General features: G+C 37.5%; 11 protein-coding genes and 1 long non-coding RNA gene across 16 annotated transcripts in view; 3 read left to right on the top strand and 9 right to left on the bottom strand.

The window, feature by feature from the left end:
• The window catches only part of prkar1b (protein kinase, cAMP-dependent, regulatory, type I, beta), a 24,671-nt gene extending 23,637 nt beyond the window's left edge, over positions 1-1,034 (bottom strand). The window contains exons 1-2 of one of the 2 annotated variants that reach the window (XM_046866873.1): positions 673-1,034; positions 1-96 (exon numbers count right to left, since the gene is read on the bottom strand). The exon at positions 1-96 is cut by the window's left edge and continues 85 nt beyond it. In XM_046866873.1, coding sequence (XP_046722829.1) covers positions 1-89 — 89 coding nt within the window. In that variant the 5' untranslated portion in view covers positions 90-96; positions 673-1,034. Of the gene's footprint in view, positions 100-672 lie in introns of both variants that reach the window. The other variant, XM_046866872.1, reaches the window with a different exon arrangement.
• Positions 1,035-7,813: 6,779 nt separating this feature from the next.
• LOC124397349 (dynein axonemal assembly factor 5-like) lies at positions 7,814-25,690 on the bottom strand. Its single transcript, XM_046866924.1, has 13 exons — positions 25,109-25,690; positions 23,894-24,078; positions 23,390-23,514; positions 23,178-23,296; positions 19,214-19,446; positions 15,641-15,871; positions 14,149-14,292; positions 12,903-13,071; positions 12,103-12,250; positions 11,733-11,883; positions 9,950-10,106; positions 9,561-9,752; positions 7,814-8,042 (listed from the first exon to the last, which is right to left on the bottom strand). Exons 1-13 carry the CDS (start codon positions 25,641-25,643, stop codon positions 7,918-7,920), a joined length of 2,514 nt encoding a protein of 837 aa, XP_046722880.1. The 5' UTR covers positions 25,644-25,690; the 3' UTR covers positions 7,814-7,917.
• A 4,808-nt stretch (positions 25,691-30,498) lies between these two features.
• Positions 30,499-32,012, bottom strand: LOC124396999 (myeloid-associated differentiation marker homolog). The gene has a single exon (XM_046866422.1). The coding sequence runs from the start codon at positions 31,792-31,794 to the stop codon at positions 30,958-30,960; it is 837 nt and encodes a 278-aa protein (XP_046722378.1). The 5' UTR covers positions 31,795-32,012; the 3' UTR covers positions 30,499-30,957.
• Positions 32,013-37,055: 5,043 nt separating this feature from the next.
• Positions 37,056-40,329, top strand: mettl23 (methyltransferase like 23). Of its 2 annotated transcripts, none has more exons than XM_046866247.1 (5): positions 37,056-37,245; positions 37,329-37,433; positions 39,036-39,273; positions 39,356-39,440; positions 39,530-39,742. In XM_046866247.1, the coding sequence occupies exons 1-5, from the start codon at positions 37,120-37,122 to the stop codon at positions 39,672-39,674; spliced, it is 699 nt and encodes a 232-aa protein (XP_046722203.1). In that variant the 5' UTR covers positions 37,056-37,119; the 3' UTR covers positions 39,675-39,742. The 2 variants fall into 2 exon arrangements, with proteins under 2 accessions (XP_046722203.1, XP_046722202.1); XM_046866246.1 differs by having other exon boundaries at positions 37,060-37,245; positions 39,621-40,329.
• Positions 40,330-42,292: 1,963 nt separating this feature from the next.
• On the bottom strand, positions 42,293-52,584 carry mfsd11 (major facilitator superfamily domain containing 11). The gene is made up of 14 exons (XM_046866699.1): positions 52,223-52,584; positions 49,131-49,255; positions 48,872-48,927; positions 48,498-48,605; positions 48,316-48,395; positions 48,125-48,221; positions 47,925-47,983; positions 47,645-47,804; positions 47,489-47,529; positions 47,331-47,396; positions 47,051-47,176; positions 46,805-46,979; positions 46,504-46,639; positions 42,293-44,490 (listed from the first exon to the last, which is right to left on the bottom strand). Exons 2-14 carry the CDS (start codon positions 49,224-49,226, stop codon positions 44,329-44,331), a joined length of 1,362 nt encoding a protein of 453 aa, XP_046722655.1. The 5' UTR covers positions 49,227-49,255; positions 52,223-52,584; the 3' UTR covers positions 42,293-44,328.
• Positions 52,585-56,444: 3,860 nt separating this feature from the next.
• On the bottom strand, positions 56,445-62,192 carry jmjd6 (jumonji domain containing 6, arginine demethylase and lysine hydroxylase). Of its 3 annotated transcripts, none has more exons than XM_046866725.1 (6): positions 61,776-62,192; positions 60,455-60,843; positions 59,984-60,270; positions 58,183-58,318; positions 57,946-58,084; positions 56,445-57,226 (listed from the first exon to the last, which is right to left on the bottom strand). In XM_046866725.1, the coding sequence occupies exons 1-6, from the start codon at positions 61,902-61,904 to the stop codon at positions 57,092-57,094; spliced, it is 1,215 nt and encodes a 404-aa protein (XP_046722681.1). In that variant the 5' UTR covers positions 61,905-62,192; the 3' UTR covers positions 56,445-57,091. The 3 variants fall into 3 exon arrangements, with proteins under 3 accessions (XP_046722681.1, XP_046722682.1, XP_046722683.1); XM_046866726.1 differs by having other exon boundaries at positions 56,445-57,223; XM_046866727.1 differs by lacking the exon at positions 61,776-62,192 and adding an exon at positions 60,999-61,701.
• An 8,542-nt stretch (positions 62,193-70,734) lies between these two features.
• foxj1a (forkhead box J1a) lies at positions 70,735-74,864 on the top strand. The gene is made up of 3 exons (XM_046866311.1): positions 70,735-71,119; positions 71,597-72,188; positions 72,820-74,864. Exons 2-3 carry the CDS (start codon positions 71,637-71,639, stop codon positions 73,645-73,647), a joined length of 1,380 nt encoding a protein of 459 aa, XP_046722267.1. The 5' UTR covers positions 70,735-71,119; positions 71,597-71,636; the 3' UTR covers positions 73,648-74,864.
• Positions 74,865-84,556: 9,692 nt separating this feature from the next.
• On the bottom strand, positions 84,557-85,658 carry LOC124397366. The gene is made up of 3 exons (XR_006927912.1): positions 85,602-85,658; positions 85,069-85,179; positions 84,557-84,980 (listed from the first exon to the last, which is right to left on the bottom strand). It is a non-coding gene; the product is annotated as an uncharacterized LOC124397366 (long non-coding RNA).
• An 895-nt stretch (positions 85,659-86,553) lies between these two features.
• On the top strand, positions 86,554-99,408 carry tsen54 (TSEN54 tRNA splicing endonuclease subunit). Its single transcript, XM_046866736.1, has 11 exons — positions 86,554-86,671; positions 88,437-88,595; positions 89,613-89,676; positions 89,832-89,915; positions 90,144-90,242; positions 92,048-92,100; positions 92,465-92,563; positions 92,957-93,552; positions 93,657-93,717; positions 94,950-95,057; positions 99,152-99,408. The coding sequence occupies exons 1-11, from the start codon at positions 86,610-86,612 to the stop codon at positions 99,297-99,299; spliced, it is 1,533 nt and encodes a 510-aa protein (XP_046722692.1). The 5' UTR covers positions 86,554-86,609; the 3' UTR covers positions 99,300-99,408.
• A 143-nt stretch (positions 99,409-99,551) lies between these two features.
• On the bottom strand, positions 99,552-102,936 carry LOC124397215 (myeloid-associated differentiation marker-like protein 2). Its single transcript, XM_046866737.1, has 2 exons — positions 102,658-102,936; positions 99,552-102,434 (listed from the first exon to the last, which is right to left on the bottom strand). The coding sequence occupies exon 2, from the start codon at positions 102,267-102,269 to the stop codon at positions 101,352-101,354; it is 918 nt and encodes a 305-aa protein (XP_046722693.1). The 5' UTR covers positions 102,270-102,434; positions 102,658-102,936; the 3' UTR covers positions 99,552-101,351.
• Positions 102,937-113,116: 10,180 nt separating this feature from the next.
• On the bottom strand, positions 113,117-122,161 carry ccdc137 (coiled-coil domain containing 137). Its single transcript, XM_046866936.1, has 6 exons — positions 122,010-122,161; positions 119,221-119,360; positions 115,128-115,362; positions 114,956-115,029; positions 114,060-114,139; positions 113,117-113,924 (listed from the first exon to the last, which is right to left on the bottom strand). Exons 1-6 carry the CDS (start codon positions 122,075-122,077, stop codon positions 113,724-113,726), a joined length of 798 nt encoding a protein of 265 aa, XP_046722892.1. The 5' UTR covers positions 122,078-122,161; the 3' UTR covers positions 113,117-113,723.
• A 1,052-nt stretch (positions 122,162-123,213) lies between these two features.
• On the bottom strand, positions 123,214-131,881 carry cenpx (centromere protein X). The gene is made up of 5 exons (XM_046865454.1): positions 131,727-131,881; positions 131,538-131,589; positions 131,381-131,434; positions 124,923-125,011; positions 123,214-123,429 (listed from the first exon to the last, which is right to left on the bottom strand). Exons 1-5 carry the CDS (start codon positions 131,760-131,762, stop codon positions 123,415-123,417), a joined length of 246 nt encoding a protein of 81 aa, XP_046721410.1. The 5' UTR covers positions 131,763-131,881; the 3' UTR covers positions 123,214-123,414.
• Positions 131,882-141,350: the final 9,469 nt, after the last annotated feature.

Here is a 141,350-nt window from a genome sequence, read left to right as displayed (position 1 = left end):
AGAATCTGTTGGATGTTGTGTTTCTGCACAAAAACTTCACAGCCCCTCAGACTCTCATCTTCTTCAAGACTGGGGGAGGAGGTGGCCATCTTAGCACTGCTGTAGTGAGAAGTGAACAGAAAGGGGACTGTTCATTCTGACATATACAGTATCATATCCAGCAGAGCACAACCAGACAGATGAAATCAACAGATGCTTCAGGGTTTCTATATGCGTGTGTGCACGTTGCATTATTACATCAGAAAGGTCATTAGTATTCGTACAGTACATTTTGATGTAATAGATGTAACTGCAACAAGCGTGTCAAATATATAGCAGATAAACCACAGCATTGCGTTAAACTAACACGTGTTTTCATGTTTGCACATCACTGCTGGAATAATCAGACATCTTAAATCACACACACACACATTTGCGTAATTCTTTAAGCTAGAAGCTGAAGAGTGAGATAACCGACTGTAAATATGGATTGAATCCCTGTAGAAGGCTGTCAGTGAAGCTGCTGAAACACAACCATCGGATAGTATCTTCTACATTTTCTCGTGGTGGTCTACATCTCACCTTCCTGCAAGACCCTGGCTGCACACTTATATCACGATTCTCCTGATTCCACGGAAAGCTCACGCGACTTAACGGAAACGGAATCAAACGCTTCCCGATTGCAGATCTTACCGTTTCCCACGGGAGATGCGTGGACGGCTCTCCGGTTTGAATTCGAATGATTTCGGATGATGTTCACTGTTTATTTCTCCTGCTGCTGATTTCTCCTCTCACTTGAGATCTCGATGGCAGTGACGTCACTGCGTTTGCGCTGAAGCTCCAAACCGCTTTCCGGACTCATATTGGCTCGTTCTACGTTTTAACGCGGTGTTTTGTGTCCTGCGTATGTGCATTCCTGTATGGATCATCCTGTGCTGATGGGACTTGTGTGTGTGTACGTCTGTGTTATGTACGTTTGTGTTTTGTGTTCCCACACTTCCCCCGAACCACTCACGCGCTCTGCGTTAACGCAGTTCTGCGGCCCCATCAGGCCGTCGCGCGCACGGACGTGCACAATGACGTCTTCATGTGCATACAGGGAGTCAATGGCGCATTAACCACACACACACACACACACACGCACCCTGTGTGATCAATGTAAACCACAACTGGTTTTACAATTTCAGAACAAAGTCTGGGAGCACATGCATTTTTCAGATTCCAGAAAAGTATTGGGGAAAACTCATGTTAAGCATTTAACATCTAACATCTGTCCTCCCTCTTAGAATGTGCTACCAACAGCCTAAAAAAAACACTAGATGTGAAGACCTGCCACAATTTTGATCTACACTGATTTTAACAGCAGTGCAAGGAAATCTTGAGAAAGCCCAGTTGGCCATTGAGAGTTTTGTCTGGTCAGACCTGGAGTTCATTAATGAGGTAAACTGGTTGACAATGTAAACCGTCCTTTTATGCTAAGAGAAGTTGCCTACCAACTATGAATAGTCATTAGCCAATGAATGATATGAGAATGATAATGTTAATACATTGATTATGATTTGGAGGTGTTCTGTGTTAGAACAGCTGAATACATTATTTATAAAGACAGCAGTGTAATTATTTACAACTCTAGCAATCAAAACAAAATATGTGACAGAAGTCAGGACAGGCACAATTCCAAAACAAGGATATCTCCAAAACATGGTTTGGACCAAAAAGTAAAATCAAACACAAATGCAACTTAGTGAGTGTTTGGGCTGCATCGTAGCTATGATGTCATCTTTGTGGTGGAAGAGACATCACTGGGCTGACAGAGCTGAAGCTGAACATACACAAAACATAGCCATGGACACATCACAGGTTTAATGTATTTATTTATACATTTAGATGAGAAGTTCTGACCTGCTCTGCATTACAGTGTGTGACTGTGCCTTCAGATTAATAGTTTAGAGAAAACACTTATAATTGCTAACAAAAGCATTACATGCTTGACTATGTGCATATTTTAAATCCATTAGAAATGGAACATTTCAGCACAACATATGCTGGAAAAAGCTCATTATATGCAGTTGCGGTATCAATGTAATGTAAACAATACCCATTCCTAATTACAGCCTAAATTATATGAGACAAATACAAAGAAATATAACAAAAGAGATGCACATCTTAAATATACTAAAGAGTTAATGAATAAGGAACAAATGGGGTCAAATGAGGAGCAAGTGGGGCATAAATGTCAAGCAAAATGCTTCAGTGCAACAAAAAGAGAAGGAGAAAGAACTGAAGAAAAAAGTAAAAGAACAGGGACGTAAACTGAAAAAGCCAACAGCAAGAAACCAACTAATTGATAAATGTGCCTACAATTTCTGTTAGTGGTAATGGTGTGCTAGTACTGTTCGGTCAGGGAAAAGAGGACTGGCATCTCCCCCTAGTGGACGAAAAACATATTGCTAACATTTCAAAGTAGCTTTATTAAACTATTAAACGATTTGGATTGTAAAACTAAACGATTTGGATTGTAAAATCAATTCAATTTACAATTATATGTATTATAAGTTATACGTTTATCCCCACAGTTTATCCCTGATCAGAGGCCAGTAGCAGGTAATTTACCACTTAAACCAGCTCTGTCTCTGTGCTAGGATGAGGCCCAAATCCTGACTGATACATCTCAAAAGGAAATCAAACTGCATGGAGGATACCAGTGTTGCCCAGTATTTTACTGTTCTTCAGAACAGTTTTTTTAGTTGCTCTTTGTCGGAGGGGTTGTACATTAGATGCATAATTAATAAAATGGTGATTCTCATGATTTTCACAATGCACATCATGATTTTTTTTTTTATTCTGATGCTGTAATGATGATGATGTTGTAATGCATTGTTATACCCCTAATCAGAAGTGAGGTTTTCATTAAGCTCATACTGGTTCATGTAAAGGACTCCTCTTAATTCTGTTCTTCGCCTTCGGCTTTGGGATGAATTGGAAAACTAATGCATTTCTTTTACAGAAGAACAAATGCCAAATCATATTTAATCTGAAAAAATTAATACAAACAGAATACCTTTTATAGATTACTTTCTTTTATTAGTTTTGCACATTTCTGACGGTTGCTTTTATTTTATTATTGGGTTATTAAAAGGTGAAGTTACTTTTATAGGAAATTTTACCAATATATTTGTTTGTATGGATTTGCTGTACATTAGTAATTTTTTTAATTGTAATTGGGACATGCCACCTAGGTCATGTGTCTGTGTATGTCTTCTTTACAGATGTTCTGAAGGCTGGTAGTGTTGCACACTCTTTTCTCCTGCAGCAGAAAGTGGAGGAAGTGAGAAAGAAACAGCGCAGATCTGAGTATTGTGATCAGCTGCTCCACAGGCTACAGGCTTTCTGACGCACACCCTCAAGCTTCTATCTTTGAATATTTGATGCATCAGAAAAAATGTGTTTATTTTCACACCGGGCAAAACCTCAGCTACAACTATTCATCATTTAAGAATAAAGAATAAGATCTTCAAAACAAGAGATTTCTTAGCCAAGGCAAGAAGTCATGTATAGAGCTAAATTGAGCTAAACAATATTTATTTACAGAAATCTGTAACAATTTGTAATTAATTATTAATGGTAAAATTAAGAGGTTCCCACACCTGTTTCCCTTTGGTGTTTGTGTACTATCTGTAGGGTCTATACAACCAATGACAGCCAAGTTTCGTCCCAAGCAATATACCTCTTGAACATTTAAATGCTCTCCCCAATTTGCAATAAAAATTAAAATATGTGCAATACCACTTATTATTTTGTTTATTTTTATATTTATTTCATAAAAAAATGTGCAATGCTTTATTTATTTTAATTTTTTACAAGAAATGTGCTAGACTAAAAACTATTTTTAGCATGGAATTAAGCAAATGGCTCTCTCATGTCTTACCTAATTGAGCGCTATCAGTTTGAGGTAAATGGTGACTACTTTATATTTACTGAGGTAACGTATGGTGTTCCACAAGGATCTGTCTTAGGCCGACTGCTATTATTAGGTTCCTGCTGGGTAAAGTTATTCGTAAACATAGTATTGGCTTTCATTGCTATGCTGATGAAACACATCACACTTGTCTTATTCTGTCTTCATTGGCTCCCAATTTAATCTCGAATTGAATACAAAATACTACTACCATTGATGAATAAAGCACCAAATGGTCTCATGCCACATTAACTGAGAGAACTTTTGGTAAATTATGATCTAGCACACCTACTTCAATCAAAAGGTGTAGGCTATTTGTTGGTACATCAAATAATGAAGACTACAGCAGGGGGCAGATCTTTCTTTTACAAAGCCCCACAAGAATGGAACAACTTTACAATTAGTGTTTGAGACTAAGGCACAGTCTCAGTGTTCAAGTCTAAGCTATGTCACGACCATCAAGCTATAAAAAGCGCATGCGATGGAAAAGCTTCTGCAAGGAAAGCAAGCGCTGCAGGGATGCATGCTCAAGCTGTGTCAACACGCTTTGGCAACGAGAATCTCATACCACCAGACTGACCAGTTCCTGCCTAGTGTGAATGGGCACAGCTAGGTCAAAGGACAGAGGGGCCATGAGTGGCCCTAAGGTCAAGGCTGTAGAACCTGACAAAGGGCAGTGGGGTAGACCAGACCACAGCTTCGCAGATGTCTTAAAGAGATGCACTATAGGACAAAGTTTAGGAGGCCACTACACTCTGCGTAGAGTGAGCTCTGACCCCAAAACGTACGGGGAGACCAGAGGACTCATAAGATAGCATCCACAATCCACCTGCTGAGAGTCTGCTTGTTCGCAGAGAGCCCCCTTCTAATAAGGGCCATAGCAGATGAACAGCTACTCAGACTTTCTCCATAGCGCCATTCTGTGGACGTATGCGAGCACTGGACTAAGGCGGTTAAGGAAGAGGAGAAAGAGAGGTGGAGCACAGCACTTTACAACACCCATCTTTACAGGGGTAAGTAATGCAAATTGATCTTCGAGAAGGGCACTCTCACTCTTTTCAGTTCTGGACCCTCTTCCGCCGAGGTGAAGCAGTGACTGATGTCATGGGGCTCGAAGTTGGATCAGGCTTGATTTCCAAGGGAAACTCCGGGCTGCAGCGATACATACTTGGTTTTTCTTAGGTAAAGAAGCAGATCTGGAGAGATTATGGACATAGTATGTTTTGGTGAACTGGGATGCTTGGATGCTTGCTGTTATCCCTCCACTCTCACGTGTTCACTCAGGTTTGTTGACAGTGGTGTGGTGGGCCATCTCTTATATCAGAGATCCCTTATGTTACCTTGTGGCTTTCCCTTTTAGTTACTGTATGCTGCTATATATAATCTTGTTGATCTTGTCTCTACTTGCACCATGATCACACTGTACATTGTTTTCTGCATTTAAAAGCCCATCACAGAACTGCACACCTCAACAATGATAGATTATAATAAATGGGCATTTGGTGTCATGATATGTCAGAGATGATCTGAAAAATGTTTCCTCATGAAAAATCAGTTCTTCATTTATTCACATTGAAAATCCCTTGATTACCATTAAATCTAAAAACTCTACCCACTTACCAGTATATCAAATAAATTATTTTTCAATACGTAATTTAGCGGGTTGTTTGATTATTCTACTTCCCATTAATTTTAGTCTATTCAGGGTTGGACAAAAAAAAAATAAGTACCATCTTATTCCTCCAACTTCCTTTCCATATTTATTGAACATCAGGCGATCACACACACATACACACACACACACACACACACACACCCCTTCTGACCATATGTAAGTATTTTGTAAAATTTTTTCCTCTTCTGGAATAGAAGTATAGAGCATGTATGGAGTGTGTATGGTGTATAATGCATGTATGTAGTGTATATGATGTATAGAGCATGTATGGTGTATAGAGTATGTATGGAGTGTGTATGGTGTATAAAGCATGTATGGAGGGTGTATGGTGTATAGAGCATGTATGGCGTGTGTATGGCGTATAAAGCATGTATGGCATGTGTATGGTGTATAAAGCATGTATGGAGTGTGTATTGTGTATAACGCATGTATGGCGTGTGTATGGTGTATAGAGCATGTATGGGGGGTGTATGGTGTATGAAGCATGTATGGAGTGTGTATGGTGTATGAAGCATGTATGGAGGGTGTATGGTGTATGGAGGGTGTATGGTGTATAAAGCATGTACGGAGGGTGTTTGGTGCATAGAGCATGTATGGAGTGTGTATGGTGTATGGAGGGTGTATGGTGTATAAAGCATGTACGGAGGGTGTTTGGTGCATAGAGCATGTATGGATTGTGTATGGTGTATGGAGGGTGTATGGTGTATAAAGCATGTACGGAGGGTGTTTGGTGCATAGAGCATGTATGGATTGTGTATGGTGTATGAAGCATGTATGGCATGTGTATGGTGTATAAAGCATGTATGGCGTGTGTATGGTGTATAGAGCATGTATGGAGGGTGTATGGTGTATAGAGCATGTATGGAGGGTGTATGGTGTATAAAGCATGTATGGAGTGTGTATGGTGTATGAAGCATGTATGGAGTGTGTATGGTGTATACAGCATGTACGGAGGGTGTATGGTGCATGTTTTTTCAACACTCATTGTCAGGGAAATATATTTACCTACCTATTTACAGTAAAACATTAGTACATTTAATTTGGGCGGTAGCAATAAAGAAATATAAAACGTAAAAGATGCACAACACCACCGCTTTCTTATACAGAACGGAATAACTTGTAACAGTTATTATCTTATTATCTAAGTCTTACACTTGGAAATAGCTTATCAAAAAAAACCTGATAGCCTTATATATTTTTCGGAAAGACCCAATTTATAAGAGAGTTTTTTAAATTTTTTACGTCTTCATTCTTACTTTTTTTAGTTTTCGTTTTTGGGCACCAGACAAATGCTTCTTTTGGTCCTTCGTTACATTTTGCGTCAACGTCATGCGTGCTGGTTGAAGAGCGTCACACTCACGCAGCACTTTTATTAACAATAGTTTAATTTTATTTACAGGGAATTTATTTTATTTCACCACAGTGTTATTATTTAAAATATATATGTGTATGTAATTTAAAAATGTTTTAAATAAAAAAAAAAATGTTATTGATGATTGTGGGGCCCCCTAGCGTTCTCTTGGGCCCATATGCCTGGCATACTCTGCACCCCCCCCTAACGGCGCCCCTGCCAATACCCTATACCCAATCATGTTGCCAATTGACCTAATAAATTGCAAATTGCTCCTCCAGCTGTACCTTACATGTACATTTAACTTTTCCGGCCTCTTATTGCTACCTGTCCCAACTTTTTTGGAATGTGATGCTCTCATGAAATCCAAAATGAGCCAATATTTGGCATGACATTTCAAAATGTCTCACTTTCAACATCTGATATTTTATCTATATTCTATTGTAAATTAAATATAAGTTTATGGGATTTGTAAATTATTGCATTCCTTTTTTATTCACAATTTGTAAAGTGTCCAAACTTTTTTTGGAATCGGGTTTGTAGATCAGCATATATGCAATTTTCCATCTTTAATTCAATATGACCACTAATGGATTGTCTTTGTAGCAGCTCATTGACGAAGCTCACTGATAAAAAACAATTGCCTGAGCATTCTATTTGGCAACATTGTATTTTGACTACTCCAGTCTACTCCAAAATTCTTCTTATAAACTGTTTAAGAATAATAAATGAATTTAAATTTGAAATAATGATGTAAAATGTATCTTCTCGTTTGTTTTTAAGGCAAAGGCAGCAAGAACAGAAACACTATTTCTATATAAAAACTGCAACAAAAAAAAAACTTTAAAACTTTATAAAAAAAATTTTTATTTGGTCATGTATACCACATACACCAAGTCACGTCACGTCACGTCAAGTCAATCAAATATTAAAAGATAGAAGCTTGAGGGTGTATCAGAGAGCCTGTATGTGTTGGAGCAGCTGATCACAATACTCAGAGCTGCGCTGTTTCTCTCTCACTTCCTCCACCTTCTGCTGCAAAAGAACAGGGTCTGCAACACTCCCAGCCTTCAGAACATCTGGAGAGAAGACATACACAGACACATGATCTAGGTGGCATGATTGCAAGAGCTAGATGAAAATGCTACAACATCTAACTGCTATCCTGCTTCAAATTTTCAGGGGTTGCAAGACATTTTTATGAAAAGACTGAGCAGAATCCTAACCATTATGTTGTTAATCAATTACCCAGAAAGCATCTAAATCCCAATTACAAGTAAAAAAAAATAAAAAATACTAATGAACAGCAAATCCATACACACAAACATATTGGTAAAAACTTCTATAAAAGCAACTTCATCTTTCAATAACCCAATAATGAAATAAAAGCAACAGTCAGAAACGTTTTTCAGATTAAATATTAATTGGCATTTGTTCTTTTGTAAAATGAATGCATTAGTGTTCTAATTCATCCCAAAAGTGTCCAATAGGAATTAAACTCTACAGCAGACCGTGTGTTCAAAGGTTTTGTGCACAGGGGAATTGTCATGTTGGAGCAGGTTTGGGTCTCCTAGTTTAAGTGAAGGAAATATTTATATGCTTTAAAACACACACTATATAATTGTGTGCCTCCAAATATAAAAAATTAACTAAATTATATACAGAAATATTATTATTTACAGGCTACAAAAAAATGGTGGAAGCCAAAACAGGCTTCTCTCTGCTAAGCTCTTATAAAGCTTCTTCATATTTAGCCTCATCCTGAAGGTATTTTCTGACCACTGTTCCTTTGTCCAGCTAACTGTTTATGAAGCTGCTTTTTCTACTGTAAAAAGTACAATGCAACTATTTTTGTCAAAAGCCATGTAGCTTCAGTGCGAAGAAAAAAAAGCAACAAGACATCAAAATATCTTGACTACAATCAGGGCTCACATTTTGATTTGATTTAATTAAGGAGCATCAGCTTTTGTAAAGAGGAAGAATTCACATCTACAGATATCAGGTAAACACATTGAAAGACAAATAATTTTAGAACCAAATTGTCAATAGCTGTAACAATGGAGACACCAGATATAATACAGACCATGGAGACATGACCTAGCCTACCCGGGTGTCTTAAAGAATGAGATCAGTATGGGGTAGTATACTGTAATTTGTTAATAATAAAAAATATTATAGTACATAATTTAGAAAAACAGAGCAATTTACAGTACCATAATGTATACACTTTATAGTATATATGCATTTGGCAATGGGCACGTGCAAAAGCGGCGGTTTCGTGAGTGGAGGGCGGAGCAGATAAAAAGAGAAAGACAAGAGCGGAAATTTAACTTTGAATCGCCAAAAACAGTTAAAAAATATGCGCTCTAACATTGAGACCACATAACTCAGTAGACCACAGGTGAGAGAAAGGCATCTCAAAAGACAGGAGATGGCAGTACACCCTGGCAGTGTCCCAACGAATCATACAAAATTTTAAATGCTGCAAAAAATGTCAATAACTATTTATTTTTGTATCGATAGTCATCTAGGATTGAAAATGTGTATGTCGAACCATCACTACTTGAGGACTACCTGTAAATTATATTGTGCCTTACCTAGCACCCGTAGCTGGATTTGGTTGTCAGGGTCATCTAAGTACAACAGCAAATGTTGGAAAAGGAACTCCAGATTTGAACGGTTTGTGTGTGTGTCATAGTTTTTGTCTAAAGAGGAAAACCACACACTTAGAGTTTTCAGAGCTTCAGCACACACTTCCTGGCTGCGGTCATCTATCCTTTTTAAAAGCTCTAAAAAACAAGCACACACACACACACACACACACACACACACACACACACACACACACGGATGTAACATACGTGTTTCAAAAATGAATGTATTCAGAAATGTATAAGGATTAAGCCTTGTATGAGGCGAGAGCTTGTGAGTGATGGAGTGAAGGTTGTAACTGGGTGGACTGCAGATGTTCGAGTGTATAATGTACCTGGGTAGATCTTGTTGAGTGTGTCTGGGTTAAGGCCTTGTTCTGCAACAGTAATGAATGAGGATATTGATCTACAGGCAAACACCCGAGAGAGCTGAGAGTCTTCCTCCAGTGCTGAAATGAGATAAGCACTGAATTCTGTCTCCCTATTTAGAACCTAAAACACAACACACAACAATCAACATGTGACCCAGGCTGATCAGAACATCAAGGATTTCTAGCAGAGTCAATTCAAAGATTAAAGGGTTCTTTAGGAAATTTTCCTTTAACAGATCTGTGCCATTTATTAAGCATTATAAAGTTCACAAATTAGTTATAATAGATAGTTTTGAAAATGTCAACTATCCTGTAGATACAAATCACTCTTAAACATGTACATGTGATAGAAGTTTATTAAAGGTGACATTGCATAGAGACGAACATGACTGGAAGTGTGTTTATTAGGTGCAAATGAAGACTTGTAAGTTGGACACTGTTAGATGAGACCAACACCAGTTTGCCTAATAACTGCTTCCAAATCAGACATGGCAAATATTTTACTATTTAGTATAAAAATGAATATTGTGATGAACACATGAACCACAAGTAAAATACGCTTTTTTGTAGGAGAACCTTTTAAAAGGTTCATTAATTAACACTACATTCACAGCGTAATATAGCAAAAAAACACAACGAGAATATATTTTATCTTTATCGGCATCATTTACATCATCACCTCACCTCATGTTATCACTTCAGGTTAGTTACTGGCACCATTTGACCATGACTACATATCTTCGAATCAACTAATTCATTACCTTCTTTTTGGCTAACTATCTTGGTATTGTGTTAAACCGTTCTCCTTCTGTTTTGATGATGATGTCATGATGCAGAAGCATCATGGACCTATTGCCAGTGGTAATGTGATTACAAACTGAACAGATAACGCTTTATTTTGTTTGTTCTAATAAACAGGGTCTTTTTGGCACAGTATTGTAAGCACCTGCTCCTCTGGCTACATGTACTTACTTCATCAGTATGAATATGACCCTATAATTATTGCTGTCTCATGGCTCATGAGGTGATTTGTGAATCCTGGTTAAGTCTACTTTCAAGGTTTTCAAGCATGTGGAAGGGGGCTTTCCTTATACCCTTATAATATTGTCAGTGATCATGTGGCCATGCTACAAGACTGTGCTTGAGTAGCAGATGTTTAGAATTTCTGGGGTCCAAGAATGGACATAACAGCCATCTCAACACTGACTGGGACTGATAACAGACAGCAACAGAAAGCCAAGTCAAAGACTACCCACAGACCCAGGAGTTCAGCCACACTTGGATGAAGGGTTTTAATTGGACATATTTGAGATATGTCTACTTTCCTCACACATGGTGTGATGCCTTGTTTTACAGTTAACAGGAAGAGGAGAGCTCTCAATATGAACGAATGGTGTCGCACAAAAGGCATGCTAAGTTAATAGCCACTGAAAACATGTAAACAAAAGCCTAGAAAAGGTAGAAATGTGTGTTATGTCGCTCCCAGCAGTGTCTGAGATCATAAGTGCATATAGATTAGTAATTGCAACTGATAATATAGAACTGCTACTACTAAATAAACAATATTCTTTGAAATTTCTTTTATAAATTAGCATTTTATTTTAAATAAAGTTAATTTGAGTATGCCAGCCAACAGCATACTTTCAATCTGCCTGTTCAATAACACTGTTTTTTTTAAGCTAAAGTGTTTTAACAGTGTTTTCAGTAGACTAAACCAAGAGAAAGCAAACATCTACTGTTGGTGTACCTGTTCCTTGGAAAGTGTTCCACCCTGCAGCATAGCTAGTAGACAGCTGAGAGCCGAAGTGCGAACTGCAGCAGCAGTACGGCCTGCATGCCACACCAGGTTGGGAAACAGAAGCTCCTGCAGAAATACCTCCAGGTATTCACAAAACTTCCTACAGGAAAGAAGAGGGATTTAGATGCACAATGATTCAGTTTATGCATTAGGTGCAAATACAGGTCCCAGTATAACACAGCAGCAGCTGACTGCTTCCTTTGGTAATTCTCCACACTGCCTGATCTTCTGTTAAACTCTGAATGTGTGATTTCCATATGCTAAATTACATCTTGTGCATTAATCCGCTCTTTTGTACAAGAGTGTGTGAGCAACTTACCTTTGTGAATCCAGTGTATCACTAGAATTCAACAGAAGCTTAGAGAGCATGGTGAAAATGGGCAGCCGCATCTCTGGGTCTTGACTGGGCAATAAACAATTCTTTAATAGAGTGATGAACTCTGGAAGAAATTCTCCAACCACTGGGCCTGGAGAACACAATTAGCAACATACTAATATCCAGAACAAGGCCACGAAACATGACATGACAACAAGGGCATTTAATCTCCTCATAACATTAAACTAAACAAGAATAAGTGCTCCAGGTAGCACCATTTCTGTTTTCTGTGTGAAAGTACACATTTACCAAAGCCATTAATGTCATACATGTACATACAAGGCTGCATTGCACCCAGGCTTGTCTGCAGTAAAAATCGTTCAAGAGAGGTTAAGTTAATTCATATAGTTAACCGATTTTTGTGTCAAATATACATATCTGACAAATGCACACTTGCACCACATGCAAGCATAGAAGGGGCAGCCATCTTTTGTGGTGAGCATGAAAAGTGTAATGCTGGCCTTAAGAGAAGTCACTATAAACACTGAATTTCCCAATGAGATAGAAGAACAATGGTAAATATGTACAAAGCATTGGCATGCATTTTGCCTTGGATGTGGCATCATAGGGACCTTACGATAACCTGGGAGTCCTATTGTCATATGTCTCCAATGGCATAATCATTCATGTGGCTAATTAATGTTTCAATAATTTTTTTTTTATGTTTCCTTACAAGTTCAAAACTGTTTTCTTGATATTCCTTGATCCTGACCTAGTTTCAAAACTCAAATGCTCATACATACCGGACTGAAGTGCGATAATCTCCAGTTGGGTTTTCTGGATAGAATATGTGGACCAAGAATTTTGGGATTCTAACAGCCACTGAAGCAACTTGTCCATGTGTTGTCTGTACAGCTCATGCACACTATTGAGATTTAGCACGTGACACAATCGCAGTACACACTCCTCTGCCTGTGAAGTAAAAAGAGAGTAAAAACCATTTATATTAGACTTCTGCATTTACATCTTTCAAAATTATTCATACAAGCGAACTGAAAAGGAAGCCAAGTTAAAAAGGCAAACATACAGTGCAAATGAATAATATACAATATAATAACAAAACATTCTATGAGATTGTGGCCATGTGAGCTGCAAAGGAGCTACACACAGGGCTGATATAATGATGGCACTGTATGACAATAAAGATTTTAAATGTAATTAAACACCATTAAACGGCTTAAATATTTTATTTTTGCTACAATATCACTTACATGCAAGAAAAGCTATTTTTGCATGTAAGCGATATAAAATATAGTCAAATATACTGTAAAATAGTTTTTACTCTTTGTTAAGACAGTAATTTGCTAGATGAAGAATGTAACATAATTTTACTTGCTGCACTTTGGGGAATAATTTCACATTTTATTTTTTAAGAGAAACAACACTGAGGAGGTGTTCAGCACACAGCAGCACTGAAAGAAATAGTGAGGGAATTAGCATCTCAAGCAGACAGTCAGGTTTTGTTCCATTAAAATGTAAAGTGATAAATAGGAGGAATATCCACATTATCACTGGCATTGACATGGCTGAACGACTCTATAGATTCCCCTCCATAAGTACTGGAAAGGCAAAGCTAATTTTTGAATTTCTGTCTACACACTAAGGACACTTGTGTTTGAGATTAGTAAATGAATATGTGATGATCGTTCAAAATGTCAGCTTTAATACTGTCATATTTAGATATACTGTATATTGTTTTATAGTAGCTTGTGCCTTACTTTATTCAACTAAATAACTATTTTATGTCATTGCCACACCTACTGCTATCTGGCATCCACCTGAAAAGCATAAGAGCCTAAAAAATTGTACAGATCAGAAAAACAAGTGTGAATTGATTTTGGACATTTCCTCATCCCACCGAAACAGAAAGCCAAACTATTGAAAATAACACCAAAGGAAAAACAAAAATAAAAAAGGTATCCTAAAAAATGTCCCTCAAGTGAACTGTCAGGAGTATTTTGTTTGAGAATGTGTGAATGTTTGTTCTACCTTAGTATGGATATGTGGCTCTGTAGAAATACACTGCACAGTTACTAGAACCTTTAGCAGTTCAAGACTGATGATGCCACAATCTTCCTCACACACGTCCAAAAGAACCTTCACACATGCCAGTAGCTGCTCAACATACAGAGTCTGTGAAGAATATGTGGCAGAGGTTTAATATAGACACAACGCTTGTTTTAGTGATCATATCACAACGCCAATGTATAAAATCATTATATACTGTACATGTTTTAGATTTACATGGAACTAATATGCTAACCTGGTTGTTAAAAAATGTGGGGCTAGAATATGTTCATATACCACAACATTAAAGTTTCCTTCACTGGAACTTTAGAGGCACAAGGAGCTTGCAAATGGGGCCCTGATTTCAACTACACTGAATACTTTTGGGAACAGGAATGGAGACTAATCCCTATAGCCATAAAATGAAAAGCTTTCCCAGAAGAGTGAGGGTATTTGCATAAAATGTACAAAACTAGGCAGATTCAGATAAAGAATTTCAGTTAGAAATCAAATATCAAAATAGGAAAAAGTGATTTCTTCAGCTACAGTCAGATGCAGAATGCAGCAGCTAGAGTCTTTATTACAATTATACAATATAAGATAACACATCACCTTATTGTATCCACTTTACATGGGCAATAATATTTAGCAGTGACTATAAAATACTATAATTGTTCTAACAGTGTTAAACCACAGGTCTTAGACTCTTTCTGAATTTTTTAAGTTCTAAACTTTTGAACAGACAATTCTGGGGGCTGCCTAGAAGCGCTTATGCACTTTTGATACTTGATGGCACATTAAACAATTCAAACAATTTAAATTAAACCATTAAAAACTATATGAATAGTGAATCAACTCGAGTAGCATCCCCTGACAGAAATACACAGAGCTTTATTCAGCAGACAGAAATCTAAATAATGACGGAATGGTGTAGGGTATTTAGTATTTATGGTACACTATATGGCCATGCTTTTGAAACCTAATGTGTGCTTTCTGGAAATTGCATCCCATATAACCTCCACTATTCTGGTAAGATTTTCCACATGATTTTGGTGTGTGGCTTAGGATTTCCCATTCATAAATAGTGAAGTAAAGGACTGATGTAGACCACGGTAGCCTGGGAAGCATTCGGTGTTCCAATAAATCCCAAAAATTTTTGGAATTTGGAATTGAGGTAATTGTGCAGAAATCTCCACCCTCTGCAAAACATGTGTCAATGGACTGTGTTCTGTTCTGTTTACATGATGGTACAGGTTTGGTCTCAGGCTCTTAGTTCCATTGAAGGGGTTGGGTTGCTCATGAATTTACCTTCAAGAAATCTTTTGTTGTGGTAATTTTTGTTAACTAGAATTTCGGTCGGTCATTAAACAATTTCACCAGCAAATATAAATAAGGTCAAACTTTCTATAGACGGAAAGTTACATGTCTGTCCGTGTGTGTGAGTGTGTGAGTGTTTGAGTATTAATGTTTTTACGTTCTGAGTCTCCTGACAGACACCAGGATCGGCAAGTATTTGTCCAATGTGGAGAAGCTGTGGACTCAGCAGCTTCCTGTTGCTCCCCTTCAGCATTGCTGCCAACACCATTAGAGGAGCCAAAGGAGAAGAACAGAAGTAAGAGGAGGAGTCCTTCACATGAGCCAGTAAGAGCTTGATGAAAACCTCTGGGTTAACAAACATCCCTAGGAGCCTGGCTGACTCCAAACCCTAAGGGGCAAAAGCACAATTATACTTTAGTCACCAGTAGGGTTGCAAAATTCCAGGAACTTTCAAGGTTGGAAACTGTTCATCGGAATTAATGAGAATTAATAGGAATAAACTGGGAAATGACAAAATAGCAATTTAGCCTATAACAGTAAACTTAAATGTAGTCTGAGAAAAATCTTGCCGGATAAACTCTGTTCAAACAACCAGATTTAATGCAATTTTAGTTGAATTTCTACCCTGCACATTCAGCAATCACATGCACACAGCACATTTACTGCAGGGCCATACCTCATGCAATGTACTTCATGCAATGTGCATTCATACATAGTAAGTAAATAATGTCTTTGTTTTAATCAGTATTAGTTAGCATGCATGTCAGCTTATGACCAAACTAAATGTTTATACAGTATCTCATAAAAGTGAGTACACCACTCACATTTCAGCAACCAGTACAGATTTATTGTCCTCTGAAAATAACTCAACATACAGCCATTATTGTAAAAATAGCGTGCAACACCCTAAGTCAGGGGTGTCAAACTCAAATTCACAGTGGGCCAAAATTAAAAACTGGGACGAAGTCGCGGGCCAAACTCAATATTTATTGAAAAATTGACTGCAATTGTGCATGGTTTCCATCTCTCCAGATGTGTAATGTTTAACCTTTTCATATGGAAACAAATGTTAGTTTTGCATAAACATTGAATCTAGAACAACCAAAGTTTGTGTGTTTAATATTATAAACACATGAGAAATTAAATTTGAAATAAAACACACATCAGTGGTATTCGTTTCTTATTATCTCTCTCTCTCTCTCACTCTCACTCATATATATATATATATATATATATATATATATCTGTAGCCTTTCGAATTCCTTTTTAATGTAAACCTTCACAGGGCAACAACAAAACAACCAAAAATAATAATTTCCTTTAATTAAAAAAAGCAATTATTAAACATGACAGTTCATGCCTTAGAGTAGAAAACATGCATAAAGACATCATTCATTCAAGCTCAGTTTTTACACTCTGATTTACTCTGATTGGTTGAAGTCAGATACCTGCATCTCTTCTTAGATACACGTGTATCATGTCTGGGTTTAGGCTCTGAGCTGAGGAAATCCTCAGGATTGAGTGAAGATGTTCATCAGTGAGACTCCTGAGTGGTGTTTTGTTCATCTTTATTAAAGAGAACAGTTTCTCACACAGATATGTGCTGGTGAACACAGAGAGCGTTTGAGCAGCTTGGGCACGGAGTTGGAGCAATGTGTCGGGAGGAAACATGGAAACTGTGCAGCACACACAGAGTAGTACTTTGACTCGAGCGTGTCTCTACACTGGAGTTCAGTCAGCTCCATTTGGAGGTTGGTTGGTGCGCCTTCCAAGTCAACCACAAACGGATTACTGAGCAAACCAATTCTGCATTTCTGGGCTTCAAAGCCGGTAAATCACGGAGTAAATTCAGCGCTGAGTACGCTGAGAGATCAGCGGTCTCGACTGACGCGCCAACGCACTAACAAAGCATTCTGGGATTTGTAGTATTAGCGGTGTATGCGTTATATACTAGCGGGCCAGCTCTAATACACATTTGATATGATCTCGCGGGCCAAAAATGATTACTCGGCCCCAAGTTTGACACCCCTGCCCTAAGTGAACGTGTCAAAACTGTGTCCAAAGTGTAAATTCTTTGTGTGAACATCATTGTTATCTAGCACTGCCTTAAACCTCCTGGGCATGGAATTCACCAGAGCTGCACAGGTTGTTGCTGGGATCTCTTCCACTCCTCCATAATGACATTAAGGAGCTGCTCGATGTTAAGACAATTGGCGCTTCTCCACCTTCCACTTGAGGATGCCCCACAGGTGGTTATTAGGGTTCAGGTCTGGGGACATACTTGGCCACTCAAGTTACCTTCACCTTTACCTTCAGCTTCCTCAGCAAAGTGTGTTCTGCCCAGCTTCTGAAGGGAGGGCAACATGTTCTGCTTCAGAATGTCACAGTACATGTTGAAATCCATGTTCCCCCTAATGAAACGCAGCTCCCCAGTACCAGCAGCACTTATTCAGCCACAGACCATGATGCTAAAACCACCATGCATGCTCCTGTAAGCAAGACACAATTTTCTTGGTACTCCTGACCAGGGTGAGCCAAACAAGTTTATCTTATTCTCATCAGACCGTTGAGAGGCCTGTTCCGAGTGGAACCAGTTTTGGAAAACCTCTGCATGACCCAGGCCACTGAACTCTAACTGTAGTTTCATGGTGTTACGGATCTTCTTATATCCTCAGCCATCTTTGTGGAGAACAACATATTTAATGACAAATCCTAAGAGAGTCTTTGCCATGAGGTGTCATGGTGACCATCCAGTGGTCAGTATGAGAGAATTGTACTCAAAGCACCAAATTTTAACTGCTCTAATAAAAGATACAAATATATGTATGGTTCTGTCAAGCAGACAAAAACAGAACATGATGAATAGGACATGTGGCTTTGCATGATTACACAACGTACAGCTGTTATATCTTCTGTCATACAGGGTGTAGTCACTGTTGTTGCCAGTTGTTTTGACAAAAATTGCTGTATGTTGATTTATTTTCAGAGGTCAGAAAATGTATACTGCAATACACATTGCACATTGAATACTCTTAAATACATCCAAGTTTCATTTATTATAGTATTGTACATTGAGAAGATATACTACAATTGTTGAAATGTGAGGGTTATACTCACTTTTATGATAAATTGTATTTATTTTATATATAAATTTTCCCAAAATTCTAATTGATTTCTATTAATTTTCAGAAATTACCATATATTCCTGGTAAGTTTCCAATTTGAAACATTTCCAAAATTCCCCAGATAAAATTTCTATGGAAAGCTTCCAGATCTTTTCCACCCCTTTGTAACCCTAGTTACCAGTAACTTAAAATATCTATTAACTGTAAAGTAACCGTGATTAGCAATTAGATATTTAAAAAATATATTTACTGCACTTCTTTTCACTTTAAAATGAGCAAATGTGTAATTTGGCCAAGCATTTGTACATAATTAAAAAAAAAAAAATTCAGATGGTTAGAGGCACCACTGCTTTGGTTACTGACTACTAAAGAGTTAATTCCTGATTAGGAGTGTAAAAACACATTGCATAATTCAAAAGAATTCATAATGTGCACTGTCGAAATCATGAGAATCAGCATTCTATTAGTTATGCATCTAATGCAAGTGAACTGTTACAACAGTGAAGTTTCCATCTGTAAAAGCTACAAAAGCATTGCACTCTGACTGGCAGCTCTGGATCAAACAACTGCTAAATCATCTATAAGAAAAAACAAGAGAAACTTACGTTTGTTCTGACATCTGGTTCTGAGTCAGTGCAGGCATGGTAAAGAATTGCCAGCAGTTGCTGGAGGTGTTGGGTGCAGTGGTCTTCAGCATGCAGCAGGAGAACCTGCAAGAGCTGCACTGTCTTCACTCTTGTCTGCACCAGCCAATCACTAACTTCACGACTCAAAGCTGGCATTAGCTTAGACAAGTTCCTCACCACCAGCTCCCTGCAGCCCAGCCCTGGACGATCCACTGGAAGGAGAATCAAGAGAAAGAATGCAAATGAAATAGTGTTTATGAAATTTAGAGTGTTTGCCTTGCTTCAAGCTTTAGGGAAAATATACAAATAAAAAAACTTGTGCTTGCTCTTGTCCACAGCACTTCCACAAAACATCAAAATAAAAACAAAATTGAATAATTTTAATATTGAATATTTATAGCAAATTTCTCGTCATGCCGATGTACAGTGCATCCAGGAAAGTGTTCACAGCAATTCGCTTCTTCCATTTTGTTATGTTACAGCCTTATTCCTAAATGGATTATATTAATTATTTTCCTCAAAATTCTACAAACTTCTTTTTCTTCTTCTTCTTTCGGCTGCTCCCATTAGGGGTCGCCACAGCAGATCATTCATCTCCATACCACCCTGTCCTCTACATCTGCCTCTTTCACACCAACTACCTGCATGTCTTCCCTCACCACATCCTTGAACCTCCTCCTTGGCCTTCCTCTTTTCCTCCTACCTGGTGGCTCCATCCTCAGCATTCTTCTACCAATATAACTCATGTCCCTCTGCACATGTCCAAACCATCTCAATCTCGCCTCCCTCACCTTGTCACCAAAACATCCTACATGTGCTGTCCCTCTAATAAACTAATTTCTAATTCTGTCCATCTTCAGCTCTGCTACCTCCAGCTCCACCTCCTGTCTTTTACTCAATGCCACTGTCTCTAATCCATACAACATCGCAGGTCTCCCCACAGTCCTATAAACTTTCCCTTGCATTCTTGCAGATACCCTATAATCACAAATCACTCCTTTCACTCTTCTCCACCCACTCCACCCTGCCTGCACTCTTTTCTTTACTTTTCTAACACACCCTCCATTACTTTGCACTGTTGACCCCAGGTACCTGAACTTCTCCACCTTCTCCACCTCTTCTCCCTGTAACCGCCCCACTCCACTGCCCTCGTTTTCATTTACGCACATGTACTCTGTCTTACTCCTACTGACCTTCATTCCCCTTCTCTCCAACGCATATCTCCACCTCTCCAGGCTCTTCTCAACCTGCTCACTACTCTTATCACAAATCACAATATCATCTGCAAACATCATAGTCCAGGGAGACTCCTGTCTGACCTCGTCTGTCAACCTGTCCATCACCACTGCAAACAGGAAAGGGCTCAGGGCCGATCCTTGATGCAGTCCAACCTTCACCCTGCACCAGTCTGTCTTTCCTACTGCACACTTCACTGCTGTCACATTGTCCTCATACATGTCCTGCACCACCCTCACATACTTCTCTGACACACCTGACTTTCTCATACAATACCACAACTCCTCTCTCGGCACCCTGTCGTACGCTTTCTCCAAATCCACAAATACATGTGCAATTCCGTCTGTCCTTCTCTATAATTCTCCATCCACATTCTCAAAGCAAATAAGGCATCTGTGGTGCTCTTCATCGGCATGAAACCATACTGTTGCTCACAGATGGTCACCTCATCTCTCAGCCTGGCTTCCACTACTCTTTCCCATAACTTCATGGTGTGACTGATCAACTTAATTCCTCAAACTTAATAGTAATGTAGTTACTGCAGGTCGGCACATCTTCCTTATGCTTAAAGATCAGTACCAGCACACTCCTTCTTCATTCCTCAGGCATCCTCTGACCTTCCAGAATTTTGTTAAACAATCTGGTTAAAAACTCCACTGCCATCTCTCCTAAACATCTCCACGTATGTCATCTGGTCCAACCGACTTTCCACTCTTCATCCTCTTAATCGCTGCTCTCATTCATCAGCTGCTCATAATACTCCCTCCACCTTCTCAACACACTCTCCTCACTAGTCAACACATTTCCATCTCCATCTTTTATTGCTCTAACTTGCAGTACATCCTTCCCTGCTCGGTCCCTCTGTCTGGCCATTCAGTACAAATCCTTTTCTCCTCCCTTAAGTGTCCAACTTCTCATACAGCTCCTCATATATATATATATATATTTTTTTTTTTTTAATAATAAATCACATACATAAGTATTCACAGCCTTTGCCATGACACTCAAAACTGAGCTCAGGTGTTTTCACTGATCATCCTTGAGATGTTTCTACAACTTGATTGGAGTCCACCTGTGGTAAATTTAGTTGATTGGACATGATTTGGAAAGGCACACACCTGTCTATAGCAGGCCCCACAGTTAACAGTGCATGTCAGAGCACAAACCAATCCATGAAGTCCAAGAAATTGTCTGTGGACCTCTGAGACAGGATTGTATCTGGGGAATGGTACAGAAAATTTCTGAAGCATTGAAGGTCCCAATGAGCGCAGTGGCCTCTATCATCCATAAATGGAAGAAGTTTGGAACCCCCAGGACTCTTTCTAGAGTGGGCCACCCAACCACACTGAGCGATCAGGGAAGAAGGGCCTTAGTCAGGGAGGTGACCAAGAACCCAATGGTCACTATGAAAGAGCTTCAGCATTTCTATGTGGAGAGAGGAGAAGAACAGAAGAACAACCATCTCTGCAGCACTCCACCATTGCTGCAGAGATAGCCTGTATGATCGAGTCGCCAGACTCAGTAAAATGAGTTTGCCAAAAATCAGGTAGGATTCTTAGGCCATGAGAAACAAATATTGAACTCTTTGGCTTGAATGTCCAAGGGACATGTCTGGAGGAAACCAGGCACCGCTCATCACCTGGCCAATACCATTCCACTGGTGGGGGAAGCGTCATGCTGTGGGGATATTTCTCAGCGTCAGGAACTGGGAGACTACTCAAAATCGAGGGAAAGATTAACACAGCAATGTAAAGAGTCATCCTTGATGAAAACTTGCACCAGAGCACGCCGGACCTCAGACTGGGGCAACAGTTCATCTTCCAACAGGATATCAACCCTAAGCACACAGCCACGATGACCATGGAGTGGCTACGGGACGACTTTGTGAATGTCCTCCAGTGGCCCAGCCAGAGCCCAAACTTGAACCCGATTGAAAATCTCTGTAGAAATCTGAAAATGGCTGTGCATTGACGTTTCCCTTTAAACCTGATAAGCTTGAGAGGTTCAGCAAAAACAAACGGGGAGAAACTGTCCAAGAATAGGGGTGCCAAGCTTTTAGCTTCATACTAAAAAAAGACTTGGTTGTATTTGGTGCCAAATGCGCTTTAACAAAATATTCAGCAAAGACCAAAGATTTCAAACACACTTCTTTGTCGTCGTCATTATGGGTTTTGTTTTTAGAATTCTGAGGAGAATAGTGAATTGAATACATTTCGGAAGAAGGCTGTATATAACAAAATGTGGAAAAAGTGAAGCACTGTACATTTGTTTGGTTCAGATGGTCCAGCAAAGTCAAACCTGGTCAGAATTACCTACCACTGCACAGTCCTGACAGCTAAGCACATGGGTGGGATTGTGATGATACAGGTGTGCAAAAGATGATGGGTGACAGTAAAGATGGCAATATTACTGCCTGAAAAGATGAATCTCAGAAGAGCACCTTGAAGAACAGTAGAACAACACTGGTACCCTCCATGCTGACCGGATTAAGTCCATAACAGTGTAGAGGTTTAGATATATTAGTTTAATTTTGTTTTGTGTTAAATGTGCAAATCGAAAAGTCTATTTTATTCAACACTGGATTTAACCAAGAGGTATTGGCAGACCATTGACTTCCCCAGACTTGTTTTGACTCAGAGTGCAGGCATGTTAAATAATTTTTTATGTGCTAAATTGTGGAGCTTGATTCGTGGGAAATTAAACTCACCTTCAGAAGGGTACTGCAAAGGTGGGAAAAGATCAAAATCCAGTTTGTCTTTCAGATCATCTTCATTTTCTTTCTCCCACTGAGTACCAACTTGCCTCCAGAGATCCCATGCTAAAGCTCTAAACAAAAAAAAGAAGAGTTTTGTGTTTCAACTCTAAAATGTTATATAAGATTATGATCAGGAATGGAATAACTATCATAGTCAGTTATACTTTATCTCTGGTAGATCATCACTGAGGCTGCTCAGCAACAGTGGAATAAGCTTGGAGAAGTAAGAGTATCTGTCATGGAGTTTAAGAAGCCAGTCACCAGCAACCACTGTCACAGCTTTTCTCACCTGAAAGAGCCATTACAAAGATTAGCAAGATGCAGCTATTTTAGAGGAAACTTCACAGCGTCCAATGAGCAACTACAAACTATGCAGCAACTGTCAAAAAGTATGCTGTAAAAAACATAACAGTATATTTTCAATATATTTATTTTAAATTCTAGGGTTTGGGGACTCTTTTTAGGAGAAAGAACACTGTCCTTTTGATATATCTTTGCTCATACTACTATATTTAAATAGTAAAAATCTGGAGCTCTGGCACAAAATGTGTAAAAGAGTGGCACTTCCTAACTGGCATGATAAACAGATAAACTAGTTCAGATTTGTTACATTAGGAAAAACACAATTAATAAATATTGGATACTTTAATCAAGAACAATCAACTTGCCTGGGGCGAGTTATCAAACAGTCTTTGTGCTATGTGAGAGAGCACATCATCCATGGCTTTCACTGTGCCATACAGGACAACAGCCCCAGTGGCCTCTATGACGGCCACTCGAACCCGGGAATGCTGGTGGGAGATATTCTGCATCAACGGCTTAACCAGGGATTCTGCTTGCATGTGAAAGTGGTCTGTGTCAAAAAACACACAAAGAACAAAATGTGAAGATGTACAGGTGTTCCTAATAAAGTGCTCTGTAAGTGAGCAATCAATTGTAGAGCGTTCTCTCTCCACTCCAATGTGGAAATATACTAATTTTATTATTTTCTTTAAGTTATTTCTTAAGTAAAATCATGAGAAAATGAGAAACTCGAATATTTAGTGAATACCTGAAAAAACTCAACCTGGATTCATCTCTCACATTCCCGGACATTCCACACATCTCTCACATTCCCTCACATTCCCCGACATTCCACACATCTCTCACATTCCCGCACATCCCCCTACATTCCACACATTTTTTTACAATCCCCATTATTCCCCAGATCTCTCACATTCCCCGATATTCCCCACATCTCTCACATACCCTCACATTCCACACATCTCTCACATTCCCTGATATTCCCCACATCTCTCACATTTCCCACATCTCACATTCTCTCACATCTCTCACATTCCCCACTATTCCCCACACCTCTCACATTCCCAGATATTCCCCACATCTCTCACATTCCCCACATTTCCCACTATTCCCCACATCTCTCACATTCCTCACATTCCACACACCTCACATTCCCCGATATTCCCCATCTCTCACATTCCTCACATTCCCCACTATTCCCCACGTCTCTCACATTCCCCGATATTCCCCACATCTCTCACATTCCTTCACATTCCACGACATTCCCCACATTCCTCTGCATCCCCACATCTCTCAAATTCCTCTACATTCCCCTGCATCCCGACATACCCTCCATTCCCCTACATCTCCGAATCCACACATTCACTTACATCCTCAAACATTCCTCACATCGACGCTTTTCCCGCATTCCCCATTTCCCCCCAAATGCACCACATTTCCCAAAAGACTCTACTTGAAAATGTACTTCCAGTCACCATTAACTAACACATGCTGTTGCAGGCTCCTTCTGCAGCCTTTCCGTTTCCAATCAACAGAATCAACTTGAATTCAATAGATATGTGAACATGGCACTCACTCACCTGGTACACTCCGGGCTAAAAGTCTGCAGCATATACAACTTTCCTTTATAACTTCGGGAAAAGGGTCAGTGATGGTCCTCTGCAGGATTCGGATCATATCGTCCAGGTAGGGTGCAAGGTGCCCCCCGCAGACCTCCACAATTAGCACCAGAACTTTCACCATTTCCAGGCGCAACTCCTCTGCCGGCTCTACTCTCTCTTTCCCCCCGAGCCGCTGAGCCACAGAGGGAATGACATAAGGAAGAGACCATTCTGGCTTTGATACGCATCTGATGAAGTCTCCAATGATTTGAATAGCAGTTTCTCGGCATCTTTCCATCGGGTCTGACAAGCACTTTAGCAGCGACTTCAGCACAGACGCAAAAACTTCCTGTAACACGGCACTTGGCAAGCATTTGTCGATGGTTTCTTTTTTTATAGTCTCCAATGCCCGTTTCCTTGTGTTTTTCTCACCTTCATTCAAACAGTTTAAATGCCGGGTTAAAGAGTTTATAATTTCCGCAGCAGCAGCACGCGCTTCTCCTTCAGTCGCCATTTCTACATGTGTTGCATGTGTTGCTTAGTTGTTATGGTGCTAGTTGTTATAGTTACTATCTTTACGACAAACGCGTCTGTTTACGGCAGATCGATTTACGGTCTGTTTACGGCAGACCCTCCATAATATATATATATATATATATATATATATATATATATATATATATATATATATATATATATATATATATATATGATGGAGAGTAGTGATTGCACGATTAAAAGAAACGTCTAAAAATCATGTGTGTTTATAAAAGATGTATAATCTATACTTCCTGTAGTTATTAGCAATGCGTTATTTGACCACTAGGGAGAGATGTTACTGTCCCTGACTGAACAGTAATGGCACAGCACAAACACTAACACAGAAATGGTAGCCACATTTATCATTTAGTTCATTCTTTGTTGTTTTGTTTTTTCAGAACACGTCCCTGTTCTTTTTACTTTTGCTCTCCTTTTCTTTTTATTGCACTGCAGCTGTTCACTTGACATTTATTCGTCCATTCTACATTCAGTAGGAATTAATCAGGGTGTAATAGGTTCCACAGACTGAAGTGATTTCAGATCTACTCAGTCAAAACCTGCCTTAGTTATAGAATATGTACCGCTCCACAATTCAGCGTTTCAGAGTTATCAACAGAACATTAGCTACCTTCAAATTTGATGCCTGCTACAGGTCTCGAAAAAGTTGGCACAGGCACAACAAAGGGCTGAAAAAGCCAGAAATGTTTAAAATATTCAACTGGAAGAACATTTAGCAACTAATGAAGTTAACTGACATCAGCTCTGTAACATGATTAGATATAAAAGGGATGTCTTACAGAGGCATTAACATCTGTTAATGAGTGTATAAAAAGGTTGTGGAATACTTTAAAAATAAAGTTCCTCAATGTCAAATTGCAAATTCTTTGCAAATCTCATCAATTACAGTACATAACATCATAAAAAGGTTCATAAAGACTGGAGAAATCTGGGTGCATAAGGGACAAGGCTGAAGCCCTTGTTGAATGCCTGTGGTTTCCGGGCCCTCAGACGACACTGCTTCACTCATTGGCATGATTGTGTCATTGACATTACTAACTGGGCCCCGGAACACTTCCAAAAACCACTGTTGGTCAACACAATCCGCCGTGCCCAAATCTGACGTTTTTGTTGGAAATCATGAATGCCATGTCCTTTGGGCTAAAGAAGAGGGAGACCTTCCAGCGTGTTATCAGTGTATCTGTTTAAAAGCCAGCATCTCTGATGGTATTGGGTTGCATAAGTGCATACGGTATGGGTAGCTTGCATGTTTTGGAGGGCACTATAAATGCTAAAAGGTAAATAAAGGTTTTAGAGATATGCCCCCCGCACAGATGAGGTCTATTTTATGGAAAGGCTTGTGTATTTCAGCAGGACAATGCAAAAACCACATACTGCAGCTATTACAACAGCATGGCTTAGTAGTAGAAGAGTCCGGGTGCTGAATTGTCCTGCCTGCAGTCCAGATCTTTCACCTATAGAGAACATTTGGCGCATCATTAAACGGCAAAGGTGACCACGAACTCTTTAGCAGCTGGAAACTGTATCAGGCAAGAATTGAACCAAATTCCAACAGCAAAACTCCAGAAACTCATAACCTCAATGCTCAAATGTCTTTAACCTGTTTTGAAAAGAAGAGCGGATGCTACACCATGGAAAACATGCCCCTGTGCCAACTTTTTTGAGAACTGTAGCAGGCATCAAATTTGAAATGAGTTCATTTTGTGCAGAAAAGTGTACAATTTCTCAGTTTAAACATTTGTTATGTTCACTATGTTCTGTTGTGAATATCATATTGACTAGCGATTTAAAAGTCTTTTAGTTTTCATTTTATTTAAATTTCAAAAACGTCCCAACATTTCCGGAATTCGAGTTGTACTATCATGGAGGATAACAAGCATAATCCAAAGTTTTTTTTCAGTACTGGGAACTAGGAATAGAACAACATGCACACAATCAATTGGCAGAAATGATTTCATTAACTTTTTCAGTAATAAAAATGAAAATATTAGGCAGACTATTAATTTAAACAAAGACAATTTGATAAACAACCCTGTAGATAGCAATATAATTATAACAGATCAGCATTTTACTCTGATTCAAGAAAGCAAATAACTTGTGTTCACGTTTCTTCAAACAGATAATTCCAGATAATTCAAACCTGTTCTAAAAATAATAAATTATTTTCTTAGCACTGGTTATGTACCTTAATTTTGTTGGAAGTTATCAAACCCATAATTAAAAAAATCCCAGTGGAGGGGCATCAGGCCAGCAAGGCCGTCTCTACTGGCCTAAGAGTCAAAGGCATCCTGTTGAAGGTGTTTAATATGAACACTGCGAGCTGTTGCGGCATACAGTTTTTGCTGGTTGAAAGTTGTTGCTTAAAACAATCAGATTACTGAAGTCCCTTAGGCCATCTAGAAAGCATCCAAAAACATTGTCTTTTTTTTTTTTACGTCCTTTGTTTGGATGGATAGAGAGCACACTAGTCAGAGCTCATCTGTAGCAAACTGCACAAGCTCACATTTTTTTCTGGTTTTTTTAGCTGTGTTTCATTCCACAAAATCTGACACAGGAGAAGAAATTGATTTGGTTGCAGATAAATTTATAAGAGCATTTAAAAGACACATTTTTAAAAGACGGAAATGTACAGAAATGCATGGAAAACCTGGGGTCATTTTATAAGGTTAATTTTGATCTCAGTGCAGCTTTTGACACCATTAATTATAATATTTTCCTTGCAAGACTAGAAAATGTCTTATGTCTTAGTTGACTAATCATTATCAGTTTATTGATGTAAATGGTGAGTACTCTACAGGAAAAGTTTGGTGTTCCGCAAGAATCTGTCTTTGGCCCATTGCTTTTTCCTATATTATGTCACCACTGGGTTGGCCTACTTTCACCCTAGAAAAAAAAAAACTAAAATAATAAATATGATGCCTTTACAGGATGCAGAAAATCTAGACCATGCTTTTGTTACATTTAGATTGGACTCCTGTTTATCCTTTCAGTCTTGAGGTTCTAGTAGTTGGTAAGCATTGGTGTTGGATCTATAATGATATCAGATGTTGATCTATTTTATGAGTTGCTCAGTAGCTCTTGGTTCCACAATGTCAACTTACTGTATTAGACTATAGAAAGGACATTACTTATAATCACACACGCTCATGATAGATCTGATTCTTCGGTGTTTTGTATTGTTTTAATGATCTATAATCACACTCTTTATCACCCGAATGAGGATGGGTGCCCCTTTTGAGTCTGGTTCCTCTCAAGGTTTCTTTCTTATACCATTTGAGAGAGTTTTTCTTTGCCACAGTTGCCCCAGGCTGCTCATCTGGTATAAACACACATAATTCCCTTTCATTCGTAAACTCTGTAAAGCTGCTTTGAGACAATGTCCATTGTAAAAAGCGCTATAGAAATAAACTTGAACATTAAACACAAAGTACTATTAGTGACGTATAAAGCACTGAATTATGATCCAGCATGACTACTTTAGTCAAATGATGCAGGATGTTTGTTGGTACCTCAAATAATGATGACTAGAGCAGGGGGCAAAGCTTTCTATTACAAAGTCCCAGTTATGAAACAGCTTTCCATTGAGTGTTTGGGACAGTTCGGTGTCTAAGCTGAAAATATAATTATTAGTTGAGCTTTTTTTTTTAGTAGGTTTTTCTTGGGTCAAGAGCAAATCTGATTTGGTGAACTGGGAGTTTTGGATGCTGTCCTCCCCCCACTGTCATGCATTCATTCAGGGTTGTTGATGATCGTGAGGAGGGCCATCTCTTATTCCATCGTAGATTAAATTTTAGTTCAGGCATGATAAAATCTACCAATTAATTAGCCATGGTTTGCTGTATCAGCTTGTTGTAATAATACAGGAGGTTGATTAAAGAAATGTTTTTGCGTTTTTTTATTTAAAAAATTCATGTTCTTGCTGTTTTTGCATTAAAGGCAAACAAAAGGAGAAATTCTACATTATTAATAAATTAATTTTTATTTAAAATCAGTCTTTAAAACAGTTTTCAAGGAGAACCCTGAAGTAGAGTTTATTTGAGTTGCCAGATAGAATGATCAGGTAATTGTTTTTATCAGTGAGATTTGTGAATGAGCTGCTACAAAGATGATCCATTAGTTTTTATTGAATTGAAGATCAAAAACTTAATATATGCCGATCAGCTATAATATTAAAACCAGAGACAGGTTTTATTAATTTATTTATATAATAACCTTGATGATCTTTTCACCATGGCACCTGTCAGGATGTATTAAGCTGTAAGTGAACAGTTAGATTAATATACCCACTATATTCAATACAGACTCTCCATACACCGTACACCTTTTATATACCCTTCATACTCCATAAACTCTCCATACATCCTCCTTACACACTTGATACTCCATATATCCTCCTTATTTCTTTCTTTCGGCTTCTCCCATTAGGGGTCGCCAGAGCGGATCATCCGTATTCATGATTAATGATTTGGCACTTTTTTACGCTGGATGCCCTTCCTAACGCAACCCTCCCCATTTATCCGGGCTTGGGACCGGCACCAAGAGTGCACTGGCTGGGGTTGGTTCCCTGACCGGGGATCGAACCCAGGCCGCAACAGTGAGAGCGCCGCATCCTAACCACTAGACCACCAGGAAACCCCATATAGCCTTCTTATACCCTCCATATTTTTCCATACTCTATATGACCTCTGTACTCACTCTATACACTCTACATACACCGTCCTTACACAATTTACACTCCGTACACTCTCCTTATACCCTACACAAATTCCTCTATTCTCCATACACCCTCCATACACCATACAACCTCCATGAACCATCCAAACATTTATAGGCATTGAAGAAATTTGAATTTAAAAATACAAATAAAGCTTAAAACACACGCACACACACACACACATTCACACACATACAAACATCCATAGACCAATATACAACAGTTCCATATTAGCTTGATTTTTTGCAGTTTATCAAATGATAAAACATAATACCATAATAAATTGCAGTTCAACCTTCAGCAAAATATTAGCATTTAAAAATTAACGAAAGTGAAACAATTTAGTTTAACAATTCGTTTGCATGTATTTTGAAGGTTTGAAAAGAAAAAACAGCTTTTACCAGCTTTTTTTAAATTAGAAATGATAGATATATTGATTATTGAACAATGATAGATAGATAGATAGATAGATAGATAGATAGATAGATAGATAGATAGATAGATAGATAGATAGATAGATAGATAGATAGATAGATAGCATTTCTTATGTCTTCTTTTATGCAGGTGTGATGAACACAAGGCGGACTGAGTAGCACGTGTCCACAATATAGACAATTAGGTTGACACAGGACATAAAAGATACAACCACTAGTTTGTCCCAGGCACAGTGATTGCAGGGTGATGGCCTTTGGTTATTTTTGAAACTGTAAAGAGGCCATATTACTACTACAGTCATGTACATCACAACGGCAAGCACATTATAAGCAGTAAGGGCCTTGTCAAATGGAAAGGGACACAAAGCCAACAGCTTACAGATCGTGAGGATGATAATGAGGAGAGCAAAAATGAAGCAGATTGAGTAAACTGCCACACACCACTGCAAGGCAGGCTCTTTGACTGAGTCAAGGGAGATGAAGATGATGCAGGCAACGAAAGCTTCAAGAACCTTCATCAGGCCTGGAACAGTCGACAGGAAACCACTGATTTCACCAGGTCTAGCCCGTGTAAGGCCTACCTCAATTACGTATGCAATAAAACACAGGCAGGACAGTACAGTTGCCGCAATTCCTCGAGAACATGATGAACAAACAAAGAAGGTGGGATAGATAACTGAGGCAGCCAGTATCATTAGTGTAGCCAGCATAGCAAATGCAGTAGTGAAGTCTTCCCAGGAGATGGGCACCTTTACATTAAGGCCAGTAAACTCCAGGATAAGAATGAAAAGAGTCATGAAGCAGCAGAAGCACCAAGTAAACATGCACCATGACCAGTATGATGTGGTGATGTACCCTGCAGAGGCCACCAGACTGAAGACAATACATGATAGCACAACCTCAAATATCCGTAAAATGCCAACTGGTGAGGTCACAGAACGAGTGTCGAGTGTAATCATGATGAATTATAAGTCCTTGGAAAATGTCGTCCTCTTTTATATTGGTTGACGTCCGGTTTCGTTTCTATGCCCGATGTAAAGTTCCTCTCCCGATTTCTTGTTTACTCTGGCGTACTATACAACTCGCTCATATGGGATACCAGTTCTAATGAGCTTCTTTCCTGTTTAATGTTGTCTCTCTTCTCTAGGTGACTTGGCTCAGGGGAGCTCGTTGTCCTTTGTGTCTTTTTGTGTGTCTGCACACTGTGATCTGTATTGGAAGCCAGAGAGGGGTTTGCCACTCCCTCTGACTGATACCTTATCAGATATTGTTCCGCAAAAGGCGGTATGAGTCAAATCAATAAAGTGTTGTACTTACTACCTGTCAGTTACACCTGAAGATAAGAGCAAGGAGTGGCTGTACAGAGTAAGAGCATATACTCCAGCTACAGCGTTGTATGTGTCACTTATATAAACAAAGTCAACCAAATAAATGCATGTCCTATAATTTTAATAATAAACAGTTTGATTTACAAAGAGGCGCAATAATAATAAATATGTGTTATAATAAAATCCTTATTATCAATTAAATTTTTTTTAAATAGTCATTCAACTTTTTAAAGAAGCAAATCCTCACTTTGGGAGGAAGGAGGAAACCAGAGAACAAAGAGAAAATCCACATAAGAGGTTTTGAGTGAGGTGAAGGAATGAAGATGTCTAGTGCAGTTCATTGCTTATTGTTCTCTGTGCAGCTGTAGTTTACTTACCTTCCATAACCTTCCTTATCATTAACCCAAGAGCAGATTGTGAAATGTAGTGTAGCACAACTGCTTGGGGATGATTAATTGTTGTTCCACCTACACATTATTAAGCCACTTGTCTTGACAGAAATGTTGAAGGTCTTTGTTATGGTTCTGAAGTTTTTCCATTTAAATGATTTTTTAACAAATATTGACTATAAGAATTTTAGGAAGCTCTTTCAACTTGATTGCTATTTGTTATGTTAAATGTTCCCAACCTCTGGCCTCAGTTTTTTTTTTTTTTTTTTTGTCACCACATGCAATTTGCATAGGGAAAGTTTTTATACCATTTATCATAGAACTCATAGAACTATTTAGTTTACAATAAATATATATTTACCCCCTCTCTCATATACCTCCTGCCACTCCTTGAAATACCTTGCCTTCTATTCACAAACCAGCACCCAACTATGGTTACAAAGGAGATAACACAGTTTATTGAAAAGATTCAGATTGAGCCATTCCAAAATGTTTCAAATATGATGCATTGTTCAACATATACTTGCCATTGAGATGTAGCTGTGTATTTTCTCTCTTCTTTAGTTTTGACAATCTGTGATTTAGATCAACACTTCTCACTCAACACTTTCAAAGCGGTAATGAAGCACCTGGTCAGTTTTTTAAAACCAAACCATAAGATGTATTTATTGAGGAAGCTAGGGTGGAGATTCACCTGTATATTTCATATATATAACAGCAAAATTTGGTCTGATTGACAGTTCAATAACAACAATAAGGATACTTAATCCATATATTTCTCTCCCTGTAACCCCTCTCTCTCTCTCTCTCTCTCTCTCTCTCTCTCTCTCTCTCTCTCTCGGTTAAGCTAAACATGATCCTGAGGTTCCAGTGACCACTGTTCCTGCCCCTCTCCTCTCCTCGGATCTGTGCACTTCGTCCAGGTCTGCCTCTGGATAGTGTTCTCTTTAGTTGGAGCCCACTCTGTGCAGCTGGGGACGGTTTCTCATCAACACCCTGGGGTTCCATGAAATTACAGAGTAAGAACAGGAACTCTGAGGATTTGGATTTTGAACCACTTAATGTGAATGTGAACAATCTGCTACACTGACTCAGGACTACAGTTTGCATCTGATCACCATCACTGCACACCTCAACATCATTTATCTGTAATAAATGGACATTCGGTGCAACCCAGATGAGGATGAGTTCCCTCTTGAGTCTGGTTCCTCTCATGGTCTTCCCTTATCTCAGGGAGTTTTTCCTTTGCCACAGTCACCACCAGCTTGCTCATTAGGGACAAACTCACACTCATAAAGAACATCTTATTTATTTTTATCACAACATTATCTGTGTAAAGCTGCTTTGAGACAGTGTTCATTGTTAAAAGTGCTATACAAATAAAAAATGAATTTAATTGAATTAAATTCAAATATTTTGCCTATGACTATGTATTAAATTATTTCAAATAGTCTATTCACTTTATTTCATATAGTTTATAGGTTCATATAGGAGCAGCGCCACTTAGTGTAATTTAACATTGGAATTTCTAACCAATCAGGTTTTGGCTCCTATCTCTTGTATTGCCAAAGTCAGCAGAAATAAACAGTGGGACTGTTAGTTGAAGCTTTTGCTTTAACCAATCAGATTGCAACTTGTTTATTCTAAAGCCCCCTAGCTGACCTCCAGTCACACTGGCACTAGTCAGAGCTACAAAATCACATATGTAGCACACTGCACAAGCTCAAATATATCCAAGTGTATTTAATAGCTGCTTTTTTATTCCATAAAATGATATGGTTGCAGGTACACTTACAATACAGAACATTACACAAGAGGCACAAGGTAAAGTCAAGTAAAGAAGTCAATAAGCTTTTATTGTCATTTCAACCATATATAGCTGATGCAGTACATAGTGAAATGAAACAACGTTCCTCCAGAACCCAGGTGCTACATACAACAACATAAAACAACAGTCACAGAAACAGAAAAAACACAGGGCCAAGAACTAGTAGAAAGATCCTCACCACATAAAGTGCATGTGTGCAACTGGTGCAAAAAGACAGCACAAGACAGTGCAGGACAACACAGGACAGTGCAGGACAATACACAATACACAAAACACAAAATAGCTCCGCCAGTAAACCTGTCCTAACAAAATAAAACAAGGTGCATAGAAGCAGAAAAATGTAAACAATATTGTGCAATTAAACATATAAAGCAGCAACAAAGATAAAGTGAACAGTGGCAAAAATATGTGGACAGAATATTGTGCGAAAGAACAATTAGCAGTAAACATGTCCATGATAAAGGGGAGAGAGACGCCAATGATCTTTTCAGCTGTCCTCACTATCCTCTGTAGGGTCTTGCGATCCAAGACGGTGCAGTTCCCAAACCAGGCAGTGATGCAGCTGCTCAGGATGCTCTCAATAGTCCCTCTGTAGAACATGGTCAGAATGGGTGGAGGGAGATGAGCTTTTCGTAGCCTTCTCAGAAAGTAGAGACGCTGCTGGGCTTTTTTGGTGATGGAGCTGGTGTTGAGTGACCAGGTGAGGTTATCCGCCAAGTGAACACCAAGGAATTTGGTGCTCTTGACGATCTCCACTGAGAATCCATCGATGATCAGTGGAGAATGGTCACTCTGTGCTCTCCTGAAGGCAGGAGACAGCAGACTTCTTCGGCACGGGAATGATGGTCGTTGTCTTGAGGCACGTAGGAACAGTGGCGCTGCTCAGGTAGATGTTGAAGATGTCAATGAAGACATCTGCTAGCTGTTGTGCACATTCCCTGAGCACTCTGCCAGGAATGTTGTCTGGTCCAGCAGACTTGCATGGGTTAACTCTGCATAGAGTTTTCCTCACTTCAGCTGTAGTTAGACAGAGCCTCTGGTCACTGGGTGGAGGGATGGTCTTCCACGCCACCATGTTGTTCTGCACCTCGAACTGGGCGTAGAAGTCGTTCAGCGCATCTGGGAGGGAGGCGTCGCGGTCACATGCAAGTGACGTTATCTTGTAATTCGTGATCGCCTGGATGCCCTGCCACATGCGCCGGGTGTCTCCGCTGTCCTAGAAGTGGCCGTGGATTCTCTTGGCGTGTGCGCGCTTTGCCTCTCTGATGGCACGGGACAGTTTGGCCCTTGATGTTTTCAAGGCCGCCTTGTCCCCTACTCTGAAGGCGGAGTCTCTTGTTTTTAGCAGCGCACGCACCTTGGCGGTCATCCACGGCTTCTGGTTGGAGCGTGTAGTGATGGTTTTGGAGATGGTCACGTCATCAATGTACTTGCCGATGTAGCTGGTCACTGTTGACCTGTACTCCTCCAAGTTGATGAAATCGCCATTGGTTGCAGCTTCCCTGAACATGTCCCAGTCAGTGCATTCAAAACAGTCCTGGAGAGCAGACATGGATCCTGCTGGCCAGGTTCCCACTTGCTTCCGAGCTGGTCTTGAACGCCTGCTGAGTTCAGCATAACAGAGATGCATGGGCGTAAATTTCATTTAACAGTAGGGGGGGACAATAAATATTAAATTTCTCATGAGCAATTTTTGAAGGGGAAACAAATAATACAGTCAAATTGTACTTAAAAAGACACAGTGTCCCCACAGTGAAAAACTTTGCTTTTATTATTGTAGCATGGAGACTGCATCATTATGTTTATTTTAGGTTTAAGTTTTTCTCAGGTTCAATGACAAAGCAAAACAAGGAATTAAAAAAAGGTTTACATTTTATTTTAAAATAATTAAGACACTTAAGAACAGAATAGAAATTGATTGTACAAAAAAATACAGTGGGGTCAGTTCGGACGTAGCACAGTGCTATTTTAGCAAATGCACAGCTAAACAATATGCTAATTGTGGCCGTTAATGTAAGTTAACATTATGCCAAGTCGTCCCATAGTTACAGTGCACTATGCTACAAGCTAATGTAAACAAGCTAACGTTAACTAGATAAGTCATATTTTATTTGCTAATATAGCAGATTCATGGAAAATTACCTCGCTAATCAGCATTTTTGCCGCAACTAATTTATAAATAAGTCTGCGTCAACTACATTAAAGAGAATCGCTTTATTTAAAGTGAATAAAATCCCCCAGTTAATGGAGTTGAACATTAATTGAGCCGCAGCCACACACCTGACTCGTGTGTGTAGAGTGGGTGAGATCAACTGGGAACACAGGCAGTGGGTCAAACCACTGTGAGGACTGTGTAGAAACTGTGAGTTTCTACTTACACAATTGTTTAGGTATACATTGATATATTGTTTACAATAGAAAGTGCGATATTGTATACGTTGTGAGGAAAGTTCAGCCAAGACAGTACAAAACAGTTATTTGTTTTGTATCTTGTTCATGACCCATTTATACTTGTACTTCATACTTGCACAGAACGAATAGCAAATTATTATTTTGGTGAAAGAAAAGATTCGAGTCAAAGCAATTCATGACCACCGAGAACTACAAGAACCACGTGACTGCGTCGAAGCGAGCCCGCCAGTGGACCAGTACCACGTGACATCCGCACGTGACCAATCGCAACCTATAGGACTGTGAGTTAAAAGTCTAGCGGTTTCCGGGTCTCTATTAAATTATAAAATGAGTTTACACGTAAACTATATGAAGTGTAACGAGGACCAAATTGTCCATCCAGGTTTTACCGAGAACACGTTCACCTTTGAGAGTCACGATGGCACGCAGGCACTGACGGTGTCTGTTCCAGAGGTAGTGACGGTGTAGTTATAGTGTGTTATTATGGCAGCACTGCACTGTATTCGCATTAATACCACATGCATGTGTTGATGCAGGTTCCAGCTGCGCAGTATGGGATGTACGTGTGGCCCTGTGCAGTGGTTCTGGCCCAGTATGTGTGGAGCAGCAAAGAGAAGATCCACAGACAATCCGTCCTCGAGGTTAAACTTGTTTGAAACCTTGTGTGGTTTTGTATACTGTAGTATACTGTATTACTACGACCCTTACTTACAAATCCAGCGGTTTGTAGAGTCATTAGGGAATAACAGTTTTAAAAGCATTCCAAAAAGTGTTAAAATTGTAGGACTAAAACACTTAATGCGATAAGACAGCGTTTTTAAAAGAACAAACTCAGTACATATTTATAATAAAGCATACGATGTACAAACAAGCACGAGGTCAGAATGCTAACGCTTAGCGCGTTCAAATATTGTACATATTTTCTATAAAGCTTGCATTTAAATATTAAACGACTTATTAATCATGTCGATATAATTTGACAAATGTAAAAACATAAATGTCATTAGGAAAACGCAACACCTTTACACAATTACTTTGTTCTGGAACAAGTTTTTGCCCCGAAAAGAGGAACTCTGGGGTTCATCTGGAACCGTTTCCACCAGTACTCTGTCCTGAACTGAGAAACACTGCCTCATTTCTGACTATGATGCATTTGACTTCTGCATCTCCAGCTGAGGTGTGTTTTATGAAGATTTCCCTTATACTGATTAAACAGACTGTAAACATTTATTTGTGTGTTTAAAGAGGCTCTGGAAGATTATTTTGACCACACAAACCAACGTGTGATCCTAATAACGCACTTCCAATTTCTGCTGGGTGTGCATGCAGGTGTCTGTGTGCCGGGTTCCCCGTTCCCATTTTCTGCTCTGTATATTGTGCAGTCCACACACAAGGCTCATAAGGTCAATTGGTTAAATAGTTAATCACCGATTAATTTTGTGCTACGTGCTGCTTTATTCACTGTGGTTATTAAAGTTCCCAGTTCCCAGTTTGTCATAAAGCAGCATGTCTCTGACCCTGAGAGATTTCTACACAAACATCTTGCTCTGTATATGTGTAAATTCATACCAGAGACTCATTTCAGAATTTATCGGCTGTAGCGATGTCATTCCAGTCCCAGACAAGCTTTTTAGGTATCAGTCTGGTTGATGTATGTGTAAACTGAAATGGTTTATTATTGCATTTGTTACTGGTTTATTATAGACCTTGTGTTTTAATAATTTTAATTAGCTCTAAAGCGTCAGTGCCTTAACACTTGAATAATCGCTCGCTAATAAAGCTGGCACATTATGGTGTATAACAGTTTACCCCTGCCTGTGCCTTGTTTCCCAATGACATGTACTCCAAGAGGATAGGGTCAGCAAGCATACTACATGAATAATGGGATTTCAGTGTGGTATGATGAGAAAAACAGTGGAGTACTGCTTTCCCACTACGATGCTCAGATTTGGTTTCTGAGATGCCATGCTGAAGATTTGGCTCAAAACTGTCAATGATATTACCTTGAATATGAATGAAACAATGACATGCTGTTCACCTAACTGTCTTATAGAGTTAAAATTCAGTCTAAATATTAGTGACCTACAGCATAAAAATTGGATAATATTTTATATTAACAACTAACTTAAAAATGGCCTTATATGAAGTATAAGATATTTTACATTTTATGTTTGGCAGAGCTTTTTTATTTCTTATTTTTTCATCTATATTCCACATTTCTTCTGTATGATACTGTTTTATAGCTCGGTGCTGGGGTGAGTTTGCCAGGCATTGTAGCTGCGAAATGTGGAGCTCACGTGACTCTGTCAGACAGTGCAGAAATTCCTCTGTGCCTAGAAAACAGCCGGCGGTGTTGTGAGCTTAATGGTCTACCTGAAGTGCCTGTGGTTGGACTCACCTGGGGAGAGATATCACCTGCACTGTGTTCTCTACCACCTGTAGACATCATACTGGGATCAGATGTTTTTTATGACCCTGAAGGTAAACCTAATTTTGCTTTCCTGTATTTTTTTCCCTTGTTAGTATTGCCTCACCAAATGCCTCTCAATTCTCCTTTTCTCAGATTTTGAAGATGTACTTGTAACACTCTCCTTTCTACTAAGACGAAACCCTTCGGGTCAGTTTTGGACCACATTTCAGGAAAGAAGGTATCCTATTTATAATCCCAAATTTCAGTTATTAAAGAAAAAAAGCTAATGTTTAAAGAAGTTCTTAAACATTGTTATTTTCCTCGCAGAAATGTTCGGTCAATTGCTATTGACTTGTTAAAGACTGTTGGTGTTGGAGAGGTGACTGATTATCATTACATTTTAAAACTGTTGTTTCAGCTCAGACTGGACTATAGAATCCTTGCTGAACAAATGGAACCTGCAGTGCACTGATGTCTTATTAGATAAATTTCATGCAAACGAAAAACATATAGCTGGATCGACTCTACCTGGAAATCATTCAATACAAATGATGATTGTAACGGCAAGGACTAAAACGTAATTAATATTGTATGTAGCAAGAATGTTGGTTGAAATCATACATATGAACAATAGATTTTTTTCATGCTTTATTTTTATATTTTATACTTTATATTTATTATTTGATTGATTTAAATTGTGTTGTAAATAAAATCTGAGACCACAAAGCTATATTCAATGTCCTCTACAGTTAATATAAAAGGGATCCTCGAACATCAGGGCTGACGGCAGCAGTGGGCAGGGGTTAGCTTGGCCACCCAAATTTGCATCTTGGCCACCCAAGTTTTATTTAAAAATTTTAGCCATAAGAAATATTAATAGAAAATACCAGCATGATGTCTAACTTCAGATTGGGTGGGCAGCCTACTGCAAATGATTAATGACCATATGCAGCAGTTCTACCCAAAGCCCTGCCCCAGCTAAACAGAAGAGTTTCTCAACCCTACCTCACACTACTTTCAGTTCAACATGCTTATGTTGAATATGCTTATGTGATGTAGAGGTCGACTGATTTTATTGATACTGATAGCTAGGTTGGATCGTACTTGCCGATAACTGATTAATCAACCCATAGTTTATAAAATGGATACTGGATAAAAAGCAAACATCCATGTAAAATATTACTGAACTTTATTACTAAAAAAATCCAGTACTGAACCATGAAAATGAAATAAATCTAAATATATTTATATATATAATTAATAATTAATAAATATAATATAGCCCTCTCTGTGCAGCCTTGCATGTAAAAACAAACAGCATGTGGTGTCAGTGATTCGCCTCTAAAGGCCTCTCTGGTAATGACAGCGGAGCTTAACAAGTAAAAATTGTCAGCATAGATTTTTGCTGATGAATCTGCATACCCTCTACTGTGATGTATGTTTTATTTTAAGTCTATAAGCGAGCCTATTGTTGGGGTCTCTAGTGATGCTGCTGCTAGCACATCAGAGGCTATGGCTAATTTCAGTTTACCCTCCACAAGCACTGCACCTCCTCAGTCCTCAACAAGTTCCCCGAAGCAGACTAATCTCTTGGCTGTTTCAGCCCCATTTCAGGTTAGAAATTGTGATAAACAATATGACCCTGATTTGAAAAATCTTTGTATAAAAAGTGGCAAAAAAAAGGTTATGTAATGTTCTGATACTGTCTGGTTAAAATAAATTGAGAAGAAAAATGGAAAAACTTCTATAAAAGTGGAAAAAATAAACGTTTGTATATAATGTTCTGAAGTTTGAAAATATGCTTGATAAATTGATTTAGGATTTAATTTAATTTGAGAATTAATCTGATACAATAAAAACAGGATTTATGGAGTTTAAAGTAAAATACAGTTAGTTTAAGTTGTTTTCATTATCAACGTTCAGTTTTAGTTTGAATTCGATTTTCTTCTAATTTTGTAAATATTAGTTATCGGGAGATATGGATTAGGTTTTGGGGCCACAACTATTTGTACCAGCCCACCCTAGTATAATTGGCTAGAACGAGCTCTGTTGAGCATCAACTAACCGATCAATAATATACTAGTGTACCCTCCTTTTGCTGTGCCATGAATTCACAATCCCTGCAGATTTTTCTGGTTCATTTCTCCTGTCCTGCATCCCTAATATGTTCTATTGGATTCAAATCTGGTGAAAGAAAAGGCTATGCAAGAACACTGAAATTCATTGGTTTTGTCATGAATTCAGTTTTAGATGATTTTTGTATTGTGTCATGGTGCATTGTCATGCTGCATTTAGCTGCATAATCAAATTATCATTCAAGTGATGTTAGCACGCTGTCAAGAGGCACAAAATGTGCCAAGAAAACCATACACCACATCAATACACCACCTCCACCAGCCTGGACTGTTATAAGGCAGGTTGGGTCAAAGGATTTATTCTGTGAGTGATAAATGTTTTACCCTAGTGTTTGTGTGCCTTGGCAGAAATTGAGATTTATCAGGACCAGGTTATTATTTTCCAGTGTTTATGAGTGTGTGGGCACTGTAGCCACGTTACTCTTCTTGGCAAACTAAACTCTATAGATTGTTCGGCATGAGTATCCCAGGTGAACAGTAATAGAAATAGGAAAAAACAGTTTGTCTTCCACCAGCAATCATACTACAGTCAAAAACACCAATATAACATTTTTTTCCCATTCTGATGGTGAAAGGTCCACCATTCAAGTCCATATGCAGCATCTCCATCCAGCTTGTGCGCAGACGAGCCTCACCTGGCTCTACCTTTAAATACTGGTGGTTTATGACACAGAGTATAAACTAGACAAAATGATCTAACAGTTAACCTATTAACAGATCCAATCTTATAGATCTCACTGAAGATCTTCATATGGCTTCATATGAGCCAATCTTATAGGCTCATATGAAGCCTGCAGTGAAACGGCACATGAAAAGAATTGTGTTTTGTGAATGAACGAATTAAACGAAGTAGTTTCTAAATAAAACGTGCATTCATCGTGTGCATCTAATTAACATTACTGGACAATCATTTCAAAAACACTAAATGTAATCATAAGCATCATGAGTAAACAGCAACGGTGTAAAATAAACTTTAATCATTTATGTGTGTGCGGGCATTATACATGATCAATGGTTTATAGTAGGCCTAAAAATGATTCAGGTAAACAGCTGTAGAGCCTACAAAATAAAAATCCATGAAACTGCTCTAAATTAAAGCAGAACTGGTTATATACAGTGCATCCCAGTAAACAAAGACCTATTATAGAAAAAGTCCATAGGTTGCCACCCGTCTGTAGGTAAGGTCCTACTCGATACCTGTGTCAAATTTACAATGCTAAAGTGTTCCATTCAACAGAAAGCTCATATTATTCAGACACTAGACACTAGACACATTCCTCCAATGTTTTGTGCATTTCCAGTTGTTGTAGTGTTTCCCAATAAATTCTGACAAAATGCAGATCATTGAACCTTCACTTCAAACATTTTGGTGAGGTATACTTTACAGAAAGATCCAATATTGCTGTTCTGTATTTTCCCCAAATAAAATATATTAAAAATGGTTTGCATTACATTGGATGAGTATACCATCTTATGATAATAGAATAAAAAAAAAAGTATAAAACAAAAAAAAACTTTAAAAGAATACATGTTCAATTTTAGGTAACATATCTCTGCAATTATTGAATTATATCAGTTCTCTGTAAGGACTGGGTTCTACTATGTAAATTAAAAATGTTTCTTTATAAGGATGGAAATTGCTGTACTGCTATAGTTGTATAACTTGTATTGAGACAGTTGTCATATGACTATATGCTGTTCTGTTGGCTGGAAATACAATATAGAACAAAAGTAAGTAAATTTGTGCAGGCTTAATCGAATGCAGGTGATTTAAACAATTGCTTAATTTCTAAATTGACAAGTAATTTATTAATGGAAATCAGAGTTTCTGTGAAAAATCAGACAGCAATGCATGGAGTATAAGGAAACATCCTAGCTTGCTCTTGTGCAGAAAACTCCAAGATTAAACTAAAAAAGCCTGATGAATATAGGAACACATTCTTTAGTCAAGTGAGACAAGGATACTTTGTTTGTCTCAGATGGAATCCAGCATGTTTGGTGTAAACCTTGCCAGGACTAACATGGTAACTGCATAGCCTCAACAGTGTAGCACAGCAATGGGAGTGTAATAATATAGGACTGCATGAGTGCAACGGTTTAATAGACAGATATTTATAGATGGTACCTGAATGCGTGTGGCTATGGCAGATTTACTGGCTGACAAAATGACTCCCACTCTCCAGAAGCTTGACCAAAGATTAATATATAATTTACTCTCACTGCCCAAATCACACAAAGAAGAAACTATTAAAATTTTGAGAATGGCAGATGAATAACATTAATGTATTGATATAGGTTCAACAGTTAAGGCTATGGATTACTGATCACTAAGCTTGTAGAAATGTAAGGCCCTTAACCATGACTCCCGCTTCCCAACAAGAATTGCAAGAATGAAAGAAAGAAAAAAAAAAAAGATTGATAATGGTATTGTAATGTGTTATGTCACAAACAAGGGCTTCTGTGCAAAACTTGTTTTTAATATAGTAACCTGAGCAATACCCTACTGTTCAACGTAAAAGTAATGCTGTTCTCTAAAAGTGATCCGATTCTGAATCATTTGTGTCTTTTCACAGGGGAGTTCTCACATCTGTCATATATTGTATTTCTGAAATTGTGACTTATTGGCAACCTTTTTAGTATAACGATTTAGTGGTGGCTTCACCCAAACCTTTCCCTTTAGACAATTTCAATTAAATCACCAGAAAGTAAATAGTAAATGTAAAGGCTTTGTATACTTAAAAAAAAGTCTTTATGTGCAGCCTTGCTGAAAGAAAGAGAAAACAATACAACTGTGAACACCGGAGGTTAAAGTATCTGTTCAAGACATGATTTTGAGCATAGCTGAAGTAAGAGGAAAAAAAAAAAAAAAAGAGTAATACAAAATTCTGCAGAACTTCTCATTCCACATCAATCCTGAGGACACAGCAAACTGCAGGATAAAGTTATAAATGAGGGAAGAAAGTCTTCTGGTGCCACATTCTCTCTGACTTGTTAGATGCTGTCATAATCAGAGTTTCTTTTGCAGCTGACCACCATCCTTTCAGCCACAAAGAAAGAGAGAGTGCCAGTTAAGCCCACTAATACCATAATGAGCAGTTGCCAGTGTAGTTGGAGATAGTTACTGTAGAGGAACGCCAGAGCAGCAGCGACTGACTGCAGAGAACATAGGAATAAAACACAAATTACCATCTTAAAAAGAAAATATTTGTCAAATGTACTCACACATTAGGCTCATTATTGGTTCGTGGGAAGAAAAAAAAGGCTGTGGAAAAATTGTCTTCATTATTTACCCTTTTGATCACAAAACATTCACAAAAATTTTCTGCTGGATAAAGTGCAAACAAAAATATATATCTTCATTAAATATGTAAGCCACTCTTTTAACCAATACTTTGTGCTACCTCTCCTTGCCAAGATAACAGTCTCCTCCTGTAATACTTGATCAGGTTGGAGAATCCATCCATGATCTGAGATAATTCCTCCATAAAGAACTTCCCTAGATCCTTCAAATGTCAAGGTCCACATTGGTGGACTTTCCTCATTAGTTCACCCCACAGGTTTTCTATGGGGTTCAGGTTAGGAGACTGGGGTGGCCTTGGCATTACCTTGATTTCGTGGTCAATAAACCATTTTTGTGTTGGTTTTGATGTGCATGTCATGTCCAACCATGGCTCATTTTAAGTTTTCTGGCAGAGGCAGTCAGTTCATTTAATTGATATTTGACAGTGTCAATGATGCTATGTAGCCTAAAAACATGTCCAGCTCCTCTGGACCAAAAACACTCACACAACATTGAAGAGCCACCACTACATTTAACTGTGGGCTTGCAGTTTGCTTCTGTGTGACAGAAGATGCTTTTTTCTTGAAACTCTTCCAAACAACTTGTGGTCATGTAGGTGACATCAGATTGTAGTTTGGAGACCCCAAAGACACAACTTTTGCAGTTCTCCAGCAGGCAATCCTTGAAGATCATACATCCTCTTTCCCTGCCAGGTTAATTTTCAGTTACACAAATTATTGCCCTGATAGTGGATTCGGGCATTTTCAATTATTTTCAATTTATTTATAGGCATTTTCCATTTTGTGAAGTTTAACAATCTTTTGCTGCACATCACAGCTATATTCCATGGTCCTACCCATTGTGACACAGGGGAATAGAGAGACATGGTTTAACATTGTAATCCAAGTGCAATGGGAATATCCTAACTTATTTTACTCATGAATTCATAAGGGTGCAATTAAAAAGTATTTTTTTAGTTTGTTTGATAAAACTGTTGTGGTTTGCAATTGTTTATCTATGAGAGCAGAGTATTTTGTGAATTCTTTTAACAAAATGTTAAACAATTTATTTCAGCCAGCTTTGGTCATATTCACCAAGGGTGCCAATAATTGTGAAGGGACTGATATTGAAATTAATGATTAATATAGACCTTCATCTTTAATATGAGCATATTTTAATAGAAATGGGATTAGGATTTGTGTATATTTTTTGTATGTTAAAATGCAAAGAGTTTACAGGAATTACATTAACTTTTATATTAGTTTATATTATATTAGGGGACCAGCATAGGGACAGAACAGGATGCTAACAGGATTTCATTGGTGGTTAGACATTTTCTACACAGCAGTAACACTGACACAGTGATGCGTCAGATGTAAATGTATCAGGTGCAGCAGTGCTGCTGGTACTTTGTTGGAACATATTTTGGATGTGTACATTTTGAATATGTTAAACGTAATTAGAGTCAGTATTGTCTACGTCAGTACTGTAGCAGGCCAGGTCAAAGTCATTTTAGGCCCCTGCCAATAATAAATACAAATATAATATGCACATACTGTATATAAAAAAAATATACATATAAATTTCTAAACAAACATAAAATTTAATATTTCTGTTAGTAAATTTTCAGTCCAAAGCTAAATTCATGTTTTAGATACATCACACTATTTAAATAATGATTATCTGCTTGTTCTTTTTCATAGCCAGATCCATAAATGTTTGGACCATATGAAAATGATTGTTGAATTTAATCATCAAACTAGTTGGAACATTTAAAATAAATCAATAAAAAATATTTTTCATTCAACCCCAACACCCACTGATTCATTTTGCACATGAATCCTTGTTAAAACAATAAACTTATACTGTATATATATTTTTTTTACCTGAACAAACTTGAAAACAGCAAATGCTGGGGCACTGTCATCACGAAATACGGAGGCCACGATGCTGAGCAATTGTGTATTAAAACAGCTGTCACCCAGGCCAAGCAGGAAACTGCAGAACAATGCCAGTTCGACGCTGATTCCCAGGTAAACACACAATAATGGGAAAATCAAATAAAGAGTCAAGACAAGTTTATAAAGAATAACCCCCATTTACTAGCACTACTGATTACAGATATTTTGTTGGAGCTGTTTGGAAACACTATGCTCTTTAACTGAGACATCTTTTCTGTTATATTACCTGGGAGGAATAAAGCCTTGCAGGTTTGTGCCCTCCTCTGGGGCTAAGGGAGCATCACTAGCTATGTTCAGGAATACAATGTAGAAGGCCAAATAATGTGTGGCTAATCCCAAAAGTACCACAGGGTTCCTTCCAAACCGTTTGCATTGGTTCAGCATCCCAAACACTGACCCACCTGAACAAAGAGAAAAAAAACATTATACACTTTGTCGAACACAAAGTTATCAAAATCTAATACTTTCTTACCAAGTATTTCGCCAACACCAATGAAAATTCCTGAAAGGCCAATGAGACTTTTGGCATTATCACCAAATTGGGTCATGGCTCCTATGCATGTCCCATAAACCCCACTATAAAAAGTTAATTCCAGTCCTGCAAAAAGAAAAGAAAAGTCTATTTTTTCAGTTCAAAATCTTTTGCTATAGGGTTTTATAATAAAAAGTTTATTTTGATAATTATTTTGGGGGATTTGAATTCTCATTTCTTATGTAAGAATTAAGTGGCTAGTAACAAATAAAGGGTTTACCTGTGTATGCGATGGATATGCTTAGCAGCAGCATTTCTTTGGTCATTGCCAGCTGAATAGATTTCTCTGTTCACACAGCATACAATAGTAAAACTTAAAACCAGTTAGCTAAGTTTAAATTAGTGTTTTATAGAATTTTACAAACACAGAAAACTTACTAAATGCCACCCAAGCCTGAGCCCCGAGACCCTGTGGTGGTCTGTGTAAACAGGTAAACAATTATTCAGAGATGTTTATCTTTGCTTTATATTGAGCATTTGTCCATCTAAAGCATTTCCTGCCAAATCCATTTAACTCGTGGTTTCCATACTCACACCACCGATGAGTTGCTTTCACAAGCATCTCCAGGCAGTAGTGATTCAGAACCCTCAGTAGACACAACCTCAGGCTCAGTCCGCTGAATGAGGAAGAACAGGAAGTTTCCAACCAGACTGATGATGGTGAGTGAAATGAACACCGTCTGACGGTCTTTATCTGAGACATGTAGGGAAGTAGCTGTCTCAAACTGATGATCATTATTTCCAACTACAGTCAACTACAATTTCTGTACATACAGTATGTAGTGATATCTATGAAATACACCATAATGTTCACCTGATATGTGAATCTTCCCATGCCAGGCAACATAAATGTAAAGATTGCCGAAGAACAAGCTGCAAGGGCGCACACACACACACACACACACACACACACACACACACAGTAACTGGTTACCATCTTGCGTAAGAAAAATAATCTCATTAATGATACAGAAAAAAAACGCAAGCACAATTTGAACACAAGCACACAGGCACCTGAATTGCAGCAAAGCCCAGAATATCCCACTGTTTCGGCCGATAGAAGAATCAGTGGAATTGATGGTGAGGAGATTCCCCTGAGCTGTCCACAGCACTGAAAGATAAATATCATCAATTGAAAAGTGTAAAAAAAAGGCGATGATACCACACAAGTTTGTGAAGTGCTGTGAAAAACAGTCACACTGTACCTGCAGCTGCAATTCCAACCAAGACTGAAGCAGTGTAGAAACTCCAGGTAAAAGGGTGAATAAACATAGCAATGTAGCCACTTAAAAAGAGACCAGAATAAGAACATAAATGAGAATGTATTAATTTCAGTACAGGACTGAATATGACAGCATGCATTTCATTGTCACCGTCCTGATCTTACCTGTAAACTAGTCCACTGAAAAACAATGACAATTGAGGACCAATGACGGCTACCACTGAAGGAGCAATTAGGTTCGATGCAGAGAAGACTCCATAGATAATAGCCATGCTGTCAAAAGGAATGAGAATCATATTAGGAAAAAGACAGTGTCATATTATAATCAATTTTACTCCCAGTGCTTACAATGTGATCTCCTGCACATAATTATCCAGTGAATACATCCTGAGATTATTTAAATTACAATGCAAATTTAAAGAAATCTCGATTCTACTTGTACAAGAGCAATAGAAAATCACATGACTTTATTTATACAGTAAAATGCACTTACAGCAATACAGAAAAGCTCAGATAAAAGGTAATGCAAATGGTAATACCTTGTGTACCCACTTCCATTGAATTCTGTGCTGTTAAAACTCTTAATCACAGTTTGCTGTAAAAAGACCAAAAACGATTAGGTGCTAAAGATTTATGTTTTCTAATGCTTTTGCAAAACAATATATTTCAGTGTATTTGGAAAAGAATAACCTGGCAAATAGTGATCACTTAATTACACACCAAAACTATATTCCTGTCAAAATGACTGAAGAGAAAGGCCCAAATAAAATTACACTTTTTAAAAGATTTTTTTCATACTTCAATGTTTCCACATGTCTGGAAGGCGGTGAACATTAACATAAAGCCAAGACCCAATACGATGATGTTTAAGAGCGATTTTGTTTCTGGCTTCATCTTGGTTGATGTTCTCGTTCGACAGGACTCTGAAAAACAAAGAAAAATATCAGGTGAATGTTGTGGGACAACTAAAAAGATTCTCAAATGCTACACAATACAGACTGACAATCTGCTGTATGGACTATGCAACAACTACATAAAACACATTAACAAACAGACAAGAAACAAACACTCAAAACTGTGGAGATGAAAGTGGACTTTAGGAAACACCCCTCAACACCACTCCATTAACAATGTCCGACAGCCTTGTGTCATTTCTGCAGACCTTCGAGTTTCTGGGAACTACCATTTCCCAAGACCTGTGATGGGAGTGCAACATAAACTCTATTCTCAAAAAGGTCCAGCCAAGGATGTACTTTCTACGGCAATTAAGAAAGTGATGTGTGCCACAGGAGCTGTTGATACAGTTCTACACTGCAGTCATTGAATCTGTCCTGTGCTCATCACCATATGGTTTGGAGCAGCAACTCTTGTCTGTATTGTCTTGTATAGCCCAATCTAAATATATAGTTATTTATGTATGTACTTTTAAGAGTCACCAACAGCTGAAAACAAATTCTAATAAATCTGAATCTGAAGAGCCATTCACAGGACAGGAGGAGAGCAAAGCAGCTGGCTGCAGGCAGCAACATGAATACAGAGCACAAGGGTTATAATCAGTTGGCATGTGACAGACAACTAAAAGGCTGGGTTATATTAAGCAGACATGTTCAGTTATTAGGCTTTGCTGGTAAACAGAGATTCATATATCAAATTTTGCATTACAGCAGTAATACAGGCAATACTGCGGTGATTTAAGTTCACATTCACATTTCTGCCTTCAATAGCTTTTAAAGAGTGGGTACAAACATCAATTACATACAGGAATTAATTTAGAGGCACTCTGTGCTTCTTTACTAGCAGTGGTGTTGTGCGCAATCAACAATCTGCTTGTTGATTGTGTGACTGTCGTCCTACTACTTTTAGGACTACTGTCACTGTCTGTTGGTTTTCCTAATCCTCTCAAGTGAATGCTTACACGGTGCAGCCATCCAGAAACAATTCCTCCTCCATATCATCAAACCAACTGAACTGAAAGAAATGGTTAAGGTCACTGATGTGGCTTTCCTATAACATTTCTTAACAGTTGCTATTCCATAATGATGTTCCTGGAAACATCAGATGGAGAGCCTGTTCAGCCTTATTGTGATTTATATATTGCAGCATCTTTGTGACACTTGACTTGTTTTAATTTTTTCCCTTCCAATGCAATAAATATATTTATATATTTATATATTTACGATATCTACTTTTTTTCCCCCCACGCTTTGAACCCCGCGGCTTAAACAACGAAGCGGCTAATTTATGGATTTTTCCTGGGTTTTTCCCGGTTTCACAAACTTCAAGACAAAAAAACTGAGCCCCATAACATTAGACCAATAAAATTGCAGAACGGGTTCAGGTGAACCAATGAAATTCTTTATATTAAATCAGATGCGCTCCCACTAAATCAGGCCGCAGCACATCATAAATATGGATGATGTTCCTCTGACGTTTGACCTGCCGCTCACTCGGACTGTCTACAGGAAATGCGAATCATTCGTCACGCTGAAAACAACCGGGCATGAAAAAACGCACTTCACCTGTGTTCTGAGCTGCACGGCATCAGGAGAAAAGATTCACCGGTGGTGATTTTTAAACGCACGATGATGCCAAAAGATAAACTCTCGAGAGAAATTGTTGTGAAAGGAAGGAGGAAGATGGTGAACAATTACTTTCTTGGTAGGCTACTGTTTAGATACACGCACTGTTACAGTCACTGTCTTTCATTAAAGCCTGTGTAAAGTTTTAGTTTTACACATTCTTTTATAGACAGGTGCGGCTTATTTATGTTCAAAATAAAAATCTGTCAAATTCAGTGGGCGTGGCTTATATTTGGGTGCGCTTAATAGTCCGAAAATTACGATACATTCCCACTGATATTTCTTCTTTTTTTTTTGTACACCTGGGTGTCAAGGAACAGGAAATAGTTCAATCTTGACTTTCAGTCACAGGGGTATAAATATGAGGAAGCACATAGGTCAAATTCTTTTAGACATTAATTACACTGGGTAAGACCATGAAATATTGCTGTGATGTGCAGCAAAGGTTTGTTGAGCTTGCACAAAAACGAGAAGTGACTATTGGAAAATAGCAAAACAACCAAAAATCCATTATCCAGAGGACATGTGATACCTTTTGAATTTGATCTTCAAGGATCGAAGCTGGAGACCTGAGTTTTGGGGTCGGAAAGTGTCCAAAAGTACAATCTGGTGTCACCTATGTCACCGCAAGATGTTAATTTATAGAAAAATAGTTTAAGAGAAAAAAGCCTCTACTGTACAAGGAAAATGTAATGCTTTACATTAGAAATGATCACATGAGGAATAACCCTTTAGGTCAGTAACAAAATGTATATCTTAAGACAAACAAGTAAAACCAATTTATTGCATAGAAGCTCGAGTTTTGTTCCATCCAATCATATAATCTGATCTCAATCTGACCAAGTTCCAGCAGTGTCTGGCAGCTGAGTTTCTTTTTACCAGAGGTAGGTTTGCTCACACAGAGCGGTAGCCATATTGAAAAGGATCTCATGCTCAGGTTAAATATGGTGGTGGCTCTCAATCTATTCAAGTATCACAGGAGGAGATACTCAGAGCTGCTGTCTTAGCAAAGGGAGGTTGCACAAAGTATTGATTAAAAATGGCATATATTTAGAACACTGTTTTGTAGTTGCAATTGTTTGATACCCATGAGAGTTGATTCAAAAGGTTAAACTTTAGATATTTTTTCACAACCTACATTGTTTATTTTCTCCAAGGGTGCCAATACTAGTGGAGGTCGCTGTGTATTCAAACAAATTAGACCTGCTGATGCATTTAATGGAGATAGTAATATCCATCATTAGTGTATAGGAAAATCATTTGCTTTCTTCTGTTTCATATAAAAAGCAACAAGGAAGAGTAGCAGCTTACCGGTGGGAAATCGTATCGCTGTTTTTCACAGTTGCTAGGGTCTCAGGACCATGCCCAACAACCTTCCATCGAAAACGGCTTCGCATATAATTAGACTATTCGTAGTCGCCAAACAAACATTAGTATTTCGAACTCTTTCCACACGGCTAACTAGATCCCTAGCCGCTTCCACACTGAAACCCTGATGTCATGTGAGGAATCAGCTGATGACATGTTGCCGTCACAACTCCGCTTATGGGTAATGGAGTTTTCCACGAGAATTGTCTTTCGGCTAACTGACACGATTAGGGATTTTATTACTGAGTCTGTTTTACATAAATGTGTCGGTGCATTGCTTTTTCGGTCTGTCTGTTTTGTTGTGTTTAACTACAACTATTTAAAAGAGTACAATTGCGGGCAAGAGACCAGACAACTGTCTGCGCATGCGCACTATATGTGGCCATTGCGAGCGTCAGCAGCGCGACTATTAACGCAGTACGGATTGCCAGATTGAGCGGAATCCCCTCCTTCCCTCCGTTTGAACACGTAGAACAGGGGTTTTCAACCGGTGGTCCGCGGCGGCATTGCATGTGGTCCGTGACAGCCTATATAATTTCACTATTAAAATCACTTTTTTCCATAATTTATTTTTCCAAACATTTCCAGAATATTTGCACATTAGTGGGAAAACTGAATTTAATAAAAAAATATCTAAAATATTCAAACTGACACAGGATAGGCTAGCTTTGCACCTATCAGGCCTATGCTTTGCTAAAGTTGTGTTTTGCGTCATATACGTACACATTCATCTTGCGCGCAAAATAGACCAGCATCTCGGAGCGAAGAAAACACATTATTCAGATTTTATTGAATAGACGCTTAATAGTTTTGGTGAATTGAAATTTGGAGTGGAGCTGTTAGCTAACGTTTTTAACTAAGGTGAAGTTTGCTAGTCAGCACCTGCATGGATCGCTTTTTAGTAAGGAAAGTGACAGATGTCAGGGTCAAGCTTAACTACTGTAGAAGAGGATCAGCTCATAGAGATGTCCACAGACTCTGTCAGGAGGCATATGTATGATACACAACCCCTTATGAAGTTCTGGATAAGTTGCCAGACAGAATTTCCAGAGCTTACAGTGAAAGCATTGAGGTGTCTTTTACCCTTTCCACATTGGCATATCTTTTTCCACATTGGCATATCTAAAGAACAAGTACAGGGCAAGGCTAGAACCAGAGAATGATATGAGGCTGTCACTATGTACCACTATATCACCACGTATAGACAGACTGTGTGGAAGTCACCACACCCAGAAATCCCACTAACAGGTAAGGAGCACCCCCCCCCCCATGTATGCACAGAAGCAGCTCTATGCAGAAAACAACAGTAGAAAAGCAGCGCAAGCCGTGCCATAAAGGAACGGATTAATGGTAAATTAGGGAAGTACAATCATATAATACACCAATAGAACTAAAACACACAATGCCATTGCTTACTTTTGCACTTTAATGTTAAATTGTTCAAGTAATGTTAATTATATATTGTATGTGGAACCTGTGAAAGCTCTGAATCGATTGTGTAAATAAGAGGCTTATTAAAGACATTAAAGACATTTTAATTGAAATGTAAAGTGAATTTAATGTCATTATCTATTGTACTATATAAACAGTGTTTGTTTACCTCAGGGGTCAAAACAACTTTGTGTTTTCCAGTGGATCTTTGGGCTGTTGTGTTACTTTTCACTACACCTTAAATGAACCTTGGAATGAATGTGGAATATATAAGTAAAACAACCTGTTGGACCTTATTCTGACATTCCTTGATTTTTTGTGTAATTTCTAAAATGTGACTTTATAAATGATGCATGTTAACTATCAAACAACATGTAATCGTTGTTTGAAACTTTATAAAATAGGCCGCCAGATATTGTGAGACTGCCTCTTTGCAGACAACAATACCTAAAGCATAGCTACAGTATAGCTTATAACTTAGTAGGCTTATGTGCAGATACAAAATAATTGTAGATGAAAGTTGTACATTTTATGACAGCCTAAAAATGGGGCATTTAGTATATTTAGGTAGTCAGCTGATGTTCCCTTGATCATTGCTGAGATGTTATTACACCTTGATTAAAGTCCACCTGTGGAAATGTTTTATTGACTGGACATGATTTGGAAAGGCACACACCTCTCTATAGAAGGCCTCACAGCTGACAATGCATATCAGAGAAAAAAAACAAGCTATGAGTTCAAAGGAACTGCATAAGGAGCATAGTGCAGAATTGCTGTAAGGCACAGATATGGAGAAAGCTACAAAAATATTTCTGCTGCACTGAATATTCCTAAGAGCAGAGTGGCCTCCAGAATACTCAAATAGAAGAATGGTGGCACAACTAGGACTTTTCTAAGAGATGGTTGCCTGGCCAAACTGAGCAATCGGTGAAGGGCTTTAGTAAGTGAGGTGACCCAAGAACCTGTTGATGACTCTGACTGAGCTCTGGAGATCTTGTGTGAAGATGGGACAAAGTTCTAGAAGGACAACCATCACAGCAGCCCTCCACCGATCTGGGCTTTATGGTAGAGAGGCTCTCCTCAATACAAAACCACATGGAAGAACACTTGGAGGCCTCAATTAAAAAAGATATGTCTGGGTGAAATCAGACACTGCTCAACACCTGACCAAAAGCATTTAAAAGGGAAGCATGGTGAGAGCTGGAAAGAGCTACTGTCTACTGTCAATCCTCATCCAACCTGACCTAGCTTGAGAGAATTTGCCATGAAGAATGGCAGAAAATCCCCCAATCCAGATGTGCAAAGCTCATGATCAATGTAATTAGATTTTTTTTATTTAAAAACAAATGCACAGACAGTTCAAAAAATTCAGTTTTCACTGTCATTATGGGAGAGTGTAGATTAATGAGAAAAATAATTAACAACAGTAGTATGAGGCTGCAACATAAAATGTACAACTTGAAGGGGTGTTGAATATTTTCTAAATACACTATATACAATATCTCACATAAGTGAGTACAGCCTTCAAATTCCAGCAACCATTTTATTATATGTTCTCAAGGGGCAATACTATAGTAATATAACTTGGATATATATCTGCACTTGGATATACAAGCTGCACATTGACTACTCAGTGAGCACCTTTCAAAGCAGTACAGATTTACTGTCCACTAAAAATAACTTAACATACAGCCATTATTGTCTACATAACTGGCAACAAAGGTTAGTACACCCTACGTGAACATGTCAAAACTGTGTCTGAAGTGTCAGTATTTTGTGTGAACATCATTGTCATCTAGCACTGCCTTAATCCTCACAGGCATGGAATTCACCAGAGCTGCACAGGTTGTTGCTGGGATCCTCTTACACTCCTACATGGCATCATGTAGCTACAGGATGTTCGACCCATGGTGCTTCTCCACCTTCCACTTTATGATGCCCCATGAGGTGGCTCAGGTCTGGAGAAATACTTGGCCACTCACTCACCTTTACGTCCTCAGCAAGGCAGTTGTCATCTTTGAGGAGAGTTTGGGATCATTATGTTGGAAAACTGCCGTTCTGCCCAGTTTCTGAAGGAAACTGCTTCAAACCGTAAAAGAACATGTTGGAATCCATTTTCACAAGTACCAGCAGTGCGCATGCAGGCCCCGACCATGATGCTGCCACCACTATGCTTGACTGTAGGCATAACAATTTTCTTGGAACTCCTTAACAAGGCGTCACCACACATGCTGGACACTATCTGAGCCAAACAAGTTTATTTTACTCTCATCAGACCACAGGACATGGTTTCAGTAATTTATTGCTCCTGGACAGGTTGTCTTCAGCAAACAGTTTGCAGGATTCCCACCCACTACAGGTGCCATGATGAAGAGAGGATCTTAAGATTTTACTCATGCAGGCTTCACTTAGCTTCTCCAACCGATGTTTACTGCGAGTATATAGTTGAGAACTGGTGGTCAAAAGTCTTGTGTAACATTAACATATTCTAACTCAACATCAGCATGTCCGATTGTTTACAAGACCTAAATAAAAGAATCTTTAAATACTTCGACACAGTTAGACCTGAAAACAAAATTTCCCTTTCCTGGGAAACAAATTACTTAAATTATGTGCAGCTTGTGCAGTGAACTTTACAATAATGCAAATTCAAAACTACAACCTTAACTATTCAACAGTGGTACAATATAAAGAAATTGTTTAATAAAAAAGTATGATGACAGCATTCTACAAATATTTATAACAAACATTTATTGAGACAATTTAACATTAGCTTTAGATTTCCAGTAAGAGGGATGGTTCAGTTCTCTGTACAGAGAAACAGTATTTGTGTGCATATACACTACAGATGCAGTACATAGATAAAAAAAAAAAAACAGGAGCATTACTCTATTAAAAAGAACTTCAGTAATGCCTTAAATATAAAATCCAACATGAATTCTGCATTCATAAAACCCCTGCAGTAATGCAGCCATGTGGGCTTGTGCATGTTCATATGCATGCACATGGCAACAATGTTCATATAGTTATTTTTTAACTGCATCAGGGTCCATAAGAGTAAAGCTCAGGCGCAACAGTATAGAGCAGGAATAGTACAGCTAGAGACAGCTCATTTAGATGTTAAAAGTGGCAGATAAACACATGTACCACCATTACCCCAATGCCAGAATCTTCACAAGGGCATTAATGCAATGAGCACAGACGATTTTTATCCCAGTATTTAACGGTCACCCTGTCAAACATGTACCACGTACATAATGGAACTAAATTTCTTCTTGTGCCAATTAAATCATTAGTTATTTACTTAAGCAGCAAACCAGATTGAGAGAGAAAAAAACAAAAAACAATGACAGATTCCTCTGGTGGAGCTGGGGGTGGAGGTCATCGTGAGGAGCTACGCTCTTTGCTCACACAGGCATCTTTGCTTGTACCGTCACCATTTTCCATTGCAGCACAGGTTTTTCGCTTCTTCCTGCGGTGGGTCATGGCATCACCCTCCGAGCCTGATTCAGCCTTCTGAGTAGAGAGAGTAATTACATACAATTCATAGTAGTATAATAAATGACAACATTTTATGTATAGACATTTGCTCCGGGGTAGAAATGATATTTAAATAAAAAGGAAAATGAAACATTCACAATAATCTGGTCACATAAAGCAAATAGCTCAATGGTTAGACCTCTATGTACTATCGTGCACATAACATACCAAAAATTATTTTGCACAGACTTTCAAATCTTTATTTTAATAAACATGTCTAGAGAAAATAGATGTAATTTTAAGTTTAGTAATGTATTGGTACATTAAGACTAAAATGCAAGTTTACTTTAGTTAAAACATGAGAAACCAAAAACATTATAAAAAGAAAAGAGAACAAAGTGACGCAAAACGAGGAATAAAAATGAGAACCAGTGTAGTTTTCAAGGCAGAGGAACTGTTATTAGTGGTTGTGGTGCTGTCAGTATACTTTAAACAACCTTTTTTGAATTTAACAATATAAAGGCTTCGAATCAGTGTGCAAAAATACCCACTTACTGCTTCAGCATGAAGTTCAAACTAATAAAATGTTAATCATCCATGCCTCTTTATGTAAAACCTGCATCATTTTTTACATGTCAGTTTACTTCCAGTAATCCTAACCTATCACCCAGGTGTTTCCAGTTCAGCTAGAAAATGTAAGTGAATACAACATGGCTATGTACAAGTGATTTTGGGTAGAGTGAAGCACAACATACCTCTGAATCGGAATCAGAGGAACTTGAGGAAGAAGACGAAGAGGAGTCACTAGAGCTGTCTGAAGCAATGCCTGTCGACTCCTGCAGGTCCACTTTGTCTGCCAGAGCAGCTAAATCTGGCTGCTCCTGCTTTAGAATTCTGTAAAACAGTAACGTAAAACATTAAAATGACGTACTGAGTAAAGTTTAATCAGTGCTGTGTAGGCGTCTAAAGTAAACATGTAAACTTAGACACACCTGTACCACTTCCTGGAGAGTTTAGGTCGCCCACGAACAGTCTTGTGCCAAACAATGGGAAAGTTTGTGGTACTTGCAAAGTTCTGAGTAACTGCAATGGTAGTCTCCAAGTTGAGGACAACATGCCACCAGCCACCTACGGGATATGCCATGGACCCACTCAGTTTATAAATAGAAAATTTTTAGAGCTACTGGCTTTGTATTTTACTCAAGTATTAAAACGCTCTTATGGCAGGGTACCTGATGGGGTAGAACTTTGTGACATAAAATACAGAAAACACAGCTCCTCCCTCAAATATCCATTTCAAAAGCTACATCTTGGGCAAGAATGACCAAAAACTAGTGATATATGCAAAACTACTGCTGAGCAATTTTCATGATTCATCTAAATCAATATTTTACAGGGTATGCGCTAATCAAGATTAGATGTTTTTACATTTGCATATAGTTTTTTTTTTAATTACAGATATTTAGATATTTTCAAAACATCCAGAAATTCTATTTAAAACCAATTGGTTTAAACTAACACAAAGGAAAGAAAACGGTTTCTAAAGTTAAACCCATCCTACCCATAAAAAAACACCAAAAAAAAAAAAAATCACATACACTTTGCTGAAGACTGAGCTTGAGGCAAGAAAAGTTTCAAACACATTCAGAGATATTGGATTAGTACAAGTTAGAAAAGTCAGATACAATTTTGCTTAAAACAGAACAATTACCTACATGTTGTAATTGGCAGGTCAGAATAGTCATTTTCGACCTCTGCACATCATGACAACCCATTTGCAATATGTCCTGTGTGCAATATGTCTGTTAGCTGCTGCTGCTGAAATTTCCCCACTGTGGGATGAATCTCTCAAGCTAGGTAGCTAACTTGGCTGAGTAAAGTTTATTTTCTTTCTCAAACAGCAAACTGTTTTAGATTTAATAAACAAATGTCAGGATGTGGATTAATTTAAAACCAATCACTGTACTGCATGCACAATATAACATTGTTTATTTCTAATGCTGTAATGCAGCCAGGTATTTTTGACGTCACTCCGTGAACGAGGAAGGAACTCAGATTTAAGATGAACACCCCAAGCTGACTTCAGTTTTAGTGGCATTTCATGTCACTAAAGATATGGTCCTGATTTACCCTGTCAAGAAAGAAATGTTCAACAAATAGTGCAAAAATCATAACAGCACCATCTGCAACAAATGGCATTGTTGTTTGCAACATTTTTAATAAATGGTGATGTTACAAAATGTATATGAACCATCCAGAAGATTTTGTATTTTTAAATGCCCAGGCCTTTAGGGAACTTATGGACAGAAAATACGAAAAGAAAGTAGCATTGCCTCTTTGCCCTGAGTGGATATTAATGCTTTCTTAATCAAATTTTTTTTTTTTTTTTGCTACCACAGAGGACAGGGTTTCTCCTTCTATGTGGCTATTGTATTAAATCACAATACCCCTGCTTTACTGTTTCTAAATACAACTATCCAAAAATCACAAGAATAATAAGAAAATCAGAGGATTAACCAGTAACTGAACTAAATAACTCAAACAATAGAAGGGAATGATAACATGTCTGTCTGATATACTGAAATATAAACTGCAGAAAATGAAGTGTCAAAGCACATGAACTCCTTAATGGCATGCATTAGTTTTTTCCACATTATATAATATATATTATACAACCACATTGTTGAAATAAACAATAATGTGCTACAGTTACTAAATACTTTTTCATCATCACAGAATTGTAAACATGGAACATATAAAAACTATTTCAGGTAGAAATATTTAGGAACTGACCAGGAACAAAGACGGTTTCTCCGGGACCCTGCAGAATCTCCATTGGCTTGAATTCAGCAGGCCACGAAGGTAACTGTGTGCGTGGATAAATTACACGGAACCAGGTGATGGCCTCGTCCTGCTGGTTGCCACCCACTTCTCTTGTCACCTTAATAAGCTCACGTGGGGTGTGTGTGGGGAACAGGCACCAGCGCTTATGACCCTGCACCAAGGCATTCCATGCACTCGTGCCTAGTGGATCGATGTGAATGCCTGTGCCGGAGCGTGCAGGGCCCATCACAAACCACCTAGGGAAGTGGTACAAAAATGTTTTTATGTACACAATAGAGAAATTATTAATGCATCTTTTATTTACTATAATCTTTAGTTATTAACAAACTTATGAGATATTTGTTAAGAAGGTGAACTGACCAACAGGGATATTAACTAGACTATTACATGTTGAGGCACCAGAAATCTCTTTAATGTTACCTGTAAGGTGGTCGGCGCTTCTCTCCTGCATATTGAAAGAGATCATCTCTAAAGAATATTGGCACCTCATAGTCTTCCAGCAGCTTGCGGCGTTTGGCGTGCTCACCATAACTGCTGTCAAAAATATATAGCGGACTGTCATCATGCGTGGACTCCATGTAGTCAACGTAATACTTCATCTTCATCTTCACAGAGTAGCCATCGTTGTCCTCACCACACTTGAATTTCTGATTACGGTACTTGCGCTTCAGTCGTTCCGGGGTCCATTTTTCCCGGGCAGACCATGACTCCTGGCAATTAAGAATAACTACGGGCTTGTAAGGCTTTTCGAAGCGTTGAATGAACTCTTCTATGTTCAGGTGGCGAGCATCCACCCGCTCCACACTGTCCTGGGAAAGACAGCAAAAGTGTCAGTTGAGAGACATGTCTTGTGTAAAAACGTGTCTTATGTCGGTCTGTGTGTGGGGAAAAAAACAAAACAAAAAACTGGTTTAAAGCTAACAATTGATCAGGCACACTATGCATGGTAGTTTGTGGAACAAACCTTTGTTGATGACAGAACGCATGATTGTGGCAGCAGAAAAAAATTCCACAAAAACAAAATTCTACACATTGTGAGAAAAATGCATTTCTAATCTAATTAGATTAAACTTTAAATACACCCATAACACACTGCAAAGGACTGCACGACCAGACTATCTAGGTCCTTCTCATACACAGAATGGGTTAAATTATTCCTTAAAATATTCTCTTACAAAAGATCTGAACGGATTGAGGCAATCTGATTATACATAAGGAGATGATATCCAGAGTAAAAGATACGATCCAGGCACAGAGCTGACCATGTAAAGCTTAAAGGTTCTTAAAAATAGGCTTGGATATGAAACACGAGCTTAAGTTTAGAATCATCTGTAATAGTGATTGTTTTTTCGGGTTAAAATCTTCATTAGATTTGGAGTGCACAGAACAAAAAAATTAGAGCATTTATTTTAATTGCTTAGTGCTCCACGTGAAGCTCACGCTGTAGTTAAACACTACACGCTGTGTAAACGCCTCCATAGTCTACGTGCAGGAAGGAACCTCCACACACACCGCCGCTAACACCACCGGCACCTCCAACACAACTCCGCCCGAGTAATGATGCTGTATCGGCGAATATCTAACCCTGCGCTGAAAAATGATCCGGATGTATTTCCGGGGCACTGCGCACACATGCAACAAGTAAACCTGGAGAAAAAGCTTGTTGATTTAGCGCGGCTTCAGTCTGAAAACATGAGCTGCCTGAGTTGCGCCTCGTCTTCTAGCTAGCATTTGGGTTTACCTTCACTGTCCGATGCGAAAGATCAAAAGTCTCGAAGTAGTTATGTTTAGTCCAGTCAAGTGAATCCTTCAGCTCGGGCCTAGCACTCCGCTTCGCTTCTTTGATTCGTTTTTTACTTTTGTGGTTCATTCCCGCTGGGTGGGTTTTTAAACCGGAGTCTTTCGGAAAACGTGCTTAGCCGGCGAGGCTAGCTCTCCACAGGGTGCCAGAGAACCGAGGGATCACGCTGTCTAGCAAACAAGCAGCAAAGCATCAGCTTTTCCAGAAACGGACAGAAATTTAAGTCTAAAAGCTCCTTATGTGTGACAAAATCAAACGGCTCCTCGTGTGAGCGTTAGCAGCCACGGGAAACTTTTCGGGGAAATAAAAAAAACTTAACAGTGACAGGAGTTATAAAAGTCAACCTAGTTTAGCACAACCTACCAACCGCTTAAAGCCCGCCTTCTGTGAAACCGTAACAAGCCGATTTGCTACATTTGGAGACGTATTTCAAATGTAAAATGTTATTGGTTGCAAAAATTATTTTGTTGTCAGTCAAAAGATAAACCAATAGGACAGTAAGAGTGAAACATACCGCTCAAAAGGTTATACCTGATTGGCTTGAGTCTTTCTGGGGGTGGGGCTAAACTGCACCGGGGCGTGGTCGGGAATATTATCATCGGGGATAGTTACTCTTATTCTTAGTTAGTTTGAAGCATTTCTCGAATCATCCTCAATATTTTCAAACCAATAAGTGCGTTCTTAAGACAATTTGTACAAACAGTACAACACATTGGATTTCTTGCAAAAGCCTGTACTTTTCTCAAAATCCTTAGTAAGTATTTGTGCCAGTGAACATATTGCCATCAGAATGACAAGTCCTTTTGTCATTGTTCACAATCAAGATCTCTAAGATGTTTAGTCATGTCAGTATGGCGGCACAGTTTCAGTATTTCCTGATGTAAACTACGGTTTGGATTACAGTGATTGAAAATGCACAGGCTGAATTTCTTCTGTGTGGCATCTATGAATTTCATCAGCAAAATGTGTTGATTTGATTGCATATTTGATTTATATTGATTGCAAAATACCGGACAGGATTCACACTTTTACTGTGCTGTAATAGTAATACATAGTAATTGTAAAAGTGTTTATATTTTAATGTATCATTTAGAATGTTTACATTAACATTTACAATGTGAAATAAGCCTTTTGTACCTGTGAACTGATGCTCATATTTCAGATTATTGTGTCTATTGGGATATTTATGTGTATTGTATTTAACACTGTCTAGTTTGCTGTCTATTGTGCTGCCTATTTGTTACCTGTCTTGGCTGTTGATTATGTTACAACTGGCCATTGGAGCTTTTTGGAGCTTTTTTTAGGACAACAACTAAAAGTCCTGAGCTAAACAGGACACTGACCTCAAAAATCTTGGTTTGGATTGGTACAGCATGGTTTGTATTCTACTCTTTCTGTCCAGCTATATATGCTCCTTCTGCTCTACCCTATACTGCATCAAATTTTATAAAGAGTTTATGACTGGATCACCGTTTGTCTGAACCCATGGAACTTGTTTAGGCACATAAATTATAATCTGAATGTTTCTTCAATAATAAAATAAATATAAAATTAGAATATCCCAGATTTTTATTAACTAGGAATAAGACTAAAACATGCACAACATACATACATACAGTATGTATGACTATTAGAATATAAGATTAGCAAATAGAATGTTACCATTCAACTAGTTTTACTTATTGTTTTCTTCAAACAGGTTATTCTATAAGCAATCATACCTCAGATCACTGATTAAAAAACTGCCCTTGACCCCCACAGCTGTCAAACTGTATGCACATATTAAACCTCCCATGTATTTCTACTGAAACCCCCTACGTGGCGCTATATAATCATATAATGTCCTTGAAACGTAAAGACTGTCAGAAAACTCCAGAAATACTGTAAACTAGCGTTAATATACTGTACAACATGGTATTAGTTTAATTTTCAAGAGAAAGATATTCCTTGTTCCAGGGATTTTTTGTTTTTACATTTTTAGCTATAAAATAGAACCAATTTGTTTATTGGCTGCTTTATAAAAATGTATACAGCCACTTATGGTTATTTCTTTATGTTTTTGTATTTATAAATACAAACATTCCTAAGTATGAAGTTCCTTACTTTTTTAAGCTTAAGCATATATCTCTGGTGGTTTGTTGCTCAAACAAATAGTATGTAAATCTAATCGAATTGTTGCTAAAAATGCAGTTGATTTATTAACATGGTAGGGATAATAAAACTTTGGGGTTTTAGAAATATTTATAAGATCCTTTCAAGTAAATATTTTAGAAAAAAATCATTCTTTAAACTCCTATTCAGTCTGTTATCTGTATTGTCAATCGTTTTTTCACGTTTCTTGTCTCCACCTGAAAACGTATCATACATTTAACCACTATGTAAGAGTAAACATTATGCCTCTACTCCAGTGTGGGCTGATGCTTTACCAGAGTGGGGAAGCATAGATTTCTAGGGGGAAAAAATGTAGATATAATTGTAAAAAATAACTAGTATTTTTGGTAATTTATTTGCCAGTTTTAAAAGCGATCCCCTGTGTCTCTTCAGACACAGGAAAAAAGAGGTGTACTGTTAATACAGACACTTGCTGTAACACTGATTAGTTCTAATCAGGTTTTTATGTTAAGAACATTTGTAATCTTAAATGAAACAAATTTGTTAATTGGTTTAATCATTTATTTATTTAATGCTTGTGTCACACATTCTAATACAAATTAATTTGCCCTTTCACCAACCTGAATAATAACTTACAATGTTTTTTTTTTTTTTTTTTTTAACTAATTAATGACGACTAGATTTTACGGCTGCAACATCAAAAGCATCCTAAACATCTCCATCACAGTGTGATATGGCAGCTCCACAGTGTCTAAACCAAAAATTCTACAAAGGGTGGTCAAAGGGAAACAAAGGGAAACCACTTAACACACCATTGGCACCCAACTACCTGCCATTGAGCACCTTCACCTTAGTTCTCGCTCGCTCGCTCTCTCTCTCTCTCTCTCTCTCTCTCTCTCTCTCTCTCGCGATTAGTCCAGCACTGTTTGCACTGACTGTATGTTAAATGTGTTGGTTTACTGAAAAAAAAAATTTCTTGTATGCTTAGGCATCCTTAATTAATAAAGCTGATTAGGTGATCTGCAAATAAATAAATCATAACAAAACAAATACATAGAAAGATAATAAGGATTCTATTTATTTTAAACATTATAAACAAGAAACATACCTTGGCTGGTGTATTCACCTAGGTGACCTCCCCACCCCCTGCAATACACTGTCTGGCTACTGTGTGTTTCAGGTCATTGTCTTTAAATCACACAGGTAAAAAAAAATACATTATAACAATTCTGCTAATATAATTGAAATGACAAGAATAATTTAAATACAGAGGGACTGTGGTCAGTTGTGTAGTCAGTGAACATTTTACTTTGAAAGAAGCGATGAGGTGTTTTGAAATTACAACCTGAATTCCGGAAATGTTGGGACGTTTTTTACATTTGAATAAGATAAAAATAAAATACTTTCAAATCACATGAGCCAATATTTTATTCACAGCAAAACTTAGAGAACATAAATGTTTAAACTGAGAAATTGAATTATTTTTTCGCCCAAAATGAGCTCATTTCAAATTTGATGCCTGCTTCAAAAAAAGTTAGCACGAGTGCAACAAAGGGCTGAAAAAGCCAGAGATTTTGAAAATATTCAGCTGGAAGAACATCTAGCAACTAATCAAGTTAATTGACATCAGGTCTGTAACATGATTAGCTATAAAAGGGATATCTTACAGAGGCAGAGGCTTTCCAATCTGTGAACAAGTGCATAAAAAGATTGTGAAATACTTTAAAAACAACGTTCTTCAATGTCAAATTGCAATGTTAATATTCTTTAATCTTTTTACGCACTGGTTCTTTGCAAACCTCATTATCTACAGTACATAACATCAAAAAAAGATTGAGAGACTATAAAAATCTTAGTGCGTATGGGAAAAGGACGAAGACCTTTTTTGGATGCCAGTGGTCTTTTGGCCCTCAGATGACACTGCATCACTCATCAGCATGATTGTGTCAGTGACGTTAGTTAAAATATAAGGAAAAGTGTTCTATGGTCAGACCAAATTTGACATCCAGGCTAAAGAAGAGGGAGACCTTCCATCAGTGTTCGGTTCAAAAGCCAGTATCCCTGATGGTATGGGGGTGCATAAGTGCATACGGTATGGGTAGCTTGCATGTTTTGGAAGGCACTATAAATGCTGAAAGGTAAATAAAGGTTTTAGAGCAACATATGCTTCCCTCAGATGAGGTCTATTTCGGGGAAAGGCTTGTGTATTTCAGCAGGACAATGCAAAAACACATACTGCAGCTATTACAACAGCATGGCTTCATAGTAGAAGAGTCCGGGTACTGAATTGTCCTGCCTGCAGTCCAGATCTTTCATCTATAGAAAACATTTGGCACACTATTAAACATAAAAGACAACTATGAACTCTTCAGCAGCTGGAAACTGTATCAGGCAAGAATGGGACCAAATTACAACAGCAAAACTCCAGAAACTCATAACCTCAATGCCCAACTGTTTTGAAAAGAAGAGTAGATGCTACACCATGGAAAACATGCCCCTGTGCCAACTTTTGTTGAAACCTGTAGCAGGCATCAAATTTGAAATGAGCTCATTTTGTGCAGAAAAATGTAAAATCTCTCAGTTTAAACATGTGTTATGTTCACTATGTTCTGTTGTGAATATAATATCGGCTCATGTGATTATCTTAAAGTTTTTTTATTTTTATTTTATTATAAATTTTTCAAATTTGTGCCATAGATAAAGTTATAAATTAACAAAATTCATTAATAAAATAACTGTTGCTGTATTGGGATGAACTAGCCTTCAAAGTCAACTAGCAGTCCTGGTGTCTGACTCAATATGATCCCTCAACCATGAAGATAAATACTATGTTTGGCTTTCGGTTTCACAACACGTCGATCTTCTTTCCTTAGAGCACTTCAAAGCAAAGCTTTCCAAAGCCATTGTTTAGTAATCATCTGACTAGTTTACCTAACTTGTTCGGGTCTCTATGGCAGACACCCACTGCTGTACTTGGGTAAGGTCTTGATTTTGTCATGGATCATTGGGTCTGTCCTATAAGATAAAATATTTATGGTTGTAAGAACTGCAACAATAATACAAAGATTAACAATCTACTCACCTGGCTTTGTCTCACATCCACCCAAGTTGCGTAATGCATCTTCTTTTAGTTACAGGATTCTGGCATCTCTGTCATGCCTGAAAATCTGGTACAAAATCTTGTAAGATTTAAGATCCAAAAGTAGGTCTATTAGTAGTTGCCATCCTAAAGAGGCTGTATTGTCATATAATATTGTGCTGCATATATATTAATATACTTAAGCAGATGAAGCAATGAACTGAACTTAAAGAAGTGGAGTAATGTATTACACATTACACAATTATGCAGCTAATTAGCAGTATTATTTATTTAAACTTGCAAACTTTTTAAATGTATTAATCCTGTTCCCAGAAATGTATATGCTTTATTCAAAGGTTTTAAAATGACTACATAATCCATAAAGGGTTTTCACTTTAGAGCAACTATGCCATTTAGCTGGAAGATATTATTTACTCTCTATTTGTTTGCTGGTCATATAATGACTAATGTTATGTAGAATAATAAGGAAGTTTTAAAATATTTTACAATATTAATACTGTATTTAAAATGCTTGGTAAAGATTTAATGCTAGCTAGAATCTGATTCACTGTTGAGCTTTTACTGTTAAAATTTTAAAATGCAAATGTAATATAAATGTAAAATTAGCCACTAAAACTAGTCTAAATGCATGCATTAGTATATAAAAATCGTCCCACTTAGTTATGTGTTTATTTATCATCAGCAAATTAGCCTGCATGAGTAAATTAATGTTTTCTAATGTGGTACTAAAATGCCTACCCCAACACACTGAAAGATTTTGGCAATGTTCTCAGATTCTGTACTGCAGTCTGGTTGCAAATCAAACCTGTCTTCAAATTCACCTGGACGGATATATTTTCTGTTAATTCGAACTCTTAAATTTGCATTGGAGTTTGGCATTGTGGACTTTACCAATAATTGTATGGGGTACATATTCAATTCAATACAAACGTGGTTATAAAGTTTGTGTAAGTTTAGTGTTTATAAGTTTTAGTTTATGAGTCCATTTTTAGTTTATCCCTAATCAACATGCCAGTGGTGCCACTGTAACAAGGAAAAACTGCCTGAGATGGTATGAGGAAGAAACCTTTAGGGAACTTCATGGGGGACTGGCAAAAATTAAGCGGTCAAAGTACTTTAAGTTCTGTCTGAGGCTCCTTTTCATTCACAAGCCTATATGGCAGATTCAATAGCAAATGAAAAAAATATCTTACCAGCTAAAATGAAAAAAGAAAAAACAAGGAATTAAAAAAAGTTTTAAAATTGTATTTAAAATTAATTAAGACACTTAAGAACAGAATAGAAATTAAATATACAAAAAAATACAGTGGGGTCAGTTCGGATGTAGCACAGTGCTAATTTAGTAAATGCACAGCTAAACAATATGCTAATTGTGGCCGTTAAGTCGTCCCAAATAAAACACTGCATGGGAAACGGCTTTGGCGTGTTAGTTACAGTGCACTATGCTACAAGCTAATGTAAACAAGCTAACGTTAACTAGATAAGTCATATTTTAATCACTTATAGAGCAGATGCATGGAAAATTACATTGCTAATCAGCAATTGAATAAGTCTGCGTCAACTAGATTAAAGAGAAACACTTTATTGAAAGTGAATAAAATACCCTAGTTAACGGAGTTGAACATTAATTGAGCCGCAGACACACACCTGACTCGTGTGTGTAGAGTGGGTGAGATCAACTTGGAACGCAGGCAGTGGGTCAAACCACTGTGAGGAGGGGGGGGTGCTGTTTCTAAATGCATTTTTGCGGGGGGTTTTTTCTACTTACACAATTATTTAGGTATACATAGTTATATTGTTTACAATAGAGAGGGCGATATTTTTTAGATAATTATTTTTTTGAGGGCACAACCCTCAGAGGGTGAATGTCCCCCCCCCACCCCCCCGGGATTTACGCCCATGCTCGTTTCTAGAAAGTTCCGTTCATCTCTCCAGTGGAGAATCGGCTTTTATAGAGCTGAACAGAACTTTTTAGTAGAGAGCGTTTAATAGTGTAGTTAATTAGTTTAATAATGTGTCGTTCGCGAACGAGTTGGATCTAAGATTCTTTGTAGCAAATACGAGAGAAGAGCCGACTCCTGTGCCGCTCCTGCACAGCTCTGCTCAGCTCTGCTCAGAATCCATGCAGACTGGGGATGGACTTTTTTGATGGTCCCCAACCTTTTTTTGCGCCACAGACCGGTTTAATGTCAAACAATATTTTCACGGACCGGCCTTTAAGGTGTGGCGGATAAATACAACAAAATAAAATGATATTAAAACGGCATAAACACTTGTATTTTCTAAATATAACAATAAACGTGAATCCACGGTGTTGATTTCTGGTGATTCTGCTAGCTTGGAGGTTTACATTTAGCGGTAATGTATTATGAGTTAGCGGCCGGAGCCCCTTTAAGAAGGTAGCGGATGGAGGTAAGTCATGTGACCGAGGCATCATGACATGCATCAAGAGTGAGTCATAGACAGATGTGACGGAGAGACATGGGCGTAAATCCCGGGGGGAAGGAGGGGACATGCCCCCCCCATCCAAGGGTTGTGCCCCCAAAAAAAATTATCAAAAAAATATCGCCCTCTCTATTGTAAACAATATAACTATGTATACCTAAATAATTGTGTAAGTAGAAAAAAACCCCCGCAAAAATGCATTTAGAAACACCCCCCCTCCTCACAGTGGTTTGACCCACTGCCTGTGTGCCCAGTTGATCTCACCCACTCTACACACACGAGTCAGGTGTGTGTCTGCGGCTCAATTAATGTTCAACTCCGTTACTAGGGTATTTTATTCACTTTAAATAAAGCGATTCTCTTTAATCTAATAGATGCAGACTCATTCATAAATTAGTTGCGGCAAAAATGCTAAATAGCGATGTAATTTTCCATGAATCTACTCTATAAGTGATTAAAAAATGACTTATCTAGTTAACGTTAGCTTGTTTACATTAGCTTGTAGCATAGTGCACTGTAACTAACACACCAAAGCCGTTTCCCATGCAGTGTTTTATTTGGGACGACTTGGTATAATGTTAACTTACATTAACGGCCACAATTAGCATATTGTTTAGTTGTGCATTTACTAAATTAGCACTGTGCTACATCCGAACTGACCACACTGTATAATTCATTTCTATTCTGTTTTTAAGTGTCTTAATTAATTTTAAATAACATTTTAAACCTTTTTTTAATTCCTTGTTTTGCTTTGTCATTGAACCTGAGAAAAACTTAAATTTAAAATAACCATAATGACGCAGTCTCCATGCTACAATAATAAAAGCAAAGTTTTTCACTGTGGGGACATATTAAAAGTACAATTTGACTGTATTATTTGTGTCCCCCTTAAAAAATTGCTCATGAGAAATTTTATATTTATTGTCCTACCCCCCCCCCCCCCCTCCAAAAAAAAAAAAAAAAAAACATCGTTCAGAATCAGATAATAAATAAAACAGAAATAATGTAAGTTATGTATTCTTTCTGTTCGGCCCGGTACCAATTGACCCACGGACGGGGTTGGGGACCACTGCTCTAAAGTAAAACATATATTTAGAAGATTAACTAATAATTGTAAAACTAAATAAAAGTGTATGTAAAAATGTTTACCAACACACAAACTTTTCATAATTGCTAAATTAGGCTAAAATGAAAGGCTTCGTATGATACTAAAGCCATTCGGGAGCCATAAGAGTCGGCACCTTTTAAGGGAGCCGAGCCAAAAGAGTCGAATATTTAAAAAAAGAGCCGGACCTCCCATTTGATTCTCTTTGTCTAAGCTCCGCCTATATTTACGTAACAGGCACTCGTGATTGGTTGACTTAACCACAGTCAACGCACCAATAGGATACGGCGGTACATTTGTGTACCGTTGTTATAGTAACTGGACAAGCAGGTATATGACCCCCCCCGCGGAGTTTTGCCAGATCACCTTTTACCGGAGTAGCGGGAGCTCACGCCACTCAATCTCTCAATTTCTTCCTGCCAATCAACAGTTAACGGTACATCAAGCAAGCTCTAATAAGGATATAAACGTTACTTTTTTCTTTCGATGCGCCCCCTCAATTAATTTTATCTCGTAAAAGAGGTGAGTTTGCCAACGTTTTTTTTTTTTTAATAAATTAGAAATAAATAGAACACACTCTCTCTCTCTCTCTCTCTCTCTCTCTCTTTCTCTCTCTCTCTTTCTCTATCTCCATATATTTATATACAGTATATATATATATATATATATATATATATATATATATATATATATATATATATATATAATAGAAAAATTTACAGGTGAAAGCAAAAACATGTAACTAAGGCTACAGAGCAAGCTGTTAACGTTTTACTGAAATTCCATGACCTTCAGTTAGCCGTGGAATTTGGTGGAGGCTTGACCATTAGCAACTTCATACCATCCTTATATAAAACTTTGCTCAAAATTTACTCTTACAACGTACAGCTATAAAATACCTATAATTTTTAATGAGCTACATATATATGTTTCCTTTAATGTTTGTCTCATAAATAATTAATACTGGCTATAAACTAAATGTGAATATTTTGTGTGCAGGCCACTTTTGAAGAAGTGCATTAAAAGTGGACAGAGAAACATGCTGTCAATTAACATTTTGGAATCATGGGCAAAGGGCTCAGTGGTACTGGAGAAAGAAGTACTCAGTCCTGTTACAAAAGCTAGGGAGCTAATCGAAAGCAGCAGTTTCAACTGCAGCAGTTCTGACAACATGGATGACAGCCTGACCAATCTGCAGTGGTTACAAGAGTTCTCTATTCGTAATACCAGCGGAGGGCAATATGTGATTTCTAATAACCAACATCAAAGCAACCTTTATGAGCAGCATCTGCATGGAGATGCCCCTGCATCTCCTCTAGAAGGTGATCTTGCTTGCATATGCATGCCACTGACTCCTGGTAAGCCAACAGCAACTGCCCTGTGCAGTCTGCCCAGCATGGCTGAATATGGATACTGTGCAGAGGAGATTGACTACAAGACAAACCCCCATATCAAGCCACCATACTCATATGCCACACTTATATGTTTGGCTATGCAAGCAAGCAAGAAAAGCAAAATCACACTCTCCGATATCTACACATGGATTACTGACAATTTCTGCTACTTCCGCCATGCTGAGCCCACCTGGCAGGTAAGTTATGCTAATTACTTACATTTGATGAAAGTGACCTATTTATTTCCAGGTTAATAGAGCAATTGTACCTCTCATATCTTAAGTAAAACTGAGAGAACCCAATGTAAGGCATATTACTATAGTATACCACAGTGAGAAAGAAATAGCCATTATAATAGCATCCATTCATGCAGTTTTGTTGTTGAATAGAAAGAAACCTTAACTGAGCATAACTCAGCTCATAACCCAATGACTAGCATTAAAGGAAAGCTTTTTTGACAGCTTCTATATAAAAGAAAAGTCAGTTTAGCCATCAGATGTACTGATTAAATTTGGTATTCTCTTCAAATTAAAACACTTGGTAAATGATTAATTAACCCTCTAGCTTTCTTGGGATTAGCCAGACATTTCCTCTGTTTTTAGCTGTCTAACTCAAAACATTATGATATAATGTTTAACTAAGATCAAGGGGTCAGTACTTAATTGGAATATACATTTTTGGTGTTACTTGTAGGTACATGCATTCCTGGCAGTGTACTTTCTGCTTTGCTAAAGAGAAACCCAATTAAGGAAAAGCCTGTTGTTTACAGAAGTGATTAATAAAAGTTGCTAATTTGGTTTTGTTTTCTCTCAAAATAAATTATTTCAGAATTCCATCCGGCACAATCTCTCACTGAATAAATGCTTCATCAAAGTTCCAAGGCAAAAGGATGAGCCAGGAAAAGGTGGTTATTGGAAGATTGATCCAGAATATGCTCAACGCCTTCTGAATGGGGCTTATAAAAAGCGAGGGATGCCTCCAGTACAGATTAACCCAACTTTAAAAAATCAGCTCAGAATGAGTTCACAGCCTGAGACTGTGCCTGAGACTGTGTCAACAAATATCTCAGATGCTCTCCATTCTACTCATAATTCAAAGGAGCTTTTAGAAGAATTTGAGAACATCAATGGACATGATCCTAACCTAGCAGAAACCACTTTATTTGACACCCGGAGTGCAGTAAAAGGCAGCAAAAGAAAATATACATATGATCTCTGGAATAGTGTTGCCAAATCTCCATCCCGCTCAGAATCCACATTAGAGGAACCAAAGGTTCTTGAATCTCTTGAGGGCAATTTTGACTGGGAAGCTCTGCTAAACTCGGTCATGAATGGGGATTTTAGCCTGGACGAGGGTGGTCCTCTTAGCCCAATACCACAAGATGAGGACCTCATGGCACATGGCATTCACGTTAACCCCCTGGAGGCCTTTGTCAGCAGTGCAGAAAGTAGCTTGCTAATGGAAACACAAAGGGACAGCGATGTCAACGTTGACAAAGAGACATTTTTTGCCACAGACTTTTTACAGAATCCTTGGTCAGAAGAAGAGAACCGTCCTGATCTTCTCTGTATTTCTAATGCTGACGTCAATCAACTCTTTGATGTTGAACACTCATTTAGCGACGACTTTGACAGTACAATTTTAACTCTTTTATGAAGAAATGTCTAACTAATACCATTAAAATATTTTAAGAAGCAGACAGGATTAGGACTGCTTTATCCCAAAGAGTACAGACTTTGTTATTTTTTATTTTTTTACTTGTTAAGAAATGTTTAAACTTATTTGGCAAGTGATCTACCTTAAAGTCACAGATCAAAAACTGCCACAACAGTGGGCTCTTTCATATTTATATTGAATTAACTGTGAAACCAGAACTGATCAACAACTGAATGTACAGAAGGAAATGTACATGGATAAGTTAATTGCAATAAGTCCTATGCTTATTTGTTTGTTTACAGTTTTGATGTCATTTAAGCCAATTGCGATTAGAATCAAGCAATTTCAAATTACAAGATAAATGTAATTGTTTATTGCAATTGAGGTACCTACTTGAAAAGAAGAAACATATAAAAAATATGCAAACAAACCTTTACCACAATGTTAACACAGGACTTTTAGCTTTATAAGGTTTTATAAACTGAAGCTGTTTTGTTTTTAATTCACATTACAACAGAAAAACTTGATGCATTCTTTTTGTGTCATATCAATTGTAGCAATTGTACATAAACAAAATGTGTTAGAATGGCACCCTGAAATGTGATTATGTTATGATAGATTAATTACTTTATAATGTTTCAAATGAAATTGCCAGATTTACCTGGTTGTAATTTAACTTTCTTTTTTCTTAAACAATATTTGTATTGATTCTTTTTTTATTTTGAGTCCTATAATAGCATGCTAATTAATTATTTTCACTGGTAAATCTATTTTATCTATAAGTATTACTGCATTATTACATAAAAGCAGCAACATTTTATTTCCTAAGTACTGTTTTGTAGATTGTACAAATAATGCGTAATGTGCCAAATAATAATTACTGACAAAGAAATTGTGTGATGTGTTACTTTGCTTCAAAAAAAAAATATATTCTGAGAATTTGTTTATATTCTATAAACATATTCTCACATCCCCTTTAAATCCCAGGCCTTTAACCCATTTGTGTAGCCAGGGGAAGACCGATGGCTATGAGTGTTCCATTCCATCATATATCATTGGTTGAACAGTGCACTGGCTACTACCATGACTCCCATGAACACTTAATTACTGAGTGAACATGGTTAGCTTAATGGATCTACTTATGCATTTAATACCATTTAAGCTAATATAATGGAATTCTTTCATGCCTTAATGTTAATAAAATTATGTCCATTGAAGGAGATGTTTCCTCCTTTCCTTATGCAAAAGAGAAATCAAAATGTATTTCTTCGGCAACATTTCTGAATATAATTGGGGTAGATGGTGTTAGGATTGTTATTTATTTTATGATTACTGGTTTATGACAAGTTTTCTGGCTAAAATAACCCTGGCAATGTTTTAGTTTAATCATCTCCATTAATGATTAACACTGTAAGTGTTCATTTAATACTAATGTTTTAGCTGTTATATAATTCTTTATCTAACTATTTAAGAAAGACAGGTCATCTCTGGAATGACCAGTCTATGCCCAAATTTCACCAGTTTTAACTGATGGAAGGAATGGCTTGGTAATTAGAATGTTGAGGCTTGATTAAATGAGAGGCCAGAGTAACCTGATGCAAGCTTTATTGCCTATCAATTCTAAAGGCTGCCCGTAAGGAGAGCTCTCTGATGAAATGTTAACCATAGCTTTTTTTCAGCAGGACACCAATATTTAGAACCAAAACTAAACCCTCCCTATAAAAGGGAGAAAGCTATTCATTCAACTGTAAGAATGCCAGACATTTGTAATGTCTTAAAATAATTTCATATCAGATCTAGGATCATAATGTATCAGGATCTTTCAAGGATTAGATTCCACTGTTACCAACACAACTCCAATGCTATTCCTGGAGCTATGTACCAAAAGCAGACAGCACAGAGCAACCACTGGTTCAGGAATCACCTTCAAGCTCAATTTAGCCCCTTTTCCCGAAAAAGGTTGAAAAGGGGGTGAAAACTGGACAAGGGAGTGGTAGAAAACATCTTTTTTTCAACACATGCTCCTCACATAAAGGCCTGTCTCCTGGGTAACTGTGGGTGCCATTGTCATGAAGACTGGATGCAAAATGGGACAAGGCCCATAACATTTGCTGCAATACACAGAAAGAGAAAGAGTCTGGCGTTACCCAAGATTTATCACAGTGATTGTGCAGAGTTTTTAAATGACACTTATCTAGCCAAAATGATCTGCTAAAACCTCAAGAAGTGTGCATAAGTAAAAAATATAGGACACAGGACAAATATTGGATTTCATCTTTATTTAAATAAGATGCTTTTCTCAATGGTATAATGTTACTAAAAAAAAAGAATGATTTGCACTTCTGCAGTTTTCTGATAGAAGGTCTGTGCTCCATAATCATTAAACTACTACTACAGATGAACTAGACACCAAAGGTTGCTACACTATTCTAAATGTATTCCTTATTGTGTCTTTTTCAAATTATTGTCTTGTCTGGTATTGATGCCATAAATAGCTAAATATATTGAAGTTAAACTTAATATCATCATCTTACAGACACATATGCATCTGAAAAGTGGATGTCAAACAAGTGCATTTAGTCATTGTATGCAGAGTTGCTGGTGGTGGGTTTATGGTGTGTGTCTGTGTGTGTGTGTGTGTGTGTGTGTGTGTGTGTGTGTGTGTGTGTGTGTGTTCTCTGAACCAGTGCCTCTTTGTGAGTGAGACACTATTATCACCCTCTTTCAGGGTAATCTGACATCCATCACCAACTTAGTGGGCAATACACACAGTGAGCAAGTGCAGAGAGAACAATGCCTAGTGAAACTGTGGGAGGCCTCTTATTCATTACACATAGCTGTGACTCTCTTTTGTAGGTGTTTGGGAATCAGAGGGGGGGTGAGATGGCAGAAGATTGCCATGACAAAACGGTTTACCACCTTAACCAGTTAAAAGGGGATCATCATGACTTGAAATGATAAGATGTCATTCTATGACATTGTTATTTCTATTATATTTATGGTTGTAGATGTATATAACAGTTTCAGAAGGAACAGGGTTACTCACATCAGGTGCCAAAAATGTGAATTAAAAGAAGCAGGTGTGATCATACAGCACCTGTAACCAGTTAGTTTTTGTGATCAGGCCACACTATAACTTATAGCTTATATAACTTATAACACTATAACTAGACAAGGAACAGGAAGAAAACCAGAAAATAATTGTTGATGTCGTCATATTGTCCTTTTAAAAACAATTGGACAATTTAAAAAATGACTATGACACTGTGTTGGAATGCAGTGCAATGTAAAAAAGTATTGAACTCATCTCTGGACATTTTGTAAGAGAGGACTGGAAAGAGGGTGAGAATTACATAGTGATAAAGAAAAAAGAAACACAACAAAGACCATAGCAGCCAGGTTCAAGCTTTGCTGTGTGTAATCCTTTTGGCCTTATCTCTATTTTGAATGGGCAAGTCCAGACCTGCTTAGCAATGCTGAGTGGGAGGCAAGCCAAGCTTCTTGCAGTATGTCAGTAGGCTTTATTAAAAACCAAAAATATTAGGGCTTTATTTAAAGAATGTCCTCCACTGATGCCCTCCACTTAGACTTCTACTCACTTTAAAAGTTTAATTTAATTTCTTTATTTGTTTGCCAGCAGAGTGAATGTTGCTTCTTTGCAAAATGATGCTAGTTTACATATCTTAGGCTCTCCCTTCAATAGGTGAGCAGCTGGGATGACAAAAACCCCACAAAAGGCGCAAACACTAGATCTAAAGTAGGACCCCCTCATAGAGTAGCCCAGCCAGAGCTTTCCTTCCTAATTCCAGCACAGCGTTAGCCATTCTCAGGACACTAACCAAAAGCACTGGAAAGTGTTTGGCACTCCTTTTAAAGTGCTTGCCTAGAAAAGAGTAGATGATCTTTCATGTTTTTTTTCCCACAGTTCAGCAGAAATCAAAGAAAGACTGTGTGAATTATGAATGTTTAAGGTGCATTCACTCTAGAATGACCTTTTATAATGATCAAATTGTATTACATTAGAGGGAAATAAAACAATGAAATAAAACATCAGCTTAATAGTTCATGATCTTAGACAAATTGTGGCATTGATTATACACTACTTATACTGTAAAATCCTGTGAGCTTCTATACATGTGTGTATGTGCATCAGCATCCTGACGGACCACCTATTGTGTATTTGATCTGTGCTGACACTTTAGTCATAATTTATCAGCTAAACACCAGTTTTGTTCCCATTTCTACAGGAAATGAGAAAGTGCCCAGTCTGTTTCTGTTGGGTGATCTTTAGCCCTTGCAAGGGATCAGACAAACACTTATTAACTGAGAGGAATGCAAACAGGCCAGACCTTAGAGGCTAGACACAGTAGAAAGAGAGAAAGAAAAGGAGGGGTATATTCCTCCTTGTCACCACCTCCACTACATGCCAACACAAAATGACTAGTTCAATAAATATCCTAAAACACTGTACAACAATAAAAATCTAATGTGGAATAAGGGTGACTCCGCACTACACTACCACATTTTTTCCTTTATTAAATGTAATAGTATTAAAGTAGGTATATATAAATATATTAAAGTTTGTATTTATAAAACATGATTAATTTATTTAAAAAAAATAATAATAATGATATATATATATATATATATATATATATATATATATATATATATATATATATATATATATATATATATATATATATAAAACTATTACATTTTATACACAATTTGGGAGACACCCAGGGGCAGCTGTTTGCTGTGATAGAATGTAAACTCACAACATTTATATCAGAAGTTTAAGTGGTGGACGGTAATGAGGTAAATGTAATTTGTTACTGTACTTAAGAAGCTTTTTCACATATCTTTCACTTTTACTTCAACTTCACTACATTTTAAAGTTAAATATCTTACTTTTTACCCAACTACATTTTGTGAAATCAGTCGTTCTATTTATTTATGAGTGGATAAAGACGTAACAAGTCAAGCACACAGCAAGCCACCAATAAAGGTAGAGTGCACTCTGTTTTGATTGTTTTGACTGCTGCTTGGTGCACGAATCTACTTAGCACAAACATACAGTTCAGCGTCAGTTCAACAGCAAGCAGAACATTTTGAGAGGAATAAATAATGGAAGAAACTCCTGACTTTAACTTGCTACAACACTCATTGCCGTATTTGCTCGATTAAAAAGAAGCTTTTGGGCTCATGATAATTTTAATAGATATCAATGATTGTCTAATTAATATAATTCTGTTATTAAATTGGTGTGCAAAGAGTAACATTAGAGTCTTTTCACATAAACTGAGTTAATTGAGCAAAGAGTCTTGATGATGATAATAGGAACATTAAAGCCAAATTCTTTGAATACTGAAGTGAATTTGATGTCTCAAGTGAAAGTTTAAAGGTAGCACTTTTACATTACTGGAGTAATATTTTACCCAGTGTCTCTCTACTTTAAAAATACATGGTTTGGTACTTTGTCCACCACTGGAAGTCCACATCTTAACCACTGAGCTACTACTACCCTATGCTACTATACTTCCTTAAATAATACTAGCTTAATTCCTGAGCTACTTTTCTGGTACATTACAAATATAACATAAAACAAATCTCTCTCTCTCTCTCTCTCTCTCTCTCTCTCTCTCTCTCTCCATATATATATATATATATATATATATATATATATATATATATATATATATATATATATATATGGAGAGAGAGAGAGAGAGAGAGAGATTTGTTTTATGTTATATTTGTTATATATATATATATATATATATATATATATATATATATATATATATATATATATATATCTGTCAATCAATTAATATATTTAATACATTAAACAATAAATAATATATTTAATAAATATTTAATTAACTGTATGAACGTCATGAGTAAACTTGTGATTAATTGCAACTTAATCGCACATTTTTATGTTTTTAATGTACCTTAATTAAATCTTGAAGGAAAGGTTTTTAATAAACTAATCAACATGAACATGGACAAATATGGATGCTTAATGAAAATGTTTGTTTATTATTAGTAAAACCAACACTTTTATATATATTTTATATATATATATATATATATATATATATATATATATATATATATATATATATATATACCTATACAAAATAACCAAGGCACTTCATCAAAAAAAACTTTATTTTGTGGGAAACACAGTGATCGAATTAGAAAACAACAATTGTATCATGAAGAAAGATTACTATTAAAATTTCTGAATCAGTCAAAAATTAGAAGGAAGTATACAGGCTCTTTCTTTGAAAGACAAACAAGTGCTGCTTGCAATCTGGAAAAGCATTGTCCTGCTGAAAAAGGCCTGCAACCATGTTTAGGTAGGTGGTGCATGTAAAAGGAATATTTACATGAAAAGTAAGAGGCAACATTTGCCCATAGTGTCATAATGTCTGCAAGTTTGCCTTTTTCCCCATTGTGCATGTTGGTGACATCTATTTCCCACATGCATCTAACTATTCATTTTATGATGGAAAAAGATAGCTGTAATCCACTATGTGTTGTGTTATCTTTCTGTCATAGCCAGTATGATCTTTTCTGCAATTTATGCTTCAGCATCATGTACAGGATTAGACCAAATGAGCTAGTCTTCATTCCCATGCACATCACTGAGCATTTGATGACCATGAACCTGTCGGGTAGTGGAGCATGAAATTATGTTTTGGAAGCAAGTATTTTGATGGTTACAGTTCTTTAAAGAGTTGATGATGTTTAACAATGCCATCCCCTCAGTGATTGAGTAAGAGAACACAATGTTTATGATGTTCAACAAGAAGAGCAACAAGCGTCAGTGCAAAAATCATCCTCTGGAACCAGGTCACCAAATATCGAAGGTTTAAATGTCAAGTTTTCAAATGCCTATTCCATGTAATCCAGTCAAGGTTAATATTTGTTGGCTTGTTTTTATTTTCCAAAGCCATAATTAAAAGCATACATCCTGTTTAACAAGCTTTCTTTAGATATGAAATGTTCAAATAAATATTCAAAAAAAGTACTTTGATATTCTAATATTTTCAGGTCCTCATTAGCGGTTTCAGTATTTCATTAGTCGCATATTGCTTAACATCTTGTGCATGAAACAAAGATACCAAATGGATATTCATGAGGGTAGAATTCATCTTTGGAGCAAGATTTCTGAGAATCAAGTAAAGGCAATCAACATAAATACCTTTTTCGGACGCAAGAGGATTTGCACATTCAGTCTCATCATATTCAATTCAATTCAATTCATTTTTATTTGTGTAGAGCTTTTAACAATGAACATTGCCTCAAAGCAGATTTACACAGATAACGTGGTGATAAAAAAGAATAATATGTTCTTTAAGTTTGTCCCTGATGAGTAAGCCGGTGGCAACTGTGGCAAGGAAAAACTCCCAGAGTTGGCATAAGGAAGAAACTTTGAGAGGAAACAGACTTAAGAGGGAACCCATCCTCATCTGGGTTTCACCGAATGTCCATTTATTACAGATAACGATGTTAAGGTATTCAGTGATGGTGATAGAATGCAAACTGTAGTCCTGAATCAGTGTAGAGGACTGTTGACATTAACTACAGTCCAAATCCATCCTTAAAGCTCCCGTTTTTACTCACTAATTTCATGGATCCCCATGGCATTGATGTGAAACCATCCCCAGCTGCACAGAGTGGCCTCCAATCAAACAGACCACCATCCAGAGGCAGGCCAGAATGACGTGGGCACATCTGAGGAGAGAGGCAGGATGAGTTTTCACTGGAACCTCAGGAGCATGTTTAACTTGACCAAGAGAGAAAGAGAGAGAGAGAGAGAGAGAGAGAGAGAGAGAGAGAGAGAGAGAAGAGAGAGAGAAGAGGGTGACAGGAAGAGAAGGATATGGATTATTATGTGTCCTTATTGTTGTAGGAAAGTTAATGTCACTGTGCAGTTTGGACTCCGGCAAGACTCGCTATGGCAGCATAACTAAAAGGGAGAGCTGGAAGGCAACACAGACTTGAGGGATCTCTGGGTTAAGTGACGACCCACCACACCACCGTCAACAAACTTGAGTAAACGTGTGAGAGTGAGGGAACCACAGCATACAAATATCCCAGTTCACCAAACACTATATATACACGATCCCTCCAGATCTGCGCCTTTACCTAAGAACACTGAGCCTGTGTCTGAGTCCCGAACACTAATTGGAAGGCTGTTCCATAACTGTGGGGCTTTATAAGGAAAATATCTGCCCCCTGCTGTAGTCTTCATTATTTAAGGTACCAACAATAGCCTGCACCTTTTGATCTAAGTAGGCATGGGGGATCATATTGGGGCAGAATTTCACTCAGATACTGTGGCGCGAGACCATGTGCTTTATACGTCAGTAGTAGTATTTTATGATCAATGTGAGATGTAACTGGGAGCAGTGTAGACTGATTAAAACAGGGGTGTTGTGGTCATATTTTCTAGATCTAGTGTGGACTCTTGCTGCTGCATACTGAACTAACTGAAGCTTATTTATGCACTTACTCGCACACCCAGACAGTAAAGCATCATAGTATAATTGAATTTGGAGAGCAAACGTATTAGTCCAAAATAAAGGGTGATTTTAAAGTAACTAGCATCACAGAAGTCTTCATATATGTCAGACTAAGTACATGTTTGCTTCATCTCATTTCTGAAAATGAACTGTTTTCAAAATTGGAATATATATGAACTTACATCAAGGTAATGCACATACAGTTGTGTTCAAAATTATTCAACCCCCACTGAAATTGATTGTTTTGGTCGGTTTGACATTGATTATGATCATTCAGTCATCCTGCTTACAATTAAATCAAAGAGGCACGTGTAGGTCAGACAAATATAACATAACATTTATAATGAAATAACCACAAATGTCTTTTCTGAGCTCACATCATTATCAGTTTTATTCAACCCCCAAGTGACATTCAATCTTAGTACTTAGTACAACATCCTTTTACAGTAATAACAGCTTTTAAACGTGAAGCATAGCTTGACACAAGTGTCTTGCAGCGATCTACGGGTATCTTCGCCCATTCATCATGGGCAAAAGCCTCCAGTTCAGTCACATTCTTAGGCTTGCGCACTGCAACTGCTTTCTTTAAGTCCCACCAGAGGTTCTCAATCGGATTTAAGTCTGGTGACTGCGATGGCCACTTCAAAATGTTCCAGCCTTTAATCTGCAACCATGCTCTAGTGGACTTGGAGGTATGCTTGGGATCATTGTCCTGTTGAAAGGTCCAACGCCTTCCAAGCCTCAGGTTTGTGACGGACTGCATCACATTGTCATCCAATATCTCCTGGTACTGAAGAGAATTCATGGTACCTTGCACACGCTGAAGCTTCCCAGTACCTGCAGAAGCAAAACAGCCCCAAAGCATGATTGACCCCCCGCCATGCTTCACAGTAGGCAAGGTGTTCTTTTCTTCATAGGCCTTGTTCTTCCTCCTCCAAACATAGCGTTGATCCATGGGCCCAAACAGTTCTAATTTTGTTTCATCAGTCCACAGAACACTATCCCAAAACTTCTGTGGTTTGTCCACATGACTTTTGGCATACTGCAGTCGACTCTTCTTATTCTTTGGGGACAGCAAGGGGTGCGCCTGGGAGTTCTGGCATGGAGGCCTTCATTACGCAGGGTGCGCCGTATTGTCTGAGCAGAAACTTCAGTACCCACATCTGACAAATCTTTTCTCAGTTCCTCAGCAGTCACACGGGACTTTTCTCCACTCTACGCTTCAGGAGCGCACAGCAGTCGAAGTCAGCATCTTCTTTCTGCCACGACCAGGTAGCGTTTCAACAGTGCCCTTTGCCTTGAATTTGCGAATGATGCTTCCTATGGTGTCTCTTGGTATGTTTAACATCTTTGCAATCTTCTTATAGCCATTGCCCTTCCTGTGAAGAGTAATCACCTGTTCTCTTGTTTTCCTGGACCATTCTCTTGACCTCACCATGTTTGTAACCACACCAGTAAATGTCTAGAAGGAGCTGAGTATCACAGTCATTTTAAAGCTGCCTAATTGGTGCTTATTAGGCTTTATTGCTGCTCCCTGATATCCACAGGTGTTTTCAATACCTGATTGAAAACACTTCATTGAACCTCTGTTCTTCAGAGTGGTAGTCTTTAAGGGGTTGAATAATTATGTCAATGAAGAATTCACAAAAGAAACATTTACTACTGTATTACAAAACTAATTGATGTCATTTTAGTTGCATATGGTTCTTTAAGAAGTCCTTGTAGGATTTAATTCTGAATACAATTACAAATGTACACTAAATTCCCTAAAACCATTTACAGCATTGGGGGTTGAATAATTTTGAACAACTGTATCTTGCTTGTGAGTTGACACTAAAGAGCCGGCTTCAACAATTTGGCACTAAGATGAAGTAGAGGGTATTTCATCATTTAAGAAATTAGATTTGTGTTCTTTATTGTCATAACTAGAATAAAGAACACAATTCTAATTTTTTAAATGATGTCATAACTAGAATAGGATCCCTGGTGGTCTAGTGGTTAGGATTCGGTGTGCTCACCACCGCGGCCCGGGTTCGATTCCTGGTCAGGAAACCGAACCCAGCCATTAGGGTTGCACAAGCCAGTGCACTCTTAGTGCCGGTCCCAAGCCCGGATAAATGGGGAGGGCTGCGTTAGGAAGGGCATCCATCTTAAAAACATGTGCCAAATTGAACATGCGGATCACGAATATAGATGATCTGCTGGGGCGACCCCTAATGGGAGAAGCTGAAAGAAAGTTTATTGTCATAACAAGAATAGGTCTCATAAGGAACACATCTGTTACAAAATGAAGAATGAAGAAGACATCTCAATCAGATGTCTCCTAAATCCAGAATAACTAGAGCACTGCAAGCAACACCCTGTTTGAACACATTTAATCTTAATTCTTTCCCTGGATCCATTCCATGAGTTAGTTTCAGGTGCCTGAACAAAATCAACGCTGAACCAAAGGATGAAGCACAGAGGAAACAGCTTAACATTTTGGTTGAATAACACAAAAACTGCTTTTTTAACAGCCTTGCTCTCAGCTCTCTGACATTTGGAGTTTCTTCAGTTGTACCTATATAAATAATGTACACAGTTGTCTGCATACCTCACACTGAAAACAAAATGGGACTTGAACAGCTAATTAAAAGCACCCAAGGATGTACAGGACTGACAAGGCAAAAGTTATTTGTCCAAGACAATGTAAAAGGTGAAATCCTGTGCTTTTGAAGTCCCTGGGGCAAGAAGATATGGCTGAGGGTTTCCTTCAGTGGTTAGAAGATGATCATCAAGGCTTTGGCATGACTGAAACATAATATGATTGTCCCTTTATAACAATTTGTTTAAAAATTAACTACATTATTTAGAATAGAACAGTGTTGTCTCAACAAACCTTATGAAATTTCACCACATGATCTCTTGCCTCTGATCTTTTCGGGCCGCTTTCTTCCAGGAGAGAGAAGATGCGGCAAGACGAGTAGAGAAGCCATGTCGCTGTCCCATTCTGGAGACAAAAAAGAACAGTATTTAACTAGTCTGTTTATGGCATCTCTAAATTACCCCTGTGTTTTGTGTATCAAAATGTCTTAAAATTATGAAATATTAGTGGGTTAGTTATTATAGTTGTAGAGCAAACATTATTTTTTATATTTAATACTTACTGTATATGCCCAAGCCAAGGAGACATTTACTTTTACTCTGTTCTTACAAACATCATGTTTTTTTATGTAAATAGTTATGAACACCATTCACAAAGCATGAATTTATGAGCTTTCGTAATGGACTAACTTTTAAGAAACAACTGTGTATTAAGTGTTTTTAGCAGATTTCTGGAAAAATGGTTTTGGGAAATAATCAACAAAAACTTTTAAAACAGAAGATTGATTGACTTAAGTAACAACATTACTCTTTTCAAGAAGACTTTACCTGGATCATCATTTGTGTCAGATCCTTCATTCAGTGCAGCTTTTAGATGCTGTTTTAGGAGAGTTGTCACTTAAAGGTTACTGGCCTACTGGATGACTTTTTATTTAACAATGGTGTTCAATTTTTCCAGGAAACTTGAAGCAAACTCTGCTCCAAACATCAGTGAGAAGTCACACAAACACACAAACATAAATTCATTATATATATTTGCATATATTGTATAAATAATTCCTCATTAAATTAGCCTAACTATTAAGATTTTAGATTTTATTTTTCAGTTGATAAATACAGAAGTTATTTTATTTTTATCCAGAAAAACCGCAGCTCTAGTTGCATTTGTTTACACAGACCTTTTTCCTAGACCAAGATGGCAGATGCTTTAATGAATTGCAGCAACAGACCGAAGCGGCCAATGAGGCATCTATGTATTGTATATGTCTATGGTTAAAATGTAAAAGTTGGGAATGACAAAGATTGATAATGTGAGATTGTATGAGTGGTTTAAAACAAAAAAAAGTATGCCTGCTTTTGACTATCATATTGTAAAATTGCCAAAACAAAGACATTGAATTTCTGTCCAGTAATATGTTGATTGCAGTTTTAGATACATACATGTAGATTTGTAACTGTAATTGTAACTGATTTTATCTTAATACATTGTTTTACATGCTTTGTTATTATTTTTACCTTTTATTTATTTATTCAATTATCTTATTATTTCTATTATTATTATTTTTATTGTTACTGTTCTTGAGTTTATGATATGCTGATTGGATTTATTGTTAAATGTGTTTAACAGTGGAATGATGACAATGCCTGTGTGTTATTTGAAGGTTTAATAAACAGAAAAAAAAAGATTGGAAATGTGCAACTTCTCCACAGACAAATTCTGGGAACATGGTGCCCTCCTGTGGGAGGCTCCAGTACTGTAAATATTACAGTAGATTTTCACCCGGAAGTAGAAATGGGACGCGCTAGGACCCAGTGGAGGAGAAAGAGTTTGTAAAGATGGACGCGGAAAACGTTCAGCCTGCATTAGTTCCGATAGATTTCAGTAATGAGTTGCTGAGGTAAGCGCGATACATGACTGTACTTTGGTAACGAATAGGAGAAACTTTTATTCCCATTAGAACCTTGTTGTATGTGAGAAATGTTTAGAAGCACATCGGCTCAGTAACTCATTTTTAACCCATGTGTTGGAAGCAGCCTGTCATGTTTGGAAGTCAGACCTCTGTTTATAAAGCATTGAAATAAATATGTATACGCTGTTAAATGCAATCTCATATTTATTATTTACATGTATTTACTAAACATTCTCAATCCGCACGAGCATTAAATTATACCAACATCCAGCCGCAATACAAAGAAATTAACAAAAAAACAAAAATATTGGCACATAAAAATAAATAAATAAAATTAACTTTTAATTTCCCACCCTAACAAATTCCTGCACATTTTTAATAACATGTACTTATATACTGCACATCCTGCATATGTGTAATAATGTACTTCGTAAAGCGTTTTTTTTTTTTTTATTTCAACATCTCTTGGGATGCTGTCAGGTCCATGAGTCTTTGGAAAGTGAAACCATTTTTTTTTATTAGTTTTATTACTCCATCCCAATTTAGTTTAGCAATTATCCTTAGATTGAATCGTAAACGTCCAGCTTTAATTCACGGTGTTTAGGTTCCTTGACCCACCATTTAATTTGGGCAAACTAATAGAGTTATAAGTAAAAGCATTATTTGTCAAACCAGAAGCAAATCTTCTACCTGAAGTCTGGATCCCATGGGCCATGGACGAGTGTCCCAGCAAATACAGTACAAGGCCGGGTGTTTGAATGCTTAGAGACATAAATAAAAATCAATATGTGACCCAAAAAATTCCATTTCATTAAAAAGAATGTGGCAGCACTAATGTTCTGAAGTAAAATCTGACTGATGAAAGTAAGATGGAGATGTTTGATCATTTACATTTGCAGCATTTAGCAGACCCCCTTATCCAGTGTGACATACAAAAGTGCTTTGAGTCTCTAGTAATGAATAAATCTACACTGGTATGCAAGATTACAAACTTAATATAAATATAACTCTTGAATTCTACAAACTTGGAAAGTGCTAATTTAAGTGTTTCAGGAAGAGGTAGGTCTTCAATCGTTGCTTGAGGAAAGTCAGGGACTCTGCTGTACGGACATCCAGGGGAAGTTCATTCCACCACCTCGGTGCCAGAACAGAGAATCATTATGCACAGCACGACATTTGGCAAAAATACGAGACATTGTGTATGACCACAAACAAATTAAACCATCTGTGAAGCACGGTGGTGGACGAGTGCTAATATGGGAATGTTTTGCAGCCACGGGACCTAGAAATCTTGTAGTAATTAAGACAATGATGAACTGTGACAGTGTAATGAAAGTGAGGTCATCCAAAAACCTTCATTAAAAATGTACCCATTAAAGTCACCAAACATGACGAAAGAGCTTTTTTTGCTGGACGGTGGTGGTTCTTGAGGAAACTTTGTAATAACTGAAAGGCCTCACCTTTGAGGACTTTGAAAAAGTCTTGTCTAAATATGCATGAAACATACTTTTTGTTTTTGTTGACTTGCACAGTACACTTTGAAAACTAAACCAAACTCTTATCATTGTTTCATTAACATTCTAAACATTTGCTAGGCAATCATAAGCTATCATAAGCTCATCAACTATCTAGCAAGTTAAACAACACTGTTGTAAACAAAAATGCCATCATCACTAAAGTATATGTGAACTGTATATAAAACATCTGACAACTTATCAAACTTTGTTTACCCAAGTCATGTTTTCCTTTTCAGTTCATCGGAATTATTTCAAAGACGAAGCCAAAGTCACAAGATTCCTGTGAGGGGACAAAAAGACTTTTTGCCAAATGACTCTGTGCAGCAAAAGGCATGTTTGGAGAAGATCCTTGAAGAGCACTGGATGCTTGTGACAGAGGAACGAGTGGAGCGAGTGTGAGTAACACAAGGATCGGATAGCATTGGTTCAAAACGTCTAGTAAGGTGACCACAATGAGATGAGATTTTCATGGCTCTTAGCAGTGTCAATGGTACTATTAGTAAATAGACTTTACTGCATCTCTATCGCTGCATCAATTCTGTGTACACATAGCGCGTGTTTCCTGTGACTTGGAGGACAAGCCTTCTCATTTCTATTCTGACCTGTCTGTTTTATTAAACTGAACTAACTGAGGGTCGACATGTTTTCCCCAAATAAATGGCATCAAGGATGGCATCAATACATAGATTTGAATGTTTACTATTATTTACAATTACAAATTTACAAATCTCATAAACCTGTATTCTATTCACAATAGACGTAGAATACAAATGTCAAATGTTTAAACGGAGGAAATGTACCATTTTAAAGAAAATAGAAAGTGATTTTGTATATGATGGCTGCAAAAAAAAAGTTTGGACTTGGCCGTGTTTACCACTGGTTAGCATCCCCTCTTCTGTAACATCTGTAAACATCTGGCAACTGAGTAGACCAGTCCCTGAAGTTTTGGGAGTGGAACGTTGTTCCACATGTGTCTGATAAAGGATTCTAGCTGCTGGGGTCTCCTTTGTGCAGTTTATCTTTTCATGATGCGCCAAATGTTTTTAATTAATGAAAGGTCTGGACTTAAGGCATTACAAAGTTGTGTTGCTGTAATAGATGTGGAATGTGGCTTAGCATTGTCTTGCTGAAATATGCAAGGACTTCCCTGAAAATGACCATCTGTATGCATATGTTGCTCTTACAACTTTATATGTATAGCATTGATTGTACCAAACATTATATTCAAATCAAAGTTTAAATTCAAGTTTTAGTTCGAAGAAACTAGTAGTGTAATGAGAAGCAATCAAATTTATGTCAAATTTATTCAATGCCTACAGTTATTAAGTGACCTAATGAGAGACATGAAGACAGTTTTAAATTTGGCTGCATTATTGATACTTAATTCTGTTATTCTATTCTCTCATGTGCAGCGGAAACCTTGTAAATGCAGAATGGATTCCTGAGGAAAAGCTAGTGAAGCTACTTACTCCAGCAGTGAGTTCTGCCATACAAGAATGATAATTTTTTATTTATTTATGCTTTTGTTCTGTTAATAAAGAAATCGTGTAACTCATTCGTCACATTACACATTTTTTTCTGCATAATATAAATAAATGACAGCATTTATAAACTATACAATTCTGTTGCAGGGAAAGTTTTGGCAGACAATGGGATTTTCTGATCAAGGAAAGCAGTGTTTGTTTCCAGAGGAGGCTCTTTACCTAATGGAATGTGTAAGCACATTATCTGGTTAAAAATGACTGGAAGCTAGATGGAAAAGTTGCCATTTTAAATACTAAATGTCATTAGATTTTACTGTGTAACTCTATTTAGATTAGTAGAATTTTTGCCCATTAAGATTGTTGAGCACTTTTTTTGCACAATTCTATTCTTTATAATTCATAAAATTCTGGCTTTTTATGTTCATGTTATGATTTTTTTTTTTTTATTAAAATTAACAGGGCAATTTGCAAGTGTTCTACCAGGATCTTCCTCTCTCCATTCAGGAAGGTTATGAAAGTTTCCTTTCTGATGAAACTGTGACATACCTTGAGTACCAGGTTGGTAGTAATCCACATTTAGTACTTGACCTAGTCAGATTTTTGATCCTTCATTAGAAGAATGGAGTAGAGTAAAAAAAAAGTTAAAAAAACTTTAAAAAAAGTTTGGAGTTAAAAAAAAAATAAAAAATCATTACCCAGAATATCAGTGTCCAAATAGTAGGCAGTGGTGGACAAACTATGTACTTGACTTACAGTAGAGATACACTGGGTAAAATATTAGAGTAAAAGTTAGTAAAAGTACAAAGGTATTTGCCTTCAAATGTACTTAAGTATCCAAAGTACTGTAATATATTATGGCTATAATGTTTCTATAATCATTTTAGTCACAAGACTCTTTGCTTAATCAACTCAGTTTATGTAAAAAGACTGTTACTTTTTACACACCGATCTATTTATAGAATGACATTAATGAGTCAAACACTGATGTTTGTGACTGGGATGGGAGAAGTCCCTGATGATGTGTGCTCTACTGTGCTCGATAAATGTGTGATTGAGTTGATGATGCTCTCAATGATGAAGCAGGAAATGCTAATTACAATTTCGGAGGACAGATGAACTTTCTTAAGTCTCCTAAAGACATATTTAAGCTGTTACATCTTTTTAACCAGAGATGTTCTGGTGCCATGACAGATCCTTAGAGATGTGAACACCCAGAAACCTGGAGACCTGGTATACTTCAGTTCCCTTGGTGTAGATTGGAATTGTTTGCTGCTTTTAGATTTCGAGCAGTCCACAATGAGCTTTTTAGTCTTCATGGCTTTGATGGTGAGACAATTGGTGGAACACCATTCTGCCAGGTCTTGAATCTCTTCCCTGTTGGTCGATTAATTGTTGTTGATCGAAATGAAAAATATGGTGTCATCTGCAAACTTGAAGTTATACAAAGGCACACAGTCACGTGTGAACAGGGAGTAAAAGCAGTGGGCTCTGCACACAGCCCTGTTTTACGCCTGTGTTCAGGATGAGGCCAACCTTACATACTGAGCTTAGTGATTAGTTTAGTGGGGATGAGTGAGTCTTTATATCTGTATTGTTGTTATTCAGATGGGTGAGGGCTGAGCACTTCATAACAATTGGGTGGAATTCATTCAGACATTCTGCAATTGAATGCTTAGGCATTGGTATGATGGTTGTAGTCGTTAGGCCTGTGGGACCTGTGGCCTGGGAGAGTGGCAGGTTGAACATGTCAATGAATACCTGTGCCAGTTAACCAGCATGTGCCCTGAGCACATGAGAACATTTAGGTGTATTTTAGATCTACTGCTAATTGCATCTCATCTGATTAAAAGTGCTTTTCGATTCTAACCATTCCCTTCATATCTCCCCTTTCTGTTTTAATATATTATTTCCCACATACTGTTGAATAAGTCTTGAGGATCCTATTCCCTCTTTTCTCTTAAAAGGAGATATTTGTGACATTTGTGTCCAAGTGGACAAGCTAATCTAATGTGCCACCATTCTGTTTACATCTCCCTCAGGTTTTAGAAGTTATTTGCTTTTCCACGTCTCAGCTAAAGGCTGGTGCATTAGCAGAGCCAGTGGTGGTTGTAGAATAGTGATAGTAGACTAAACACAGTGATTGTAGAACAGCCTCCCACTGGACAATTAGACTTATGCTTTCTGTTGTTATGTAACTTTAAAAAACATACTTTTCAAACTGTCATTTTCTTATTTATGTTCAGTGTCTTGCGTTTACACTATGTTCAGTGTATTTTTTACACACTTTTGGCTTATTATTCTGTTCCAATACTTATGAAAGTCATAAATGTTTTTCTGAAATGTGGTTCTTTTCTCCTCCATAGGTGTTTAGTCATTTAAAGAGACTCGGATACGTGTTAAACCGATTGGATGCTAGGTAACTTTGGCAATATCTATATGTAACCATAAAGGTATTATATATATATATATATATATATATATATATATATATATATATATATATATATATATATATATATATATATATATATATATATATATATATATATATATATATGTGTGTGTGTGTGTGTGTGTGTGTGTGTGTGTGTGTGTGTATGTGTATGTGTGTGTGTGTATATATATATATATATATATATATATATATATATATATATATATATATATATGTAATATATATATATCACACACACCATGTCTGGATGAGAAAAATAAACATTTTATGTGTGTGTGTGTGTCTATCAGTTATTTAAATGTTTTTTTGTTTTTTTCTGTAATAGGTCACCCTCTTTATATAAACAACAGCTGAATCAGCCCCCATTCAGCAACAGATCAAGCAAGCACCGAAAGAGGAAATGGAGCCAGAGTCCTAGTTTTAGGTACTGTACATACCACTTAGCTGATGTTTGCACAGTGATATCTTTGGTCATGCATTCTCCTATGGGTGCTTCCACCTTGATTGACATTTAAGGTTCTTTTGGGAATTTATGCTTACGGTTTTGTCCATCTAAAACTTTACACAGTTTTTTTGTGTTTGACACTGAGGGTCAGGAAGTCCTTAAATTAATTTGAAAGGTACGCAGGATCTGGATTACATGCAGTTATCACTTGCATAGGATTCTCCAAATTCTATGGGCATTCATTTGGTTTTGGTTAATTTTAAAATATATATATATATATATATATATATATATATATATATACTTTTTTGAGGAATTCTGTAGGTTCCACTTTTATATCTTTTCACACATTATGATTCTGCTCTTGTTTAGACTGTGTAATAAGAAAAGTACTTCATCTCCAGAGGTATCTTCGGGAGATCAAAAAGGTGAAATTATGACCAGTGTTTTCTTGGAAGCCCCAGGCAACCTACAAACAAAACAAGCTTTTCAGGATGAGACATTAAACTCTGATCCAGAATCAGTCAAAGCTCCATGGAGGAACTGGTGGACAAACACATCAAATGAACCCCAGCCTGATTCATTAAATCCTTCAGAATTGTACTGGGACTTCAGCTGTATCTTTTTTCCAGACCTGGGTTCAAATAGTGCCAACTGTGCATGCCTGCCCCCTCCTGATCCCAGCTTGCTGCCTGGTGATCTGCATGTACCTGAGTGCAAATTGGCTCACTGGCACAGAAATATAAATTTGAAAAAGGAACATCTGTCCAAGCAACAGCAGCAGAGAGATCAAAACCGACACAGATGCAACATTAATGATGACCAAGAGGTGAGTCAGTGCAGGAACTGGGTTGAGTATTTAGAGCTGATGGAGAAAAGAAGGAACCAGCAGCAAAGCGAAAGGCTAACAAACTTCGACAAACATGAGGTTATGCCTCTTGCCCAGCCCAGAAAGTGCAGCTCACATCGTAAGTATTAATGTAGAAATAATATAAAAATAGTTTCTGCATCTTGTTTTTTTTTATGACCGTATGACCTGCATTGGTATTTTTTCTCATTTCTTCTTTTGTAGGTGAGCTTCTGGAGCAAGTCAGCATTATTCAGTCTTATGATTTGCTGGTAGGAAAACCCAGGTACCTGAAAATAATTATATGACTTGTAATATGTTCTTGTTTCATATAGTTAAATATTATTATAGATAAACATTGATAAGACAGTGGTGTTTGAACTGCACTATTTGGCATGCATTGCATTGGGAATCTATTTATAACTTGAATATGTTTCTCAATTTTATGTTTCAATTTTATGTTTCAAATGTTTTCAATTTTATGTTTTTTATGTTATTCTAAAATGCTTAACAAAAAGAATATCCATCTACACTGAATACCACATAAACAGAAGCAAAAAAATCTATTTTAAAATAAATTAGGGCTGCAACAACTAATCGATAAAATCGATAATAATCTATAATAAAAATTTGTTGTCAACGAATGCTGTTATCGATTAGTTAGCGTGAGGGTAATATAACACAGCCACTGGCGAAAATGTCACAGATGAAGGCAAAACATCAGCACGGGAAGCAGAAAATGTATAATCCTCATCATGTAAAAATGGTGTAGTTTAATGAAGCACTACTGTATAAACTGTTTGTTTGATAACTTCGGGACAGTCGCACTGGATCGGTTTTGGCGTGACTCGTGAGCATCGTTGAGCATCAGCTCAGCTCGTGACATATTAAAGGATTCAATTAAAACGGTGTGAACAAACACTAAATTTAAAAGTCACTGTTGTACTAATGCATTTTTAAAAATTTATTTATTTATTTATTTAAATCAAGCCTGTTTGTTTGCTCCGTTCCATTCTCTTTTTATAGGATTCGTCTACAACAGTTACCTTATCTTAATCTGTTTTCAAACGTGATTTACTGCGGGTTTACTACGTTCAAATGCTTGTTTTCAATGTTTGTATATTTAATGAATGCATATAGCATTTAATGATTATAGAATATTAAATCAATTCTATTCTAGATGCTTATATCTTTACAACTAAACAAAATGTCTGTATTTTTTATAGCATGGTTGTCAATTTGCCATCTTCAATTATCATAAAAAACAACACAAATGTTGATTTGCACAATTTACACCTTTCATACTCAAATAAATTGAGCTCTGATATTGGCAAAAGTATTCTGACACTTTTACTTTAGCAGTTTTCACAAATCTGGTTGTTGCTTTTTCTTTATGGTTAATGGATTGCTGTGGAAAAAAGTTAAGCATTTTAGCATGAGGCTGCGACATGACACTATGTATAATTAATGAATATTATTTTGAATGCATCTTTTTTTAAATCTTTTTTCCCCTTTTAGGCTCTCTGACTCAGACCAGTGGGGGATCACTTTCAACGTTTACCAGCCCGACATTGAGTTTAAGAAGAGTTACCCAGGAAAGCCCTATACCCGATTGTGTGTTTCCAGGTAAACAGACGTGATAGGGTGATTAGCAAACAAATTCTATTAAATGCATTCGGTTCTTTATCTAAGACATCGGGAAATTACATTTTTAACAATATTTATGAGATTCATTTAGTGGGATCCCTAATAAATATAGATAATATTTTAACTTATATTAAGTTGTTTTATATCAAACTCATTTATAATTTTTTATTCATATTAATAAGCTAAGAATATACTGTATGTACTTTTCTTGACAGGATGTGAACTTTTTCCAGGGGTGTCAGTTACTGTAATTCTGTAAGATTTCTGGCAGGTTTAGTTTTGAGTCAAAGGAAAACTGTACTTTGTGTTTATTTTTTGCATTTCAGTGTACGATTATTGAATGTATTCCAGCATACAATGTCTAAATTTTTATGTAGAAGTTTGGCAGGCTTTATACAGTGATATAAATTATTAGCGCATTTTATTCTTCCCTGACCTGCAGTTCTTTCAACCAGTAATGCCAAAATAACCAGTATTATAAAAAGTATTTAAATATAAAAGCAAATCAATGTTCAGGGCATAATCACACTATTATGATTTTCCCCCCAACATTTATTATAACTTTAGCATTGACCTTTTAAAATAACCTGGAGGTTCTGAGTTTGAAATCTGCGAGAAAAGCATAAAATTTGTTTTGTAAAATAAAAGCACACAGACATCAAAATGCAATATAGAAATTGTATTAAATGCTCAATATATGATATATAACAATATAAAATGATATAGCAAACAAATTCCAAAAAAGTTGCTATGCTGTGTAAACTGTAAATAAAGACGAATAACAGAATGCAATTAATTACAATAGAACAATTTAATAGAACATTAAAAACATGAACTGTTTAAACTGAAGAAATCTACCACCTGTGTACACATTAAAATTACATTTAAAATTTAATGGCTGCAACACGGCTCAAAAAAGATTGGCACGGGGGCAAGAAAAGGGTGGAAAAGTAAGTGTTAATAAAAAGAAACAGCTAAAGAAACATTTTGCAATTAAGAAAGTAAGAAAAATGCGCTTTATACTTATACACAAATGTGTACTTGCCACATGTGCAGTGCAGTAAAGTTCTTTCTTTGCATATCCCAGTGATGTTAGGAAGCTGGGTTCAGAGCATGAATGGGTAAAAAAAATAAATACTGTATTTTCCGGACTATAAGCCGCTACTTTTTTCCCACGCTTTGAACCCCACGGCTAATTTATGGATTTTTCCTGGGTTTTTTCCCGGTTTCACAAGCTTCAAGCCAAAAAAACTGAGCCCCATAACATTAGACCAATGAGATTGGTGAACGGGTTCAGGTGAACCAATGAAATTCTTTATATTAAATCAGATGCGCTCCCACTAAATCAGGCCGCAGCACATCATAAATATGGATGATGTTCCTCTGACGTTTGACCTGCCGCTCACTCGGACTGTCTACAGGCAATGCGAATCATTCGTCACGCTGAAAACAACCGGGCATGAAAAAACGCACTTCACCTGTGTTCTGAGCTGCACAACATCGGGAGAAAAGCTTCACCGGTGGTGATTTTTAAATGCACGACAATACCAAAAGAAAAAATTGTTGTGAGAGGAAGGAGGCAGACAGTGACTTGACAATGACTTTCTTGGTAGGCTACTGTTTAGATAGAAGTCGTGTTACAGTCACTGTCTTTCATTAAAGCCTGTGTGAAGTTCATTAGTTTCAGTGTAGACGGCTTATAGACAGGTGCGGCTTATTTATGTTCAAAATAAAAATCTTTGTAAAATCTTTGTCGGTGCGGCTTATATTTGGGTGCGCTTAATAGTCCGGAAATTACGGGTACCTAAGAATTTCAGAGTCTCTCAGAAGAATCCTCTGCCCCCTGCTTTATTCTTTAATGCTTGCGGTACCAACAAATTGACCTAAGTAGGCATGGGGGATCGTAATGGTACAGAAGTTCACTCAGATACTGCGGCGTGAGACAATATTTTATAATCAATGCGAGATTTGTTTTGGAGCAGTGTAGACTGATTAAAACAGGGGTGTTGTGGTCATATTTTCTAGATCTAGTGAGGACTCTTGCTGCTGCATACTGGACAAACTGCTGCTTATTTATGCACTTACTCGAACACCCAGACAGTAAAGCATTACAGTAGTCTAATCTAGATGTGTCAAGTCAAGCTTATTTCTATAGCACTTTTCACAATGGAATTGTGAACTAATATGACAAAGAGCACAAAGGACTGTTGATAATCCTGTATCAGACACGAATGGGACAACATTCCTCTCCCAGAACTCCAGCAGGTGGTCTTGCCAATTTCCAGATGTAGCAGTTGTTAAAAAGGAGTTGTTAAAAGGAGACAGGATGCTACACAGTGGTAAACTTGGCTCTGTCTCAACCTTTTTGAAACGTGTTCTATGTTAAGATATAATTAAATTATGGGTTGATCAGATTTGCAAATCATTGCATTCTGCTTTTATTTACATTTAACCCCACTTTTTTGGAATCAGGGTTATAGGTAGCTTGCGTTTGAAAGGTTTTGTTCTGGTAAGAATTAAGGAAGAATTAATATTTTGCTACTGTAGACACCATGAATGGACCTTTAAATAATTGGGATGTATATAGAACTCCAGTTTATTGGTCCTTGTCTTTGAATTAATGAGTTAAAATTGGAATAATAGTGGCTTATTCTGACACCAGAGTCACATTAGCAATGTTAATGTTTGTATACCACTTACTGCTTGATCTTTACTTTTCTTTAATTTCTTGCATCTCAGCAAGTGCTCTTGCATGCAGTAGACCGTGGGAAATTGCTACAAATTGTAACAAAAAGTTACCAAATATAACCTAAACCAAGTAAATAAAGCAGAGCTTGTTGCTTTTCATTCACTCAGAACTAAGCCAAGCAGACGTTGGATGAGAAGGATTAAACATTACCATTTATGATTATTAGTTTGTCCATTTACAAAAACGTTTCGATTAAAAAAGCAGTGACAGCATGTGCTGTTATTCCTGCACCATTATGCACCTGATCTGGATGTATACTAAAGGTTAGTAAGACAACTGGGAGTACACACTAATATGTGCTTTTTGGATATTTATTTTCAGATTAAGTCCCCTCTTTTTTTAGTTTTAATAACCTCCAATTTTGATTCACCAGATATTGGCTCTTTTAGATCATTAGTGAGGTCAGACCTTTGTGTCAGGTGAGGCGAGCTTAAGTGCATTCGGCATTCCAGGTCATCCTAAAGGTGTTTAATGTGGTTGAAATCAAGACTTTTTGCAAGCCAATTCATTCACCCAACTTCCACTCCAACTTTTGCACACTATGTTTTTGTGCATAGGGACATTGTCATGGCCTCTTAGTTCTCTTTAAATAAAATCAAAATTCTTATTCATGCACATTATAAAATGTTAACTCCAAGATTTTATGGCAGACAGCTAAAGAATAATTTTGTAAATGGGCAAATATTTAAGGAACTGAATATATTAATTAATAATTGATTACCATTTTCAGAAACATGACTTGTCTTGTCCGACTTCATAAGTTGCACTTCTGGAAAAAGCCTGCTTACAGCATCAAGCAGGGCAGTTTCCATAACCAGTATGTTTGTGAATTAGGTGGACCCAGCCTCTGGCTTGCTGTATATACTGTGGAAATGAATTCAGAATAATGGCTTACTGTTCAGAAAAAAAAAGGTTTTAAAACTAAACAATGGCTAGATGTTATTGGACTTATCCATGAAATCTTCCATATAAGAATGTCTACAAAGAATTTAGTTTTTATAAAAATTCCTTCATTAAATAAAAATAAAAACGTGCAAAATAATATTGTATAAATAAAATATTCTACTTTTGCTTTATAATAACGTCTATTGACAAAAAATATTTTAATTACTTTTAATTATGGGTAACACTGTAATACATTATACAAATATATTGTTGTTCATATTCACCTGCAAATTTCCAAGAAATCTGGAGCTGACTATTGCTAATGTGCTTATTGTGTGGGGCATAATATTTGCACCATGCAGCCATGCAGATGTGTAAAATGTGTTTTGAAATTTTATTTTGCAACATTAACTTGAGCCTTTGTGTTTTCTTTCAATAGTTTTGATGGTCCAGTCCCAAACTTGCATGTCTTAAAGCAGCTGTCCTTTCAAAGTGGAGATGTGCCTGTGACATTTGCAGTTGTGGACCATGGAGACATTTCATTCTATTGCTTCAAGGAGTTCAAGCTGCCCACTGATGTCTATTGACAGGACTTATGGTATACTTCTTTGCCGTTGGATAGTGTCAAGAAACCAACTGTAACCGGCAAAGCTGTCATATATAGAACGCTATTCAAAATAAATACATTTTATGGCAGTTTCTTATGCTTATTTACTGGGGTTTTAACCAGTGTAGATGAGAATATGCATAGCAAATAGAAATTCATGAAGTAATTGTACAATAAAATGTAAACAAGGACAAGGTCATTATGTTTTAGACAGCCTGCAGGTGGACCTTGTTGTTAGAGAAGAATGAGCTAATTGGTGTGAGCTGACAAGAAGCATATAATAATTTAAATAAACACTCTTTACAATTACAGCAAGCTAAGAAATGTACATTAAACAGCAGAAGGCCACAACAGCTTCCATTCCTGTCATCCAAAAAGAAGTATGCAAATAATGAAAAATGTGTGGTTCTAACCAACCTGCACCAGATAACCTCTGACAACAATATAGAGTTCATTCTTCAACTGTAAACCTTCTAAAGCTGGAAAATGAAGTACTTCCTTTAATTCACTAGCATGTAGTACCATTTTTAACAACGGTAACTTGAAGTAAACACCTGTTGGAATTTTTCAGTCTCCCACATTATAATAAATCTGTTTTTTAAACATGCTTAGACTGTATTATTACTGTAAATAAATAAATAAATTCCTCTCCCATGTTTATGTAAGACATTTTATTTACATGAAACTTGTACACCAAACCTTTTATTAATCAAACCACAGAAAATTGGCACCTTAATGTGTAACAACAACTTTGATCTATTCCATACTGTATATCAACCAATTTACTAGCATTACATTAGATAGATTTAATTTTATGTACAGTCAGCCAAGTGAAAATCTTTTTAGAGAGGAAGGCGTTTGGGAGCTGAAAAAAAGTTAACACATCAAGTTACAACCAGTATCAGATCAAATGCTATAAATTGCCTTGAATCTATTCACAAATATAAGTGAACAATAATATGCTTAAATTGTTAACAGTGGATATGATATAGAATGGATATGTGGATGAAGTCAGTTGTTATTATATATGAAAGGCATAGAGGAAAATCAAGCAATTACATTTTTGCATGATTTACATTTCACATGAAAGCCATAAAAGTCACTTCATAAAAGTCATTTCAAAAGAAAACATATTTAGTACCTTTGACCAGGTATTGATAGATATGAAAGTAAAGTATTCATATGCTCACCATTATTATGTAAATTACCCTTGTTATAAAAAAAATAATAATAATAAAAAAAAAACCTTTTTGTCAGTGTAGTGCCATAAATGTTTGAATAAATGTAAAAATATTAGGAACACATAGGAAAAATCTAATAACCTTTAGCCTTGTTTTTGTGCCCATGTTTCTGCTGTAAAATCCCTCACTTTTACTGCTAGGAAAAGTAAACTGTATGGAGTTGTACCACACCAGCTCTTTAAATAGAAATATGTTTGTGTAGCGCAAAAGTGTATGTAGTTAATCTTAGGGTGGGTACATGGTTTTGTCCCTGTAGAGACTATAGGACTACATTTATGGTTAATGCACATTACTACAAATATAACCTTTGCTTCAGCCATATGGAAAATTTTGAATTATTTTTGACACTTCCTAAATTTATGCTTTGTATAATCTGTAGACGTGTCCCAGCAGGCAAATCAGAAAGTAAATTCTCCAGTTTTACATTTTCAAACTCATTTATAACAAGATGTAGCAAACCACACAGTGAAAGGCATACGGTACATGAAAATTCAATCACAGAATTTCAGTCACATTGAAGCTGTTACATAAGGCCACTTCGTTCAAACAGAAAACCACTTACTGAGTTCATTAGAGGGTCCATCAGAATGAATATTTTTTGCATTAAACATTAAATAATAGAACATTAAATAATTTGAACTAAAAAATGCTTACAGATGCATTTAAGTGCAGATAGTAGATGCTGTAAAACTTTCCAGATCAAACATTTTGTCTAACATTCAGACATGACATATTTAAGGCTGTATTTGCATGAGCACAAAGTTATTTCAAGTCAAAGTAGAAATTTTATTTTACGCTGCCGAGGCTGACTGTGAGACAAAGCGGATCCTCTGAGAGTACAGCAGGTCGATGAAGTAGAGCACTAGATTAGCAAAGGTGAACACTGCCACCACCAGTTTGCTGTCCCATGGACATTTTCCCTGGGGACAATCATCTGGTCGCCCAGGAGAGCCATACTTCTTATCAAAACTGAAGATGGGCCACACCACAGCAGCACTCATGTACAGCAGAACTGCCAGGAAGGTGTATATAATCACGAAGCGGTCGAAGGGCAGTCGCAAAAATACAGTCCTCCCTGAGACAGTCAGGACCACCACCACCACTGTGATGGCAAAGCATAGACTGTAGACCACTACACAGTATTGTGTGGGAATGTGGAGATGGTACTCACTGTCATTTGCCAGAGCACCAAAGATAATGCAAGCATTGAATCCCTGAACTACCTTAAGCAGCCCTGACATGGTGGCCATGTAACCAACTACATGGCCAGGCTTGGCTCTGGTGAGGAGGACCTCAGCACCATAGGCAAATGAACAGACGCTGGAGCACACAGTAACAGCAATGCGGTAGCTCTGCACTTCGCAGCCTTCAGTCGGGCATTCATTACTGAGGAAGTACACAGGGTACACAACAGAAGCTGTAATGTACATTAATGTGGAGAGCATCGCAAAGGCCACTGTGAAATTGTCCCAGGAGATGGGCACACAGCCATGTAGGCGTATCACATCAAGCACGAAGATGAACAAAGTCATGGCGAAACAGAAGCACCAAACGAACATGCAGAAGGTGCCATAGCTGGCACTGAAGCCTGCACTGTGTGCCACCAGAGCCATGGTGGTGCAGCCCAATATCAGTTGGCACATGCGAGCTATACCCAGTAGAGACAGCACTGCATCTCTGTTCAGGTAGTGGCCTCCATAGGGATCCATGAGCCTCGTAGTACAGTCTGGATGGATTCAAACGGCTCCTCTTGTAGACTCAGAGATTTGTTCCCAGCACATATGACTCCACAGCCTCGCCCTCTGTCCAGCTCTTTTTTTAGATGCCCTTTAATTACCAATCTCCTTCAGTGCTTGCCTGCCACACTATGTGATCTGGTGTGTGGGATCAGATTTTTAGTTCTTGTATACTGTTGGTCTCTAAACATGAATCATTTTACCCAAAGGTGTTTCATTTCATTACTTCACTATTATATTTTATCATTACATAAAATCATTGTCAGTTACACCTTTCCTAAAAAGAACATTTATTCAATACCTTTGACTATGATCTAAGATGAGTCTAAAGATAGAAACATAAAATATTAATGATGTTCACCATTATTTATGCTCGGTAAATTATCCGTTTTATAAAAAATCTTCCTCTGCAAGCTTCCAGTCCTGTTAATGTAGTTCCTCTTAATGAAGAGAAGATTACAGAAGTTACTCATCCATGCTGAAGAAGAGTCCAAAAAAGTGGAAAAAGTCCTTTTAAGAAATATTAGAAAGAAAAAGGTACAACCTTCCTCCTAGAGTTGCTTCTGTGTCTGAATACTCCTTCAAATGCTCCCACTTGAAAAGCTATGAAGAGTAGGCAACTAAACAGAGTTGTACCAAACCAGTGCTATAAATAGGAACATATGTCTGTGTCAAGCAAAAGTGTATGTAGTTATCTAAGGGTGGGGATATGGGTTTGTCTCTGTAGAGACTAGAAAACTGCAATTAAGTCTCCTAGAGGGCTGGTTCATACACATTAAGCATATATAACATTTGCAATAGCATGAGGAAAATTGTTAAAAAGAAAATAAATACAATTGATAAAAAAAAAATGTTATTTTTGAGATACTTCTAGATTTCTACCTTGTAAAATGGAAAGAGGAGTGAGAAGTCCTAAAACGGCATATTAGAAAGAAAGGTCTTCACTTTTACATGTTTAAACATTTGTTTGTATTGAAATGAGACTGCAGAGGAATGGAGTAGCAAACTAAAACTGAACAGTGCACACAATGTACACTATATGTACAAAAGTATTGAGACACCTGTCTTTTCCAGCCATATGCGATTCCTCATATTATCACAAAATTGAAGGCACACCATTTTGTAGACATCCATATGTCTCTGGATACAGTAGCATCAAATTAGGTTTATTTTATTTTTTATTCTTTAAAGAATTAAATAGAATGAAACAATACATTTCAGCATAGGAAATTAGTCCCTATAAGTTTATCCCTATATAGTGTTGACAGTGGCAAAGAAAAATATAATAAAATATAACATCATATTTAATATTTTAGCAGTATTTCTGAGAGGAAGGTAGGCTATACTAGATATATAATCTACATGAGCTTAAAAGGAAAAACTAGTCAGTAATCACACCCTGTTCTTTTACTGCTGCACATGAGGAGAGGATGAGACAGAATAACCATCCAGAGATCCTCTGTAATCAGAAAACATATTTCTAGCTGTATGCTCTCCTAGCTGAAGTACTTCTATCTGATCTGAATTTAGCAGAATAAAGTTAACAGGCATCCACTGTCTAATGCACATTCCTTAACATTATTAAGCAGATGTTTCTCATCTGGCTTTGCTGAAACCTGCTGAGTATCATCAGCATAACAATGGTAGCTAATAGCGTGTATTTGAATCATCTTCATTTTACCACTTTAACCAGCACTGTCTTTGTGATATGATGATGCCAAATCCTGACTGATAGATTTCATGAATGTTATTTCTGCAGTATGTAAGTGCGAGCATAACTGCGCTGCTACAATCTTTTCTAGGCTTTTGGAGATAGAAAGGAGATGTGATATTGGCCTATAGGTGGAGTTGAGGTTAGGTTTTTTAATTAAGGGTTTCATAACTGCCAGCTTGAACGATTTAGGTACATGTGCACTTAGCCAGTGCTAAGAGAAGAATCTATTATTTTTAGAAGAGGTTTAATTGGTTCACAAATATCTGTTTGTCGGATCAGATAGTGGATCCACTAGACACGTTGATTATTTTGACTTTAAATGGACATTCACTGCCACCCAGATAAGGATGTGTTCCTTTCTGAATCTGGTTCCTCTCAAGGTTTCTTCCTCAAGCCATCTCAGGAATCTTTTCCTTGCCACACAGTTCTTTTATAATCTCTTTACTTCTGTAAAGCTGCTTTGAGAAGGTGTTTATTTAAAAAAATTAGTATATGAATAAATGAATTGAATTAATGCAGAAATAATTGAAATTATTTTGCTCGATTACATAGGAGTAAAATATTGTAATTGCTATAATTTTTTAGTTTGTGTGAATAAAAGACTGATCTAGGATCATTTTGTTATCTGTAGGGTACAGTGAACCAGCAGTGCTAAGAGTTTTCTTTCACTTCGGAGGCTCTTAGTCCATGCTGTTTAGAATAATACAAATTTAGTTTGATGCCTTTTATCCACTTTATCTGATCAAGTTTTGTGTAGTCAGATGATGATGATCTACTCATAGACAGACAGACGGACAGACATATAGATCACTTTATTCATCCCAGAGAGAATAGTTGGTGACTGGGAAATGTTTAATATGTTTTATATTGTCATTTTTACTCTGTTCTCTACCAAAGTGATTTAAAAGGAAGATTATATTGAAGTGTAAACTTTCAATTTTTCAATTTTGTCTAATGCATTTAGAAATGACAGATTTTCTATTTTATACACTCTCTATTTTCACAGATGCTTTGCACCTAAAGACTGCCTGAAATCTAAAACACATCAACTAATCCTAAATTTCCCTCCTGGAGATGCTTTGTCAGGCCCTTAATGCAGTCAACTTAGGTTGCTACTTGTTTTTGTATATGTCTGCTTTACGTTTTGGGTTTTAAGTTTTTTCAGTAAGGGAAAAGCATGTTCACTTATGTGGTGACTGATTTGGTCATTTAACACACACAAGGAATTTGGTTCCAGCTGTTAGTGACTCTCAAAGTACAGACATAAATAACACTATACATTCAGCTTGTCTACAAGACAAAACAGACAAGACAAGAAAAAAACGACTATACGAAACAATACAGACAATTTGAGACAGTATAGACAGTGATTCAGTGAATCTTTGTGTTAAGACTTTTCTGGATTGCTATCCTAGTTTAGGATAAGGATTATCCCACACCACTGTAGGGCACTGGTGCGATCAGGTTTATAGCATTTGACTGAATCTGAGTAGAAGCATTTCACTGCATGTCATACCCTGTATGTATGTGTATGTGACAAATAAAATTTGATTTGATTTGATTTGAAATTATAGCAACCACATCAGCGACCCAGTTCAATTAGTGGTCATACATTATGATGCTATAATACTGCTAAGTTTGACAGATGATGTGCTATGCTTTGGCTCATGCACCTTTCTTTTTGTTCTTGAGTATATTCAGTAGACTACCCTTTGTATTTAGATTCATAAAGGCAGTGATTCCTACCTTGGACAGTGATAAAAATGATACATATCTTTAAATATTCTTGAGTTTTGATTTTTATAAATGTACTGCCTTATTTATTTGGCCACTCCAAAAGTTTCTACTGTCTCCCTGATTTGTCTTGTTTGGTTTTTCAGGCATCTTTCCCTGCACTTGCCTTCTTCCCTTGCATTGATATCTCTTTGGATCACATAGTAAGAGCTCTTATTAACAGCTACCAAATACAACACTAAATATAACACTTGGAGTTCACTTCTATTTCAATACAATAGAATTTATTTTTAATAGTGCTTTTAACAACGAACATTGTTCCAAAGCTGGTTTTGTCGAGAAAAATATTCTAATCCACTTTATCTAGCATGTGTTCTAATCAAAATAATATTAATCCAACTAAATGACCTAATAATTACTATAGAACCGATTAGATATAATAAAGTAGCTTAATTAAATCTATTAAGTGTATATTTTAATCAAACTCATGTAACCTATTTTACTCCAAGTATAATTAAAATAATAATCAGTTACTAATAAATAGAATAGAATAGAATAATAAATAGATAGAATAGACTTAAGCATGTTTATTGGGAAAGAAGAGGTTGTGGGCCTCAGCCGCTACAGAAGACATGGGTGAGCAATCAGGATTAGACTCAGGGGAAGATATGGGAGGAGAATAATGATCAGGTGAGAGAACAGGGGAAGTAGGAAAATAATCAGTTGTGAACCAACATAAAGGATCAGGTGGAGACGGTTGGTTTGTTGCAGGAATGTGAGAGTCGTCATAGTCTTCAATGTCAGTGTGTGTCACCTGGTGATAAACAGCAGTGAGGTCAGACGAGGTCTGTGTGCCAATATCACGCGTAAAAATACTCTGCACGATGCGAGGAGGCAGACAGGGGTTCTCTGGAACAGCTGGGGTAGAGAGATGTACAATAAAGGGGTGGAGAACCAAGGTTCGGAGATAAGAGGAACTGTACAAAACAAGAAAAAGAAGGTGATAACGAGAAAATAAGGGGAATTTGCTAAGGTGAAGAAATTTAAAAAATAACGGTGTCATGTGACATCAGGGTATAAATATGAGTGTGTGCAAAGTGTGTGTGCTTGATCATTTTTATGTGATGGAGTGGCCACCTTCTATGAGCTCATTTGAACATGACAGCAATAAAGTAGTTTTGCTTTTACTCATCCAAGACTGAAGATCTTTCATTGGCTTTTAAGGATTATTTCATTTTATTTTATTATTATTGAGTGTAACATTGGGAATCAACTGCAACAAAGAATCCAGAATGTGTCTGCTCAGAGATGGGTTCTGAGTTCAGACAGTTAACAGTAATAAATACATTCTGAATGTATATATTTGTTATAAATATAAAATCAATAAACTCCATAGCTTCTATTTCTGTAATTTGTCATGAAATAAGGAAACACAGCTGGCCAAGCATCAGTCAAGCATTTGCTTTTGAGCCTGAGAAAATATATGATGTAAAAGAAATGGCTGTAATTCCAAGATAAGGTCTTTCCTTCGGCTTTAATTTGAAGAGCCAAAAATACATCTTTGATAATCTTGATAAATAAAAATAATAATAATTTTTCTAGACAAGGATCTGCATCACAAGGTGCAGACAACAAGCATTTACGCAGATTGAATTACATGCTATCATTGGCACATATGTACTGCAGGCAGAGGTGGGAAATAATGGAGTACAAATACTTCGTTACTGTACTTAAGTAGATTTTTCAGGTATCAGTATTTTACTCCACTATTTATTTATTAGACAACTTTTTACTTTTACTCATTACATTTTTACACAAATATCTGTACTTTCTACTTCTTACATTTTCAAAACCGGCTCGTTACTTAAGTTTTAATCCACTGATTTGGTGAAATATATATTTTTTATTTTCACTGCGCGCCGATTTCAGCCGAACAACCGATTTCCTGTTACTGCGCGTCTTTTTCAATCCGCTGGTGTATAAAGTCCTGACTCTCACTCTTTACGAAGATAAGAATCAGCAGGCAGAAGGCAGTAAGAAGTTTGGGGTTAATGTGGATGAGACAGAGGGAGTCAGTGATGTAAACATGACTGAGAACAGACACATTCATGATCATCATCATCTTTTCTCTGCTTGTGTTCTATATGTGGATCTTCAGCCTGAATACGTTCATTAGGTAACAACATTTTTAATTCGTTTTGTATTAATACATTTATATTTGGCTGTCAAAATTAAAATTATTTTAAACGGCACTAAATGTTATTAACACGCTATTAATTCAGCGCTCATTTCTGTTTCTACCATTTTTATATAAAAAAAAAAAAAAAATGTAAATAAATAAATAAATAAATAAATATGAAAGAGGCGAAAATAAAACCTCCAGCAAATTAAACCTCTTCTAAAAATAATAGATTCTTCTCTTAGCACTGGCTAAGTGCACATGTACCTAAATCGTTCAAGCTGGCAGTTATGAAACCCTTAATTAAAGGGTAACATACACTTATTCACGACGTCCCTTCTTTACTTAGATATAAAATAAATAAATAAACTCCACCGAAAAATAATTTTAATCAGTAAACTTTTGCTTTATTTTTGCACAAAGTCTCAAATCAAACACCAAATCCGCCATGTTTTACACAATTAACCCTCTGGGTGGCGTTTTGTGGGTTTTTCCCTCATAATGGCGACACGAACATAAATTACTGTCTTTATTGATTGTACAGATAAAAACATTAAATCATTCAAACCTGTAAAATGTCTATGATATATATATATATATATATATATATATATATATATATATATATATATATATATATATATATGTAAGCTTCTTGACTGGAAGAGGTACAGTTTCTCCGGTATCACCTCATTAACTGTCCGTGTGAAAACATAGCAAAGGCTTCTGCACTATTTGCACGATTGCTACTTTTTGCACTTCTGGTAGATGCCAAACTGCATTTCGTTGCTGTGAACCTGTATTGTGCAATAACAAAGTTCTATCTATCAATCTATCTATCAATCTATCAATCTATCTATCAATCTATCTATCAATCTATCTATCTATCTATCTATCTATCTATCTATCTATCTATCTATCTATCTATCTATCTATCATCAAATATTAATATGATGTGAGGTCCAGTTAACAGCTAAAACAGGTAGAAGTAATAACTACTTTTTACTTAAGTACATGTCAGACTGCTTTACTTTCACTTAAGCAAAAAAGTTTAATCAGTACTTCAACTTTTACCCGAGTATTTTAAAACATGAGTATCTGTACTTCTACTTAAGTAAACAATGTGTGTACTTTTGCCACCTCTGACTGCAGGCAGTCATTAAGTGATATATTTATTATGAATTTTAGATTGTATGAAACTTGTTTCAGCCACTCAGTCTTCTTTATTGTACATTTGCATTCACCCCATGGGCCAGTAGTATATTCTAAGTAATTTAATAAACAATAAATAACAATCCTGGTGCACTATAGTGAAGATGCATATAAGGCCAAATTAAGGTTATAATCTGAAATGAGCCTGCATATACATAAGGACAAGTAAAAATGTTCTTTAAAGAGGCAACAAGAAATTTTCATTGATCAAAACTTTTAAAGTAGCAATCAGTAAACTCCAAAAGACCTAAAGAAATCAATAACCAGAGAACCTTAACAACTGACCATGTCTCCAGTCAAGTCAGCAGAATACTATAAAAAGCATTCATGCAAAATAGAAGTGAGGCATTTTGTTTGGCTGCCTGGCTTTCATTGGAGGTTTGTGTTTTATTTTTAGATGCCACCGGCTTGCTGACTTACTTCACAAAAAAGCCCCTGGCCTGAGTCATGTGGCGAGAGTATTCACCAGGGCAAGGCTGGAAATGATGCAGACAGAGTTGCACTAAAGAGTAAGGAAACTGTTAAAGTGTGGTCTTTTCATGTAAAACAGAAGTTAGTCATTTTAACATGCTGCAGTCCTTTTCCCTTTATTGTTCATATGTTTTAGAATTGTTCTATCTCCATCTATCTCTCGAAATAGAGCACTTCCAGCATTTAATGTGTTTGCCCTCAAGGATTGGAAGCATCTCTTTAAATGCAACAGAGAAAAGAGTCCCTTGTTGGAATGGCTAAGGTCCTCACTATCTTCCTGGCCCTGGGACGGGTACTGCTTGCTGTAGATGCCCTGCAGATCAGGGAGCTCGGTGCGGACTGTACGCTCAGCTGATCCCACCACCCTCTGAGGCTCTTCTGTCCTGCATGGTGCTTTTCCCAAACCAGAAATTGATGCACCTTGGTACCGAAAACTGTCCACTCTCGAGACTGGGGTCCCACTGATCTTTTGTGGTTGGTATGACTGCTTCTGCTTCTTGCTGAAGTCCACTATAACTTCTTAGTCTTGCTGACTTTCACAAGAAGATTTTTCTCCTGGCACCATCTCTCCAGGTTTTTAATTTCCTTTAGGTAGGCCGCCTCGTCATAGTTGGAGATCAGGCCCACCACCAGGGTGTCATCAGCAAACTTGATGCCGGTGGAGGAAGTGGCCACACAGTCATATGTGTACAGCAAGTACAGCAGGGTGCTCAGAAAACCCGAGGAGCTCTAGTTTTGAGGGTGAGGGAGGATGTGGTTTGTTTACCCACCCGTAAGGCTTGTGGTCTGTCTGGTCGGAAGTTGGAGAACCATGGACAGAGGGTTGGGCTTGGAGTCCCAGGACCTCCAAATTAGAGGTGAGCATGGAGGGAATTATGGTGTTAAATGCTGAACTGCAGTCCACAAAATTCTTTTAAATTTTAGCAACATTGCGGCAGCTGTTTTAGGGTATTACTTAATAATTTTTTCTTCTTATTCTTTAGCCATTCAGATGTAGAACTCCAATTCCAAAAAAAATGGGACACAGTGTAACATGAAAATAAACAAAGAATGCAAGGATTTGCAAATCTGATAAAAAAATATTTTATGCACAATAGAAAATAGCAAATGTTTGAACTGAGGAAATATATCATTTTAAGAAAAGAATTAAACAGCTTTTTACACTGTTAAAGAGTTGGATTCTCATGCTAAATATCTCAAAACATTATTTGGATGTATGACAAAGTATTTCTGTGCCTAATACACTTGGTTTTGTATAAGTTTTTCTTTATTATTTTAGTCCTCTATGACATCAGGTAGGGTGTAATTCCTCTTATGGCACTCCACCAAACTAGCCCAGACCTCTGTTTTAGCTTAATTTGTCAATGGATCACCAGCATCCTGACTAGCAACAGTTAGTGCGACTGGGAAAATTCATGTCAAACATCCAAACTATCGGCACTGGTGGCCCCCCCAGGGATGTGTTCTCTCTCCACTGCTTAGTGATTATGACTGTGACAGACATATTTTCTTTTAAAAAAACAGTCCATGGTCTGAGGAGAATCAAGGGGATTTACGGCATTCGACAGACACCCTTATCCAGAGCAACTTACATTTTATTACATTCATACAACTGATGATGCTTGATGTGGCTGAGATTTGAACTCACAACCTTCGGATCAAAAATCCAATGCCATAACCAATAAGCTACCATCTACTTAGAAGAGGAGCGTTGTTCCATTTGTATCTGATACATAATTCTAGTTGTTCAACATTCCTGGGTCTTCTTTGTCGTATTTTTCGTTTCATGATGTAAGACTTTTGCTTGATCCTGACCAAAAGGTCGGCCCTCCCCGAGAACACAGCATGGATGCCCGAGAGTGCAGGGTGTGGGCCCTGTAGATGCCCGAGGCAACAAGGACATTAAAAGAGCTCTTTATGACACAACACGTTTCCTCCAGGACTCACGGCAGGGGACCAAGACCCCGCAACACCCCTCTCGAGAACCAGAACTTTATCTGGAATACAGTAGGCTCCCCGGAGAGCTACCCTTGGTCTTGACCACCACATCTCCATACAAATGGTGGATCTGCAGACAAGTGTCTGACCCTCTTCCCTCCTTTCCCTGTTACATCCTCAACACAGGACATTCTACAGCACACCAGATGATTATGTGTAAGAAAGGTCATATCACATGTAAATAACGACAGAAAATGTTCGTTTCATTTCTTTACAAAGGTTTATCGCGACTGGTACACAGTTCCCATTTCCACAGCAATAGAACAAATAATAAAAAAGGTTTAATAAAGTTAAAGAAAACATAACTCTATACAAGGGGCGTGCCCCACTACAGATGTATACAGGCGAGGTGCCTCCCACGGGTCTGTAAGAACCAATCAATGGAAACTTCCATTGCTAAATAATGTTTACATAATGTTTACTCTATCTGGGTATTTAAGGAGGACTGACCAACAATTCAGGGAATCTGTAAACAGATATCCCACACGCACTGTGTGTCGTTTTTACCAGGTATGAAAGGTTTTATATTTCCTGTTTAAATGTAAATACTATTGGCTTGTATTTGTGTTATATTTATTTGAACTACAAATTGGCTTTGAATTGTGATTTTCTTACCTGGTTAATAAATTGTTATGTTTGATTTTATTCTGTGTTGCTCTGTAAATCTTGACACTGTAAGTAATAACATTTCTGATCACTCTAAATAGGGTCAGCCTCAACCTCTGATTATTTCAATATTATTCTATTCATTATCTGTGGTTAGAAATAATTATTGTAATAATTGTCACCTCTAAGGGGACTAAATAAAGTATGTTTAAAGTTGAGCACGCAGAGAGTGGCCGCTTAAGCATATAGTCCAACCTCTGGCAGCGACCAATACTGATTCACGTATGACCGTTGACCAGTATATTAATTATAGGGCCCATACTAGGATCATGTGCGACTGTGCGAACCGAATTAACGAGTGTAATGCCAGAGCTTAATCAACATAACTAAAGAAACATCCATCAAAATTATACTATGGAAACCGCCGTTGGACCAGTGGGTGGTTCCCCGCCTTACAATGATCTGCCAAATGTAAATGATCTGGACTGCAGACTGCCCAGATCAGCATCCTGACTCTGCTACTACAAAGCCATACTATTGTAATAGATGCAGTATACGGTTTAGCTAAAATTTGCATGGCCGTCTCTGTAAAAGATGTGGTCTGGATAAAAGCATATGCTGCTCTAAAACCTGTATTTACCTTTCAGCATTAATGGTGCCTTTCCAGATGTCAAAGCTGCCCAATCCATAGGCATTAATGCCCCCCCATACCATCAGAGATGCAGGCTTTTGAAGTGCTGATAACAAGCCAGATGGTCCCTCTTTTTAATTTGCAGTGACCTTGGTTTCCAAAAATAATTTTAATTTCTATTCAGGTTACGTCCACATTCATCAGTTGAGGCAGCAGTTGAGTGATCGATCAATCAACTGATAACAGCCAACATGATAACTAGAAAGATAGATAGCTAGAAACACAGACAGCTTTATTAATCCTAGAGGGAAATTCACTCCAACAGCTGCAGATAAATTAAAAGTAAATTAATATTAAAGAACAAATAAAAAACTATTAATTTTTTGTAAAAACGTTGTTGAATGATCATACACAGTTTATTCTCACACAATCTCTATTATGCTCCGCTGCAGTGAAAAATGTGTTGCTCAGCTCCATGCATAGACCTCAAACCTTTCTGTTCATTATCAATTTATTGATTAAAATATTATGGCATCAGTGTGTGCTGGCCTGTTTGCTTATTTGTACTCCAAGATTTTCAGTAAACACGAGTTAATGCTATCTTGCTCATGTCACTCTATTAGACTGTTGCCTCGCCTGCCATGTACCTTCTCCAATGTCTGCTGTTAAGAGGTTAATTTAGGTTCCGTTAAGAATGTCTATAATATATGATATTGCTTGAATCGAGATCAGTAGTTGTAAAAACACTATAGCAGAAAAGAAGAGCATAAACATATCCTAATTCCAAATTTAAAAAAAATCATGAAATACAATACAAACGGAACTGTAGAAATATTTGTTGATTTACAGATTAGTGTCTTTTGTACAATCTTCCTGGAAGGTTCATTCAGGGTTTTGAAATTTGTTTATCCCTGCCTTTTGCTGCTCTTTTCGCTCCATAATCTGCCTCTTTAGTTGGCGGTAAGCGTGGACAACCCTTTCATGTTCTTCCTTAATTATCCTCTGTCTTGCCATAGACGGCTTAGCTGTTGACACATCAGTGTGGCCAAGCATAGAACTTAGAAGAAGATTGTTGGAGGCCTTCTAGAGAAACATAAAATCGCCAAACATAAAAATATTCAAACTTTAGTATCAAGAAAAGTCAGAATACATTTTTTAATTCAATTTTTTTTTAAATAACTTCTCATAAATGAAGACAAGATTTCAGATATAGCTTACCTGGGATTTTACAGGAGCCTTCTTTGGTTTAACAGTCAGTGATGGAGGTGCCATAGCAACCTCTCCAAACTGTACTTTATCTTTAAAAAAAAAAAAAAAAAGAAAAATTAAACATAAAACGTGACACTGTGTATAAGGTGCGGGTAGAATAAAAAAATAAAATAAAAAAAATAAAAAGTAATCATTATATATATATATATATATATATATATATATATATATATATATATATATACACACACACATATACACACACACACACACACACACACACACACACACAGTGGAACCCCGTTGTACGAGCATAATTCGTTCTTGAAAATTGCTCGATTTTCCCCATTAGAATGAATGTAAAAGAGATTTAATCCGTTCCGAGATCTCATTCGATCGCTTATTTCTGCACTTATAAAGTATTCGTAGCCTATTTTAACAAACAAATACACCGCAAATTACCGTAATGTAAATATAACACTTACTCATGTGATAGTGGTTGGTTGCGAGTGTGAGACACACCACGCTCATAACCTCCTCGGTTTCTATGGTAATTCTACTTACTTTCGCTTTCACAGCACCATCACTGATTTTATTGGGAGAAATTCTTCAAGATTTCTAGTGAAATAAAAAATATAAAACTAAAAAAAGTTATGTTTTTGCTGCACTGAACAACGAGAGCGACCGAGTGATACGTCATCAACTAAGCGACTGATGCGACCCTCCGCCGAAAACGGGGAACCGGCAGTGTGGGTTTGCTCGTGCCTTCGAAATTTGCTCGTGAAACAGGGTAAAATTTTGCGAGCAAGTTTGTTCGTATCTCCGTTTGCTCGTACTATAGGTTGCTCGTACAACAGAGTTTTACTGTATATATAAAATGTTAATAAGTGGAAGTGGATACATGCCTACAAATATCTTATTTTCCACAAACTTCTCTTTCTTGACTTTTTTCTTACGCTGGCATCTTCCTTTTTTAGACCTTAACAGAAAGTGCAAACAAAACATTAAAAATATCAATCAAAAGGACTTCAGCAATAAAAATAATTGGTACAATGTTAGATGTAGACAAAAACTAACACTTCTTTATGAATTTCTTTGTTGGAAGTTGTTGTTGTTGTTGTTGTTGTTTTCTCCTTCATGTATTGCTCAGGACGTCTCTCTGGCTGGTTTTTGGTGAGAAACAAAACACGCTGTGTTTCTTGTGACATGCGCCACAGGTAATTCTTCTCTGACTCTTTCTTTCCCCTCCGAAAGTGTGGAACTCTGATGTGTTCCTGCTCATTGATCTCTGTCTGTGCCTTGGGCTTTTTTGCTACAGTAAAGAGTGGACAAGAAGGTTCAAAGTATTATTTTCATCAAACATTGCAGAGAAAGACCATTCAAAGCCAAACTGTATGAATGCAATTAGAGAAAAAATAAACACATGACACTGGAAGGTCATTTACTGTATGTAGAATTACTAAGAATAACAGAAAAAGAAGAGCATGTCAACATGAACCACCTTTTGCTAACTAAAGAGGCATTTTTTCCTCCTCAAGTCAAATCTGTAGATTTAGAAAGGAGCTGTTAGACAATGAATAAACTGAAAGGAAATCAACTCAGTTTATGTGAAAAGACTATAATGTCCTAGCACAACTATCTATAAATAGAATGATATTAATGAATCAAACACTGATTTATATCTATTAAAGTGATCATGACCTCAAAACCTTTTTAACTTCTTCAAAAATAATTGTGTTGTGGCACGTTAGTCAGGAGTTTCTTAAATCATTTATTCCTCTCAAAATGTTCTGCTTGCTGTTGATCTGATGCAGAACTGTGTCGTTCAACACAATCAAAACAATTGGTGGCTTGCTCTGTGTTTTGACCAGTTAAGTTTTTATCCAAATTTCTATTCATAAATAAAAACTAACGACTCATTTTGCAAAATGTAGTTGAGTTTAAAAAAAAAAAAAAAAAAAAAAAAAGATTTGACGTTGAAATGTAGTGAAGTTAAAGTAAAAGTCTCCCTAAATGGAAATTATTCAGTATAGTTACGTTAAAAAGGTTGGTAAAGTACACTAACAAATTAGATTTTTGTCAACCACTGCAATCCTATCACACAATGTGCCCATAGTTTGCTAGCTAAAGTTTTCCCCTTGCACTTGCATGACTCAACAAAGAGACTTAATGGGAGTCAGTCATATAGTTGGCCCATGGGCTAAAACGACTTATTAAAAGCTTTAAATTGTATTTATTCAGTTCAATAACTATTGAGTAAATGCCATTATATGTAAAACATTTATTTACATGTCGTTGATTGTGTGATCCGAGTCCTGATTTAATATTTAAGTGTAATTTTTAATTATATTTATGCAGTAGTCTCTTTTTTTTTATTTTTATTTTTTACTTTTATTGTGATCATCAAGTTTACTTAAAGCCTGTATCTTTCTAAAATTCATATTCAAATAAATAATTTTTCCTGAATGTAATTCCATATAATAATAGTATTTCCCAAGAATATTATATTTGCATACAATTGTTTCCACAAGCTCTTGGCACCTGTAGTTATTAGAGATTTCCTCCTAATAAGGATCCAGTGTTTTGTCTGAGGTTTTGGGCAAGTTGCTTTAATTTTTCTCATGTTGAGAAGGACAAAGTGGCATGGTCACCAAAAAAAAAAAAAAAGATTTGACGTTGAAATGTAGTGAAGTTAAAGTAAAAGTCTCCCTAAATGGAAATTATTCAGTATAGTTACGTTAAAAAGGTTGGTAAAGTACACTAACAAATTAGATTTTTGTCAACCACTGCAATCCTATCACACAATGTGCCCATAGTTTGCTAGCTAAAGTTTTCCCCTTGCACTTGCATGACTCAACAAAGAGACTTAATGGGAGTCAGTCATATAGTTGGCCCATGGGCTAAAACGACTTATTAAAAGCTTTAAATTGTATTTATTCAGTTCAATAACTATTGAGTAAATGCCATTATATGTAAAACATTTATTTACATGTCGTTGATTGTGTGATCCGAGTCCTGATTTAATATTTAAGTGTAATTTTTAATTATATTTATGCAGTAGTCTCTTTTTTTTTATTTTTATTTTTTACTTTTATTGTGATCATCAAGTTTACTTAAAGCCTGTATCTTTCTAAAATTCATATTCAAATAAATAATTTTTCCTGAATGTAATTCCATATAATAATAGTATTTCCCAAGAATATTATATTTGCATACAATTGTTTCCACCGAAGCTCTTGGCACCTGTAGTTATTAGAGATTTCCTCCTAATAAGGATCCAGTGTTTTGTCTGAGGTTTTGGGCAAGTTGCTTTAATTTTTCTCATGTTGAGAAGGACAAAGTGGCATGGTCACCAAAAAAAAAAAAAAAAAAAAACAAGCATGATAACATGAAATGTGGGGTTAAGGAAAAGATACAGTATCTTACGAAAGGGAGTACGCCCCTCACATTTCAGCAACTATGTTCATCTTTTGAAGGGACAATACTAGAGAAATGAGGAAGCTGGAAGTGGCCAAGTATGTCTCCAGACATAAGCCCTATTGAGTACCTGTGGGGCATCCTTAAGCAGAAGGTGGAGAAGCTCTGTGATGCCATTATAGAGGAGTGGAAGAGGATCCCAGCAACAACCTGTGCAGCTCTGAGGAAATCCATGCCCAGGAGGAGTTCACTTTATGTACTTACTTTTTTTAGAGGACAGTAAATCTATACTGCTATACAAGCTGCATACTGACTAAAATATATCCATGTTTCATTTCTATAGTATTGTCCCTTGAAAAGATATATGAAAATGGTTGCTGAAATGTGAGGGGTGTCCTTACTTGCGTAAGATACTGTATATATCAACATTTGTCCTCAACAATAAAAAGCTTCCATTCAATATATTTTCCACTTACAATTAAGCAAATAAAAAGTATAAACCATGCATTTCATCCGTGCATTTGTATTCATAATCTCAACATGAAGTATAAATAGCCATCAATAATTGTATATTCTTGGATCATGCAGAGTATATTTCTGCCTGACTATTTTCCTGTCCTGTCATTCAGAAATTCTGAATTTCTGCATAAATCGCCATATTTATTAGCAATAAGTTATTGGGTTTTTAAAGTATTTAAGTCTTTTCTGCAATATTCCTCGGAAGCTTGTACATTTCTGCCACATAACTTTTTTGTTCAATCCTTAGCTGTTTTAGCTCATACCATTCTCAGACTGAAGACAGTCCTAAGAATAATAAAATGCAGTTAATAACCAACCAGGTGTTAAAAAAAAGGCAAATAGATTTAAATAACTACATTTATGATACAATATAATAATAATAATGAGTTTGTAATTGTAAACAGTGTGATGGATACTAGAAAAGGAAATTAAGAAGAATGGTGCATCGGCCTGGGTTCGATTCCCGGTCAGGGAACCAAACCCAGCCATTAGTGTTGCACAATCCAGTGCACTCTTAGTGCCGGTCCAAAGCCCGGATAAATGGGGAGGGTTGCGTTAGGAAGGGCATCCAGCGTAAAAACGTGCCAAATCCAACATGTGGATCATGAATACGGATGATTTGCTGTGGCGACCCCTAATAGGAGAAGCCGAAAGAAAGTTTATGGTGCAGTAAACAGATAGAAGTAGGTAGGGAAGCCTGCAATTTGACGCAGAAGGTACATTTAGTATATTACAGTAAATGAAGCTGTGCAAATAACAATAATATGCAAATAATGTAATGTGCAAATAATGTAATACAACAAAAATGACTGATAACTGATAATTGCAGTAAGGTGCATCTGTTTCTCAAAACATGAATTTAATTTTAGGGGTTTTATTTGACACCAACATTTTTTTTCCTTTTTCCATTGAATCTACAAAAGATTTCTAAAAGTTGCTCTATGTAAGGCAGTCATCATTTGCACTAAAATGAACAATGTCCCAAGGCTGGGGTGTCCAATCATTTCCACAAAGGATACAGGTTTTCGTTCCAACTAAGCAAGTTCACACCAAATTCTACCTGTTTAAATCTAATGATTTTCAATGACTATCGGGTATGGCCCTTGATTAGTTGGAATGAAAACCTGCACCCACAGCACCACTTTGTGAAAAAGATTGGACACCCCTGATCCAAGGGATATCTCAAAAAAAGGGAAAGAGGTTGTGTCCACTGTACTCGTCCTGCAATTCATACCTCTCATCATTTTCTTCAGTTTACTGGATCCCATATTCATTTTCTCTTTACTTTTCATAATTGCACGGAGTTGAAACGGGATCTGATCCAGATGTTCATCCGGTCGAGGTTTCACGTCATTTTTCTTCTTCCATTTCTTGCTAATAGAAAAAAAATAAAGTTGTGTTGCGCAACTCTTTAATTTCATAAACTAAGATAAAACAGCACAATGTATAAGAACACTTTATACTATACAATGATGTTAGTTTAATATTTGAACCACTACAATGCATTCTTGGAAGTTGTTCTTGAGAGTAACCAGACTCAGAAGGGAACCTATCTTTATCTGGGTGACACATGATGTCCATTCATTATAGTTGTCTCATTGGTTAAGTTATGAACTGCTCAACGATGGTCACTTGAATGCAAATCTGTTCAATTCATGAGGTGGTGTTGGAGGCAGTAAAAATGGTTAATTATCTGAGTGACTCTAATAACTGAGTCAGAGCATCGCTATAAAGGCAGTGTGTTCCTGGAATGCTTAAAAAAAAAAAAAAAAAAAAAAAGCAAAGGACGACAACTGATGATAGGATCATGGGCAGTTAGAAAAGGTTTATTTTGTCAACAGGGCTGGTAGGAAGCTTGGTAGGAGGAATCAAGTGGCCACAGCCATTAGGGAATACTGCTTTTATGAAGATGTGTACTTGGTCTGCAATGTTTATGTAGGTGGTAACATGAACCTGAGAATGAGGAAAGGCACCTCCTGCGACTCCTGTGTTTATTTGTGGCGTTAGTGTGTAGATGGTGGAGAATAACAAATACCTGGGGGTTTACATAATAATAATAATAATAATCTAGAATGGACTAAGAACACTGAGGTACTCTAAAAGGAAGAGCCAGAGATACCTTTATTTTTTGAGGAGGCTGAGGTCCTTTAACATCTGCAGGACAATGCTGAGGATGTTTGATGAGCCTGTTGTGGCCAGTGCTTTCCTTTATGCTGTGGCATGCTGAGGAAGCAGGCCGAGAGTGGCAGACACTAACAGACTCAACAAACTGATCCACAAGGCCAGCAATGTTATTGTGTGAGGAGCTGGACACTCTGACAAAAGTGTCTAAAAGGAGGATGCTGTGCAAAGTATATTCCATCTTGCATAACATCCCACCCACTAAATCAAACATGGTCAGTCTGAGGAGTACGTTCAGTAATATACAACCATGATGCATCACTGAGCAATCAGATAATTTTTGCTTGTGGCAATTAAAATACATAACTAGATAGATAAATAGATGTTATACGTTAATTACAATAATGCATAATTATATTTATATGTTATATTTATATATTGTCATGCCACACTTATACATTGTTGATACCTTGGGCAATTGTGTGCAATAATCTAAGTGCAATATTAATTAGTTACATGTGCAATAACATTTATAACTATTATTGTAGTTTGACTTTTTTTGCCATCTGTGTTTCGTTGCTGCTACAAATTACATTTCTCTTGATATATACACCTTAATAGGTATATTTATTTAAATTTCTTATTTTTACTTTAATCTTTACTTGATCTTTTACTGTGAGCGACAGAAACCATCTATTTTCATATGGGATCAATAAAGTATTCCTATTTAACCCATGTGAATACAAAACCCGATGTTTTCTATATAAACATTGCAAGGATATTCATTCTGTCTCAGCCAGACTGCCAGCTAAGTGACGACCATGCAAAAGTAAATATGATTAATCAGACCAGGCCACCTTTAGCCAATGGTCCAGTTCTGATGCTCTTTCGGGCATTATCGTAGGCAGAGGTGTGATGTAGCAAAGTGCAAATACTTTTTCTGGTATCAGTACTTCACTATTTCTTTTCAGACTTTTTACTTTCACTCATTAAATTTTTTACAAATATCTGTACTTTCTACTTCTTACATTTTTACTTTAGTCTGAGTCTATTTGGTGAAATGTCAATATTTTTTCTTTGCTTTTAGTCCATCAACCTATTTCTTGTCATTGTGCGGCTTTTTCAATCTACCACTGGTGTATCATTTCCTGGCTCTCACACGCCACAACGTAGGCTAGTTTACGAAGCTAACAATGAGCAAGGCAGAAGGCAATGTGGATAACGTGGATGAGACAGAGGGAGTCAGTGATGTAAACATGACTGAGAACAGAGACATTCCTGATCACCTGATCAACACCATCTTTTCTCTGCTTGTGTTCTATATGGTGGATGTTCTGCCTGGATGCATTCACTAAGTAACAAAATATTAAACTTGATTGAAAAGTCTAGTCAGTATCTGTACTTCTAGTTAATTGAAGGATGTGTCTGGTCCAGTCCCACAGAAGAGCTCCAGTAGCACAAATGTGCTGCCTGTTACAAACCACACTGTGATTTTGATTGGATTTCAGGTGTGCATTTTTTTAAATAGCCTAATGAATCAGTGAAATGTTTTGTTTAATAACATTTGTTCTAATTTGGTGTTTTGGTGTTAGGAATATGTAACCTATTAGATATAGGAATCTGTCCTAAATCATACATAGATATAAATATATAAAATTATATATGTTAATAGGCTTTTGTTATTATTATTATTAGAGAGATATGCTTGTAAGTGAACGACTGTGAACTATAATTGTAAGTGATGTACGAGATGTGTCATTTTCCTACAATTTTCTGTCGCACGATATCCTTAGAGGATACAAACACGTGCTAACATTACCTAAGCTCAACACATCTAAAAGCCACAATTCGTCGCACAATCTAACAAATGTATAGTCGTCCACGTGTTGTAATCAGTCCTACCTTTGATTCAGTTCTTCAGTTTGCTGATTAGATACTTTTGAGGCTGTAGCTCGATTGTTTTTGCCCATGTTAGCAACTTCTTCATACCCAGTGTTGTCACCCGTTCAAGTCCCTTGCCACATATGTTCTGCGCATGCGCCCGGAGTTTTAAAGCGTGGCATACGCAATTCGCTAAACGCATGCGCAGTAGCGACAACGTTGCCAGAAGCGTACAGCGTAGTTTTGGGGCGGAGGCAATCCACGCAAAACGTCTCATGCTACAAAACTTGAGGGACACGAGTGTTAGATGCAAAAGCAAACCATGTAATTCAGACTTTCCTCATAACGTAAAAATAATAACGTTAAATAAGTTTCGAAGAGGATTGAGTTATAAATAAGACTGAACGTTGTGTTTTTATCTCACTTCGTTCCATCAACTTGTGCTTTCTCAATTTCATGATCAGTTTCCAAATTCTTTTTGTAACTGGATCATTCCATGGATTCGGTTCCTTTTAGCCATCATAACACGTTTTTACATCAATTCTTGTCTAATCATGATGGGGAGACAAACATTTGAAAATATCAAACGCATACACAAATTCAATTTTTTATAAGTCAAATTCAGTAAGGAAAAAAAAAAAACACTTGTTCCCCCTGTTAAAAACTGATGAATTAAATATTCCACAGATTTGGGGATCCTGTGTAGTGTAAATAAAAAAAAAACAATGTAATGATTTGCTAATCCCATAAACCATATTTTATTCACAGTAGAAAATAAAATATTTCAAATGTTTAAACTGAGGAAATGGTACCAATAAGTTAAAAAAATAGGCAATTTTTAATTTGATGGCTGCAACACGTTTCCACAAAGTTGAGACAGGGTCTACTTCACCACGGTGTAGCATCTGCTCTTCTTATAACAACAATCTGCATGGGTTCAAGCCACGGTATCCCCAAGCTGCCACTCTTGGGGCCCTTGAGCAAGGCACTTAACCCTTCGTACTCCATGGGCGCCGTATCATAGCAAATAAAGGCTATTCTATTTTTTTTTTATTTGGGAACAGACAAAACTACTTGCTGTAGCTTTGGGAGAGGGACTGTTGTTCCATGTTCCACATTTTTTCATGCAATGAATAATTGTGAAAAAGTGATTCCTCAAAACTGATTTACTCTCACTATTAGTTAAACTAATCTCAATTTGCATTCATTAAAAACAGATTCTAAATACATAAGATTTAGTTTATTAATAGATAATAATCAGATTTTTTGTTTACATACATCAACATTTACATTATATATACACATACAAACAAACAAACACACACTTGTGCAAGATGCTTCTGCACTTGTTGCAATAATGTTGCTTGGCTGACCAAAAAAGTTCAGTTTATTGTCACTGCTGGGACACATGGCACTCAGATGGGAATCAGAAATCCAAAAGCTGCAGAGAGATTTTCAACTCATGAGTTTTGATACAAAGTTAAAAGGCAGATGGCATGCAATATATTTACTAAGATCGCAATAATGGAAAGCAACTCTGGCCATATTTGTGGCTCTGAGGTCCTGAGATTTACATTACATTTACATCTTGTTATCCTGTAACTTGAACTGCCCAACTAAACAATAACAGTGTTCATGGACAATGAATTTCATTATCGATTATTATAATCGATTTTGTTGATTAGTTGTTGCAGCATTATTTGGTTGTATTTATTTTGGTTATTATTATTATGATTGTATTTTACAGTATCTCACATTTAATGTGGTAAAGAATAATTACTTAAGCACAGGATTCTGACTTTTAAATGGGTTAACATTCCAATTTCTAAGTTGTATCAACCTATTTCAATAGACTTATGTTTTCCCCACCTTATTTAGTGCACATGATTCAAACAGAAACAAATACATTTTTGGAAAATAATTGCCTTGTGACCTAGATCATGTATTTTTAATCACAACTACTCTCACCAGTGTTGGGCAGTAACTAATACTGTAACGCTTTACTTTAAAAAAATAAAGTAACCCCGTTACCATATGGTTCGTTACCCGTTACTTTTTTAAATGAATAAATTTCGGCTGAAGTGTAGCCTACAGTCTAACCTGTTTACAGCAGCGACGCATTGTAGGATTGGTGGATGAACCACTGTAAACACGAAGAAGATGCACTGTAAGCGTGTCTCCGTTTATTCAGGTCTGTGCGGCAGTAATGGCGAGTCGAGGCGAGAGCAAGACGAGTTTCTCAAAGTGGAAATATGCTCATTATTTCACTTTAGTTGAGTATAAAGACAAAAACTACATTGTTAATAGTTCTCATACTTAAGCTGTGAAAGACAAATTTTTAAGAGCTCAAAACAACAGCAGAAGCCACTTTAGTTTTGATTCTGAATATATTATTCAGCTTGTTTTGTTATTTATTTCAGAAATCCTTGTGATATATTCAGTTTGTGCTGGTCTGACTTAAATAAAAGTGTTTAAAAATGACTGTGTTTAAGTCAGTTTTGTGTTTGTATAGACCATAATGCATAAAAGGGCATTAATGGGAACATTAAAGAACGTTCTAAAGAAGTTTTTTTTTTTTTTTTACTAAAAAACACTTAACAGTAACGCATTCATTTTGGTGTAAGTAATCAACAAAGTAACCAAGTTACTTTTTGAAAGAAGTAACGAGTAACTGTAACTAGTAACTATTTTTTAGTAACTAGCACAACACTGACTGTGACAATGTCAGACATGTCTATGTCCTCGTGTGTCTAATCCTCAAAAATATTTCAATTAATTTACAATTCCACTTTTACTGGTGGGGGTTAGGATTGTTCTGGTACCAATGCCACTGACATCTGCTTTTAACAAACTCCCCCTCTGTTTTTATTTTTGTAATTTTTTTTTAAACATTATGATAACATTAGGAAATATTTTTACTTCAAATATACTTACAAGCTGAGGCAAAATTTTCTCAACATGCTCCAAATCAACACCAACACAGTCTTCATTTTCTGCCTGCTTTACTGCTCTGCGAGTTGCTTCTGAAATATTAAAATTGAGAGATGTTATTGAGAAGCCAAAAGATTGAAAGACATTCTGGCTGATTGTATGGCCATTAAAAAAATAAATAAATAAAATAGTCATAATATTAACCTTATATAAACTAAACATCATAACTACTGGTATTATTCACCATATTTCATTCAGATGTTTAAAAAAAGGCAAAAAAAAAAAGGTCCATGAGCTAAAGTATATCAACTTTTTCAAAAACAGAACGGCTTGTGTTCCCCATGTGGGTGTTCCAGGCATACAATTCAATTCATTTTTATTTGTATAGCACTTGTATAACATAATGTACAAGTTTGTTCCTTATACTGTTCACTTTTTCCATGAGCAACAACGTTGTTCCTACGTGCCTCAAGACAACGTCCATTGTTCCCGTGCCGAAGAAGTCTGCTGTCTCCTGCCTCAATGCCCATCGTCCCGTCACGCTCACACCCATCGTGATGAAGTGCTTCGAAAGCTCGTCATGAGGCGACAACCCTACACAACCCTACATTTGGCCCTCACCCACCTGAACAACAAGGACTCATATGTATGAATGCTGTTCATTGACTTCAGCTCAGCATTCAACACAATCATCCCTCAGCACCCGATTAAGAAGTTAAGCCCACCGGGCCTAAACACCCCCCTTTGCAACTTGATCCTGGACTTCCTGACTGAGAGACCGCAGACCGGTTCAGGAACAGCATCTCCAGCACCACCACACCGATGACCTTATTTACTCTTTTTGTTAGAGTTAGTTAGCCCCCTCAGGGCTACGTGCTCAGCCCACTGCTGTTCACTCTGCTGACTCACGACTGTGTAGCAATACACAGCTCGAACCACATTGTCAAGTTTGCAGATGAGACGACCGTGGTGGGTCTAATCAGCAAGAACGCATACAGAGAGGAGGCGCAACGGTTAACAGCCTGGTGTGGAGCCAACAACCTTTCCCTGAATGTTGACAAAACTAAAGAGAGGGTTGTGGACTTCAGGAGAGCACAATACCACTATTCTCCAATGATTATCGATGGATCCTCAGTGGAGATCATCAAGAGCACCAAATTCCTTGGTGTTCATCTGGCGGACAACCTCACCCGGACACTCAACATCAGCTTTATCACCAAGAAAGCCCAGCAGCGTCTCTACTTTCTGAGAAGGCTGAGGAAAGCCTATCTCCGCCCCCCCCATCCTGACCACGTTCTACAGAGGGACCATTGAGAGCAGCTTGAGCTGCATTACTGCCTGGTTTGGGAACTGCACCGTCTCAGATCGCAAGACCCTACCGAGGATAGTGAGGACAGCTGAGAAGAGTCTCTCTCCCCTCTATTATGCACATTTACACCACACGCTGCATCTGCAAAGTCAACAGCATTGTGGACGTCCACACACACTCGCCATACACACTTTTCACTCTCCTGCCATCAGGAAAACGGTTCCGAAGCATTCGGGCCACCACATCAAGACTGTGCAACAGTTTTTTCCCGCAAGCCATCAGGCTCCTGAATACACAGTACAGAAATGGAAATCTCTCTCTCTCTCTCTCTCTCACACACACACACACACACACACACAAATGTGTGTTACCGAACTGCCACTTGAACTTAACACACACTCATTACTCATCTCAATCTCAATCCATTCCACTATCATTTATTTATTATTTTTTATACAATGCATGAATAAGCCGCATTACACTGTTTACCTGCTGTTTTTGCACCTTTGATTTTTACACTGTTTACATGCTGTCTTTTGCACCTCTTGACTGCTGCTTTTTTTTTGCACTGCATTGTGTCTGTATATATCTGTTATAGTTTTGACAGTTCTCCTCACACAGTACTGTATAATCAATGTATACAGTAGGTTTACTGGTTGGCACCATCTCAGGTTTTGTGTCTTGTCTTGTCTTGTCTGCACTGTTTGCACTAGGTTGCACTTTACATAGCTTGTGTTGTAGCTTTATGTTGTTTAGTGTAGCACCAGGGTTCTGGAGAAACGTTGTCTCATTTTTACTGTGTACCACTTTGTATAGTAGAAATGACAATAAAAGCCTCTTGACTTTTTATTAATTAAAGTTTACATTTGTTAGACCCTATTTGGGTAATACAGGTGAAGACATTTCAGCATACTTAAATGTCTTTCCTTTCATCCTTCATTCATTTACTCCCTTGATATGTGGAATTGTCTCCTTTTAAATTGCTGAAGCTGGACATAAAACGTTAAAGAATCCATAGCATTATGATTTAATCTATTTTTATAAAGTATTATAAAATATTTTATATATTATTTAACCAAGCAGGTATTTTATAAAAAAGTAAAAATAAATGTAAAATGTTCAAATATTGATCACAAATGTTAATAATAAATAACTGTTAATAAAAAGACAAGTGTAATTAATATCTCACACACACACGCGCTTATCAGCTTTTGCACACTTTTTGATGCCTTAGCCATTATAAAAAAATTTCACTGACAGACTATTTGCTGTACAAACACATACATTTCATTTATACATATTACATGGTGTACTTATATTCATCTGCACTTGTCAATTTGCACAGTTGCTACTATTTGCACTTCTGGTAGTTGCTAAACTGCATTTTGTTGCTGTGTACCTGTACTATGCACTGACAATAAAGTTCTATCTAACTATCGGTGTGAAAAAGTGTTTGCCCCTAAACCTAATAACTGGTTGTGCCACCCTTAGCAGCAACAACTGCAATCAAGCGTTTGCGATAACTTGCAATGAGTCTGTTACAGCCAGTGTTGGGCAACGTTACTTTTAAAAGTAATGCGTTACAATATTGAGTTTTTCCCCAAAAAAGTAACTAATTACGTTACTTAGATATTAGAGCAAAATGTCTTAAACATTTAAAATGCTTAATAACTTCTTAGAGAACAATAAGATGATCAACTAAATTTTGAACATACCTTTAGCTGTCATCTCGTAAAACATCGTGCAATTCCATAAATATGACCTCGTCTACATCATTCTCTGCTTCATCATCAGCTTGAAACATTCTGAACGCTTTTACAAAGTTCGCGCTATTATCAGTGACTGTGGCAGTTTATCTTCCCACAAAGAGCAAATGATCTGTGAATTTGCTTCTTATCTCCCCTGCGATGGCATCGTACATGTGTCTCCCACGGAAAACTTTTATTCTGAGCAGTCAATAGAGCTGCAGTGGCGGAAAGTCGGCAAAAGTTTTCTATATTTCTGTCTCCAATTCCATATATGCAACATTACATAATGTTGCATATATTCAACATTATATATACACACACACACACACACACACACCTGTAGTGCTGTGCTTTGCATGCAGATGTGGTATTCTTGCAGTTTACAAGAGCTTTTCACCAACACATAATCTACACTTATCCATTAATCCTTTCTCCTTTTCCTTGACTATTTCAAAATACAGTGGAACCCCGTTGTACGAGCATAATTCGTTCTGGAAAATTGCTCGTAGGTCCATTTGCTCGTACGTTCGAACTGATTTTCCCCATAACAATGAATGTAAAAGTGATTTAATCTGTTCCAAGATCTCATTCGATCGCTTATTTCTGCACTTAAAAAGTAATTGTAGCCTATTTTAACAAACAAATACACTGCAAATTACTGTAATGTAAACATAATTTAACACTTACCGTCAGGAAGCTCCCTGATTCTTCTCCCGTGCGTGCCCCGCCCGTACAGAGCTGCTCGCCGGCTTACTAATCACACACCTGACTCTCGTTTAGCACTCATCACCCAACCATATATAAACCCCTCATTCACCCTCACTCGCTGTTCGTTATTATTAATGGTTTGGCTGTACATGTCACGATTCTCCCGTGGTCAGCGGCGCGCTTCTCCTACGCGCTACTTTGGATATTACACAGACTGCTTCTCATCCAGTTCTGGACTAGTGGACCGCGCTCCCACCGCGCACCACTGGATTACTTCCCAGTTACTGCAGTGCAGCGTTTTGCAAAATAAACTTTGTTTGCTTTGACTTCAGCTTCCACCTCTGTTTCTCGCATAACACTTACCCATGTGGTAGTGGTTGATTGCGAGTGTGAGACGCGCACCACGCTCATAACCTCCTCGGTTTCCATGGTCATTTTATTTACTTTCGTTTTCACAGCACAATCACTGATTTACTTGGGAGACATTTTTCAAGATTTCTAGTGAAATAAAAATATAAAACTAAAAAAAAGTTATGTTTTTGCTGCACTGAACAACGGGAGCGACAGAGTGATACGTCATCAACTAAGAGACTGATGCGATCCTCCGCCGAAAACGGTGAACCGGCAGCGTGGGTTTGCTCGTGCCTTCGAAATTTGCTCGTGAAACATGGTAAAATTTTGCGAGCAAGTTTGCTCGTATCTCCGTTTGCTTGTACAATAGGTTGCTCGTACAACGGGGTTTTACTGTAATAAGAATACTTCCATCACAGTAATGTAATGCTCTGGTTTGCCATCGCCGCTTCTGACCAGCTTCTGTTCCCGTGGCTCGCACGTATGAGTGCACGATTCTACGTGACTACGTTCATCTTAATAATTTAAAAAATAATATAAATAATATAATAATAATATAAATAATATAAAAAAAAATAATTTAACTGAAAAGTAACTCGCATTACTTTTTTAATAATGGAACTCAGATATTAATGTGTAAATTTATAAAGTAACGCGCTACTTTACTCGTTACTCCAGAAAAGTAATATTACGTAACGCACGTTACTTAACGTCGCTTCAGCTTGAGGTCACGAACAGATGACTGGACATTCTTCTTTAAGATTTTTTGGTAAACAGCAGAATTCATAGTTCCATTTATAACAGCAGGTCTTCCAGGTTCTGAAGCAGCAAAACAGCCTCAAACCATCACACTACCACCACCACATTTTACTGTTGGTATGATGTTCTTTTTCTGAAATGCGGTGTTACTTTTACACCAGACGTAATGGGACACACACCTTCTAAAAAGTTCACAGTCCACAGAGTATTTTCCCAAAAGTCTTAAGGCTCATCAACATGTTTTCTGGCAAAACTGAGATGAGCCTTTATGTTCTCTTTGCTCAGCAGTGGTTTTCGTCTTGGCCATGCAGATTATTTTTGCCCAGTCGCTTTCTTATGGTGGAGTCATGAACACTGACCTTAACTGAGGCATGTGAGGCCTGCAGTTCTTTTGATGTTGTGGGGTCTTTTGTGACCTCTTGGATGAGTCTCCCTCGCTGTGCTCTTGGGGTAATTTTGGTCAGCCGGCCTGAGATGGTTCTCCACTGTTCTATGTTTTTGCCATTTGTGAATGATGGTTCTCACTGTGGTTGGCTGGAGTCCCAAAGGTTTAGAAATAGCTTTTTAACCTTTTTCAGACTGATCGATTACTTTCTCTCTCATTTGTATCTGAATTTCTTTGGATCTCGGCACGATGACTAGCTTTTGAAGATCTTTTGGTCTACTTCATTTTGTCAGGCAGGTCCTATTTAAGAGATTTCTTGATTGCGAAAAGGTGTGATGTCTTTCTGCGTTGTAATCAGGCCTGGGTTTGGCTGGAGAAATTTAACTCAGGTGTGATAAACAGGGCCATGTAGTTTTGGATTTTGTTTTTCCTCTATAATAAAAACCTTCATTTTAAAACTGCATGTTGTATTCACCCGTGTTATCTTTTATTAATTAAATTATTTTGTTGATCTGAAATATTGTGTTTCAGTAAGTGTGACAAACATGCAACAAAATAAAAAAATCAGGAAGGGGCAAACACTTTTCCACACCACTGTACACACACAGAAGAACTTGGTTGCTTTAAACCCTAATGCAAGCAAGATCTCTATTGTGCACGCAATACAAGCTCTGGTCTGTTCCCAACACTCAGGACAATTTCTTCTAGCTGGCCTCTGGATGGGTCCAACTGGCTTGACTGTGCCCTCAAATATACCTGGCTGTCTCGTTTTTCTAGAAATTAATCCTGGTTGGTGGCCTGCCACGCTGACAATGTTAGCCAGGTTTTTATATATATATATATATATATATATATATATATATATATATATATATATATATATTTTTTTTTTTTCTTTTTTATGAGAAACATGGCTTAATCAGTAGACATGGTTCATAGGTTGTACCAGTGTTAGGTACTAAACACTGAACATTGGGAGCATCCCACAATACCTGCTGATTTGGACATTGCATAAAAGATTGTATTAAATTAAATAAATAAAAAATATATTCGTTATAATGTGTTCTTATGTAGCCCGATGCCAATAAACAGTCACTAAAGGAACATTTAATTAAATTAGATTTAAACAATAGTGCAAATTAAAATGAGTAATATAACGCAAATTTAAGGTGGATGAAATGCAAAAAAAAACCCGACTTACCAATAACAAAAATTCTCAGCATCTCAGCCATGAGACTCGCAGTGTCGTTGCTGACTGTTAACAAAAACATTAAAGATTATTCCTAATTTATGCCATTGAATTATTAGCCAAACAGCTTATTTTTTTTCCCCAATCGCTTTGAAATACACGGTCATACTTTTGCTTTTCTCGTCTTTGAAGAACAACGTCAAAAGTTTGCTGATGGTTTCCTAAAAACACAATATATTCGTTACGGGTTTCATTCAGCTCTCCAACTCGGCGATGAGCAAAAATCCAGTATCAGTACAATGGACAAAGTTATTAAAAGTAATTACTAGATAACGATAACTATTATTTTAAAAAGTACCTTTTTGAAAGCTACTTCGCGCTCTTGACCAGCCATTGGGAGATCCGGTAAGAGGATTTGCAGTATGGCAACACTGAAATGTGATTGGAGCGGAGGTCATCGTCATCATCTTCTTCTCCTGTTGTTTTACATAGCGGTTGACGAACCAGCTTCAAGGTGCATATTTCGCCACCTATTGGATTGGAGTATGCGGCGCAATTTGGTTGGAAGCAATGCGGGATAATAGTGGGTATACACTGGCGATCAAAATTAGAGAACAATTTATAAACAATTGAACAATTCTGAAATAATGTCATCTTCACTGCTCAACAGTTAAAGGAGTTTTTGTCCTGTCTATTCCATGCTACCACAAAATAACTAAGGCCTTTCCAAAAAAAAACCCCATTATTTTGCAGAAAACACACTGATCAAAATTAGAGAACAATGATGACTGTAGCATGGAAAAAGATTACAACAAAATTTTTTGAAGGTTACAACAGTCAGCAATTAGTAGGAAGTGTACAGGCCTCTGCTCTGAATGACTTTAGCACATCTTCGGCCACAGGACAGCACTAGTCTCTCACACTGCTCTGGTGTGATTTTGGTACACTCTTCTTCCAGTCTCCTCCACAGTTTGGTGACTGTAGTTGGTTTCTTGGCCATAACTTTGTCACCAAGGATTTTCCAGAGGTTCACTATTGGGTTGAGATCAGGACTCTGGGCAGGCCATGTCATTATTTCAATGTTTTCAGTTTCAAGGAACTGCTTTACCCATTTTGCTGTGTGACATGAGCGTTGTCCTGCATGAACACTGCGGGCTGATTGGGTGATGAACGCAGGGAAGGAACCATATGTTGTTGAAGAAGGTTCTGTTAAACATTTGCATTCACTCTGCCATGTAGCTGTATAAGAGGCCCAACTCCTGCTGCAGAAAACATGCTCCAAACCATCACACTTCCTCCTCCACTTTTCACTGACTTCTTTACACACTTTGGGTTCAGTCTTTCTCCAGTTTGTCACCGAACATAATGTTTTCCATCGGACCCAAATAATTTAAACTTGCTTTCATCACTGAAGTGAACTTTGGACCAGTTCTCCTGTGTCCACACACCATGCTCCTCAGCACCGCTTAGTCTAGCCTTTTGATTCTTTCTGCTAATGAGAGGTTTAGTCACTGCAGAGTGGGCTTTCAGTCCAAATGCTCTTAAACGTCGAGACACTGTATGACGAGACAGATCCTTACCCTGTTCAGCGCTGAACTGGTGAGCAATTCCAACTGCAGTGTGGAAACGATTGCCCATTGAGATCCTCCGCAGTATCCTGTCCTCTCTTGTATTTGTCTTCCGTGGACGACCAGCCTTCTTGGCAGACTTGAATGAGTTTGTGATGTTGTAAAGATTCAATATTCTTCAAATCACAGATTTGGAATGACCAACTTGTCTTGCTATGGCTGATAGAGTCATCCCTTTGACCTTCATCTGGACAACCTGCTGCCGGAGGCTTTCAGTCACTTTAGAACGGCCCACCATCTTGCAGAGTCAGTGAAACTGGAAGTTAGGCTGGCAGTTAAATAGGGGTTGACAGATAATTGCGGAAATTAGCACCAGGTACCAGAATAACGCCAATAACTGGGAGGTACTCGAAAGTGTTCTCTAATTTTGATCAGTGTGTTTTCTGCAAAACAATGTTTTTTTTTTAAATGCCTTAGTTATTTTGTGGAAAAGGTGTTCTGGTAGCATGGTATAGACAGGACAAAAACTCCTTCAACTGTTGAGCAGTGAAGATGACATTATTTCAGAATTGTTCAATTGTTTATAAATTGTTCTCTAATTTTATTTGCAGTGTATATGTACAGACATTTTATGAAATTTAATTAATATTTGAATAAATAAATATTACATCCTATTCACCAGCCCTGTAGCATTCAGATATTAATTAATTAATATTTAACATACATTAATTCTATGATTTCTTCCTTCTAGAATCTTCTTAAGTGTATAGTTTTAAATACCATAATCTTTTAGTGATTAAAATGCCGTAGTGGACCGTTCTATATTTGTTGCAGTGCATTATAGTAAAATGTGAGATACTGTTTCAGGGATTCTACATTTAATACAATTTCTTTTTTTCATGTTTCCCTATCTAAATTTTGGTTTAGTGATGTATGGCCGATTCGAAATCTTATCATAATCAAATCTTTTTTCTGAACTTCCTTTCCACGTTTCTTTGTATTCCATTTAGATGCCTTTCATTGGAGCGGAGATGTCCAGAAGCGATTAGGTTGAGGGAAGTGAGATGGGGAACAAGCTAGTTTTGATTTAATGATCATAAATGAGTACACAGAGGTATTTATATAAAAAATAAATACACACGTATATAGTGGATTTCAATGCAACAACAACAATAATATATAGCTGCAAGCAGTGATTAGCATGGTTCAAGAAACTGAGGTACTGAAGGTCATAAGGAAAAAGACATTAGGAACATGCACACGGAGTTTCGTTGTAATATGGCGGTGGTAACATTGTCTAACAGGTGCTCACATGTAATTGGCAGATGGTGGCCATGTTTTTTGAGATACACAAATATCCTTATGAAACCTTATGGCACATTTGACAGAGACACTGTCGATCAGATAAATGGTTGCGTAGTTATAGACATTTTTTTTTTCCCTGCTTTTTTTTTTGACCAAAGATTGAGCACATAGACACATATACAAAGTTTCGTGAAGATATTTCGTTCTGTTCATGAGTTACAGCCATTTTCATATAAAAAAGGCCCCACCTACTTTGGACTTTAGCGAATCTTTGCGATGGTGAGTTGAATGTTTTATAATCCCTTTCTAATGAACATTTCTACACTGTTTTCTTTCCGATGGCACAAAAAACCTAGGACTAGTTAAAAAAAGTGATGTGAAATGATTTTAACAAAACTCAATTGTACGGAAAAAGCTAACTTTATAGAGCATATACAACCAATGTAGCATATAGCAATAAATCTTGTATGAACTATCGCCAAAAATTTGTGGAGTTAAGTTTTTTGGACTGTTGTGCCCCCCTTTGGTCAACTGAGTTGATACTTTGTCAACCTCTCCCCAAATTAAGCTGTACCATCTGGCCAAGTTTCAACTCTCTAGGCCTTACGGTTTGGTCTGCACGATCAGTTTTAGGGATGAATAATAATAATAATAATAATAATAATAATAATAATAATAATAAAAATCTCTACAATAACAATAGGGTTTCAGCATTTCATGCTTCAACCCCTAATAATCCATCAGTCATGTTTTGTTATGATTCTGATAGCCTTTGAATATGCTGTGAAGTTACATGCAAAGGGGTTAAAACGACACTGCACTTTGGGCCATATTTCGTGGGCACTTAATCCCACGCTATAGGCAGAGATGGCCTGCAAGGACCAAAACACTTCCCTATCCAAATCCATCACCACGACCGTCCAGCTGGATAATCTTCTATGAAATCAGTGCCACACACATGCTTTTTATTCCCGCTCACACCATGTCAACCCAGTCACATATCGCCTGCAACTGCCTATCCATTATCACATTTCACCCTCATTCCATGTTTTCCTGCTCAAACCCAGATTCTTCCCATTGTGAAGTATTGTGTTTGCTAGCCATCGCATTAAAACTTCTTTAGGCTTCTCCCATTAGGGGTCGCCACAGCAGACCATCCGCATGTTTGATTTGGCACGTTTTTACGCTGGATGCCCTTCCTAACGCAACCCTCCCCATTTATCCTGGCTTGGGGTTGGTTGGTTTCCTGACCGGGGATCGAACCCGGGCTGCAGCGGTGAGAACCTTGCTAGCCATCGCATTACCAATGCTAAATGCTGCAAATGTAAATTACCAAGCTGTTTGCTGTTCATGATTTCATAGTGTACCGAACTTTGCTACATTCCTACTATTGTCTTCTTCTAACGTACCTTACGGATTTGTTTGCCTCACTGATTGTTTGTGTTAGCCTAGCCCTTCTGTTTATGCCTCTGGTGTTTCCTTGTAAAACGCACATGAATTCTATACCTTTAACCTCCAGGTTGGCATCACATGTTGACACATCAGATTATACTGAAGACAACACATAAGGGCTGTCTTCCACATCTACTTTAGTTATTTTTTTAGTTTAGATTATTATTTTTACATTATTGTGTTTTCCACCTTTTCTTGTTAAAAAAAAGATCTAAAGTTTAATAAATGCATGATAGCACTGTATAACACAATGTTATTTAGTAATTCAGGCCATTTACAAACAATTCTCAGTTTGTGATGTTTTTCAAATGTACGATTCTTAAAACCTGTGTTTAATATATATTTTCACCATGGCAACAGCCACTCTTGTATTCTCCTATATTTTCCAACAAAAATAGTTTGGAAAACAAACACACAATTGCAGTAATCAACATTATATTTTTTTGATTGTCATGAATTATTCGATAATCACAAATTGGGATTATGTAAAACAATTGTAAAGAATAGTGCTACTGTCAGGGTGCGAGAGAAACGGGAGGCAGAGTACAGCTCGCTCGGATTTTATTGACCAGAGTGAGGGAGGGAGAGAAACACCAGCACACACGCACAAACACGCACACACAAGTCCTTAAGAGAGTCCGAGGTGCGCTTGGGGAGAAGCGTAGCTGATCTGAAATGCGCGGGGAGGAGAAACGCAGCCGGTACCGGATGGTAGAGTCCAAACGGAACGGAACCCGTAGAGTACTGCATGCAACCGTGAGACCATGCAGCAGTACTTAACATCTAACACATACAATAACGAACGGCGGGTGAATGTGAGAAAGGGGTTTATGTAGGAGCGGGGTGGAGTGATGATGAGCTTCAGTTGTGCATAGTTACGCCTGGAGCTCCATAGAGAGCGGAGGCATGAGTGACCACCAAAGGGGGCATGGCAGGTGGATCCCTGACAGCTACATTCTCTTTAAAGCACTATTTACGCGTTTGGAATAACTGTAGTTAATACATTATAGTTGCATTGCATGATGATGTCAATTTATGTAATGTATTTCTTGATAATTATTATAGTTATTCTAGTATTTGTTTAGCATTATGGACTACAGTTTATGATCAAACCCATTTTGTTTCTTTCACTGACTAAAACAGAAAATCTTTATTTTATCCACTCTATTAAGTCTTTCTGTGTTGTCTTTTAAACATAATAATGTATAGACTTTTATTTTTTAATTTTGAGTTATCTAATGTCACTTACAGTTTCTGGATTTTTGGTGTTATTGTTTAAGGATGCCTGCAATTTTTACACATACTTTTGTAACCAGCATAATCCATGCTGTAATCCATACTGAAGCAATTTTGTAAGTTTATATTTTTACAGATATATGTTTTAATGTTATGAATATTATTTATGCAAAAGGCATCTAAATTATTTGCGAAACAAAAACTGAAATATTGTCATGTTTATATTCTGTTTATTCAGTTTTCACTTTACCTGTAAGAGTCACAGTAAAAGGCAAGACACCTACACGATAACCCTAGTCATCATTTGCAAAGAGAGTTTAGCTGGTTGGCTAGCTGTAGCTCCTATTCTACAGTGAAGACATTAAAATACATTAAAAGCTGGTGTCTCTGTGTGGTACAATGGATTCAAGACAGAGTGACTAGGCTTCTGTGGTGATTAGAAGAAGCTCATGGTCATCAGAATCATCAGCTAGCTTGCTAATGAGAGCGCTACATTTACAGAACAAGCTGAAAAAAAGGATGTTGAGCTGAATACACTGGCGATATATAAATGCCGGGAGGCAGCAGTTGCAGAGACTTAGGCAGCTGTGTAGGAAGCAGCAGATACAATGGAAAATTATGCTGTTTTGTATGATGCAGGTCCATCAGAATAAGACAGGATGGATCAAACAAGTAAATATGTCCAGTATCATGTCATCCAATGTAAACATGAAAACAATCCATCTACTAACTCTCCAGCACAAGCAGCAATTTAAGCTAGTATTTCAACAAAGCCATTAGGGAGGCACAAGCCAGTGCACTCTTAGTGCCGGTCCCAAGCCCGGATAAATTGGGATGGTTGTGTTTGGAAGGGCATCCAGCATAAAACATGTGCCAAATCGAATATGCGGATCACAAATAAGAATTTCATACCGGATCGGTCGAGGCCCGGGTTAACAACGACCGCCACAGGTATCGTTAGCTGACAGGGTACCGGGGGAAATTCAGGCTACTGTTGGCCGAAGGAGGAAAAGGAGAAGTGTAGGAGAGTGGAGATTCGGGTTGGTACTTTAAATGTTGGTACTATGACTGGTAAAGGGAGAGAGAGTTAGCTGATATGATGGAGACGAGAAAGGTAGATATGTTGTGTGTTCAGGAAACGAAGTGGAAAGGGACTAAGGCCAGGAACATTGGAGGTGGGTTTAAACTGTACTATCATGGTGTGGATGGAAAGAGAAATGGTGTAGGGGTGATTCTGAAGGAAGAGTACAGTAAGAGTGTAGTGGAGGTGAAGAGAGTTTCTGATAGGGTGATGATCGTGAAGGTGGAAGTTGAAGGATGATGATAAATGTCATCAGTGCCTATGCTCCACAAGTTGGCTGTGAGATGGAGGAGAAGGAAAGATTCTGGAGTGAATTAGATGAAGTGGTAGATGGTGTACCTAGGAAAGAACGATTGGTGATTGGGGCAGACTTTAATGGGCATGTAGGTGAAGGAACAGAGGTGATGAGGAGGTGATGGGTAGGTATGGTTTTAAGGAGAGGAATGTGGAAGGGCAGATGGTGGTAGATTTTGCTAAAAGGATGGAAATGGCAGTGGTGAACACTTATTTTAAGAAGAAGGAGGATCATAGGGTGACGTATAAAAGTGGGGGAAGGTGCACACAGGTGGACTATGTGCTATGCAGGAGATTCAACCTGAAGGAGATTGGAGACTGTAAGGTGTTGGCAGGGGACAGTGTAGCTAGACAGCATCGAATGGTGGTCTGTAGGATGGTTGTGGAGGCGAAGAAGAAGAGGAGGAGAGTGAGGACTGAAAGAAGAATAAGATGGTGGAAACTAAAGGAGGAAGAGTGTAGTGTGAGGTTCAGGGAAGAGGTCAGACAGAGGCTTGGTGGTGTTGAAGAGGTGTGGATGATTGGGCAACTACTGCAGGAGTGTTGAGGGAGACAGCTAGAAAAGTACTTGGTGTGACATCTGGAAATAGAAAGGAAGACAAGGAGGCATGGTGGTGGAATGAGGAAGTGCAGGAGAGCATAAGGAGAAAGAGGTTGGCAAAACAGAAGTGGGATAGACAGAATGATGATAAAAGTAGGCAGGAGTACAAGGAGATGCGGCAGCAGGTAAAGAGGGATGTGGCGAAAGCCAAGGAAAAGGCATATGAGGAGCTGTATGAGAGGTTGGACACTAAGGAAGGAGAAAAGGATTTATACCGATTGGCCAGGCAGAGGGACCGAGCTGGGAAGGATGTGCTGCAAGTTAGAGCAGTAAAGGATGGAAATGGAAATGTGTTGACTAGTGAGGAGAGTGTGTTGAGAAGGTGGAGGAGTATTTTGAGCAGCTGATGAATGAGGAAAATCAGAGAGAGAGAAGGTTGGATGATGTGGAGTTGGTGAAGCAGGATGTAGATAGGATTAGTAAGGAGGAAGTGAGAGCAGCGATTAAGAGGATGAAGAGTGGAAAGTCGGTTGGACCAGATGACATACCGGTAGAAGCGTGGAGATGTTTAGGAGAGATGGCAGTGGAGTTTTTAACCAGATTGTTTAACAGGATTTTGAAAGGTGAGAAGATGCCTGAGGAATGGAGAAGTGTGCTGGTACCGATCTTTAAGCATAAGGGAGATGTGCAGACCTGCAGTAACTACAGGGGAATTAACTTGATCAGTCACACCATGAAGTTATGGGAAAGAGTAGTGAAAGCCAGGCTGAGAGAAGAGGTGACCATCTGTGAGCAACAGTATGGTTTCATGCCGAGGAAGAGCACCACAGATGCCTTATTTGCTTTGAGAATGTTGATGGAGAAGTATAGAGAAGGACAGAAGGAATTGCATTGTGTATTTGTGGATTTAGAGAAAGCGTACGACAGAGTGCCAAGAGAGGAGTTGTGGTATTATATGAGGAAGTCAGGTGTGTCAGAGAAGTATGTGAGGGTGGTGCAGGACATGTATGAGGACAGTGTGACGGCAGTGAAGTGTGCAGTAGGTACAACAGACTGGTTCAGAGTGAAGGTTGGACTGCATCAAGGATCGGCCCTGAGCCCTTTCCTGTTTGCAATGGTGATGGACAGGTTGACGGACGAGGTCAGACAGGAGTCTCCCTGGACTATGATGTTTGCGGATGATATTGTGATTTGTGGTGAGAGTAGGGAGCAGGTTGAGAAGAGCCTGGAGAGGTGGAGATATGCGCTGGAGAGAAGGGGAATGAAAGTCAGTAGGAGTAAGACAGAGTACATGTGTGTGAATGAGAGGGAGGGCAGTGGAGTGGTGCGGTTGCAGGGAGAATCGCTGGAGAAGGTGGAGGAGTTCAGGTACCTGGGTTCAACAGTGCAAAGTAATGGAGAGTGTGTTAGAGAAGTAAAGAAAAGAGTGCAGGCAGGGTGGAGTGGGTGGAGAAGAGTGACAGGAGTGATTTGTGATAGTAGGGTATCTGCAAGAATGAAAGGGAAAGTTTATAGTACTGTGGTGAGACCTGCAATGTTGTATGGATTAGAGACAGTGGCACTGAGTAAAAGACAGGAGGTGGAGCTGGAGGTAGCAGAACTGAAGATGTTGAGGTTTTTGTTGGGAGTGACTAGGATGGACAAGATTAGAAATGAGTTTATTAGAGGGACAGCGCATGTAGGATGTTTTGGTGACAAGGTGAGGGAGGCGAGATTGAGATGGTTTGGACATGTGCAGAGGAGGGACATGAATTATATTGGTAGAAGAATGCTGAGGATGGAGCCACCAGGTAGGAGGAAAAGAGGAAGGCCAAGGAGGAGGTTCATGGATGTGGTGAGGGAAGACATGCAGGTAGTTGGTGTGAAAGAGGCAGATGTAAAGGACAGGGTGGTATGGAGACGGATGATCCGCTGTGGCAACCCCTAATGGGAGCAGCCGAAAGAAGAAGAAGAATTTGCCCAACACTGATTATCATCCATCTCCACTCCATGTCAGCTGATGAATAAGAAGGTAATGGAATCCTTATGGAAATCACATTAAAAAAGAAATAAAAATTTTAATTAGGTCCCAAAGAATATCATTCATGAATGCCAAAAAAATCCCTGACATTTTGTGCGCATGCTGTTTTCTATTGGAAATTTAATCCACAGAAAAAATAGTAGAAGCAGGCAAAGTGTTAAGTACACATGAGAGACAATCCAAAAATCCATATACAAACATTCCAATGAAACACAAAAGCAAATACACAAGGTCAATAAACAAAAGCAAAGGTCAGCCTAATAAAAAGGCAATAAACGTGTAAAGGTTTGGAATTTACTAAAAACTAATTTTTATACAGTTCTTAGCATTAACATGGGCTAAATAGCTGCAATTCCAGAAGTGTTCCTTGCCCCGGAAGCGCTAGTATTCTGATGATGGTTCCCTCCTCTGGTGTGGAAGAGGAACTGTCATCAGGGCACCGTCACTTCTTTATTGACTAAGTAGATCAGAAAAGATTTGCATTA

The sequence above is a fragment of the Silurus meridionalis genome, chromosome 14, assembly GCF_014805685.1.
Source record: "Silurus meridionalis isolate SWU-2019-XX chromosome 14, ASM1480568v1, whole genome shotgun sequence".
In the NCBI taxonomy this organism is placed as follows: domain Eukaryota; kingdom Metazoa; phylum Chordata; class Actinopteri; order Siluriformes; family Siluridae; genus Silurus; species Silurus meridionalis.
The sequence above is the reverse complement of the archived record's forward strand: the minus strand, read 5'-3'. Positions and strand labels throughout refer to the sequence as shown.

Coding starts and splice junctions, on each gene's coding strand:
- LOC124397349 (XM_046866924.1), bottom strand. CDS start 25,643: ATGGCGACTGAAGGAGAAGCGCGTGCTGCTGCTGCGGAAATTATAAAC. Junction 23,515..23,893: donor TGTTTGATAACTCGCCCCAG/GCAAGTTGATTG, acceptor TGGCTCTTTCAG/GTGAGAAAAGCTGTGACAGT. Junction 14,293..15,640: donor TCTGTCAGGAGACTCAGAAC/GTAAAAACATTA, acceptor TATTCTTCACAG/ACTCTGTATGTTGAGCAGCT.
- LOC124397215 (XM_046866737.1), bottom strand. CDS start 102,269: ATGGATCCCTATGGAGGCCACTACCTGAACAGAGATGCAGTGCTGTCT.
- jmjd6 (XM_046866725.1), bottom strand. CDS start 61,904: ATGAACCACAAAAGTAAAAAACGAATCAAAGAAGCGAAGCGGAGTGCT. Junction 60,844..61,775: donor TTTCGCATCGGACAGTGAAG/GTAAACCCAAAT, acceptor TGTCTTTCCCAG/GACAGTGTGGAGCGGGTGGA. Junction 58,319..59,983: donor AGAAACCGTCTTTGTTCCTG/GTCAGTTCCTAA, acceptor CATATCCCGTAG/GTGGCTGGTGGCATGTTGTC.
- foxj1a (XM_046866311.1), top strand. CDS start 71,637: ATGCTGTCAATTAACATTTTGGAATCATGGGCAAAGGGCTCAGTGGTA. Junction 72,189..72,819: donor ATGCTGAGCCCACCTGGCAG/GTAAGTTATGCT, acceptor AAATTATTTCAG/AATTCCATCCGGCACAATCT.
- tsen54 (XM_046866736.1), top strand. CDS start 86,610: ATGGACGCGGAAAACGTTCAGCCTGCATTAGTTCCGATAGATTTCAGT. Junction 89,677..89,831: donor TGAAGCTACTTACTCCAGCA/GTGAGTTCTGCC, acceptor ATTCTGTTGCAG/GGAAAGTTTTGGCAGACAAT. Junction 92,564..92,956: donor AGCCAGAGTCCTAGTTTTAG/GTACTGTACATA, acceptor GCTCTTGTTTAG/ACTGTGTAATAAGAAAAGTA.
- cenpx (XM_046865454.1), bottom strand. CDS start 131,762: ATGGCTGGTCAAGAGCGCGAAGTAGCTTTCAAAAAG. Junction 131,590..131,726: donor GCGAAGTAGCTTTCAAAAAG/GTACTTTTTAAA, acceptor TTGTGTTTTTAG/GAAACCATCAGCAAACTTTT. Junction 125,012..131,380: donor GCTGAGAATTTTTGTTATTG/GTAAGTCGGGTT, acceptor TTAATATTTCAG/AAGCAACTCGCAGAGCAGTA.
- mfsd11 (XM_046866699.1), bottom strand. CDS start 49,226: ATGAAGCCAGAAACAAAATCGCTCTTAAACATCATCGTATTGGGTCTT. Junction 48,396..48,497: donor TTCAGTGGACTAGTTTACAG/GTAAGATCAGGA, acceptor TCTCTTTTTAAG/TGGCTACATTGCTATGTTTA. Junction 46,640..46,804: donor CAAGGCTTTATTCCTCCCAG/GTAATATAACAG, acceptor CCTGGGAATCAG/CGTCGAACTGGCATTGTTCT.
- LOC124396999 (XM_046866422.1), bottom strand. CDS start 31,794: ATGATTACACTCGACACTCGTTCTGTGACCTCACCAGTTGGCATTTTA.
- mettl23 (XM_046866246.1), top strand. CDS start 37,120: ATGAGTTTACACGTAAACTATATGAAGTGTAACGAGGACCAAATTGTC. Junction 37,434..39,035: donor ACAGACAATCCGTCCTCGAG/GTTAAACTTGTT, acceptor ACTGTTTTATAG/CTCGGTGCTGGGGTGAGTTT. Junction 39,441..39,620: donor ACCACATTTCAGGAAAGAAG/GTATCCTATTTA, acceptor CTGTTGTTTCAG/CTCAGACTGGACTATAGAAT.
- ccdc137 (XM_046866936.1), bottom strand. CDS start 122,077: ATGGGCAAAAACAATCGAGCTACAGCCTCAAAAGTATCTAATCAGCAA. Junction 119,361..122,009: donor ACTGAAGAACTGAATCAAAG/GTAGGACTGATT, acceptor TTTTTCTATTAG/CAAGAAATGGAAGAAGAAAA. Junction 113,925..114,059: donor AGGCTCCTGTAAAATCCCAG/GTAAGCTATATC, acceptor ATGTTTCTCTAG/AAGGCCTCCAACAATCTTCT.